Consider the following 121063-nt stretch of genomic DNA (forward strand, 5'->3'; position numbering starts at 1 on the left):
TGCAGCTGAAATTCTTGTAGTGACTTTGTAATACATATCAACTGCCCAGATATATATTTTGTTATTTAGTATAAGGGGGAATTTGCTGCAACTAGGATCTTCATGAAAATCGTCAGGCAGTCACAATTTTGTTAAGATTATAAAGTGAACTTTGCTTCTATACTCACTATGTGTCACCAGTAATAAATTCCTGTGCTGGTCTTTGAATAAATATAGCAACCATAGTTATATATAGAGGGATGAAGTAACCATAGAATACCTGACGAAAAACTAGACAATAATTAAGATAGTTGAAAATGGAATTTTGTCTTAATAATAACTTCTTTATATATTCAAGAATTTCCTTGATCAAGAGTGCAACCAGCCACATTAGCTGCTGTGGATATGGACTTTACTGTCAGACGAAAATTGGAAGTGAACAAGATTTTTGCAGAGGTAATTTGATTGTTCCTTCAAAATTTATATTAGCCTTGCAGCTGAAATTCTTGTAGTGACTTTGTAATACATATCAACTGCCCAGATATATATTTTGTTATTTAGTATAAGGGGGAATTTGCTGCAACTAGGATCTTCATGAAAATCGTCAGGCAGTCACAATTTTGTTAAGATTATAAAGTGAACTTTGCTTCTATACTCACTATGTGTCACCAGTAATAAATTCCTGTGCTGGTCTTTGAATAAATATAGCAACCATAGTTATATATAGAGGGATGAAGTAACCATAGAATACCTGACGAAAAACTAGACAATAATTAAGATAGTTGAAAATGGAATTTTGTCTTAATAATAACTTCTTTATATATTCAAGATTTTCCTTGATCAAGAGTGCAACCAGCCACATTAGCTGCTGTGGATATGGACTTTACTGTCAGAGGAAAATTGGAAGTGAACAAGATTTTTGCAGAGGTAATTTGATTGTTCCTTCAAAATTTATATTAGCCTTGCAGCTGAAATTCTTGTAGTGACTTTGTAATACATATCAACTGCCCGGATATATATTTTGTTATTTAGTATAAGGGGGAATTTGCTGCAACTAGGATCTTCATGAAATCGTCAGGCAGTCACAATTTTGTTAAGATTGCTAAGTGAACTTTGCTTCTATACTCCTATGTGTCACCAGTAATAAATTCCTGTGTGGGTCTTTGAATAATATAGCATATTATATATAGAGCGATGAAGTAACCATAGAATACCTGACAAAAACTAGACAATAATTAAGATAGTTGAAAATGGAATTTTGTCTTAATAATAACTTCTTTATATATTCAAGATTTTCCTTGATTAAGAGTGCAACCAGCCACATTAGCTGCTGTGGATATGGACGTTACTGTCAGAGGAAAATTGGAAGTGAACAAGATTTTTGCAGAGATAATTTGATTGTTCCTTCAAAATTTATATTAGCCTTGCAGCTGAAATTCTTGTAGTGACTTTGTAATACATATCAACTGCCCGGATATATATTTTGTTATTTATTTAAGGGGAATTTGCTGCAACTAGGATCTTCATGAAAATCGTCAGGCAGTCACAATTTTGTTAAGATTATGAAAGTGAACTTTGCTTCTATACTCACTATGTGTCACCAGTAATAAATTCCTGTGCTGGTCTTTGAATAAATATAGCAACCATAGTTATATATAGAGGGATGAAGTAACCATAGAATACCTGACGAAAACTAGACAATAATTAAGATAGTTGAAAATGGAATTTTGTCTTAATAATAACTTCTTTATATATTCAAGATTTTCCTTGATCAAGAGTGCAACCAGCCACATTAGCTGCTGTGGATATGGACTTTACTGTCAGAGGAAAATTGGAAGTGAACAAGATTTTTGCAGAGGTAATTTGATTGTTCCTTCAAAATTTATATTAGCCTTGCAGCTGAAATTCTTGTAGTGACCTTGTAATATATATCAACCGCCCAGATATATATTTTTTGTTATTTAGTATAAGGGGGAATTTGCTGCAACTAGGATCTTCATGAAAATCATCAGGCAGTCACAATTTTGTTAAGATTATACAGTGAACTTTGTTTCTATACTCACTATGTGTCTCCAGTAATAAATTCCTGTGCTGGTCTTTGTATAAATATAGCAACCATAGTTATATAAAGAGGGATGAAGTAACCATAGAATACCTGACGAAAAACTAGACAATAATTAAGATAGTTGAAAATGGAATTTTGTCTTAATAATAACTTCTTTATATATTCAAGATTTTCCTTGATCAAGAGTGCAACCAGCCACATTAGCTGCTGTGGATATGGACTTTACTGTCAGAGGAAAATTGGAAGTGAACAAGATTTTTGCAGAGGTAATTTGATTGTTCCTTCAAAATTTATACTAGCCTTGCAGCTGAAATTCTTGTAGTGGCCTTGTAATATGTATCAACCGCCCAGATATATATTTTGTTATTTAGTATAAGGGGGAATTTGCTGCAACTAGGATCTTCATGAAAATCGTCAGGCAGTCACAATTTTGTTAAGATTGCTAAGTGAACTTTGCTTCTATGCTCCCTATGTGGTCACCAATGATAAATTCCTGTGGTGGGCTTTGAATAGATATAGCATATTTATATAGAGCGATGAAGTAACCATAGAATGCCTGACCAAAAACTAGACAATAATTAAGATAGTTGAAAATGCAATTTTATATAATCATGTGTTCTTGTAATATTCAAGATTTTCCTGGTCAAGAGTGCAACATGAGTCGTGGATATGAACTTTACTGTCAGATGTACATTGATTGGAAAGTGAACAAGATATCTGCACTGAGGTAATTTGATTTTGTCATGGATGGCCAGCATTTGATTTTTAAAAAGCCCTACATTGTTGAGATGACAACAATCAAATTGAAATTTGCTTCTATGGTCACCATGTGTGAAACCATGATGAAAACTTAATGCTATAACAGCTGAACAAGTCTGGCTGATTACTATAATTCCTGTGGTGGTTTTACAATAAATATCCATGAAAAAGACCAGCAATTACTATTTTAAACTTGGGAGAAATTTTTCTGATTTCCATGTGATTTATTTTCTGTAGTACTCAGAAGGGTGGTACCCAGTTTTTCTGTGTTCAAATTAAATAGTGACATATTTCTGGGTTGAATATATGCATGTGACACATTCTTTTTATTGAAAATAGCTAAAATATAATTGGCATAAAACAAAATGCATTCACGAATGTATTGTCTATCCATGAAAGATGGCTAAAGTAAGATAATGAGTAATATCTTTTGATAATGATGTCAGCTTTGAAAATACAACTTTTTGCCTAAAAGGATTGATGAAATGCTTTTTCTCTTTAGAATGAATGAAGTTGAAGAAAGTTGAAAGGCACCCCAGAAGAACCTGAATTATTTTAGCCCTATCCTAGATTCATTGAATATTTTAGTGTGTGATAACATGTGTGAAATGTTATCAATTATGTGACAATTTTCAAAACTTGGATTTATAAAGATAAATTTTTCTTTGTAAAGTTTAAGAAGTAAACCTTTTTTGTCTGGTGGTGTTGGTGTTTTGATTTTGCATGTTTTTCCCTGTGCTTTCACAATTGAAAATATTTTAGCAAGTTGCTTTTGGCTTTTTCTCATACTTCTTTTCTCTTTAATTTCTTCTTAGTATTAGTATTTTTTCTAAATATATTTTCTCTTATTATTTTTTTGATGAAATTCTTTTTTTCTTTGGTGTTGAAGAAAGTTGAAAGGCACCCAATTTCATTGATTAATATTTTTTAGTGTGAAATGTGATGAATTATGTGACAATTTTCAAAACTTGGATTTATAAATCTTTTTTCTTTGTAAGTTTAAGAAATAAACCTTTTTCGTCTGATGGTGTTAGTGTTTTTATTTTGCAAGTTCTTCTATGTGACTTGACAATTCTAAATTAAGCCTCTTAGTATTTTTTAGTATTTTTCTAAGTTAAACCTATTAGTATTTTTCTAAGTCAAACCTATTAGTATTTTCTTCGATTGCTCTAGTTTTTTTTCCTCTAGTTTTTTCTTCTATTTCTCTATTTTTTCTTTTATTTATCTAGTTTTTTTTGTATTTTCTCTTGTCTTTTATTCTCTAGTTTTTTTCTGTAGTTTTTCTTGTTAGTTTTTCTTGTTGGATTTCTGTAGTTTTTCTTGTTGGATTTATAAATCTTTTTTCTTTGTAAAGTTTAAGAAATAAACCTTTTTCGTCTGATGGTGTTAGTGTTTTTATTTTGCAAGTTCTTCTGTGTGACTTGACAATTCTAAATTAGCCTCTTAGTATTTTTTAGTATTTTTCTAAGTTAAACCTATTAGTATTTTTCTAAGTCAAACCTATTAGTATTTTCTTCGATTGCTCTAGTTTTTTTTCCTCTAGTTTTTTCTTCTATTTCTCTATTTTTTTCTTATTTATCTAGTTTTTTTTGTATTTTCTCTTGTCTTTTATTCTCTAGTTTTTTTCTGTAGTTTTTCTTGTTAGTTTTTCTTGTTGGATTTCTGTAGTTTTTCTTGTTGGATTTATAAATCTTTTTTCTTTGTAAAGTTTAAGAAATAAACCTTTTTCGTCTGATGGTGTTAGTGTTTTTATTTTGCAAGTTCTTCTGTGTGACTTGACAATTCTAAATGAAACCTCTTAGTATTTTTAGTATTTTTCTAAGTTAAACCTATTAGTATTTTTCTAAGTCAAACCTATTAGTATTTTCTTCGATTGCTCTAGTTTTTTTCCTCTAGTTTTTTCTTCTATTTCTCTATTTTTTCTTTTATTTATCTAGTTTTTTTTGTATTTTCTCTTGTCTTTTATTCTCTAGTTTTTTTCTGTAGTTTTTCTTGTTAGTTTTTCTTGTTGGATTTCTGTAGTTTTTCTTGTTGGATTTATAAATCTTTTTTCTTTGTAAAGTTTAAGAAATAAACCTTTTTCGTCTGATGGTGTTAGTGTTTTTATTTTGCAAGTTCTTCTGTGTGACTTGACAATTCTAAATTAAACCTCTTAGTATTTTTTAGTATTTTTCTAAGTTAAACCTATTAGTATTTTTCTAAGTCAACCTATTAGTATTTTCTTCGATTGCTCTAGTTTTTTTTCCTCTAGTTTTTTCTTCTATTTCTCTATTTTTCTTTTATTTATCTAGTTTTTTTTTTATTTTCTCTTGTCTTTTATTCTCTAGTTTTTTTCTGTAGTTTTTCTTGTTAGTTTTTCTTGTTGGATTTCTGTAGTTTTTCTTGTTGGATTTATAAATCTTTTTTCTTTGTAAGTTTAAGAAATAAACCTTTTTCGTCTGATGGTGTTAGTGTTTTTATTTTGCAAGTTCTTCTGTGTGACTTGACAATTCTAAATTAAACCTCTTAGTATTTTTTAGTATTTTTCTAAGTTAAACCTATTAGTATTTTTCTAAGTCAAACCTATTAGTATTTTCTTCGATTGCTCTAGTTTTTTTTCCTCTAGTTTTTTCTTCTATTTCTCTATTTTTCTTTTATTTATCTAGTTTTTTTTGTATTTTCTCTTGTCTTTTATTCTCTAGTTTTTTTCTGTAGTTTTTCTTGTTAGTTTTCTTTTCTCTGGTTTTTTCTTCTATTTCTCTAGTTTTTTTCTATTTTTCTACTTAGTTTTTTTCTCTAGTTTTTTCCTAAAGTTTTTTTCTTGTTTTTTTCTCTAGTTTTTCTAGTTAGTTTTCTTTTCTCTGGTTTTTTCTTCTATTTCTCGATTTTTTTTTCTATTTTTCTACTTAGTGTTTTCTCTAGTTTTTTCTTAATGTTTTTCTCTTGTTTGTTTTTCTAGTTAGTCTTTTCTCTGTTTTTTTCTTCTATTTCTCTAGTTTTTTTTCTCTAGTTTTTTCTTCTATTTTTCTAGTTTTTTTTCTATTTTCTCTTGTCTTTTATTCTCTAGTTTTTTTCTCTAGTTTTTCTATTTAGTTTTCTTTTCTCTGGTTTTTTCTTCTATTTCTCTAGTTTTTTTCTATTTTTCTGCTTAGTTTTTTTCTGTAGTTTCTTCTTAATGTTTTTCTCTAAGTATTTTCTAAATGTTTTTTGAAAAGTTTAAGAAGAAACTTGATTTTTGTCTTGTGGTCTCTTGTTTATTTTCTATTTTTTTCTTTTATATCTCTAGTTTATCTCCGAGATTTTTTTTACCAAAAAGTATTATGTCTTGGGCTACCTGTGTCAAGCCAGACACAGGTAGCCCAAGATTGACACAGCTAGCCCAAGACAAAATACATCTTCGTAAAAAAAAAACTTAGAGAATTTCAAAAAAATGAAAAAAATTAAATTTAAAATCACAACTGAACTGTTAGTGAACTATACAAAAATCAGAACTGAACTAATTATGACGTCATTTCTGGGGGCGGCGCTTATTTCTCTACTTCCTTACGCTTTGACTTTCAACTTCCGATTTTTTGTGGGCGTGGTCAGACACCCCACTTAATCTACTTTTTTTCTCCAGATTCAAACTTTGATTAAATTTTTCTTGAGATTCATTTTCGGTTTCACTTTTTTCTCCGGATTCATTTTAAGATTCGAATTTTTTCTTGAGATTCATTTTCAAATGAGGTTTTCTTCTCCAATTCAGATTATGAATTACTTTTTCCCAAGATTCATTTTTGGAGGGATTCGCTTTTTTCTCGAGATTCATTTTTGTATTCACTTTTTTCTCCACATTCAGATTCGGTATCATTTTTTTCACGAGATTCATTCTTGGAGGGATTCACTTTTTTCTCGAGATTCATTTTTTGATTCACTTTTTTTCTCCACATTCAGATTCGGAAAAAAAAATTTTCCCGAGATTCATTCTTGGAGAAAAAAACTGAATCGAAGATGAATCTGAAGAAAAAATTCGAATCTTAAAATGAATCTGGAGAAAAAAGTGAAACCGAAAATGAATCTCGAGAAAAAATTGAATCCTTCCGAGAATGAATCTCCGGAAAAAAGTGATTCCGAATCCGAATGTGGAGAAAAAAAGTGAATCCAAAAATGAATCTCGGGAAAAAGTGAATCCAAAAAGGAATCTCGAGAAAAAAGTGAATCCTTCCGAGAATGAATCTCGGGAAAAAGTGAATCCAAAAATGAATCTCGAGAAAAAAGTGAATCCTTCCGAGAATGAATCTCGAGAAAAAGTGAATCCAAAAATGAATCTCGGGAAAAAGTGAACCCAAAAATGAATCTCCAGAAAAAAGTGAATCCTTCCGAGAATGAATCTTGAGAAAAAGTGAATCCAAAAATGAATCTCGAGAAAAAAGTGAATCCTTCCGAGAATGAATCTCAAGAAAAAAGTGAATCCAAAAATGAATCTCGAGAAAAAGTGAATCCAAAAATGAATCTCGGGAAAAAGTGAATCCAAAAATGAATCTCGGGAAAAAGTGAATCCAAAAATGAATCTCGAGAAAAAAGTGAATCCTTCCGAGAATGAATCTCGAGAAAAAGTGGATCCAAAAATGAATCTCGAGAAAAAGTGAATCCAAAAATGAATCTCGAGAAAAAAGTGAATCCAAAAATGAATCTCGAGAAAAAGTGGATCCAAAAATGAATCTCGGGAAAAAGTGATTCCAAAAATGAATCTCGAGAAAAAAGTGAATCCTTCCGAGAATGAATCTCGGGAAAAAGTGAATCCAAAAATGAATCTCGAGAAAAAAGTGAATCCTTCCGAGAATGAATCTCGAGAAAAAGTGAATCCAAAAATGAATCTCGAGAAAAAAGTGAATCCAAAAATGAATCTCGAGAAAAAGTGGATCCAAAAATGAATCTCGGGAAAAAGTGATTCCAAAAATGAATCTCGAGAAAAAAGTGAATCCTTCCGAGAATGAATCTCGGGAAAAAGTGAATCCAAAAATGAATCTCGAGAAAAAAGTGAATCCTTCCAAGAATGAATCTCGAGAAAAAGTGAATCCAAAAATGAATCTCGGGAAAAAGTGAATCCAAAAATGAATCTCGAGAAAAAAGTGAATCCTTCCGAGAATGAATCTCGAGAAAAAGTGAATCCAAAAATGAATCTTGAGAAAAAAGTGAATCCTTCCGAGAATGAATCTCAAGAAAAAAGTGAATCCAAAAATGAATCTCGAGAAAAAATTCGAATCTGAAAATGAATCTGGAGAAAAAAGTGAAACTGAAAATGAATCTCAAGAAAAAATTGAATCCTTCCGAAAATGAATCTCGAGAAAAAAGTTCTTCCGAATCTGAATGTGGAGAAAAAACTGAATCCAAAATGAATCTTGAGAAAAAAGTGAATCCTTCCAAGAATGAATCTCGGGATAAAAGTGATTCTCTGAAAAGCGTAAAAAAGTAGCAAAATAAGCCCCGCCTACTAGAAGTGATGTCATAATTAGATTCAGTGGGCGTGTCTGATCACGCCCGCAAAAAATCGGAAGTTGAAAGTCATAGCGTAAGGAAGTAGCGAAATAAGCCCTGACACTACGGGAAGTGACGTCATATTTAGATTCAGTGGGTGTGTCTAACCAAGCCCACAAAAAATCGGAAGTTGAAAGTAAAAGCATAAGGAAGTAGCGAAATAAGCCCCACCTACCAGAAGTGACGTCATAGTTACATTCAGTGGGCGTTTCCGACCACGCCCACAAAAAATCAGAAGTTGAAAGTCAAAGCGTAAGAAGGTAGCGAAATAAGCCCCGCCAACCGGATGTGACGTCATGATTAGATTAGGTGGGCGTGTCCGACCACGAGTCAGCTCACAGTGCTCAGAAAGTCTTTTGTGATTGGTCTAACACTTGTTAATAATTAATAGATGCTAATAATGAAAAATTGAATTATACAAGAGGTCGTTCAAAATGAATCTTCGCTGCAAATATTTTGTCAGACTGTTTTGTCACACTTGTTTATTGCCGGGTTTTGAATACTATAAGATAGGCGTAAATGTTTATACAGCACTAACATAGCGAGTGTAGCAAGCGCAGCCGTCGTAGCAAGCCTTGCAAGCGTAGCAAACGTAGCAGTCCTAGCGGGCGTAGCAAGCCTAGCAAGCATAGCAGTCGTAGCAAGCGTAGCAAGCCTAGCAAGCGTAGCAGTCGTAGCAAGCGTAGCAAGTCTAGCAAGCGTAGCAGTCGTAGCAAGCGTAGCAAGCGTAGCAGTCGTAGCAAGCGTAGCAGTCGCAGCGAGAGTAGCAGGCGTAGCAGTCGTAGCAAGCGTAGCAGTGGTAGCAAGCGTAGCAGTCGTAGCAAGCGCAGGGGCGTAACTGTTGGGGGGGTGTAGGGGGAGTGACACCCCCCCAATTGTTGAAAACAGTGTTTTGGTAGGGCAATTTGTTGGGAATTTGCAGGGCAGACCGCTGGGTTCAGGCTGGACAATTTTTGCCCAAATTGATAAAAAAAACCATATGAATACTTCTTGAAAATCAGTTCGGGTGCGGGAAGTCTTGAAAATTAGGCATGGGTGCGACTTACAATTCGAGAGAAAGTTGCCAGTCTGAGAAGGCCGTTTCCGACGATCTACAGGACCGAATTTTCGAAAATCTTTCTCTCGGTGCCAACCATGGTGGCGCCTCGTAGATCTCAATAATTTCCGAAATATATATCAAAATCTCGCTTTCAGTTTTATGCAGCTGGGTTTGCGTAATAAATATATAACTGTCTCACAGCCTATCAAAAAGAGCTATAATTGCATTTGGTTGCCACGCCCTTTTCCTCGTATTTGTTGCAGGTCACGCCCTTTGGTAGGGCAAATTTGCTTCACACCCCCCCCAACTTTTAGGGTCAAGTTACGCCCCTGAGCAAGCGTAGCAAGCGTAGCAAGCGTAGCAGTCGTAGCAAGCGTAGCAGTCGTAGCAAGCGTAGCAGTCGTAGCAAGCGTAGCAAGCATAGCAGCCGTAGCAAGCGTGGCAAGCGTGGCAAGCGTAGCAAGCGTAGCAAGCGTAGCAAGCGTAGCAAGCGTAGCAAGCGTAGCAAGCGTAGCAAGCGTAGCAAGCGTAGCAAGCGTAGCAAGCGTAGCAAGCGTAGCAAGCGTAGCAAGCGTAGCAAGCGTAGCAAGCGTAGCAAGCGTATCACTCGTGGCAAGCGTAGCAGTCGTGGCAAGAGTAGCAGTCGTGGCAAGCGTGGCAAGCGTGGCAAGCGTGGCAGTCGTGGCAAGCGTGGCAGTCGTGGCAGTCGTGGCAGTCGTGGCAGTCGTGGCAGTCGTGGCAAGCGTGGCAAGCGTGGCAAGCGTGGCAAGCGTGGCAAGCGTGGCAAGCGTGGCAAGCGTGGCAAGCGTGGCAAGCGTGGCAAGCGTGGCAAGCGTGGCAAGCGTGGCAAGCGTGGCAAGCGTGGCAAGCGTGGCAAGCGTGGCAAGCGTGGCAAGCGTGGCAAGCGTGGCAAGCGTGGCAAGCGTGGCAAGCGTGGCAAGCGTGGCAAGCGTGGCAAGCGTGGCAAGCGTGGCAAGCGTGGCAAGCGTGGCAAGCGTGGCAAGCGTGGCAAGCGTGGCAAGCGTGGCAAGCGTGGCAAGCGTGGCAAGCGTGGCAAGCGTGGCAAGCGTGGCAAGCGTGGCAAGCGTGGCAAGCGTGGCAAGCGTGGCAAGCGTGGCAAGCGTGGCAAGCGTGGCAGCGTGGCAAGCGTGGCAAGCGTGGCAAGCGTGGCAAGCGTGGCAAGCGTGGCAAGCGTGGCAAGCGTGGCAAGCGTGGCAAGCGTGGCAAGCGTGGCAAGCGTGGCAAGCGTGGCAAGCGTGGCAAGCGTGGCAAGCGTGGCAAGCGTGGCAAGCGTGGCAAGCGTGGCAAGCGTGGCAAGCGTGGCAAGCGTGGCAAGCGTGGCAAGCGTGGCAAGCGTGGCAAGCGTGGCAAGCGTGGCAAGCGTGGCAAGCGTGGCAAGCGTGGCAAGCGTGGCAAGCGTGGCAAGCGTGGCAAGCGTGGCAAGCGTGGCAAGCGTGGCAAGCGTGGCAAGCGTGGCAAGCGTGGCAAGCGTGGCAAGCGTGGCAAGCGTGGCAAGCGTGGCAAGCGTGGCAAGCGTGGCAAGCGTGGCAAGCGTGGCAAGCGTGGCAAGCGTGGCAAGCGTGGCAAGCGTGGCAAGCGTGGCAAGCGTGGCAAGCGTGGCAAGCGTGGCAAGCGTGGCAAGCGTGGCAAGCGTGGCAAGCGTGGCAAGCGTGGCAAGCGTGGCAAGCGTGGCAAGCGTGGCAAGCGTGGCAAGCGTGGCAAGCGTGGCAAGTGGCAAGCGTGGCAAGCGTGGCAAGCGTGGCAAGCGTGGCAAGCGTGGCAAGCGTGGCAAGCGTGGCAAGCGTGGCAAGCGTGGCAAGCGTGGCAAGCGTGGCAAGCGTGGCAAGCGTGGCAAGCGTGGCAAGCGTGGCAAGCGTGGCAAGCGTGGCAAGCGTGGCAAGCGTGGCAAGCGTGGCAAGCGTGGCAAGCGTGGCAAGCGTGGCAAGCCTATCAAGCGTAACAGTCGTAGCAAGCGTAGCAGTCGTAGCAGTCGTAGCAAGCGTAGCAGTCGTAGCAAGCGTAGCAGTCGTAGCAAGCGTAGCAAGCGTAGCAAGCGTAGCAAGCGTAGCAAGCGTAGCAAGCGTAGCAAGCGTAGCAAGCGTAGCAAGCGTAGCAAGCGTAGCAAGCGTAGCAAGCGTAGCAAGCGTAGCAAGCGTAGCAAGCGTAGCAAGCGTAGCAAGCGTAGCAAGCGTAGCAAGCGTAGCAAGCGTAGCAAGCGTAGCAAGCGTAGCAAGCGTAGCAAGCGTAGCAAGCGTAGCAAGCGTAGCAAGCCTATCAAGCGTAGCAGTCGTAGCAAGCGTAGAAAGCGTAGCAGTCGTAGCAAGCCTATCAAGCGTAACAGTCGTAGCAAGCCTATCAAGCGTAGCAGTCGTAGCAAGCGTAGCAGTCGTAGCAGTCCTAGCAAGCGTAGCAAGCGTAGCACGCGTAGCAAGCGTAGCAAGCGTAGCAAGCGTAGCAAGCGTAGCAAGCGTAGCAAGCGTAGCACGCGTAGCAAGCGTAGCAAGCGTAGCAAGCGTAGCAAGCGTAGCAAGCGTAGCAAGCGTAGCAAGCGTAGCAAGCGTAGCAAGCGTAGCAAGCGTAGCAAGCGTAGCAAGCGTAGCAAGCGTAGCAAGCGTAGCAAGCGTAGCAAGCGTAGCAAGCGTAGCAAGCGTAGCAAGCGTAGCAAGCGTAGCAAGCGTAGCAAGCGTAGCAAGCGTAGCAAGCGTAGCAAGCGTAGCAAGCGTAGCAAGCGTAGCAAGCGTAGCAAGCGTAGCAAGCGTAGCAAGCGTAGCAAGCGTAGCAAGCGTAGCAAGCGTAGCAAGCGTAGCAAGCGTAGCAAGCGTAGCAAGCGTAGCAAGCGTAGCAAGCGTAGCAAGCGTAGCAAGCGTAGCAAGCGTAGCAAGCGTAGCAAGCGTAGCAAGCGTAGCAAGCGTAGCAAGCGTAGCAAGCGTAGCAAGCGTAGCAAGCGTAGCAAGCGTAGCAAGCGTAGCAAGCGTAGCAAGCGTAGCAAGCGTAGCAAGCGTAGCAAGCGTAGCAAGCGTAGCAAGCGTAGCAAGCGTAGCAAGCGTAGCAAGCGTAGCAAGCGTAGCAAGCGTAGCAAGCGTAGCAAGCGTAGCAAGCGTAGCAAGCGTAGCAAGCGTAGCAAGCGTAGCAAGCGTAGCAAGCGTAGCAAGCGTAGAAAGCGTAGCAGTCGTAGCAAGCCTATCAAGCGTAACAGTCGTAGCAAGCCTATCAAGCGTAGCAGTCGTAGCAAGCGTCAGTGCTCACGTTTTGACCAATTTCTGCCAATTTCTTCTTATTTCCGAGGATTAATTATAATGTGCCGGATTTTTAAGTATAAACATGTTCTTATGAATAGTTTAGAAGTAGATAGCTTTCAAAGACTACGCGAACGATACAATTGCATGTGCCATCTGGTTATTTTTTCAGACTTATCGTATTGAACGTCAATTGTTTCGACTCCAAGCAACGTTTCATTGACTCATTAAGAGCTGCTTATGGAGAAGGAACGTTCTTATTGGGGCCGCACGTGACGTCAGCTGTCGTCCATTCGTACGCCTGCTACCTGAAAGAAGACTTCTCCCAACAGGAGAACAAAAGGGTTTTCCATGAAACGCGTTTCATGGGATACCAAGGGAATAACTACTGGATTATTTCCAATGATGTATGTTGTATTACGCTTGTATAGATATTTACCTAGTTGTGCATTTGAAAGAAAAACATAACTATTCTAAAACGAAACAACCAAAACTAGAATATTGAGATCTGTTGATTTCTAAAGTTTGCGTTTAGTTTATATCCCTTCTCCAACTGAAAGCATTTTGTTTAGCCACTGGGAACGTTCTCTTTATTAGTTTATTTAATTATTCAATTTCAATTATTACAGGTGCATATTGAGAATGGTAAAGTGTTAGATCCAATTGATCATAAGTATCTAATATTGGACAAGTCTTTAAAAAACCACCAATTGCAAATTAACGAAAGCTTACTGAACGATTACGCAAAGTTGAATCGTTCTGTTGCAAGGTAAAAATGCGGTGTTTTTGGGCTACGAAACATCTACAGCGCACTATTAGACTTTTTGGCCAACTATTTCAAGTGTCACTTGGACTACATAAACGATTATACCAAATAATTTTTTAATTATATATTCATTTTTTTGTAAGGTTCATACTACTTTCGCAATGCTTGGGCCCTAATATGGACTCATTTTTGCTGGCAACAGCATTCACTGTGGCTCGGTTGCTGAGGAATGCTCTCAATCCTGAAGATGTTTGGAGTAAGTTACTGTTTGAATGAACAGGTAGCTCAATCGCGGAAAGTGAAAGACGTAATAACTTCACTGTACAGTACTACCATAGACAGTATTACCATGTTTCAATTTCTTTTCTCATAGTTACCTTTGTTTTTAACGTCTTCGTCATTTAGGAGAGAGTTCTATTGGCATGATATTCTCCGAAGAAAGGAGCATAGGGAAATCGGAGAGTCTAAATCTCCTTGCTCGGGGTGTTGGAATTCCCAATCGATTGCACGTAATGTTACTAAGTGGTGGAGACTCCCAGACATGTGGAACATCTACGTGAGTTTCACGTTAAAATTATACGTTGTTGTATAAAAAAATTTTTTCGCAAATGTTTGAAAAGCAGACTTCAATTATTTTAATTAGAAAGAAAATGCAAGAGATAGCATCGAGAACGACTGGGGTCATAATGATTGATGACCCTAAACCCAATGTTAACTTTAACGAGTTTCTGCTGCAAGCACAAGGGCGACTGATGTCTGGATCAAATAAGGTGGGGATGACATCCATCAAGGCCGCCACGTTAATATCGACGAATTCTCCCGAAGTTTCCCGGTAGTACACTTATGCAATTATTAATGAATTGTCTTTTAATTCTTAAACTGAAATTACGTTATTAACATTAACCTTCGAAATCTGTTTCATTGTAGATTAGTAGGGAGAGTTATTAGGTTTAATTACGTGAGCTGGAACAAGGAACGGAATGAACAAGCCAAGTTTAACGACAAGCAACTAAAGGTTATGCGAGAGTTCATGCAAGAAAACAAGGTATATTTTAGTCTATGGAAATGTAAACGTCGTGTACTTCAACTTAATCATAAGTTATTTTAGGCTACTATACCTTCAAAATCCATGACCAATATGTCATTGTTATATAGGGTATTTTGCTTGTCTGGGCAATTAAATACCTGGAGTTATGGGCTGAGGTTTTTGAACATGCGCGTGAAATTGTCGAAGAGGTCGTCCAAGCGATCTTCGATGAAAACGACCTGAAGGTGCAGGCAAGGTGGTTGTCTGGTATTGCCGCGGTACTTGTCGCAAATGCTCTGGTATGTGAAACTCAAATAACTCGCAAAAAATAGATCGGACTAGTTTTCAATAATAGAGTTCATTTTTAAATGACTTATGTTTCTCATTCTAGTTACGTCTCTCGTGTGGTAACCAAGCGAACACCAAAGATTACGTATTGTTTGCATGCGGCGAGTTATTAAAGGTGCAGACAGTCAGTATACGTTCAACAATGCAAAGGCTAGAAGCTTACATCATTGAAAAGATAGCCGAGGAAAAAGACCGGGTTTGTTTTCTTTCATTTTTCTATTTACATAAAAAAAATTCCGAACGAAATAAAGTATTAAATGGCGCCATATACACAGTGTTCGATTTCCTTGGATATAACATTCACAGATTTTGCTGATCTCTTTTAAGATTCTTACATGGCTGCACCCTAAAGTTACTGTCAACAACATCGAAGGGATGAAGGTTCCAGGCATTGCGCTACTGTCAACTGCTGTCGACAGTTTTGTCGATATTTCACATACAGTGAGTAACACGTACAGTTTTGGAGTCTAACGCGGTCTTGTGACTGCATTTCACAAAATGTTTGTTTTAATAGGAATTCAAAGAATTGCAAAGTACGCTTGTACGGGAGCCGGGGACAATAGGGATATACTTCGGCAAAGACAGGGAATGCACCTTGGAGCAAATGATTAAAAGGAAACACGTTTGCCAGAAAAGAGCGTACCGAATTCCTCTGGGGAAACTGATGCCATTCACGCAACATATGATAGCGTATGGTAAGAAAGTTTTAAATAAAGTTTCTATGCAATTCTTTCTGGTTCGAAGTTTAGGCTTGTTTTGTATCTTGAATGTAATCGTTTTCTAACAATATTACTCATTAGCCAGTGGAATTCGGGATGATGCCCCCAATGAGAGTGATATGGAAGAAATGAACAATCCAGCAACAACAATATCGGACGAAGGTTGCGAAAGTTGGACACTCTCGAAAACGAGTTGAGGATAAAGTTAGAAGGTATACAGAAATAACAGAATCAGATGAGGATTACTATTTGAGTATTTCATCAGCATATTAAATTTTTTGAAACCTTTAATAACACATTTGTATAGCATTTAAAAATAGTCAAGTCATGCAATATCGCGAAAATACAACTACACCTACCGAAAGTGAAGAGGAGCTCGACTTCAGTTTTACAGAGGTATGCAGGCTTACTCAGTTAGGAGATTGTATGAGCAGTTTAACGACTTGTCTAATCTGTGTTTCACGGTGTATCCTTGGCTATTCAAATAGAAACTTACACCGAACACAAAGGCTAGATATAACAACCTGACTCCAAGAAAAAGGAAAACATTTGCTTGGGTATGTCATATCAAATTATCAAAACGAATTACTAACGAGTTTTGATGCTTTTGTAGTTTTTTTAATGTTTTTTTAACGATGTTATAAAGTTTTAAGCGTTACAAGTTTTTCTGTGATTAATTTACAGGCCATTGAAGTCGCGCAAAAAATAATAAAGAGACCCGAAATAGGTTCGTTTTATTTGACTTATTCAGCTTGCATGCGAATATTTATGCTCGTTACTACAGTTGCGTGCACCTGACTCAATGCAATACCTGTTGCTGCCCGGCATACAATTCATTTACGTTATTTTGCTCTTTCCAATTATCTTAGATCACAATACAACAGACGTGAGAACTTCCCAAGACAAAATTCCCGATTCAACCCCAATAGCAACTGGCGATCAAAACGTCTGCGAGCAAGCAAATGAAATGCCTGCAAGAGGTAAACGATATACGATGTGTCTTGTGTGGTTTGCAAGTACGATTATATAAATTACTGTATATATAATATATATATATATAACATAAATATGTCTATGCCTTTTAACTAATTACAGGTGAATCGCACACCAGAAAGCGATTATTTGCAGAAGGTGCTATTGGCGTTCTTCCTCGGAGTAAGTAAAAGAAGTTCTGATTAACAAGTGTGTCTGTCCAAATCCATGCACTTTTTGCATCAACATTTTGATGAGCATATTTTCTTTTTTTAAATCACATATAGGCTCTACACGATCTGATAATAAAAGTGTTGGGACAACTGCTGGGACGAGTGGATTATCATGTCCTCCGAATTCCGGCAAAATTAAAGTATACAAATGGTGTTCATGCAAAGAGGTAAATCATACATCTAGTTCTATGACGTACTTATACAATTTTTCAATATCTGCATAATTTTCCCACTGTTTGGACGAGACGGTAACTTTCGGACGGGAAACTTGCGTGTCCCCGAATTCATATTGGACCAGTGCAATTCCTGTCTAAGTCCTTTTTATTCATGCATGATACCAGCATTAAAGGAAAATACATTATCATCATTGATCAGTTTATTTACATTAGTTTTCCCCCTAAGTTCTCTTACCGGCTAGAACTTCTGAACTTTGTGTCACGCAGTTCTGAATTAAGAGCAAGTTGCACGATGTATATACAATGTATATACAATGATGTATATACCATAATCGTTCCAGGAAAGAGATAAAGAATCGGAGGACATGATGCTGATATGTGAAACCACAAACAAAAAGAACGTATGTATAAAATAGTACATATAGACTAGATTCGATTTTGCATTGTGCTCAAATGCAGTAAAACAGTTAAGCTCGCATATATTTTCTCAGTTCCGAGAGTTTCTTGTCCCAGAACCTTATGTACGAGAAATTTATAAAAGCAATCTTATGTTGTCTGGTTGAGGTTTCTATGTTCATTCCACTATCTGTAAAATAAACGATACTACATCTCGTATCCCACTAATAGTTTCCTTAAAACTTAATGTCGGTCAATAACTGCTTATTTTTCAACCATAACTATAGTGTCCAGGTAAAGGCTACTACCATCAGGAGTGCCTAGGAATTGAAAGAGTACCTAAAGGAAAGTGGTAAGTCAATACATTTACAGTAATGTTAATACTTCAACGTCCTATAAATATGATTGACGTTCAAACAAGTTGTTTTTTTCATTATAGGCTGTGCGACTTCTGCAAACAGAAATCTAAAAATAATTTAATTGAAAACATTAAAGAACGAATAAACCGTCCAGTTGCTTGCTAAAGATATGAAAAGTTATGAAAACTAGATCCAATAAATAATACTATGTATAACAATTCGTGTATAATGGCTGTTTTGCCCTATCTCAGGGCTCGTCAGCATGCCTAGGAAACATTAAGTATTGCAATAATTATTAGCAGCATCAATGAATCCGACATGGACAGCCTGACCCATTTATTGCACGAGTCCGGGGGTTTTAAATCAGAGTTTTCCTTCTCCTAGGTGGACTGTCTTCCAAGACTGATGAGCTCCACCTACCCAACGTAATCAACAAGCGCGCGATGAGTAATAACCCTAATGCTTATTTTTCACCATCTTTTATCACAAATTGCATATATGAATTCCTGCATAACATCTGCCCAGGTTTTAGCTGTCTCGAAGCTACGTCGTGTTGCTTTTTTACTATTTCCTCATTTTGATAGAAATCCATCAAAAAGTTATAAAAATAGTGTGTGGAAAAATTTTGCATTGTCGAGCTTCGTAACCGTCGCACATTCTTTCGGTTGTTTTCGGACTCTTGATAGCTTGTTTTTATCGTGTTCGACTGAGACAAAAGATTTATGTTGTGATATTCACAAAGGGGTGACTTGTGAGGATTGCTTGCTGTGTGAAATCTGTCACCTAAAACATATCTCCTGGATGTGCCTGTCAATGGATGAATCATGCTACCATCCTCCACCTGTATCATATCATTGTCACTTTTTCTGTATTCTGCTGTTGTCAGCATAGGGACACTCATTTCCTAGAAGTGTCATGACGACAAAATTAATAATTTATTTGTTCCATTTTATGGGTTTTCAGAATATTCTAAACTGTTTTCCAGTCATATCTTAAGTTAGCCTTGACTGAACAAAAATGTTGCAGGGCAATGAATGTGCACAATACACCAGTAATATGTAGATTTTTCGTAAACGATACCTTTGATGGTGGTTTATCCAACGATGGTACCTCAAAACACCTTCTGTTATCTTTCCATAGCTGTTCGGTCATTTCTTTACTGACCCGGCACTCTAAGTGCCTGACAAACCCACAAGCCGTGTCGCAAAGAAAAACAAGAGGAATATGCTTAAATGATAAATAGAGATCGGCAGCATGTCTTACTGACTCCTGTAAAGTCAGAAACTTTGAAGCTGCGGTTACCTGAAAGGAAAGGACACCCAAAAGGATTATTTTTTAGAACACCCAGAGTAAAAATTCTATAAATGTAAATTTTATAAATGCTCTAAATGGTATAACACTGTATACGTCTAAGACTAGGGCTACGGTTGTCTAAGAAAACAAGATGATAAATGCCCTGTTACAGGGTGCAACTTTTCTCGCAACTTGCAATGCAATTCTGCTCTTGAGAGATGTTAATTAGTGTCAGTGAAGATGTTCGATATGCTGAGAGAACAATACGAAATAAGTTGTACTTTTGTAATTTACATGTCTCAAAAGTAGAGTTGCATTGCAGGTGAAATATTTCTATACTTACGCCATGGCGACAAACAATGTGGTAGAAACCACCAGTATGCCCTGGCACTTTTGTGAAGCCATGGCAAGGACATGAACCAACCAGCAAGGTTTCATACAATGACCGCAAATCAATGAGCATTCTTGCCTGACGCGAAGAAATAAAATGCAAGTTATTTCGTGTAAATTAATACCAAGTCACAATCGTAAATTACAGTAAATACCTTTGATTTGCCTGAAATTGCTATATTACACAAATGACAAAGTTCTTTTAGCTTCTCGACACTGCATTGCTCAATTGTGTTCATGTCAACTACTTGAGTGGATATCCAATGATGCAAAAGAGCTGGATCACCTGTGCAACAGATGCATAATTAAATTCACTTAAAAAATCAATTCTGGTCCAAATAACCATTCATGGTCACAAACAAGCTGTATTATATTGCATTTATTATTTTAATTGAATGGCTAAATTGTACTATGAGTAATGCTACAAACCTTTATTAGGTTTGCCATATTGCTTGAGAAAAGCATTTTTTTTCCCCTTCAGTGTTGAACAATTTTGTACCTCTCAATGATGGGGCTATGACTGGTGGAATGGTGGAAAAGTAGATAGTGGCCTTTTCCGATCGTGTGTAGGTTGTCTTTTCCACCAAATTGTATTTTAATTTCTCCAAGAAAATCTCAAAGGAAATAGGATCATCTTCCTCACAATCTATATCTTGTAGTGGTGAGTAATCAATCTACAATGAAAATGCGAATATTTTGTGTAAGAAGCCCTGGCAAATCAGAGGGATCTGAGAACAGGCTAAAGACCAGCAAGGACATTCTAATAATTGAACACTACTAAAGACCAAAATGTTGCTAAAATTCTCATGTGGCTATTCTGGTCCATGAATGCTTTACCTCGCTAATGCTGCAGCAATTTTTTTCATTCCTATCCCCAAAATACACTTCACCAACAGTACCACAAATTCCACAAACACCTGAATCCATATTGCGTTCAGTTATTGCCTCAAAGCAATAAAACCCATTGTACAAATGTGTAGCAATACTTTCCAACTCATTTTCTGTTGGCGATTCCTTAATAAATACAACAGGATACTTTGTTAATATTTAGAGCAAGACTAAAGGTCCTGTTACACAGTGCAATTTTTTTTGCAACTTGCAATGCAATGCTACTCTTGAGAGATTTTAATTCGTGAAGTCACACTTTGCCAATGTTACATCAGTCAAGAGTGGAGTTGCAAGTTTCAAGAAAAATTGCATCGTTTAACAGGGCCTTAACAAATTCCCATACCAGACGATTTGCCAATTTATTAGACTAGTCCTATTGTAAATACTAAGACTAATCTGACACTGACAGATTCTAGGCAGTTGTACAGCATACTATTGCATAGTACATACACAATCATCTTGAAATTACCTCAACTTTCTGGACCATCACAGCTAATTTACTTTTTATGGCTACAGAAATTGGCACTCCTCTTTTGAACAATTCTCGGAAGTCTAATAGAATTTCAAGTGCCACCAGAACCTTGTCACTAATATTAAACAGACCTAAAAGGCAATAAAATTGAATCAAATTAACCTTTGTCCCTGAGCCAACATGTACACTGTGAAATAGAAACTCACCTGTCAACATAGAATTACTTACTACAAAAAAATATTGAACTGTATATACTTACCTAATGTGTAGGGAAACACTTGGTGCATAGCAAAGCAACATGAGCAATCTTTGACTAGCATTTTGACTGTTTTGAATGGACATCCATTGGTCATTATGATTGATCGCCCACGTTCATTTGGGTGTGGCTTGGACTGACCAAGAGGACTTTTACACAAATCACACAAAGTTTGGTCTGGTTCAAACTGCTCTGGCCACCCGGAAAAATCCATTTTACCTGCTGCCTGAATAATGGGTTTTGGAATGACATATGGCAACTTTAACTTCATTTTAAGTCCCATGGTTGCCTTGCGAGACTTGCTCCCCTTCTGTCAATTGTTGTCAAGGAACTGTCTGGCACTATTGGTGGGGGAAGGTCTGCTGACACACATTCGTTGTGTGTAAAAAATTGCCAAGAGCCAATAAAAGATGGATGTGGGTGCAAACTTTTCGGGACTTTTGCTGCTTGCTCTTCAACATACCTTTGCAGTCTTTGGAACAGCATTTAATTTCCTTTTCAGTTACCTTGACATGGCAATATCCAACAGTGTTGTTTGTGGTTGCCATTCCAAAGACGCAATACATAGTTGGAGAAACATGCACAACAACTGGAAATGACTGTGCCTTTGATGCATTTGCCACTTCTGCCAGGGTTTTTTTTTGTTTCATCATCACAGAGATAACTGGAAATGACCTCATCTGATATCCCATTGAATGTCTGAAGAGGAGTTGTACAATCTCTGGTGGATTCCAAATGCTGACAACTAAAGCTTGCCACTTTTTGGCTGTTAATATGAATGGCTCTATTCTGTTTACACAGGTGATGCTGACACATAGATGAAGCCTCTTCACGAACCACAATACATCGATCATCATGGGTACTGGTATTAACCGAGTAGATTGATAACCCGTCTGATGGCTGCACCACCAAGGTACACTTAGGCACCAATGGACGAGGCTTTTTTTTAGGGACATATGATCCTCCAAGCTCAAAATTGCATCCTGAACAACTTGGTGGCTTGTAACGGCAACTATATTGCAAACCACAATTTGGACAGGAACCCTTGCCACACTTGGACCATCCTGAGGTTAGCTAATTGTAAAAAAATACACATTTAGGCACCTACCAATGCCTTGTCCCAACAGGCAGAGTGTGGCCTGATATATTAGATAGGCATTGACAAAATACTCCTGCCCGATGCAAATCAACGCAAAATAAATGGCACGTGAAAAGCGTCTGAATTGTCGTATTTATAAAGTTATTTTTGTGTTCATCCAACTATATCTGTCAATTCTAATGTAGTTGAGTTCATAACATTAAAAAATAAAGACAATTCGAAATATTATAAAACTTACTACTAGCAGAATATTAATACAAGCAGAAAAATTAATATTTCACCTTGGCTTTTGTCGTATCTGCTCCCCCTTCTTCCGCTGCGACATCAGATAGGCCGGAAGACGCCATAAATAATATATAACCCGAAGTTGTCCCTCAAAGAACTTTTTATAAGAAAGAACCGATGAAGCCAGCGAGCGAACGTAGAAGCGAAAAACACTATTTTAGGAAATAACCGATGATTTGATGTAGCCAGCCCAGCGAGCGAGTGTAATAATAATAAATTCATACAGAGAGCGCCTATGACGTTTACATGGGAACGATTTTTATTGGCTACAGGTCAACCAATTAGAATGCACGTTCTGAGGACTGCGACCTTACTGCCGACCACGCCCATATAAAAATCAGATGTTGAAAGTCAAAGCGTAAGGAAGTAGCGAAATAAGTCCCGCCTACCGGAAGTGACTTCATGATTATATTAAGTATGCGTGTCCGACCACGCCTACAAAAAATCGAAAGTTGAAAGTCAAAGCGTAAAGAAGTAACAAAATAAGCCCCGCCCACCGGATGTGACATCATAATTCGATTAGGTGAGCGTGTCTGACCACGCCCACAAAAAATCGGAAGTTGAAAGTCAAAGCGTAAGGAAGTAGCAAAATAAGCCCCGCTCACAGGAAGTGACGTCATAATTAGATTAAGTGGGCGTGTCTGACCACGCCATCGAAAAACCGGAAGTCAAAAGTCAAGCGTAAGGAAGTAGCGAAATAAGCCCTGCAGACCGAAAGTGACGTCATAATTAGATTAAATAGGTGTGTGTGACCATGCACATTTAAAAACCGGAAGTCAAAAAACAAAGCGTAAGGAAGTAGAGAAATAAGCCCCGCGGACCGAAAGTGACGTCATAATTAGATTAAGTGGGCGTGTCTGACCACGCCCATCGAAAAACCGGAAGTCAAAAGTCAAAGCGTAAGGAAGTAGCGAAATAAGCCCTGCGGACCAAAGTGACGTCATAATTAGATTAAGTGGGCGTGTTGACCCGCCATTTAAAAACCGGAAGTCAAAAGTCAAAGCGTAAGGAAGTAGCGAAATAAGCCCGCTGACCGGAAGTGACGTCATAATTAGATTAAGTGGGCGTGTCTGACCACGCCCATAAAAACCGGAAGTCAAAAGTCAAAGCGTAAGGAAGTAGCGAAATAAGCCCGCCACCGGTAGTGACGTCATAATTAGATTAATGGCGTGTCTGACCCGCCCATCGAAAACCGGAGTCAAAAGTCAAAGCGTAAGGAAGTAGCGATATAAGTCCCGCAGACCGAAAGTGACGTCATAAGTAGATTAAGTGAGCGTGTCTGACCACGCCTATCGAAAACCGAAAGTCAAAAGTCAAAGCGTAAGGAAGTAGCGAAATAAGCCCCGCTGACCGGAAGTGACGTCATAATTAGATTAAGTGGCGTGTCTGACCACGCTATAAAAACCGAAAGTCAAAAGTCAAAGCGTAAGGAAGTAGCGAAATAAGCCCCGCTGACCGGAAGTGACGTCATAATTAGATTCAGTGGGCGTTCTGACCACGCTATCGAAAAACCGGAAGTCAAAAGTCAAAGCGTAAGGAAGTAGCGAAATAAGCCCCGCGGACCGGAAGTGACGTCATAATTAGATTAAGCGGGCGTGTCTGACCACGCCATAAAAACCGGAAGTCAAAAGTCAAAGCGTAAGGAAGTAGCGAAATAAGCCCGCGGACGGATGTGACGTCATAATTAGATTAAGTGGGCGTGTCTGACCACGCCCATCGGAAAACCGGAGGTCAAAACTCAAAGCGTAAGGAAGTAGCGAAATAAGCCCCGCCCACCTGAAGTGACGTCATAATTAGATTAAGTGATCGTGTCTGACCACGCCCATCGAAAAACCGGAAGTCAAAAGTCAAAGCGTAAGGAAGTAGCGAAATAAGCCCGCGGACCGGAAGTGACGTCATAATTAGATTAAGCAGGCGTGTCTGACCACGCCTATTTAAAAACCGGAAGTCAAAAGTCAAAGCGTAAGGAAGTAGCGAAATAAGCCCGCGGACCGGATGTGACGTCATAATTAGAATAAGTGGGCGTGTCTGACCACGCGCATTGGAAAACCGGAGGTCAAAACTCAAAGCGTAAGGAAGTAGCGAAATAAGCCCCGCCCACCGGAAGTGACGTCATAAATTGATTAAGTGATCGTGTCTGACCACGCCCATCGAAAAACCGGGAGTCAAAAGTCAAAGCGTAAGGAAGTAGCGAAATAAGCCCCGTGGACCGGAAGTGACGTCATAATTAGATTCAGTGGGCGTGTCGGTGATTCATAGCTTTAGGTAAAAGAAATTGTATATTACATACCAAACCCACAATATAAGGACTGCCGATGCTGTGGCTCTGTCTGTATCTACAAAGAAACAAAACAATTGCTAACACTTATATGATAGAAATGTCTTTACGGAAATATTAAATATATGTTTAATTTCAGATATACATGTTTAATTTAATGAAGAAAGAACAATATATTTTGAAGCTAGGATCAATGGCATAACAAGGAATAGCATACTGGATCATCTCTTATTGATTGAGCGTTACTACAGCAGGAAACCTACACAAACTAACTATATTTACACTGGATAATTCTGTCAGTTCTAAACAGTTCATCCTGCAGTAAGCAACATCTGTTGTTAAAAATCACCTACCAGCGTAACATATGTTTCACATCATTCAACCATGAACGACGAATGATAACATCCTTGTCTGCAACAATATCACCCTGACTCTTTTCAATTTGCCCCTAGACAGGTTCAAACAACAGATATAATTAAAAGCCCAAGATGATAAGAAGCACACCCAAGATTGGAGTTACCTGAAACACATCAAGTAATAAGATGTTTATTTCACATGTTTACATACCCTGTGTTTTCTCTATTATAAAATTATTGCCACCACTAAATGCGGAAGATACTTTTGAACCAAGAACATACCAAACTATTCATTAACCTACCATTTTCCTTCGGTATAGTGTGCTAAGAAATGTTGTTAACAGATAACGAGGCAATAGATCATAGTGAGCTTGCAATTGTATCTTTCACAAATATAGCCAAATATTGGAGCAAATATCATATAGCTTGCAATAAATATTGTCTGGAGAAGGCCTCTTAAGGCATAATTTATGCTGAAAACAGTAATTGAATAATGATTGTGTACAAAAATTATATTGCATTCACATGTGATAGCAATTCTGACAGGATTGGGTAATGATAAAGGAGTGTAATCATGTCTTGTGTAATAATTGCAGTAAAATTAACAACCAGCATGTCCAAATTTTGCTTGATTGCATACAAAATATTAGTTGAATTTGAGGTTGATATTGTTATTATATTTTAACTACAATGTATAGGTTGGGATGTTATACCAGGAAATTACATGACAATTATCAATTAATTGTCCGACTTTTAGAAGTCTTCACTTCAGTCTCACCATGCACAAATATTAAAGCATGTACGAAATTTTGCGAGGGTGAAGTGTCAGAAGCGATCCATATAGTTGAGTAAATCAAGAAAAAGATAGCAACAGTGACTTATTAAAACACGAGGCGTGGTTTTTCTTTGTGGTGAAAAAGGTTGAATTTTCAGGATTTTTTTTTTCTTGCTCAGAGAAGTGAGAGAACGAATGGTGAAACATCTTGTAATACGATAGGTAGCCCAACATTCGTGTTCTGTGCGAGTACATGCTACTCAGTGATTAGCATTTATTAATTTATACTAAGGTTGGCAACTTTATCACCAATTATCAATAATGCATACATGTCAAACTTCGATAATTTGGATTCAAAACTATAGTCAAGAACCTCACCTGTGTCAACCGAAATAACAAAATCAATTCCAAAGTTTGCAGTGAACCCTCGCGCTTAGACCATGTGCTATCATAACTCACAGCAATCTCTGCAATATCTGACTCAACAATGACTGTGCTATTTCCATATCTACGAGACTCATCATCGGTACTTTCAACTCTCCGCCTAATTCTCAATCATGCAAGGACTGAAATGCACTTGCTAGGTTTGAAAGTTCAATCATTCGATAACCATACTCGCCATCAAATCCTCTCCTATCTATATCTTCACTTGTAAGCTTTCGTATTGAAGCAGTTTCATTCAGTGATGTTGACCCACATGGCATTGATGTTGATGATGAAACACATCAGAAGAGCTACTTTGACCATGGAAGCATGATTATCTTGCTCATAAATCTGAATCCTGCAATATTAGAACAGAGTACGAAGGTATTTTATAAACAAAATCATTATCTGAGTATAATCTTTTATCCAAATTTAATAATTATCCAACAATCACTGTAAAAATAATTATACACAGTATCTCAAACTTAGATAAAATCGACAAACTTACAGGAGATATCTTCCAGTAGTTGTTTTTCAAAATATTTATGTGGTTGTCTTGTAAAAGACAATTGTTGAATGGTTTTATGAAGCTCCACTCTTCACTCTCGATGCGTCCGCCATTTTAATTTAGTTTTTTGAATACTTCATGTTGTGCAAATGAAATGGATTCACACCAAAACGAAAAATATAAACAAAGCTCGCACATGCGTAGAAGCGAAAGGAAATTGCGGTGAAGAGCGGTGGAAATTGCGGTGAAGAGCAGTGGAAATTGCGGTGAAGAGCGGTGGAAATTGCGGTGAAGAGAGGTGGAAATTGCGGTGAAAAGCGGTGGAAATTGCGGTGAAGAGACACTGAGCTATATAATAATTCCTGGAGGACCGGTTCGTCATTTTTCGGTAACTTCGCCGCCATCTTTTTGCACAAAAAAACATGGCGGATTTTGCCTTCTGCGCACTGCGCAGAAGTTTTGCTGACGCCATATGGTCCCCTTTGCCCAGGGTAATTACCACTGACCAGGCTCAAATCTGAGCCCGCTACAAGAGAATGCTCCCCCCTGTTTTTTTTATTTATCTGTGAAAAATGTGCAAAGAATATATAGGCAATACGACTATACGAATACGAGTCTTTTGTACGCCTCCGCCACGAATACGGTGTTTTGAATTTGCGAAGGAAAAAGATCTTTGAATCTGTCGGATATTTAAACTTCTACAAGCCCGAGGAAAGCGAGGAGAAAAGTCAGAAGTCTTGAAGTGAAACAGGTATTAAGACACAACTTTTGTATAGATATCGATTATCGATTGACTATTCCTTAAGAATCTCAAGGGCCCGAAATAACGTCAATTATCATCACGAGATTGTTTTTTATCGGCAAACAAGCAAGAAATACATTTGCACTCATATATTTGGCATTATTTGCACGCGGTTAAAAACAAAATGAAAGTATTGATAAACATATAAAACTCATTCACAAACGCATTTTCTTATATGGTTTTGTATTAACTATTTGTTCTTATTTCTACAGGCAAAAAAGGCCTGAAAACCAGAAGAATGACTAATTTTAATCCTTAGCTAACTGGTATTAAATTAAAAAAAAAGTTTTCCTCGTTTGTGTAAATCAGGCCAATCATTTCGTAGCCAATAAACCAATGCATCATCGACTCTGTTAGCCTTTTTTACAGGCTTGGTATCTACGCAGGACTGTGATAAACTAATGAGGTGCATTTAATTTCAAAAAAACAAATTGACTAAAATGATCAAAATTTCCAATTTTTAGGATTCTGAAAGTTTTATAATATTCCTCTGATAACTCTTACACATGTCAAAGTTTAATTATGCTTTCCCACAATGATGAATATGCTTTTTATTCCTCAAATGGTCTGTTGATGCTTTTCAGGTGGTTATAATTTTTTAAACCTATTTGAGAAAATTGAAAGTACCCCAAAAATGTCATTGTGAGAAAGGCTAATATAGAGATTTCATATAATATATAAATATTCATGATTTATTCAAGTTTCTAGTATCAGGTGGTTGGTTATTTAAAATAGTATTAATACAATTGTCAATAATTGATAAAGTCTCTGCTATAAGTAAACACAAAAGTTATAGTTGATTATCGTCATCATCATCATCATCTTCATCATCATCATCATTATCATCATTACAGATTTCATGGCATCATTTAGTACGACTGAATGTATTTCTTTTTAAATAGAATATCCATGGTAAATATAGTTTTAGTCCAGACAACTTGCATAGTTTAACATAAAAGTAGAAAAATATTAATACCATAGGAGGGTCCTCCTGATCCTGTATTATTATTCTCTATGTGAAAAAAACATATGCTTAATGCTTTATCATTGAAAATAACATCTACCTTCATCTACCTCATTGTCGTCGGACTTGGTAATTTCGGGTCTTTACACTGCAAAACAATGTTAAATAAACCATTCAAATATGTGCAATACTGACAACTGCATGGTTCTCTGTTCTGCATATTTGTAAACTAAAATGTCCATTAAAGGGATTTTTTACAAGTTTGTCAAATAATATAATATAATTTTATCTTAACCCTGGGCTGTAATCCCTGACCTTTATTATAACACAATAAAATCCTGCTAGTATTTTTTACCTTGTATTAATTGTATACCTTGAAAGTATTAAAGAGGAACATAATTGTAGGCTTTAATTAACACATTAGATCTCAATTTTTGAATTACCCATGACAGCTAGAAAGTGTAAATTAAGCCATGTACTATAAATTAACATTAAATCATATATAATTTAATAACTACATCTTTGCAATAATAATAATAATAATAAATTAATAATATACTATAATCACAATTTACAATGTATATATTGCCCAAAGGTGTAGCCAGAATTTTAGGGAAGGGAGGGGCTAGCAAAAACCTAGGCGGGCAGTAGTGTGACTCGAGACAAGATTTGTGCTAAACATTCTATGAATGATTTTGTGACATGAAAGATGGACATGCAACTTCGACAGGCCAGATCAGATACAGGTATTTTGCATTATTGATGGAATAACAATGATTCACTTCATTTTCCCAGGAGGGCCCCAAAATTTTACCAGGCATCTCCAGCCCCCTCCCCAGCTACACCTCTGGTATTGCCTCAAAAAATATGAAGTGTATAAAACAATTTGCTGTTACAAAAATATATATGAACAGAAAGGAATTTTTGTGCAATATAAACTAATGTCAGTATTACAGTATAGCTATATTTTACAAATTCACACTGTCATGCAATGTTTAACTGCAGCCAAAGCATATAAACCATTCTCTCTGTGACACCCTGAACTCCATTGTCTCTGTGACACTCAATTCCTCCACACGAGTGATGGTAAATTAAATTTTGATTATGTACAACCAGTGTCTTTCATTGGCATCAATCATGATACTTCGACAGCAGGAATATATATTGTTGACAGCTGGTTTTCTTGATTATCTTTTCTCCATGATTTTGTTGATGTGTTTAACAAGATTTTCACATTATGTGGTATCATTGGTTCATGTATAATGAAATGCCAGAAATGGCATCATGCTACTTTGACAACAAGAATAATAGTTGACTGGACTGTTTTTCTTGATTGTGTTTTCTCCATGATTTTGTTTCATAGAATGTGATATCACTGGTCGATGTATCATCAAATGGTGATGTGACAATAAATTTTTTGACCATTCAATTGAGATCTGTATTATTTCAGCGCGACTCGATTGTCGTGATTGATGAGATTTTCTTGTTCTTGTCCAGCATAAAGTCAGTGTGTGATCATACCACAACATATTCTTCAACAATTTTTGGTTACAATATTGAACAAAGAGTATACCAAGTGAGGATTGAGGAATATCTTCCATCTGCAATGCAATGCCTTAATTTTTTTTGGACAACTCAGGAAGATGTCAAGAAAGATGGAATATCTACATGGCTAGCCAAACATTAACATATTATTAGTATATTGCCCTTGTCTCTGTGCATGTGGTCATACTCCTATTTAATAAAAGTTTAAATTAGCTCATCTGATATCTATAAATATAATTTGTACATTCTAATAATAATAATAATAGTAATATTAAATAATTTCTTTTATGGTTGTAGTTAAATCTTTTCAGTTGTTCTTAGTCTAATAAAAAATAACAAAAAATACAAAATTAATGACAGAACTGCATGGATGCAAACACATTGAAAAGTAAAAAACAAAAACAATATTTACCTCTAGTGACATATCAATACATTTATAATTTGTTCATCTGTCAAATATTAATTGACTATTATCATTTGTCAAACATCATACACACGTTACTTTGTCAACCCCTCGCCACATCTAAAATGTGCAGGTTCCGTTGACCATGCATTCTCAACAATGCACACTCTTCCTCGAAACACAAATGATTGTGCCAGGATACGCCCAACCTTCGAAAAATACAATGTCTATGACTGAAATATTGAGAAATGAGGTCTTTCGTAATTTTCGTAAAGATGTAGAAAATTAATTGATATAAATAGAAAGAGATTATGAAATTTCAATTGTTTGCAATTTAAAATGGCCATCAGGACATGGTCAGTTACATTGACATTGCATTCCAAGGCATACAGGCAAACCTCGAAAGCACCAAAAGGGTGCCCAGGTCACGTGTCAACTCTACTGGTGTTTGAACAACACAAGCTTTGAAAACTGCTTTCGTATTACCTTCTCATGCATACTTGCATTCCTCAACTTACATAAATGATGCATTCGAATCGTGACATAACTCTGAGAACAGCACTTTATCAGAGTAAACATGTGGTTGTCCACTGCACTTGAGTCAAACATGTGTTGGTCCAACGTGCTAAACACCCCGCGCTTCACACATGTTTCCAGCACCGTCTTCGCAATTGCTCCTGATAGTCCAGCGCTACGAGGTAAACCACCTTGGTTAGCATTCAGCATTCTCATGCACTTCTCCGTTTCTTCACAAATCTTAATCAGTCCGTGTGACGGTAGCTTTAAACCCCCATTCGTCTTCCATGTTACGAACAAGTCCGGTATGTTCTCTTTCGTCGTCGTCAGAACCGTTGTACATTGTGTGCAATGGATCTTTTTCGTCACCATCTTCGAGACGTATCCAGCAATATACGATATTGCAGCCTCCTTGTACTCAGACAGTTCAATGGCATTAGACACATCACAGTAGTCATGATCGACGGCAGCTGGCTCTCTTAACTCCAGGTCGTATCGCCTTGCAATCGCTACGTCTGAGATCCCAGTCGGCGTCTCTTCAATTTCACACTGGTCTTTGACGCAGTCTAATATCTGCGTGTCATCTTGAGCAACGCAGTTTCCACGACCTCCTTCAATATTGTGTCTCATCAGCAGTTGCTTGTACGCTGCTACAAACTGGCGTGTGGTTGGATTATTATTCCATCCTCCGCATGCTCGCACAGCACCGAAGAACAACTCCAAGTGATCTTGGCTCATCTTGTACGTCAAGAGGTACTTTAGCACTGGTTTCTCCGTCATAACCAGATCGTCGGCCAATCCCAACACAGCTTTGATGCAAATAAGAAAACCAATAAACCCGGTCTTTCTTTTTGTCTTGAGAATCGATCTACCATCAGGACCTTTCAGATTTCGGATGTACGCACTCGCCTGGTCCAGAAACTTCTTCGTGTACTGATAATTCGATCTCCTGATTGGCGCTTTGTAATTCTTCGCCAGCCGGTTTCTGGAATTCAGAACATCAAAGAGACGATCAAAAACACGAATGAACTTCACTGTCGGACCACATCCCTGAAATTGTGGCAATTTCAGCTTACCTTCGCAGTATTCTAAAGCATCCGCGACACTCGAACTGAGGGCCTGTGCCGCAAGGTTTACCTTCATTTTCTGTGGTTTCCATTTGATATGCGCTGCCCGGAGCTTATTTGCGAGATGCAAACCCTCCGATTCTTGCAACTGATGCAATTTATCGATGAATTGCCACTGGATGGTGTTGCCATCTTCATCCTTCAGAACTTGCCAGTCCGACATTGTGTTTCGCACCAACTTTATCATGTGGCAGGCATCCAGAAACACGTAGATCTTGGCCTCTGGGTCACACGGATGCGGAAAATACGCCTGCAGGCTATCAGGTGTAAGAATTGCGCCGAGCTCCTTTAACATCGCCTGGTGGGTCGATGGACCGTCGCATGTGAAAGAAATCACCTTCACCCCGACTTCATGCAATTTTCGAATGCATTCTTTCGTTAAGTTGGCCTTCTCTTCACCAGTGAGTCCATTTACTAGAAAATATCCACAGGGTATTTTCCAACTTGAGTTTGCACATACAGCCATGTACACAAGAGCATCGGTTGCCTCAGGAAGAGAGTCGTCTTCAATGCCCGTTCCGAGGTCGACATACCCACGCATTCTTTGCCCATCCCACTCGACATGCTTGCGTATGGACATCTCATCCAAGTTGAGAGCGCAAACAACTTCCTCACCTTTTCTTTTTGCAGCGATGACCGTAGCTTTCAAAGCTGTCAAGGCATCTTTCGTGAAACCGGGTTCACCATCCATCGAAGTATACCACGATCGGATCACAGATACGTGTGGCAGCCCGAGCTGAAAACTCTTCCGAACATAATTATACGCCTTCGTTGAATAAAATTTTAAGGTCAGAGCAAATGACCTTAGCTCGGGCGGATACGCCCCAGGATTTTTGCTTTTCTTTTGCGACACTAACCTCTTCATCAGTTCCTTTGGAACTCCGGAAAAGGTTGTTTCCAAATCGCAGCGCAATCACTATTTATAAGATTACTCTGCCTCAGTTCACTTACCACTGACTCCAAAGTGCTAACCTTTCTCTTTAGCCTTCTTGTCTTTTGCTTTGATGCATTACACTTGTTCTGCAATTTAGTCATTTTGTTTACAAGATTGTCTACATGTTTCTTCATTCTACGAGGGGATTTACTGATATGGTAGGTGTGATCATGATTCACATGACTCATGTGTATTCTTTTTGGAGTACTTACCCCATTAATAAGCATCTCATCAAAGTCTTCATCTGAAGGCTTTCTTTTTCTTCCATGTGCAATTACATCATCAGTAATAACCTCTTTTGTTATACCCTGTACACTTACATTACAAGAGCTTACCTTATCAGTGACACCCTGAACAACTACTTTACCAACACTCTCAGTTGTTGTATCTCCTGCACTGTCTTTGCTTACTATATGTTCAGCTACCTCTTCCATACTCACACAATCTCTGTCTGACATCCAACTTGCAATATCTTTCGATGCAACCTCTACACATTTCACACTTTGTGTTTCCTTGACAGAAATGTTAAATTTAATATTGATAACACAATGAAAATCATCTATGCCACAAGACATACAAGACAAAATGGTACTCATGCACTATCAAGTTATACATTCGATAGTGACAACACTATATGCATTGCAGGTGACCAGAAAAAACTTATGTATGTTTGCAACTAAAAAGTGTGACAATTGTCATTGAGCTAAAATGTGTGACAATTTATTTTTAATGTTAATGAACTTTGCCTCACATAATGATCTTCACTATACAGTTGTTATTAACATGCAGCTCTTGGAGTGGAGTCTAATTAGAAAATTATAATCTTACTTGTTCACTAATTTAAAAGAGGTACAAACCTGAGACTTCTGAAATATTGTTGGGATAGCATATGGCAACAGCATTGTCCTTTGCCCAACTTTTTGCATCATGTCCACACTAAAATGTTCGGAACAGACACGACTTCCCTTATTTGGAGTAAACTCAACAGCAGCATTCTTGTTTATATTCTCCATCCATAAGGCATGTAACTCAGGACTCCTCTCAGCATCAGGAAAACTATATTTCAATGTTAAAGTAGTATGTTAATAAATACCTAGCACCATGCAATTAAAGGTTTTTTAATTCAAATTTTATAGTATGTTAAATATATATTATTTATGTAGTATATCAAGTATGCATTTTGTACATGTTTTTGTAAATTTGATTTTAGAGCTATTGAATAAAAAATGATATCACACTGCATAATTTATTAAGCTTATTTAAATTTAGCTAAATTAAACTTGCCGTCACGAAATACATTGAAAACGAAAAACAGTCAAAACACAATGATGTAATGCAAATTATCTCAAAAGTTAAAGAAATTCAACCCATAATTTATTACAGCTATTTCTGAGTGTACAAAAAATGACGCCATTGCCTTTTACGTGTGAAAAAATATCGTGTTTTTTTGCAATAAAAACTACAAAATAAAGAAATTGCATAAATATCTTACCGATGGGAGGTAATATTCTCCTTTGAGAAGGAATTATGACAACCAAAAACGCAGCAAAACTTAGGCATTTTTTAAATTTAGTGAAAAACGGGAAAGATGAATAAAAAAATATTCAAAAACTGATAACAGTAAAAAATCGGGAGGGTGATGGACACAGTTTTTGACTTTGTATCGCGGTATGTCAGTGGTAATTACCATGGGCAAAGGGGACCATGTGGCGTCAGCAAAGCTGAAAATCCGCCATCTTTTCTGTTACACTTTTTGGCAGCGAGCCGGTCCTCCAGGAATTATTATATAGCTCAGTGTGAAGAGAGCCGAAATTGCGGTGAAGAGCGGTTGAAATTTCTTATTTTTTGCCTGTTTTAAAGACACGGCTTCTGCGCGTGCGCCAGCCTGGGGACTCCACCCGAAGTTGATAATCCCCCGGATTGTTCAGTCTAAAAACCATGACCAGCCGACAATTTAAGAAAGAAATTCTCAATCTTTCAAGAGCACTGAGTCATGTCGTCGAGTAGAAAAGAATATTATGCTAGTAGAGATGCCTCTAAAGTGTATTTGTTGGGTTCTTTCCCTCGATGGAGAGCGTTTAAGGAGCAGCATAAATTGAGAACAGACAAGGATGTGGCGGATATGCTTCTTGACAGCTATCTTGCGATGAATCGTATAGTTTGGTAAGTATAAAATGATAAAACCTTTGACCTTTTTTGTGTGTTATTTGTTTACTTCATAATGCTTTTTATGTATGTGTTGAACTCACTTTAGCAATGCAGAGACGCAAACCGAAACGGTAATGGAATCAAGGGATATGCCGCCAAGTACACCCAAATATTTTTCTTCTCCCAGTAAGAACATATGTTTTAAAGTGCTGCTCCAAAAACGTAAACATTTATTATTTTTTAAAATATTCGCATAAAACATTCGTATGAAATATTTTATAGTTAAAACCTCAACGCCAAACGCGCACTCAAATCCGCGTCCATTGTCTGCTTTGTCGGATGTTAGAACATCATATTCTATCAGGTAATTTGAAACTTATTGTGATTACTGAGTTTATAATTTGAAACCCATACATGCAAAGTTTCGCGCAGAGAGTATTACTTTTTAAATACGCAATATGTGTTTATATCTCAGGTCGGGTCAGAGTGTGATTTCTGACAGTCGAACGTTGACAGCCAAAGATGATAGTTCTGATGATGAAAGTGATGATGATAATGACAATTTTGGTGAACACACTATCCAGGCAGACCAGGTTTTGTCGGACGATTCTCTTGAGTAAGTGATGATGCAAAACCTCAATAATAATCTTTGTGACATTCCTACTGTAATGCTTATTGATTTAAAATATAAATATACACATTATATATCACTGAATATGGCGTAAAATATTTCGTCCAATAATATCTCTTAATGCCATTTTAATGTAGTGTATGTCCCCCGGGTTTTGACGTGCCATTACTGGATGACTTGCTCAATGTGACAATCCGTGGACATGATGGAGATGAGCCCACAGAAGATGTTGGAACCCAACAACAACAACAGCAGCAACATAAGACGACTCAACCAGAATACATCTCTACTGTGGAAGAAGTCAGTCCTGAAGATGCAATCAAGAAAGAAAAGTGTATTGTGTTTACAGACACTCTTATAGCTTTGATAACATCATTACATGGGAGTGTTTGTAAACAACAAGGATGTGGCCGTGTGTTGAGCTATAAGAAAACATATGTTGGAACATGCCTGGTCGTATCCTGGGGGTGTAGGTCTGGTCATGTTGGAGGCAGATGGGCAGCTCAACCCTCTTGCAACAAGATTAGAGCAGGCAACCTCGTGCTTGCTTCTGCTTTGTTGTTGTCTGGCATTCCTACGCCAAGGTGGGGTTGATGTTCAACTTCTGTAATCTGCAGTATTTCTCATCAATATTATTCAATCAGTGTCAGAAGTTGTACATCATCCCTGCCATTAATGACTAACAAAGAGGTTATATTGAGTGGTGATGGAAGGAATGACTCGCCTGGCCATAGTGCACAATATTGTACTTACAGCTTGGCTGATACCAATGATCGTGCCATACTGCAAATGAATGTGGTTGATGTGAGAGAAGCTGCTGGTAAGAGCAATAATATGGAGAGGATTGGGTTTGAAAGAGGGATGGACACACTGCTTGCATCACCAATAGTTATGAAGGAGGTGGTAACTGATGGTCATATTGAAATTGCGGCATTGATGAGTAAGTATCTACATTATAACAATATGGCAATTCCTGAAACTCTAATAGTTCAACCTGTTATAATCAATATTTTCAGACTTTCAATAATTTAACAACTTCATTTGCAGATTGATTACAATGTTATATAATTAATTGTGTTTACCCTTTAAAAGACAGTAAGGGAATATTTACAACATGCATTTGTTTATTAAGCATTATTGCATTCTTTAGAAAGGGAAGAGAAATATAAGGAGGTCACACATCAGAATGAGAATGATGTGTGGCATGGAGCAAAGAACATTGCAAAGAAAATCACTACTGTAAGTATTGAAGATATCAACCAGCAATTAGTTAAAAAACTTTCTTTATTTAGAATTGATTTTATTCTTTAGGCTGCTAAATCTAAAGACAATGCAGATTTGACCTTGTGGGCACCATCAATAAGGAACCATTTTTGGTATTGTTCAAAAACATGTGCTAATGACTCAAAAAATCTCAAAGTAAGATTCACATTGAAGTACTACTGGTTTTTGCAGCAATACTTATCTAGTTCGTGCAAACTGTACATACATGTGTTAATATGTAGTCACTTTATGTTGTATTTTTTATATTTTTTAATAGGATAAGTGGATTGGTATTTTACACCATGTTTTTGATGAGCATGAGTGGGTGTTGGAGGAAGGTGTAAATGGTGGAAAATGTGAACATGATCCTCTTAATGAAAGTGAGAGAAAGAAGCCATGGCTTAAGAAAGAGTCTTCTGCCCATAAAGCACTGGCAAAGATCATTCTGGACACTCGCTTTTTAAACACTTTGGTGTATTATGTTAACTTCAGGTAACAAATGAGATTGGATATTTGAAAATTTCAGATAAGTTATATCATCTCAAAGTTTGATATATTTTTTAGGCACACAGGATTTTTAGAGTCCTTTCATAATGTAATTTTGATGTATGCTCCAAAGCGCCATGCCTATTCGTAAGTTTATGACATATTATTACAAAGGTAATAGCTAATAAAACTCCTATCATGGTTGATTTCCATGCAAGGAAGCATTGTTAATAAAAGAATGTTGATGTTTGTTGTATCTTCAGATACTCAGTATACCAAGCTAGAAACCAGCTTGCTGCCTTGGACTTTAACCACCACAGAGGCCGAGCACCAGCAACTACAGCTGATGGGAAAGAAAGGTACTGGTATTGAAATTTTTGCCTTAGTGTTCCCATCCTAAGTGTGAACAACTTTTCAGGTCCTGTGCATTCTTATAGTGTAATGGTACTCATATTGGGATTGTAAAGTTATTTTTATTAGGTACGGTCGGAAGTTCAGTAAGCGTACACAACAGTGGTGCCGTGTTCGTGTTCTTGTACCAAAAGAATTTAGTTACATTCCTGAACTGATGCAGAAGGTTTTTATAAAGAGGATCGAATCAGAAGGGAATGTAAACAAAAGACTTGGTATTCCAAGTGATGATCCTAGACAAATTGCACCCAATATTGCCCCTGTTCCTCCTCCATCAGTACAGACACTTGTCGACACACATAAAACAAGATTTTAATGGTTGTGTGTAAAATCAAGTTACTTTGGGAAGGTGGAGCTCATTAGCCATGGTAGGCAGTGCAGTTCACCTAAGAGAAGGAAAACTCTAATTTCAAACCCCCAGACCCTAGGTCAGGCTGTCCATGTCGGAATCATTGATGTTATCAACGAACACACACACAACGTGTTTTTTCAAGTCACAAATGCAAAATACACACAAATATTAATAGAACAATACCTATCATTCGCTGCGAGCAAGCCTTTACGTTTCTCCTTCCCCATCTTTCGGCGCCGTAGTTCGTTCTGAAATCAAATAAGCAAGGAAAAACTAAATTAAAGTAACTGCTCTCTTGCATTTGACATTTTCAACCGGAATATAGAAGATGAAGCAGTAAAAATCGGCAGGAATATCACCACGTACCTAAGCAAGACTTCCAACTTTTCCCGAACTTCCTCGAAACTGCAAGTGCAAAGACTGAGTTTCGTCTAGATTGTAGGTTCAACTGCCTTTTATTACTTCAAAGACAAAGAAAATTCCAATGGACAATGAACGCATTGACAACAATAGATAATCAACTAACTCATGCCAGACTTGCTTTAATTATATAAATCATATAATTAAAATAAACGTGTTATTTCTATACTCAATGTTCTTAATTAGAACAACGCATTTTGCAATATCTTAAAATGGAGATATTTCTATTTCGCAATGCGTCCTGAAGAATAGTAGTGCAAAATATGTTTCTAGAAATGTTTATTGCAAAAATAGTTATATACTTGACTAAGCTATTCTTGATAAAAAGATATAAAACAATTTTACATGCTGAATCATAGGAGTTCATATTTTTATACTTGATATGTCTACTACAAACATGTCTCACTAGTGGTATTTGTTTTAAGTTATAAGGTTTGTTCAATCCTAGGAAACATTTTGTGATTATAAGAAGGAAGCTTAAACAGCAGATTCCTCCTTGTCAGCATAAGGAGGTGGAGGTTCATTTGGTGGAGTTCTTGTTCCAGGACCATTTACAACACGACAGCGCGGCTCTGCTGAGTATGGTGGTGGCAACTCAGTATGACCTTGTGGAGTTGTTTCAACTGGTGGTGTAATGACACCTGCATGAATGAAAATAAGTTTAGAAAAATGTGGCATAGCCAGCTGAACAATTTAGTCATGCTATGCTAATATTTTGGTGTTCATTGACTGTGAAAACAATGAATTTCTAAAGAAATGAATAATGATAATAAAATAAAATTTGCTACGCCACTGCAAATTTTATTAACTATAAATATATTTGCAATTTTTTTAAAAACTGTCTTTAATTACTAGACAATTACAATAGTACTTATTAATGGTGGCTACCTTTGAATGAATGTAGTTGCAATTGATTGAAGAACAGCCATAAAATACAATTTAAGCTAACATTTTGTCCTTAACCTAAGACATTTTCAAAGCAAATGAAATATAATACAGATGATACATAGAATACAAATATAACTATTTACAAAAACAAATTCATAAGTATGATTTACAACCCACAGATAGATGGTGTTGCTATGAGCTCACACTGGTGGAGTATCTACCTTGCCAATTTTAAACAATTGCCATATCGCCGTTATGTGGATGAATGTTTTTTAATTTTGCAGTCTTCTGAGCATTTACCCTAATTCTTCGATTATCTCAATCGCCAACAACAGGATCTAATTCCACGCTAGCCTTTCTCAACATTAATATCACACACGCAAGAATAGTGTTTTCGAAACCTCCATCTACCAAAAGCCATCTCTTACAGTTCTGTTCACTAACTTCCATAGTTGCCTCTTTGACCACTGCGTACAAACATTTTTGGACAAAATGAATGGCTCAATTTTGTGTAGTATATTCCTTTAAGTGTTGTTGCTGTTCCGCAAAGTATTTGGGCCAAACAGTCTGTCACTTACACACAGACAAGTATCTCAACACTTAGGTATTTCTGCCCTCACATGTCAAAGAAGTGGTACCCCTGTGCTATCCACCTCAACAGTACTGCTCATACTGCTTGGCTAGACAACTTCAAAATTCTATCTTAATGCGCTTTCCCCAACGAACATCTTGTTCACGAAAGGCTTCTCATCTCCAAATATAAACCTTGTCTAAATATACAGGTTAATTCTGTTCCTTTGCTTCCACTCTGATCCAGTCCACTCTCATACTTGTAAATTTGTTTTTGCAAATAGTTATAATTATTATATGCTATATACCTGTTCTATATAATACAGATTCATATTTCATTCGCTTTGAAAATGTCTTAGCTTTAAGACGAAATGTTAGCTTTTATATTAAATTGTATTGAAAAAAAATTGTGTTATGGCTGTTTTCTTGTATTTTTTGCTTGACTGAATGATTAAACTCACCAGGAGAGCATGGAGTTGTTGATTGTGACTGTTCGGTAGCAGATTGTGTTTTTGTCATTTCACTTTGTTTTTTGGACTTTTTGATTCTCTGATGTTGACAGTAAAGCACCAAAAAAAGTATAATCAACAAAACCACCAACCCAGTGCTTAATGAGAACAGCACTGCAAATTCTGTTTTGCCTGATAGCCCATTACCTAGAAAAACATGAAGAGCCTGAGTTGTTACTTCACTTTACAAATTGTGCCATTGGATTGTCAAATATGGCAACTGCTAATGAAAATGGAGATAAATTTCACACCTTGTAAACACTCAAATTCACAACAGGTTCCCTCAACTTGTTTATAACGATCACAACCAGGTAATTGAGGACATTTCTCAAAGAAGCAGCCCATAGCTTGTCCAGCAAGGCATTTGCATTTCTTACAGATATCTTTTGCATTTGGAGTAAAATATTCTCCATGTAACACAGGTTGATTTAAACTGTTCCAACACTTGGCACCTAAATATGGACTAGTTATTAGATATTGTTATGCAGAAACACTGACCTATCATTATCTTTGTTTAGAATATTGCCACTATTTTTGTACATTATTATCATAATTATGTTGTCATGTCTTTATGCAGCTGCAAAATATGCATAGATAAAAATGTTTTCTTACATATGCCATAGGCAAGCATAACTAGCAGTAAGAAAACACATATTTGACACATATTCCACCCAGCTTTGCATTGAAAAAAAATTAAATGGTATGTTATAAGTTAAGGAAAACTTGCCTGAATTATGCATCATTTTGTTTGGATAGAATTCCTCTAAAAGTCAAGAGAAAATATATGTGATCTAGTTAAATCATAATTTGGCTACAATAATTTAAACTTCTGTTCACTATTGACTACCAAACTATGAAATATCGAATGAAAACGTATCACACAGATTGCTGTAAGAGCGAGTACAAGGTCAAATTAATTTCATTTATTTCGTCAATCAAAAAGGCACGTTCCCCTCGGCAAATATTGGTGTGAACGTAGGGAACAAGAGTTCATAAAAGTGAACTAAATCTGTCATCGACTTGTCATGTATGTTTCGAGTATAAGCAAATATTTTTTAAGGAGAAAAGATATTTTTAAAAGATAAGAAATTAAGTTGAGGAATTCGTTAAACGGCTTAGCGTGTCAAATAGTAACTAGGGAACCTTAGAACGGACTTAACAAAAAGATAGCAAAAACTTGGCTTAAAAATAAAACAGTAATAATTTCATATGATTTCAATCATTTCATCCATCATAACTTGCATGTGCTCGAAAATTGACGTAAATGTCCTAGGACAGGCCATTTTACTAATAGACATTGACAACAATGACTTTTAATAGCAAGCAACAGGCCGATATACAATTCGAATAAACAGCATTGGATTTCTACTCACGAAGAAACAAGGGATAGTTGGTCGATTAAGGTTCGTATTTCGACAAACACAACCTGGCTTTTATACTTGTTTGCAGTGTGTAAACACAAAGTTAAATATGCGTTACAGCAAAATGTACACATAGTATTCATCTCCTTAGAGAGTTATCTCAAATATCTAACCCACTTACCTTTCTAATATGAATCAATATTAAGTACAAAACATAGTTTTTCTTCAAACGCCATTTCTGCGCTCGAGACAAGATAAATAACTTATGACAATAATTATGCTAATATATTCAGTACCTGTTTATGACGCTGGTTGCCTAGCTGTGGCTAATAACAATTCAATACAAAAACTTCTACTTTGTGATGTTTCTTTACGACTTCCCAAACAAAATAAGCGCACACAAGTTTTTCATGTTAGAAGCGACAAAAATACAGACAGTTGTTCATATCATATCACTCATCTCTTCATTTGATCCACTCCGATTATGATGACCTTTTAGTAAGGTTAAAAATTGCGCATACTTAGTAATCCTCGTATTTTTATTCTAGTATTTTTTTAGTATAAAATGCGACGTTTAAACCAACTGTTCCCACACCGAAGTAAAACAATGAAAATAGAGTAATATTTCCATGATATGAAAAGCAATAAACATAGCAGTCTGTCAGACAATCCCAAACCCCCCGTGGCGACTACGGTATTATATCGATTTTATTAGAAGACACGGCGCCCTTTCAAATAGCCTGTTTGGCTGTTAATTATTATGGCTAAAACAATCGATTATTCCTACAAACGTGGGCAGCATTGAGTGCAATATTCATTTCTACTAAGAGGAATAGAGAAAACATTTTGACTCTCAAAAATTTATTTCTCGTTGAAAACGTTTTTGGTCTTACGTCATAAGTTTCATAAGCATCTAATGTTTTCACACTTTGACAAACGTCTTTTAAAATTTGTTCACCGTTTTTTCTCAACAAGTATCCATCAGCTTAAGGTGCGTCTAACGCCTAGAGGTGAGCTTAGGAAGAGTGGTACATGTTTCAAACGAGTTTCAGACTTCAGTGTGACTCATTTGTCGCACATGACACGGGATTTCCAGTCCTCTCCATGCTGAAAAAATGACACTTTTTGGGGGTATCTTAAATTTCTTAATCCCTCCTGCAAACTTGGCATCTACACATTTGCTACACAATTGGAAAGTTCACAGCCTTCTATATATAAAAATCTATTGCTAATTTGTTACAAAAGGGATGGTTAGGTTTAACATACCGAAGGCAAAACATCAATTTTTACATGACAGAAAGAGGTCATTCAGACATAGATTCATCTTTTTCTGATTCACTTTCTTTTTTCTTTGATTTTTTACTCGCTGGGGATTTTGTTGGTGTCTAAAAGAATAAAAAATAACTCAGAAAGTCCTTCAGTACTCGAATGCGGACGAGTAACATTTACAGTCGCGATAATGTATGAATTGCGTACCTCTTTCTTGTTTCTCTTTATTTGCTTTTTGGCTGTCTCGTCTTCAGAACTACTGTCATCTGTATCGACAAATTCAGCACTTTTAAATTTTCCTGTATCCTCTTTTTTTGGAGAAGAGTTCGACATTTTCTTGCTTGACTTTTTTGAACTTCCACTACAGATAGAGAAATATTTTGATGATTTCATGTATTTTTTAGAACAGATCTAGCATTCGAGATGTACCTTTTCGGAGGAGCTTCAATTTCCACTTTATTATCTTTATATTCTTTCATCTGTTCTTCATATCTAACTTTAGCTTCAGCTGCTAGTTTGTTCCACTTCTAATAATAAATATAAACTAATAAAATACAAGACCTCACATGTGTTGAACTAATGAAAAACTAGGTGGTTGTTCCTTGTCATGATGACCCTCACATACACATACATAAACACTTACTGACTTGTCTTCCAATGCTTTCCATAAAACACCAGCTTTCTTGGATAGCTCTGTGATTGAAATACCAGGATTGGCTTTTTTAATTTCATCTCGAGTATGATTCAACCATAACATGTATGCTGAAAGTGCTTTCTTGGTGCATTTGGGTCTTTTTTTACTCGTTTCTTTGATTTTACTTGCTTTATTTCCTTTTCTTTCTAAAATGAGTGGAAACAACAATGACTATATTTACTGCAAATATTCTGCAAATTTTAAAGTTACTGGGACATATCAAATACAAAAAACTACCTTATCCTTCTTTGGTTTTTCTTCAGTTTTTCTTCGCTCTTCTTTACCTTTTTTCTTTTCTTTTTGAGTTTTACTTCTTGATTTTCCTTCATCCTCAGATTCATCAGACTGATCTTCACTGTCTGTTGGTGAAACATCACTGGCATACCTAAATACAGTTTACAATAATATAACAGGATTTTCTTCATCATTCACAATGAATGATGATTGGTCTACAGTCACTGTGACCACCAAGACCACCGCAATTTTAATTTGTGACATATAGGATTCAACATCACTTTCTTTTAGATGTTGAGAGATATCATTAACCTTACTTAACACCACAAGCTAATTTGTATGTTTAAACACATTAATATTAGGCACATCTCTTCTCTAACATCTTTCTCGTCCTCATCACCAGGATTAAAGGAAGCATCAGAACCATCTGAAAGACCAATTAACAGATAAAATACAACAGTTTAATCAAGTATTAGCCTGAGAACAAAGACGTACTACAAATGATGAATGAATAATTCTTTCCTAATCCTTTGTTACCTTCAGAATCACTGTCATCCTCATTTCTTTCAGCTCCTTCGCTTTCATCTGTTCTAAATAAGCATCATGTTCCTCTTCATCTGACCCAGAGTAACTCCAGAAGTTCTCACTTTTTTCTTAAAAATATAGAAAATTTTTACTTTGATATTGAATTGTTAAATGACGTGCAGAATATTGCATGATTGCTACCTTAATTCCCTTATTCTTAATTTTGAGATTCTTAGCACTCACAAATCAAATAACTTGCTGTATTCCTCCCTTAAAAGAAACATATTATTATAATTAGGAGACAAATACAGAGTTTGACACTTGCACTTAATAAATTGTTAAATAAAACATACTTGTCAATACTGCTAAATGTTATTACACTGCCATTCTTGTGCTCAACTTCAAAATCGAATGACTACTTGACGTCCCTCCTCCACTTTGCACTCGAGCAAAGTTCACACAAGATATCTCATCAAAACGAATATGGACTGGAGGTTTTGGTACAAACATGAAACTCGTATATTCGCTTTATAATGCAGGAGATTGAGCTGAATGAACTATGGCTGAAAAGAAACAACATTCTCAGCAAAGTATAATATTCATTGGTATATATACTGCGCAGTGGATAGTCAGATATATACCTTTTAAAGTTCCAGGTATTGTGATTTTGCGCCAGTCACAGCTTTAATAAGTCTGGACATCACTTCATGAATGGGTCCATTCATTTCTGATGATAATTTGGATTTATATTTTTCAGTCAATTCTTCTCTAAACAATAAATTGTTGCACCATTTTCAACATCAGAATTTAGTGCCATTCATTGTACACTGAGTAGAACAGTAAAGTGCACCTAGCCATATGCAATAGAATGAGAACTCTTGCATACAGGGGAAAACATATCAGGTCAGAAGTGTTTCTTTGATGTTAGAATTCAATGATTGTGAATTGAATGAACCAATAAAACTTACTCGGTTAGGTTCAGTTTAGCTTCAACTTCCTCATCTTTGTCAAAGCGGAATATGATAAAAGGATATCTTGTTTGACCTTGTTTAATTGGTGGATCTGTGCTGATCTATAGAAAAGTTTTACGATTATTTACAGCAAAAAAATAGAAAATGAGTAGTTATTGATAGCACACAGCTGATATAAAAGAAAGATTTCTGTTTCCTACCACAAAAAACACAAATCTATTATCTCTGTGGGGTAAAAGGAATATTCTTAAGATTGTTGTATATGGAATCTTGTAGTCATAGGTTTTGCCATGGAGTTGTAGAAAACTTGGATAGATTTTTGTTGTATATCGACCTCTGGAAATATCAAGAAAAAATCACTGATAGGAACATGACACACTGTGGTAATAAGATATAATATATACAGTTGATACCAAACCTTGGTGTCAATATTGCAACTTCTTCAAAGGTAACAATTGCATCCCCCGTGGCTTGAATGACATCTGCTTTTGCAAGTACTTTCTCGTGGAATGTCTGCACAAAGATATACAATGCCATATTCACCTTTTTTTTACTCATTAATTTATATGTAAAACTGCCTCTGGTTCAGGCTTATTTGCCCAATAGTTAAAACTCACTTTTACAGGGTCAGCATCAGTGCCATCATTGTTTGGTGGGACATAAAACCTCATTTCCATTAATGCAATTTCTGCATCATCATGCTGATGAAATTCCAGAGTTACTTCATTCTTGCCTAAATATTATGTACAACACTTGATCAAACAAGAGCAAAAATATGATATGACCTATATGACTATGAGAGAGTATGTCCCTCAACCATATTGCAAGCTTGTAAGTATAAGCACAAACCTGTTGTTGCAGCAGAAACATCTTTCAAAGGAATCTCAAATGCTGGTTTGTTGTCAACATCAAAGCTTAGAACTGAATCTGAGGGGAAACAAGTAATGTATTTAATAATAATTTGAAACATGATCATTCAAGTTTAGAGAAAAAGTAAGTCATTAAACATCTAACCTGTGAACTGGGTACTACCCCAGTTCCAACCTTTAACAGACAATTCAATTTCTTCAAGTTCTGTTCCAAAATTACTTGAAATGAAACTGGAGATTTTTTCAAAATCCTGCAAATAGGATAATTAAACTATGTTATGTACAATAGTCCTGAATTAAGATGACTTCTGGATTTTCTAAACCCCTCATTGCTATTACTTGTATATATTGACACTCTGATAAGTGATTTGGCAAAGTGAATGTGCTAATATAACCATTCATTTTCTTCATATTTTATACAACTAGAGAGTGATAATCTAATACCCACTGTATGTCAGGTCCAAGTGAATGGGCTGAATACTATTGTAATTCAGTTTAATTTGAAAAAACTTTGGGATTGAGGAGCTATTTTGATTGCTAAGGCTGCAGAAGCCAGAAGGGAGTTTCCTTGGGAAGCGTGGTACATGTTATTAGGTCGCATTACATGAATATTACAGAGGGCCCCTGGGTCAAACCTGTAAGTGGGGGTAACATTATAGTGGGAGGGGGGGTGGGGTAACATTATAGTGGGAGGGGGTGGGGGTAACATAGTGGGAGGGGGGGTGGGGTAACATTATAGTGGGAGGGGGGGGGTTAAATAGGTTTGTTGGACCTGCCTGGATATCACCTTGTTGTCAGTGTAGTTTACTACAGTAATAGTGTTATAATAATAACAATAATAATAGCAGTCAATTACGGAATCGTTGTCTTACCGCCTCTTTGAATCCTTCAAACTTGAACTGTGCTCCAGTATTGAGGATAAATTTTACTTCGTATCCAAATGCAACTTTCATCCATTTTACGGATGCTAAATCGCTGGAATTCAACTGCTCAACTTTGCCAGTTTTGTTGTTCTTGAATACGACGCCAGTTTTATGAAGTTTTAACTTTCCACTATTCTAATCAAATATTTAAAAAATACACGTGTTTTTACATTTGAGAGTTGTCCTTACGAACAGTATCTCCATCCATATATTTTATTTAACTTACCAAACATCCTCTAACTAGCAAACATATATCACTGAATTCAACTTCCGAACTCATTATAAAATTACGTTTCTTGTTATATATTTCTTCTTTCCCGCCTCTACTTGCTTTCGTAATTCGTAAACCAAGGAAGCTCAGCGTGGAGGAAAAAGACAGCTTCCACTTCACCAGACCACTTTACAAAATTCTTCACCAAAACTTTTAGTCTGTATTAAAGTAAAATGCGTACTAGAGGAATGCCCTGTTTGAAGTTGATCACATGACCCATAGAAAGGCTTTGGAATGTAACTTCAATATTTAAAAAGAGAATATTAATTTCCTCTAGTAACCTTTACTGTAATTTGAAAGTTGCCACATAATTACTTGTTACACATTTTACACTGCACAATAAAATTGTATATACATTATGTTTAGTGATATGAACATGTTTTTTGAAGTCAAATTGCTGTCAATAATTGTTCAGTTGTCCAGGAAGCATACACTTACTGCCCTGACACTTTTCTTGTATTTAACTGAGCAAACTTAAATTAAAACGACCTGTTAAAGCACCATAGTCCAACTAAAAGAAGGATATATTGAGTACGAGAAAATCTGTTTCTTCTCACACTCCACAAAGATCTTCCCAAGAACATCATTTAGATTGCTTTCCTTTCATCTCCTGGCCTATGTTTTCTGAGATGCAAAAACCTTCATTTCCAAAGACTTGTAATTCTGACCAGGTTATCTAGGCATCTCACTAATGCAAGTTTATCAGATACCCTCAAATCTCTATCTGTTTTAATTTAGTTGTTATATTTCCAAATGGATTAGACCACATCTCTTTCAAGTCACCCTAAATGATGAGTGTAGTCCATTAATCAGTTGGAACATAAAATAACAAAAAAATATTAGAAAAACTCACATTTAAATATCCAATGACAAGAAGAGGAAGCAGAGTGGAAGGAACAAGGAACAGTAATGCAGGTTGGGCTGATTTATAGACTTCAGACACTATTGTTGCTGTTAGTAAACCTTAATGAAAGATAATATGAAAAATGATCTTTTTGTACCTGAATAAACAATTTTCATCCTGATACTTACCTACAAAATATCCTATCAGTGAACAATGAAAATACTTAATCTTGGACTCTTCAATTGAATTTGTTAAAGTCTGACGTTTATGATTGTCAAAACGTAAAACAAATGATAAGAGAAGCCCAGGCATGACCTAAAATATGAATTAGAAAAGTCAGTTCTGGTCTAGCTGTCCTACAAGCTAATTTACGTAAACTAAAAAAGGTGGCCTAATTTATAAAACTCACAATATCTCCAAGTCCTAGCATTGACATTCTTCCTCTATCACTGTAACTAAAAAAGGAAAGTGTGTTTCATGGTTATTGCATGGTAATTGATACATTGTGGTTTATGCTACATACATAAAGTGGCTGATGGTATATACATCCGACAGGGGGCTGACTGCCTTCGTGAACTTCTAGTAGAGCACTACAAATCTTTTCAGCAATCATTTCAGTTTATTGTACAAATAATAGTTCAAAAATTTGCAAAAAAGCTATGAACTGTATATCATAATTTATAAAAAACAGATTTTAGAGGATGACAATGTAATGTTTGAGATATTATTACATAACACACACCTTGGAAATACCAATTTTCCTGGCAAAGAAAGATGCTTAGATTGAGGAACTTCTTCATAGGTTGTTGATCCTATTTTGTCAGCTACAAATGACATCTAAATAAAAACTTACAATTTACTTATGACAAATATGGATCTCCATGAAGGTAGTGAGATATTAAGGACAAGTATGAAATGAGTGAATGACCAACATACTGGGTTATCAGCTGGCTGTGTAGCCACCTTCACCATGACATTATCTTTAAATATATACACTGAGAAATAAACCTAAGAAGAGAAAGAAAGGCAGTCGGAAAACTATAGGAAATATGAAAATATTAAAGATATTTTGAAAAAGACTTACCCAAAATACATCATAAACTACCAGACCAAGCAAAAGTAGAATTGACACTTTCAAACTTGGAAGTCGTAAATATGCTATCATTGATATGCACAATCCCATTGCTAAGGCTATGAAAGAGTTACATAACATTCTATAGTTTAGACTGAATAGACAGGACAGGTAAATAGATTAAAATGTTTACATGGTAATTTATAGACACAAAAATGCAACAAACCATCCATTAATATCCAATGACCAGTCATCATCCAAACCATAACAAGAGATAATGAACAGAATAGAGATAGTAGTTCTGCCTGAGTAAAACGTCCACATGACCCAAATGATATTCTAGCAGATAACGATAGCCTTTAACTAGTATTCTAATTATTGCAAATACCGCATCACCATATGTAATTGGCAAGACAAGGAACATGTGACAATTTATAGGTACATACTTGCAGTTTGGATTTCCAATTGGCCGTAAAACATATTGACATAAAGGCAGCAGAAGAAAAGAAAAAGCAATTGTCCCTAAAACTAAAACATTTTTAAAAATTAAATATAATTTTCTTATTTCGTTTTGGTAAATGTGTACTCAAAGGAAACATACCAACTGTACAGAAGGCAAATATTGACTGGAATTTTTCAAAAAAGAAAAACATAAATAACAAGGAGCATGAGGCACCAATAGGAAGAAGCATTGCTTGTGTTGAACTTATTGTGTGAAAATCTAGAAAATTATCATAGCATTGAGGTTTAATTATGTTGACTATCTTGAAATAATGACTGATAGAAATTATTCACAGCAAATATATGCTTATGGTACTATATATTATTGATGCACTTACCTGATGAAAAATTATGAAAAATAAGAATGAAGAATTTGAAGTTTCACTCTCTGCATTATCACCTTCATATTGTTTTGATGATTCAACAGAAAGAGATCTAAAGCATTAAACACAATTATTAAACTTTGAATGAAACAAAATGCATGAAGAAAAAAACCCTGATCAAAAGCACACTTGAATTTCCTATTGAATTTCCTTTTGTTTTTGCAAAATAGCAATATTTAATGATTTAATAAAAACCCAATACACGATACAATTACCACCTAAAACTGCCATAAATAATAAGAACAACTGATACAACCAACGTTGCAACACGAGAACTGTCCAGAGTCATCAACAGCCTCCAAAAGAGAAAAACTTAATATAGTACCCTCACGGCCCTTCCAACAACTATATATATAACAGATATATGATATATATTTAGAACGTATTACGTTATATTATATTTCTAGTCATTAATTTGATATCCTACCATTTATATGCTGATGATTCTTCCATTGAATTTTACGATTTGGGTGGATTAAAAGAAAAATCTGCAATGAAATTACCACAAAGGCCAACAAAGCTCAGTTTATATTTTCAATAATTGATCTTTCAATATATCGCTGATCTTCACGTTCTAGACATGCAGAGACAAGGTTATATTGTTTATTATTTTCAATTCTTGTTATTTTGCTTTGTTTCACAGCTCTCAAACCATAAATTGAGCGTAATTTCGTGGACTATCCAATCTGATCCATATCTTTCTTCTCTTTCGGCATGTACGTTTGTTATTGTCACTTTGTGCATTCGAAGGCTACGGGCATTTCCGGATTCCGGAACGACATCGGAAAGACTTCGTAAACCACAGAATGAGAGTATTGAGCGTAAAAACCACAAAAACTAACGTGTTTCAATCAGAAACAGCCCGATCTCATTGCAAAAATGGTTTCCTTTATGTTAGTTATCAATCCCGATTTTGTCGTACACATTCAATTATTCACTATATGAAAAAATGTGGTAAAAATATCTTGATATGTATTATTAAAGATTGACAGTTCGTGTCATAATCGGAAAATTACGGAGAAACAAAATGGTTTCTGATACTGACAAATGGCAATGTCACACAGTGAACCAACTGTTTGTATTTTTAGTACATGTATAGTTTAAAATTCCAATTACAGAAGTATGATATTCAAAGTTTTTCTATGGTCAAGTTTTGTAGGTATCATAGTGTTTTTCGTGCACAAACAATTATCAACACAAGTTGTCACTTTTGAGCAAACCATATTCATTCCTGGTAGTACAAAAATAGCTGTGTATGAATATTTTAAAGATGTACGAAATAGTATGAAGAGTGTTCAGAACGGAGACACGTAAGATCTTAACAAGAAAATATTTATTAATAAAAATGATTGCTTTTCATACATTTGATACAAAACATCACATGAAATATTTCAATCAATTTTTCTAGTGTCTCTGATGTGGTACATATTCCTGGTGATGGCAGGATGGAACCTGATAAAATAAAATTCAATCGGTTTGAAAAGTTTAACATTCAAGGTTTATATGAACAAGGACTCAAGTCGCCATGTGAAGCTAAATTATTTCCAAATATTCCAAAAATACAGCTTGAATTAAATTTTCTTGAAGGACTTATATATGGAACTGTTATTATTGTATTTAGAGATGGTTCACAAAATGGACTTGCTGGAACCATAGTTACACAATATTTTGAAATTCTTACTCCAAGCTTTTTTTCAAAATTTATACAGGACAACACAAAGTCAACACATAAAATATTTTTGCAAAATGCAAAAATTCATTTGCAAGACAGAGAAACATAGAGTTTATAGACATGTCAGGTGTGGAAGATACCATAAAGTGCATACTAATGATACTATGGTTACAAAATATTGTCAAATATTCAAGGGAGGATATGTGTACCTGTAGAGAAACCATGTAACATTTTAAACAGTTAATAAAAGAAAAGTGAAATGTTCATTTTACAGAAGCTTAAACTTTGGTAGGAAATTCTAGTAATATTTGATGGTTCCAGGGCTAACAATCAAGACTATTGACCCCTGGTCATATGGAAATTAGTTCAAACCTCAAATTGCACCATAATGAAAACTAGGTGAATTACAAGTTCCTCATAACCAAGTGGAAACACAGTAGCCGTATCACTGGCCGTATTTTTCAAGTTTCAGTGTTTGAAGCTGTTTTCAAACAGTATTTTATTAAATCAGCATACGGAGATATTTTGATGTCTAGAGAACGAGACAGTATGTTCAGAGGGAACAACAATGATTGCAGAATCTATGTTGGAAACCTTCCAGAAGATTGTAGGGAGAGAGATATAGAAGATATCTTTTATAAATACGGCAGGATTGCCGACATACGAATTAAACGTGGCGATGCCACCAGAGCGCGACAGAGTCGTCGAGGAGAAAACTTATCCTACGCCTTTGTGCAGTTTGAAGATTCCAGGTAAATTCTTTTAAGCATAAAATGTTTCACAAACTCTGTAGTTGCTGGAAAACTACCTGTTGAAAAAGAGAAAACTTTTGGCTTCCCTAAAACCACGCGGTAACACGTGACGCATGCATGTTGAATGTGTTAGGTACATGGTCTTATGCTCTTTGAAATTTCTTTGTTTATTAGGGATGCTGAGGATGCAGTTAGAGGTCGTGATGGTTATGAATTTGATGGTCGTAGAGTCAGAGTGGAGTTCACTCGTGGTAGCGGGAACAACAGACGCGATAGTGGCCGTGGTTATGGTAATAGTGGTAGTTACGGTGGGGGTGGCAGATCTGGACGTGGGGTACCACCACGACGTTCAAACAACAGAGTGTTAGTGAAAGGCTTACCCCCACGGGCAGTTGGCAAGATATTAAAGACCACATGAGAGAAGCGGGTGAAGTATTATATGCCGAGGTGTATGGAGATGGTTCTGGTATAGTTGAGTTTGCACACTCTGACGATGTCAAATATGCTGTGAAGAATTTGGATGACACTGAGTTTCGTTCACATGAGGTGAGCTATACTTTACGTACATGTATAATTTAATCACTGGTTGGTTTATAAATTATTAACTATATTCAAATTTTTACCATTTCAGTATATAAATATCCTCAACACAATAGTTGTAATCATATCAACAAATTTGATGTTCATTCTCATCAATGAGGATTCAATATCAATGAGAGGACTCCTTTCAAAATCAGGAATCAATTTTCAACACTGAGGAATCAGTGCCCAGATTCCTTTGGTCAATACCAATGATTTCAATTGTCAAGACCAATTTCAAGCATCAGGATTCAGTTCCAACAATAAGGCACTATTTCTGATGTGCACAGATTCAATGAGGAATTTTTTTCATTTCAAAAGTCTGATCAATGAGGAATCATTTCTGATGGTCACTGAGGTCCTGCCTTGATTAATCAATTATTTTAACACGATGATAACTCAATCAGTTTAATACCTTTGAAGTTGAAACAACCTAGTTTTATGGTGCTGGTATGTAAACTCAAGAAATATAGAATACTACCCAATGTGTATACTGTAATATTACAATATATAATGGACAAATTCTTTTGGATACTTGAAAGCCTAAAATTTTTCCAACAAAATTTGATGAATGGTAAACTATTTTAGCGTTGTCTTAATTCTGGCATTTTTCTTATGGAAAGGTTGTGCTGTGTCTTGTTTCTTGGTAATGTAATTACAAATACCTTGTTTAACTTAGGGTGAGACTAGCAGAGTGACTGTGACAGATGATTCTGGAAGTGGTGGTCGTAGGAAGAAAAGCTACTCTAGATCAAGAAGTCGCTCTCGAAGCAGATCCAGTAAACGTTCCCGTAGTCGCTCCAAAGACAACCGCTCTAGAAGCAGATCAAAAAGCAAATCACGAAGTCGCTCCAAGTCTCCAGCTAAGAGTCACTCAAGATCGCCATCTCCAAGGGATTGAGGGAACAAGTGCATCTCCTGTGAACCCCATATATATAGCATGATTTTAGTTACACTATAGTCAATAAAACTTTCTATTGTACAGACTATAACTTGGTTATTCCCAACTTGTATTACATTTATGCATTGTAACTATTCCCTCTGACAATTCTATTGCCAATTTTGTTACTGAAACATCAGGAGTTCAAGTGACAAGATAACTTGCTAATACCATGCTTTACTTACCTAAAAACCAGGAATGTAACATTAAACTCTTGACAAAATTAGGTTTGTAAATCCTATCAATCCTTTGTACCAACCAGTCACCTGTATGTTAGCTAGCATATTATGCTACAATAAGATCTACATTTCTCATCATACTGTGCTATCAATCACATCTTCCTGCACATTGTCAATAATTCATACCTCATTACACTGCTAGTTAGTGTCCTATTGCTGCATTCATGCAAGGAATCAACCCAGTTCCATAATATCTATAGTTTCTGATGGCAAAGCATTTACTCCAAAGGATTCAGGGTATCCTAAATTATGAACAATGTGCACCACAGGCATTTTGTGCCTGGGTGATGTTTTACACAAACTAGATGTAATTATATTTGTTTGGAATCCTTGGCCAATTATTGCTTGCTTCAAATGCATTTGGCTACATAGCAAATTTTCTCATGTTACCATTTTGATAGAATTATATTCTTTATCCTCCAAATATTCATTCTAATTCTGCAGTTGTCCAAAATAATCTCTCTTTATCTTCCAAGAGCTCAAAATTTCCCCCCTTTTTCCTTCAAAATCAAAAAGACAAACATTTTCCATTCTCCTCCAAAATTCTAAAATTATCACTCCTTTTTGAATATATCCTCCAAATATTAGCCATATATTTCCTCCACAATTAAGTGAGATCTGTACAACACAAGTTAAAGGAATGTTAATACTGAAACTCGAGAGAAAGTTGCCTATTTTAATGAAATATCATTTGCGAGTGAATATGTGTATGATTTTTGTGGCAGAAATATGAGGTTTTCATACCAAGCTAAAAAGTAATCCTATCCTTCCAAAATCCTATCTGTCCTACGATTCCTCCACTCCATGTCCATACACAGGAGGATTAAATCATCTACAAATATATAAAATATTCAAATATGTTTATTGAATTTGATGTTGGTTGAACCATTTCTTTTACCATAAGATTTAGCCATAGATGTTCTGTTAAGACCAATGATAGCATTAGACTGACAACTTAAGAATGTCTGCCTCGAAAATCACTCATATGTTTACAGTATTTTGATATTCTGCCATACAATACAAACATTTGCGACCAAAGGTTCCCTGAAAACCATATATCACACATAACAAGTGCTGAAAACTTTTTGCATCAATGATTTAAGATCTAGACCGTGAGCGGCTTCTTGAATAAGATCGCCTTGGCGATCTTGAATATCTTCTTGGTGAAAATGATCGACTTCGTGAACGTCTTGGACTTCTTGATCTGCTATATCTACCAGGTCTTGCTGTTTCATCTTCCTCAACAGTCACATATGATGTTTCATTCTAAAGAAATGAGAGGGTCGGTAAGAAATATAAAAGCCTATGAAATACAAAACATACATTACAACAATATCTTGACTCCAACCTGGTGGGAACGAAATTTGGTATCATTCAATATCCTGACAGCTCTCTTCATATCTTCATGTCGCGCAAACTCAACAACTCCAGTACAATCACTGAAAACATCAGTAAACATGACATCCCCAGCTTCCCTCATATGATCTTTCAAATCTTGCCAGCTTCCAGTTGGAGGAAGATTCTTCACTAAAACACGAAAACCATTACCACGGGGGATAAAAGGTCTTCCACCACGGCCGCGTCCACCTCCCCCACCAAAGCGACTTTGACCACGACCTCCTCTGAAGCCACCACCACCCCCAGCTGAACGTGGTAATTCAACCCTTAACTGATTACCATCAAGATCATAGCCATCACGACCCCTGATTGCATCTTGGGCATCTCTACAAAAACAATATTTTACATCAAAATAAATATTACATATTTTTTTTAAGTTGAAAAATATTCATTTTTGAACAAAATACCTCGGATCTTCAAACTCAATAAAAGCAAATGGTTGACCACCACGTGTATCTTTCTTTAAACTTATGTCCTTAATTGTGCCATATTTATAAAATAAATCATCCAATTCTTTTGCTTTAACGTCATTTGGAAGATTCCCTACATAAACACGACACTCAGCATTGCCTCGATTCATTTTGAACAAGAATTTAGGTAATTTCTTTTTGAAATAGAATACTATGAGATAAAATGGCGTCTACAGATTCCGAAGTAAAAAAAGTACCCCATATATGGTATAATTTTCCAAATATGGAAGTATGGAACATGCAGATGTGTTTCCACCAATGTTTTCCACGCTTTCAAGATTTTCAATGAAGTGAAAATCGCGCAAAGCATGATGGTGTGAAACAGGATACTGAAACAGGACGCCATGCGAAATCCAATCAGCGAGGAGAAAGCACGTGGCGTACTTTTTAAAGCAACATCCGGAAAGAAGCAAATTTCATTCGGAAAGTTGTGTTGTTACGTTTTGGTTGAAACGAGTTTTTCCCAAAGAGTCTACCTTCAATTTCACGTTGAAAACGAATTAGCAAAAAGGTAAAGTTTACTTGCAATGTTGCATTTACATTACCAAAACATTTCGTAAAATTTCAGCTTGTGTAAAATATAAAAGAATATAATTTTCAGCCTGTGTAGTTTCGTTAGTTTGTTTATTCGCCGGTTGCTAATGGTGCTATATTTTCAGATGTCCGAACGAAAGGCTGTTGTAAAGAATGCAGATATGTCAGAAGACATGCAACAAGATGCGATTGATTGCACGGTCCAGGCAATGGAGAAATTTAACATCGAAAAAGACATTGCCGCGTATGTAAAGAAAGAATTTGACAAGAAATTTAACCCAACATGGCATTGTATCGTGGGCAGAAACTTTGGATCGTATGTTACACACGAGACAAAGCATTTCATTTACTTCTACTTGGGACAAGTTGCTATTTTGTTGTTTAAGTCTGGTTGAGTGAACTTTAATGGCATCTTGTTTTGTATAAAACATTTGAACTAACATTACGTTATGCAATATAATAATATATAGATACTAAACATATGCATTGATGTATAAATTTTATATTCAGTTGAGTTGTGAGAGTGAAATAAATTTCTAAACATGCAATTGTTTCAAATTAGCAACTTTCAGAAACAGGAAGGGTAAAAATCGAACTAAAAAGGTTTGTGAATCACCAACATGATTAGTAATGCAAGTGGTGCCTTAGGCATGGGTTTATTAGGCATATATTATTGGCATGATTTAATTTATACCTCAAAAATATACATCGTCTCTATGAAAAATATATTTACAGTTTGAATGCTGAATGAATAGCTGCTACACCAAAAGTTAGATTTTCATAATTCACCATTCTGAAGCCAGAATCTCTTATCAATGAAGCAAATTCATCCTACAAGTTGTAATAATAACTTTTACCAGTTATTTGAGGGTTCCCATTCCTCCTAACAACACAAAGTGAGCCAAACATATATAGTACCATAAACAAGCAAAAAAATACCTGATTAGGAAATTGTCTAATACTTTCCACTAAGTATTGATATGAATCCCAATCCTTAGCAATAATTTGTCCCATCACTGGTATCACTTGAAATGAATACATTTCATATAACCTAAAAGAAAAATTCTACCTGGTGCACCTTGACCTTGCTTTCATGAGTCAATTTAATTAAAATACTTTATAGTACCTCTCAAAAATTGGAGTTGTAACTGCACTAAATTCAAGACACATAAATCTTCCACCTGGAACCAATACTCTATGAGCTTCTTCCAGAGCCTGCAATAGAAAAGGTAGCCTGAAATATAGAAAATTAATTTCTTCTGCCAAGTAGATGTGTCTATATAAAAATCACTCATCATTCACCATCCATATATGCACAATCTTGTTGGCAAAAATTGGTTGAATTATTTAGAGACAAACCTTTTCAACATTGGTAAAGTTACGTATTCCAAATGCAATTGTATAAATATCAAATGTGTTATCTTCAAAAGGTAGTGCTTCACCATTACCACATACCCATGCTATATCTAAGAGGATGGAAAAGTATAATGTATACAATGGAGAGAAGAAAAAAAAGAAAAGTGTATTAGATATCCTTATAATATAAGTATGATATAACGAGCAATTTGATTGGCTACTGCATGTGCATTGTGAGGCCATAATGCACGCTTCTGGCTTTTGAAGTTTTTGTTGCTAAGCAACATCTTAAATAACATGTAAGGAGAATTTTATTATTGATCAAATAAATAAATTTTGTTGTTGCCCTATAATTTCTTCTTATATTATAAAAGAATTAAAAAAGCTCGTCGCGTGCCTTTATGGTGTAATAATGCACTCGGGGAAATGTTGGAAGAATACTCGAGAAGCTTGTAAAACACTCGGCTACGCCTCGTGTTTTACAAGCTTCTCTCGTATTCTCCCAACATTCCCCCATCGTGCATTATTACACCATAAAGGCACGCGACTCGTTTTTTAATTCTTAATTAAAATATTTATCAAACCCTTACCATTTTCTATTCCAAAACGTTTAGCTTTTCTCTTCCCAACATCAAGCATTGCTTGATTAATATCACAGACAATAATTTCACTTCTTTTTCCTTGTGACATTTCTCCCCATTTTTCTTTTTTCTTTTTTTCCCACTGATTGTACTTTATAAAATTCAGATATCTCATTGCAATATCTCCAGTTCCCCCTGCAACATCTAATAATTTGTTCCCATAACAAGGATTTATTTTTCTAATGAAATAATCCTTCCAAGTCCGATGAATACCACCACTCATTAGGTCATTCATTAGATCATATTTCAAAGCCACATTTTCAAACACGTGATGAACTGCAAAAATACAATCTCTTATTGGTACACGTGTTTCAAATCAATGAAACCTAAATCACTCTGGACAAGGCCAGAGTGTTATTGGAATTAAACACATTTATTATATTCATTTTAAAATCAATGGTGTTTCTTGCAATCTGATTGGTTAAGAATTGTGTGATTAATAATCAATCATCTACCAAGGTGACAGATTAAACGTTGCTGCTCATTGAGCAAATTACTTATTAATAAAATTAGTCTTTTAATAGCTAAAAGAATTATATTTACCTATTTTTTTTAGCTTATTACTTTTACTCTAAGTAGCTAGGATACAAAAATTGCATAAGATATTTACCTCTTTCTGATTTTTCTTTCTTTGAGATAGTCTCGAATCCAAAATGTGTAATTTCTTCCTTGATCGTCGAATATCTTCCTCTTGAAAATCTTAAAAAATTGCACAATTGTCTTGATTGTCTTCCAGCAGCCATTATTTCATTTTTTTATATGATTTTTTTATTGGATTTTCCACTGTGATTTTTCCCGCGTGTACAATTTCTATTTTTGTTGCGCGCGCAGTTATCAGCAATGACGCATCCTCGTCCCCAGGACCTAACTATGTGACGTATTCACAACCTCGCCCCAGGGTCTTCTTCGTAGCGCCGGATCTGAAGGTGACGGTTTTGCAACATTTTGTACCTCAAATTCTAGATAAACAATGGAAAGACAATTTTTTACCAAAAAAAGTACTACCAAATAGTACCAAAATATTACCAAAATTTATACTAAAAAACTTTCTTACCAAAGTAAAAAAATTACTGATTCTGACCACACTGCGTGAACTGCGTGTACTTCGCGCGCGTGTTGCCAATTAACAAATGTAAACAAAATCAGCAAATACATTACGTTTTTTGTACAGCACCATAGCAATGGCTTTTCTTTTCTTTTTTTCTCCATAATTTTGTTCATATGATATTATTTAGACGATGGTTTGCACATCTATTTGAGGACAATGGCAGTCAACAAGAAACGTGGTTGGTTTTAGTAATAGTTAATGCATATTTGTTGTACACAGCCTGGTGTAATTACTTGTAGTAATTAAAGTATTCAGAAATTGTAAATTGTTTTCCAGATTTTAAAAGATTGTCAGTGTGCATTCGAGACTTTTTGAAAAGATTACCCTGTGATCAGACCACTGGCTTCTTACGCGACACCCTGTGCTTGTCGTTACTGGAATTACACAAATATTACATCAAGGAGAAAGAACGGTTCGGCGAACAAAAAACACTTGACTCAAGTTCAACATACAGAGCTGTTTTTCAAGATTCATTGGGAGATGCTCAGAAATATGATGGGACATGGAAAGAATGTGATGATGGTGAACAATTTATGGCTGTAAACAGGAATATTCACAATTTACAGGATGGGTTTGGTAAGTTTGATAACTCAATCATTTAAAATCATGTATGGCACAACTTGTATTGCTGTCAGAACTCAGGAATGAATTGTAAGTGCAAGTTCAGTTGAATGCAAATGATGATTTTCTTTATTTTCAGATGACTGTGACTCGCTGGGCAGGACACATTTAATGTATGCAATTCATGGGGACCATCAAGACACCATTGATCACATTCTGTCATTGAACACCAACATCAACCATCAAGCACAAGGTATGTGTCTTAATCACCATACATTAACACCATACATTTATTGCAACAAACTGCAACACAATCATTTTAATCCTCTGTTTAGATGGAAGCAGTGTTTTGCATATTGCTTGTCAACATGAAAAACCATCAGTGGTATCTTTACTTCTTAAAAATAAGGTAAGTTGATAAGGCAAAGTCTATTCTGGGAAATAAAACAGTTCAACAAGCTATATCTCGACTATGAATAAACTAAATATTGCTGAAATTATAATTTGCTACATTACATCTTTTCTGTTTATTTCAGGCAAATGTGTTAGTTACGGATAAGAAAGGGCGCTCACCTCTACACTGGGCAGCAAAATGTAAACTAAGTGACACTGTTAAGGTAGATTTAAAGATGGCCAATATCACCTTTTCATGCATTTTAATATTATTGCCCATTAAAATATAAAATAATTGATTCTAACCATGTAGTTCCTGCTTCAATATGGTGGAGATGTCAGCAGTAAAGATTGTGATGGAATGACACCAGCCATGTGGGCATGTTATTTCCACAAACCAGATAATTTACACATTATAAGAAATGCAATATTGAGAGTTGATCCAAGACCTGAAGCAATACTGGATGAACAAGATAATTTTGGAAGGACTGTTCTTCATTGGATGGTCATGACATGTGATCCCAATGGAAGCTTGGGTGGCTTTAAGGTAGATAATATACATTTGGGACTTCTCAAGGTAGATCAGACAGAGACAAGTCATCCTAAACAACCTTGGAACATTAACATATGTTTAAGGAATTATTGGTGATGGGTGATGTTTGCAATATTAAAGACAACAAGGGAAGAACAATCTTGCATACAGCTGCAATTCAAGGTAGAAATACTTCTGTCTCGTATTCGATGTATCCCTATACTTCTTAACTGAAAAGAATTCATGTTTTAATTTTTTATGTTAAAGGTTCAATATCCATATGTAAAGAGATCATCCAGGTGTGTGGTAAAGAAATCTTGAATGTGAAAGACAACGAGAATCAAACAGCTCTACACTTGGCAACTTTATGTGGCCATGGTGACATGGTTGACTTTCTGCTGCAGCAGGAAGGTAACATAAACCATTTGTTGTATTTAAAATACTACTGAACGACAACAAATCTGGCCCCCTAATTCAGTCTGCAAGCAGGCTACAAGTTGGTCAACCATCTTAAAACTAAATCTGATATTCTTTGTATTTATAGCAAACAGTGAAATTGTGAACAAAAATGAGAGAACAGCTCTACAAGAGGCAGAGATTGGTCATTATCATTACTGTTTGCTGGTGTTTGTTGCATTTGAACAAATAAAAGATAAAACTAAACTATCTACAGATAAAATCAACAATGACATGGAAAAGAAAAATAAAAAATATGAAAGGTTCATTTCCCAAATTTACTCTTTTTCACCTTCATGCAATCTACATTAACAACTGTCAGTTTAGAATGTCATCAAATAACACACTCTTTTTCATTTTTAGTTGGGTGATTCCATCAACATCATTAAATGAATCTCAAGACATCCCAACAAATCTGACAGGGGAACAGCTTGTTGATGTCACAGAAGTTAAGGGATTCGAAATTAACCAAGAAGATCCTGATGAACAGTTTGTCCCAGAGAAACTTGTTACAACCAATATTTTCACAACACAAAATACTGAAAAAGTTGATTCCTCAACCACCATAAAACCCTCTGTACCTGGGAATGACAGTATGAACCTTGATATCTCACAAGATAATCTTCAACCTGGCCCAATGAAGAGGTTTCCACTGACTGGCAGAAGCAATAAAAATACAGTACTTCAGAGAAGTGAGAGAATTGAAGAGATTAAGGAAGAGGATTTAATAATACCAAGGAAAAATGGTAATGATTTTGTTGCTGAAGCAGCTTGCAAAGATAGCAAAAAGATTAACTTTCTTTTTTGCACAGATGAACCTATGCAGGAAAATGGAGAATCTTCAAGTGAGCAAAATGATGATGACGATGAGATATCAAGTCTAAACATTGAGTCTGAAAATGACGAGAGTACAGCAGAGGATGATTATAAACATGAAGGAAGTAACAATGTACGTATTGTCAGTGCAGTAAAGATCAATATGGACAATATCCAGGTGTTCAGTTGAAGAACATATGTAATCTCATGACCTCCATAACTCATTTTAGAATAATATCAAAACAAGTATTGAAAAGAATTCAGGTTCTGCAAAGAACAAAGTAAACAAAGATGGTCTCTCTCCCATCCAACCACAACAGAATTTTAGCTTTCCATTAAAACTAGAACCAATTCCTTTGCCTCGTACAAACAAGACTTTGGCTCGTGGAATAGTTCAACCACTCCAACCTGCAGTATTAAAGAAACAACCTGCAGTATCATTGTTATCCAGGGATAAATTACAACATTATGGTACACCACGGGGTAGAGATCATGGACCTCTTGCCCAGACACACAGCAAGGAATTGTTGGAAAATGTTTTTCGTGGAAATAAGGTATATTACAATTTACAACATCATTCATCTCTCAATACTTCATCATTTCATAAATTCTAGCTGATAAACACTAGAGATATTCTCATAGCAAGCAACCTTATTTGCTATGCCTACTATGGTCAACAAGTGGTAAACAAACATGACTAAAAGTAAACATTTTATTATAGCACAGCATTTAAAACCATTTGCAGGTACAGGACTATCTCTTATTGTGGGAAATGCAATTACATGGCACAAAAGTCTAAAAGCTGAAACTCCATTAATTATATGACTTACATCACAACACCAGCCCACACTTTATGCCACTCTTATATCTTTTTGGGGGATCTTTCAGTGCCTCCCAGCCCCATGCGCCACATAGTATTTTCAAGTAGTACCGGACTCAATGCACCTTGGCTAAGATAAAGATAGTATCAAATTTTGAGAATGAAATTTGTTGTTTAGGAAAACAAAAAAGAAGAGAAAAATGATGAAAGAGTGCAAGATGGGAAGTTCTCTCGACCAAGGGTGAAACATGCTATGTTTCATCCAAAATGATAATAATTAAGACGATAATGATTAATTATAAGTCATTTCAACAACATATATACAAGCACACAAAACATAGCACAACATCTTAAAAGACCACAGTCACCACACTACCAGCATTTGGAAAGGAATGATCCCAGAGAGATTGGGAACACACGTTAGATCTACCAAGAAAATTTTATATTTATTGACATGACTTTCTATTTATTCTAGAATTTTGCATATGTCATTAACATGGAATGTTACAAACACAACAATTTGCAAATGTTTGTTTTGTTTAAAATGTTTGTCATTTGCATCAAGTATTCTGACAAGAGTGGCTCATAAATCATAATGCTTCTCAATCAACTAAATTACAGTATGATACACAGAGGAAAAAATACCTTTACTTTTGTGAGAGAAAATCTTGCAACCCCTCTAAAAACTGAATGTACTGTTGATGTTCGAGTATTGTACTTTTCCTTAGTAGATCAACCAGAAATTCATTGTTGATACCACGTTCCGTCAGCATTCCAATCAAAAGCTCATAAAGATTCTGTAACAAAGTTTAAAGTTCTTAACCAAAAATAATCCTATTTATTTATCATTATTCCCTGAAGGTAGGAGGATGGCCAGGGCCCTGGCTTTGCAAAGGGGCAAGCACACATTTAAGGGGTGTTTTTTAAATAGTTTCTCAAATGATTATGGGAGCAACTGCCCCCTTGGCTATGCCCCTGTCCAGAGGAATAAGAACAATGTTTTTACCTTAGCCACCATTCACTTTGATTCATGTCAATAATATACAGTTGCAAAGTGTTTTGCCAAGTAAACCATAAAAGTCACATAATGGATTTAAAAATTGATATCAAAAAACATCCTTGGGACTCTTGGGTATTATATTCATATTACAAAAGTTTTGGAACTTTGATAAATATGGTCACTTCAAAGAGAGTGGCACCTAATAGAGGTCGGAGTGTATTTTACCATTAGGTTAAAGCACCATGATTTTAAGCAAGCAAGCAACTTACTATAAGTAAGTAACTTACATAATCCATATTTTCAGTTTCACAATGGTAGATTCCAGTCTGATCAGCGTCAGGATGTGGTAATAAACTAACATTAGTGATTGTAAATAATTCATTGTCTTCCTCTCCACTGCTGTCCGAGCTGCTGTCATCATCAATATTGTATTCACAGTTAAAAAGCAATGTTTCACCCTTAAAAAATGATATATGTATGAATGGTCAAGAACAGGGATGTTTGTACAGTTGTACCATCTAGGAAAGTTTCATAGGGAGCTGGTGGCCAGTGTGGTGGTGCATGGCACAAACACCAATTACAGCATCAGTAAACGTGACATTTCTTTGTCAAAGTGAGGCCAGATTTTAATATCATTGAGAGACATATTTCTATTGGTAAAAACCATGGTAGATAGGCGGGATAGGGGTAGGTAGGCATAGGTGTTAACCTACGCATTGCTTTTAAGACTTGGTAAAAATACATACCGAATCTTTGATGATCTGAATAGAAAAGGATGGATATGATGTCATCTAGAAATGAAAATAGAAACTTTGGGTTGTCAAAATGTTGGTTTGTGTGGGTTAATTGCTACATTTTGGTTGTTACATTTTTATGGTTTAATAAGATCAGTTCCAAACCTGCCCATCATTTGTCCCTTCATCATCGTCAAATGTCTCATGATTAATAGTTTGGTCAACATCGAAAGAAACAACTATCCTAAACATAAGAAATCAACTTCTAAGAATTGCCACTAGTTAAGACATGTCATGACAACGTATGAGTTCAAACACGTTTGACTAGCTAATATGAAACATAGGTAGTAGTATTAGTGAAAAAAGCAGTAAGTCACGAGCTGCACTAGTCTCATCAACTTTAAGCTGATTTCTATGAGGGTGGGTGGATTGGTGAGACTCATGCTTTACTAGCAACACTATAATCAGTTTTCATGACAAATCATACTGAAAAACTTTACCTTTCTCCATTTATCAAATGAGTCAATTTAAACCTCATATTCTTCAAATCATCCTGTCAAAATATAATTAAACATTAATTAGTTTTCCTCAAATAAATCATTCCTAAAATATGCCTTTCAGTAAGTTGAAATGCCAAAACACTCCGCAACGTATCAAAATGATTGGAATGTGCAAAAATCACAATCTCTTCTAAGGCTTTGACAATCCAGATCACATCTTTTTTAATTTTAGTATTTTTTAAACAAGCACAGTACAGCTCACCCTGGCAACTGGTGTGCATTCTCATATGAAACAACCCTGAATCAATGTCTGCACCACAAGAAGTACCACAAAATATGTCTAGCAATTTTCATATGTATCACATTGAAATTATTTTACTAACTGGTTGATTGAAGATTTCCAGTTTTGGTTTCTCAAGATTTTTCATTGTTTCATTTTCATAATTCAACTCTTCTTTCAAAAATGCTAACAGTTGTTGATCCCCTACATTAAAGATTCAATGCAAATCGATGATAGGTTTTTTATGGGTTATGTCATTCCACATCTGCACAGCTAGTGCACATGGGCCATGGCAGATTTAGACTTTTCTAAGATAAGCAAATGCAAATGGTTTTGAAGGGTTCACTATTCTATTACCATCTCAACTATACTCTGTTACCATCAGAACTATACTTTAAACTTTACACCTCTTCAGAATTTGCAAATTTATCATTTCTGCTCGTTAGAAATTCGTCTGCAGGTGGAAAACAGCAACATGCCAAAATGTGTAATTTAATGATGTATTTTAGATGTTTTTGGACACTACTAAGTACTATGTTATGTCACAGTCTGAATAGATACCTTCTGAAATATGATTGTGCATTCCACAGCCACAAACTCTTGAAAACGAGAGCGATGTACTAGCAAGCAAACCAGCTCTATTCTGAAACGATGGAGCAGTATTCCCAACATATAAAATTGAACGTTTCACTGTCGAGATATTCTTTCGAAAAATACTACAAAAGTTTTTTCGTGGTATTAACCTATTAAATACTTTGAAACTTGCCATTGAAATAATATATTGCAGACAAATTGAAAAAAAAGAATTGGTTTTATGAAGAATACCATTCAAAATGGCGACCTTTTCGCCCCAGTCCACACAATTAGACACGGTATTAGGGTGGTGACAGTAATTAGTTACCATTACAAATACCATTATGGTGAAAACCATAGTGACTACAGGTTTCGAGCCCACCAAGTGTTTGTTTAAAAGCTTGAAAGGAAATTACTTTCCACAGCATTCCTGTTACCATGAGAAGACAGACCACACTGTATTTTCTACAGGACAGCTTTTGATCCTCTCTCCCCCAACCATAGTATTAGTGGAAAGAATGTGGAAATATAAAGTAAAAAACCTTGGTGAAAACATAATTACCTGATGAATTGGAGGATTACAAATCATACTTCAGCAGCACATTGCATACATTTTCCATGCCATAAAAACTGCTTATCTGCATAAGTACAATATATCTAAAGTATAAGAAAGCCATCTGAAGTAAAATATAGAAATGACAAGCATCCTCCAATGCCAGGGAACAAGGTTGTGACAATGTTTCATAGATGTTTAATGACACTTTTTTATAACATACAAACATTGTCTGATTTATTGTAGCAAGACCCTAATATACATTTATATTACAAGACATAGAGTCTACAACCAAATTTCAAGTTTTTAAGGGATGACAATGCAAAATGCTAACTAATAATAATTTACATTTCATTTGCACTCATTTTGGATCAATTCTGAAAGCTTGGCTAAACTCTGTACAGAAACATTAAAGAGATAAAAACTTAATTATAGTACAGCAAAATAGTTTACGAGTAATTATTTCTTTCCAGCTTTTGCTTTATTATTCTGTCCTCGTGGAGGTGTCACAGGCCTTCCTGTGTTTAAACCACCATATGGAAACTTCCTTTTGTCAGCTGGCTTGAGAATCTGTAGAAAAAATCAATTTAGCAAACCAGCAAATTATATTATCAATAATGTGCAATGATATAATTTGATATCTACCTGGAAAGAACACATTAATGTCTCATCAACACTCATCATTGCTCCAGCATTATCAAATTCACCGCAGTAATTGGGTGCTGAGAACAATGTAACTAACTGCCGTTTGGCAAAGAATTCATAACCATCCTCTACCACCTGAATCAAAATAATAGTTTAGTATATGATAATAAAATTGACAAACTGATAACCACTACCAAACTTAGGAATTAGTTTGAAATGAAAACTTATAAAATATGCTAATATCCATCAATATCAGTTTTTAAATCAAGCAAAGGTTTACCAAAATGTTTAGGTACCTGATGTGCTCGACATATGAGATCCAAGTCATGTTTTTGTAGGAATTTCGAGACAACATCTGGTCCAAATGTGAAGGAGACACCTCGATCATTTTCACCCCAGCCAGTGACTTCCTTGTCAGGATCTGACCAAAGCAAGTCACATAGCAAGCCTAATAAGGAAGTATTAAACTATTGTTCAACTAGAAGTTTAGTCATTACCATTAGTATCATGATATCATGAACATATGGATATTGTCCTTAAACCACAGTACTAAGACCTAATTGTCGTACTCTTACAAAAAGCATAAAGATAAATTACAGCCATAATTGAACCTGTCAAGATTAAGAATCTATATTGTGTCAAAGGCCGGCACAATATTACCTTGGTCAGGGACATCTGTAGGTCTCATAATTCTTCTGATTTGCTCCATAGACTGTAAATCAGGAGATAAACCTAAATAAAATTACAACATAGCTCTCACTTAGAAGAGCAATGGCTGAGCTGGAGTTGCATAATAGTTATATTCGGACTGGGGAGTTGGTTTGGAAATAATACAGAAATGAAACTACTTGGAGTGATTCTACAGTCCATCCTAGAAATGCATCAACCATTGTACAGGCAAATTAATCAGTGAGAAATACAGCAGGTGAACATTTTGTATGCCCTCAAAGAGCATATTACATTTCACAGTAAATATTTACAATATATTAATCATAGGTTTTGCCTCACTTGACCTTGATAAAAGACAGTTTTTGCGGTCGGACAAATAGATATATAGGATAAAATGATATGTATTATACGACTACAACCCTCCATAGTCATATTTCTGTTCTACGACTGGAGATAATTGCGACATATCCAACAGATATGTACAGACACAATTTGAGCTATTTTCTTGATTTCATAAAATTTCACAATCAATTATTAATAATTTGCTGGGTACCTCCGTGACAACAAAATATTTTTTCGTCGATAATGGCAGAAATCGGCAAACAGTTGAAGCAATCTGTAAAAGTCTTCCACAGTTTCACGTTATACCGTCTTTTGCCTAGAAATAGTTAGAATATTTAGTAACAAAAGCTTTGAGACTGCAATTAATAAACAAACAATGACACAAAATAATTTCAAAACGACAAAACGTATTACATTCGTCATAAAATCCATAAATTCGATTGATGCTTGCACATTCGTGATTCCCTCTTAATAAGAAGAAGTTCTCTGGGTATTTTATTTTATACGCCAGTAATAAACATATCGTTTCCAGTGATTGTTTTCCTCTGTCTACATAGTCACCAAGAAATAAATAATTCGCTTCGGGAGCAAAGCCACCGTATTCAAACAGACGAAGTAAATCATAATATTGTCCGTGGATATCACCTAGAAAAGGGAAATATGTATTCATTGATGTTTGAAAGAAATAAAATACCCACAAAAAATATTTTTCAAATACCGCATATTTTCAAAGGTGCTTCAAGTTCTAACAGAATCGGTTGACTAAGAAATATTTCCCTTGATTTTAAACACAGTCCACGTATTTCAGCTTCTGTAAGTTGGACATTTTTCCCTGGTCTAGATCCACGTACTAGATAAAATACAACATATATGGCGCAAATAGAATCTGTCAACGGGGTTCTAATTTCATAAAATATTTCGTACCTTCCAAGAGTCGGCTTATTACACTGTCAATGTTAAGTTTGTCACTCTCTGCCATGCGAATATATAGAAATACGCTATTGTTCTTCAAATAAACGGAACTTTTGGATTGTCGAGTGAAAACGTTTTAGAGGATTGATATGGATTGTAAATCAAACCTCTTTCTCAATTGTATTTCTACAGCCGCTGTGACCTTGAAGATTCAGTATTCTTGTTTCTTTTGCATTCGTTGGTGTTTCCACACAACGAGAGTTCCAATTTTCTCAACAAAGGTAATTTCCTTACAGTGATTTCCTCATTGCTTCCGAACCTGGGTGCAATACGACGAAATTTTGATTTTCACTCACAGCATTCTGCTTTTTCTTTCCCATTTACACCTAAATAGAACATGTACTCAAATCGTATTTTTACAGTAAATCTGAAGTTGGTCCAAAAAAACTTGATCGCATATGATCGTGACGTCACTATTGGACGTCACACCAGCAATGGCTAATGTTGAGTGAAAAATCTCTTTTTTTAATCCTATTACGGCTATATCCGGCGTGGGCGGCCAGGATTATCTGCTGTATTCCAAGAGATTTAGTATAAAACCATATAAATGAACAAATTTTTACTTCAAGTAATATACTTTTCATATACTACAATAATCTTACAATAAGTTTGCGCAAACAGGCGATAATTCAGGCAGAAAGATGTGTTCTTTCATAAAACAACATATAAGCAGTTGATTTTAAGACGTGAGACAATGGTACACATCTTGTAATCTCGTCTGAGACAAGATGCCAGCAAGTGTTGGACTTCCTGTATGTTATGTAATGGCCTCTTCCTACAGCCTCGCCAAGATGAACGATGACTGCCACCAGACTGTAAATTGTGTTCCCTGCCAATCTAATGTAGAAGAAAGATTGCGATGGAAAGCATTAGTTAACAAAGAGAATTTTGGCAATCGCTAAAACGCGTTTGCTTGCTTCATGCGACTGGACGACAAAGGTGACATGCAGGTTGCCCCACAGCTTCTGGTTTCACCAACCTGTTTTGAGTTGTTACGCCCTCCTTTGACAGGCGACCATCTTGATCGGACCAGAGACCAACAATTCCTGGAATTTCTGTAGCGCATCTCATATGTTTGTAGAGATATTGCTCAATATTGAGGGTTTCAGAGAACTGTACAAAAGTATCGTTTTTGTAAGGAACGCCATTATTTTGCCAATATGTACGATTGATGTGAAAACAAAGACACTGGGGCATCTGAAAATAAAATCAGAAAAATAAACCCTTTTCATAATTATGTCACGAATACGTTTTTGGTCTGGGAGCGTTGTACTCAATAGGGAAATACGCAAAGCAACGGGTGCATAATCTACGTAAGATAACCAAGCAAGTTTTACAGGGTAACACAAAATAAAAGTTACTTTTACGTTTGGAGAATTAGAAGAAGTTAGAGTGCTGATCTCATACATTCTTTAAAACAGAATCACATAAATTCTAGTGAAGTTTTCCTTCAAAATAGCAGTGAAGCGATGATAGAAAATTCATTGAGATTTCATTAAGATGTTGGTCATCAAAGAGACCTCCACTGACACATCCAAGATTAGCAGAACCTTATCTGAAACAATCTATCACATCAAACCTTTCCAATGTATAATTTCTTTAACAATCTGGTTTTCTCATTTGCACCATTACCAGCACCACAAGCTGAACATTCAGAAGATTCAAGCATTTCTGTACACATAAAGTTTCTGATTAGCCCTTCAAGTGTACAATTGGCAAACTATACAAAAATGAACAGAAATGTTAGTAATTACATACTTTGTGTACAATAAAAAAAACTTTTCAAATCCATTATAAAACTTTAAACTTGTTTGATTCAAATGCTTACCAGGAAATTTGATGATAAACTGAGAGACACAGTATCAAACACTTCAAATTTGACTGGATACTATATACAAAATTAATCATTGTGGGTGGTGAGCTTTCACAATCAAGTAAGTATGTGTCTGAATGTATATAAAACATCAACACAATATATATAATAAGAAATATTATTTCTAATATTGCTGAGACCTTATTTAAACATTTTTTACAAGACAGCTGGTTTGCAAACAGTCCAGCAAATGGTGACCAAGATTTTCTCTGAACTTTTGATGCTTTAATAAATATAAAAGTAAATATAGTTTGAGGGAGATTTATGGAAACAAATACACTGCATAGAGATTGGTATTTGTATGAAAAATGAGTTTTGAGACAGACAAACCTTTCACTCCACTGCGAAGAACAATACTCTCATCATCTATGGCCAAGCCATCCTTTAATAAAGAATTAAGTCAAAGGAATTAAGTCAAAGAAAGTGAATATAAAAAATATTTGAAAGAAATAAGAGTATAAGCACCGGATACCTGATTTAAGAGTACTGAATTCAAAGTTCTCTGCAATGCCTAAATAAAGAAAATAATTAAGAGTTAAATAAGGGTAAATAAACTAATTTAGGGTACTTTTAGTTCACCTACATATTCTTCTTCATGTGCAAGAGTTGATGTTAGAACTTGAAACATTTCATGAGCATCCTAAAAAAATATACAGCTGACAATCAAAAGAGAAGTTATTGAGTCTATTTTAAAGATTAAATTGTTGAAGAAAAATTTATAAATAGATCACCATATGACGAATGAAAATTAACCTGTTGTTCATGTGAAATAACCCAGCCATGAGAGTACAAACTTGTGAATATTGAAGTGGGATCGTATGATTCTTGCTCATGACATGGTTGACTTAGAACTAAAAAAATATGTTCACAGCATATTCATAAATATTGGGTACTAGAAAAGGTGATATAAGAAAAACATAACTTACTTAGCATAAACTTAGAAAGCTCAGATGTTAATTTTCCAAGCTTCTGTGAACTCTTTTCATTGCAAGTCTCAATCCAGGACACAAAAAGAGACACAGATGCCATTGCCTATGAAATATAACAATATACAAGAAAATGGATTGAGAAAAAATATTTATGAGTTTATATATGCATTTTATACCTGCAAAACAGAGTTAAGATAGCATGTGTTTCCAAGGTTTACAAGACCAGGAACACCTAAATATGTACAAAAAGAGTAAATTAACCCTTCATAATGGCATAAAGTTTGTTGTTATAGAAAGTTTGATTGGCTTAACTTGTCTATTTTCTTTCCACTGTCTCTAGGAAATTTACTACAACACCTGATGATTCAGTCTGGCTGTCTTTAGTTTTCTTTCCTCCCTGCAATATATATGCTATTCCAGCCAGTACAGCACATCCTCCAAGTGCTACAACAATCTTTCCATCCATTCTTCTCCAGTAACCCAGAAAATAATGTTTAAAGTTCTTAACCTCCAGCTGTGGTAATGACTTCTTCTTTAATTGGACGTGGCAGGTCCTGGGTACCATTCTGAGGAATCGGGGGGAGCCGGGGATCGCGGGCTCTGGTTTCGAGATTGACTATTTTTGCAATAGGCCCGTTTGCCCGGTCTTTTCAATCGAAGTAAGTGTCCTAGACATTTTCCATTTTCACCACTCAAAACATCGATGCTGGGACATTTGTCAAGTCGATTGTGCTATTTCTAGCAAATTTATTAACAAGTTTTAAAGCAATCTAAATAGAATTACTAGTGGGTGCATCTTTTATCCCCCTTCCACCTGTGAGTAAAAGGACAGAAAGCAGTTGCTCCTGCATTTTAACACAATAAGGCAGTGTTCTGGGATTTTAACCCAGAGGCCAAACATAACAGCACTGTTTAATGAAAAAATAGAATTCACTATAGATCTTTGTTTGGCCCCAGACATGGACACTGTTTTTTGCCAAACATGAAATGGAGGGAAACCGGAGTGCCCGGAGAAAAACCCTCCTGACCACAACATGAAATCCGGATCTCAGGTTACTGGTCTGGTCCGACATTTTGGTATTTTTAGTTGGAAATTCCGCAATAATTAATTGGGGCAGGTTTGCCAGTTATTTTTGTACTTGTATTTTTTCAATTTTTAGAGATAATCTGGCAACCATGTGGACTATTTTTCACGGCATTACATTATACATTATCAATGTTTTTCATCTGACCAATCTTTAAAAATTGCCACGCAATTTTTAAGGGTTCTTCAAAGTTCAAATGATCCTGGTGGTCTGAAACATGCACAAACATGCACTTAGGCAATGGCATCAAAAAAATACCTATGGGGTAATGGGGATTTTGATGAGGCTTTTAGTAATTCAATATAACATTATTAAAATCTATATCATCATAAATCCGTCGTTATAATCGACGACTATCGTTATTTAACCTGGTCAAATCGATATTCCTATTAATCTATTGAGATCAGTTGCAATAGCGTTGTTCAGTTACTACATAACTACATAGAGATCAGTTGCAGAAATATAAGCATGTCATCCAGTGGCTTTATAGAGATCAGTGGCAAAAAAATCGAGCGCGCGTAACCCTCACTATTCAAATGAATTAGCTGTTAGAGATCAGTTGCAAAGACTTGACAAACATAATAATACTACATAGAGATCAGTACAATTGTAGACGAAGTCAAATTACTCTCTATTGTGTCGATTATTTTGCAAGCAACATTTCATATACAAGTAATCAAAAAAACACTAGAGACAACTCCTTTCAAAAACCAGAACAAATTTCTTGAAGTTCCAGAAATCCATTTTAGAAGAATTACGGTGATACTTCAACATAATAATATATAATAATAAATAATAATAGATCATTATTCCATTCACATTTATTCTAATTAACCTTCACGCCTAATAAACTTTATTCTATTCAAGATTCGAATTTATTCTAACCATCAAAATATCATCAATTTCTTTTTCTATATGCTATTTTCATGCTTTCCCACGAACTTTGAAAATAAAAACTGATAAATAAAAATTTATTAAATTTATTAAAGTTCCAAGTTTCAATGTACACTCTGATAGATTAGAAGTAAAAAATCCTTATAGAGCATAGCTAAACTAAACTATTACTATTCACTATCCTATGAAAACTAAACTAATCTGCTGTCTATACCGGCCGGTAATATTTAACTAAACTTGCTAACTATTTGGGAACTATTTTTACTTGATAAATAAAAATAAATAAAAAATTATTATAATATATTGCATTTATAATTTACTCAACTGGTTTTGCAAGAACTAAAATGTCAATTTCCCTAATTAGACGAATGTATTTTATGTTGTGTCATGCATAAACAAAATATTTTTCAGCTAATTTTTGATCTTATACATGTTATGCAATTATTTTTACCATCACATGCACTTAGAAAGTCAATTACCCTAATTGGAGCAATGTATTTTATTTTGTGGCATGCATAAACAAAATTTTTTACAGCTAATTTTTGCTCTTATACATGTAAGAATTAACTGTAGGGTCGTAAATAATCATGCTATTACTCTGGCAATTATTTTTACTGTTACATGCACCTAGAAAGTCAATTTCCCTAATTAGAGCAATGTGTTCTATGTTGTAGCATGCATAAACAAAATATTTTTACACCTAATTGTTGATCTTATACATGTAAGAATACGGTCGTCTATAATCATGCTATTATAAATTACTCTAGCAAATATTTTTACCGTCACATGCACTTAGAAAGCCAATTACCCTAATTAGAACAATGTAATTTATGTTAAATTGTGGCATGCATAACCGAAATATTTCACATTCAATTTTGGATCTGATACCTGTTAAAATACATCAACCACCTATAATTCATGCTATTATTTTGGCTATTTTCATTTGCACATGCACTTACATAAATCAATCTTGTGGCGCATTACTAGCTGTAATATTTTTGATGCCAATGCCTTATGTGCCAACAAACAAATACAATCATATGCATACCTGGTTCTTGTTCACAGTTACCTTTGTAAGAATTCCATTCTTCAAGTTGAGTTCATGATTCATCATTTTTAGCCGCACCATTGGATACTTCAGTAATATCATGCATTAATTTCACCAATTGCATTACACATTAAGTGATAAAACAGGAACATGCATTTTCAAAGAATCAAACATGCTGTATACATTAATTTAATTGTTCTGCATGCAATCCGGAATTTTTATTTGTCATCAATATCAAAATTGGAAATAGTAATTTCACTTAATGTATTACACATTCAGTGCAAACCACCAGGAAAACAAGCATGCACAGGATAGAATGCAAGAAAACTGAATAATACCACCCATCAAACTAGTCTTCAGTCCATCATCTTCTGTCATCGGGCAGTCCATCATCATCTGTCATCGTCTGCTGATCAGGTGGTCCATCATCATCTGTCATCGTCTGCTGATCATCATCATCAGGTGGTCCATCATCATCTGTCATCATCGGCTGGTCCATCATCATCTGTCATCGTCGGTTGTCCATCATCTGAAATTATTCATTTCTTAACATCTGAAATGATATGAAACAAGCTCACCTATGGTATGTTACCTGCATGAGCTCCACCAACATCATCTTCACCACGACGCTCATTGTACATGCGAATACAAAATTTTCATGCATTTTCGAAATTACATGCAAATTTAGCAAGATTTAACGCATGCATTCATTCAAAAATGGGATAGACATTTAACACTCGACCATTATACCTCCCCCTTTTTAATCTCAACATGCATCTCTTTTTTGTGTGCTCCAAGAGCAATATTTTGCCTATGCCGGACTAGGTCAGTCGAGCATACAGAAAGTATAAATGACCCGGGCCCCTGATCAATTATACTTACTCATTACTCCTGACAAAACATGCAAGATATAACCAAGGGTTGGGATCTGAACTGCATGCAATCCAAAAATTGAAAATTAAAAACAGAGGAGCCTCAAATGTCTGGAAATATCATAAAATGTTTGGTTTGATTTTGATTTCATAAAATGTCTGGTTTGAATTTAATTTTAGATTTTGTATTTGCATGCAAAATGGTAACATTTCTCCATCATCACAACTAAAATGAATAAATGAAAGAGTGATAATAAGTACAGTATAAGCACAATAGCTATGTACCTATCAATCCATACTTCTGATGGTAGTATATGTTTGTACAGGATTATTTAGGGTGTTCCAATAAATACTTCCAGTTTCAAGTAGGAATACTACAATAGGTGTTTCTATGTTGGTTTATTGTATTCGTTTCAAATCAGAAAATAGATTTGGTATACCACTCAAAACACAAAGTAGAAAAAATGTAAGTTTTCAGAAATACAAATCAGTCTAAACATAACATCAGGTTTTTCACATAAAATAGAAAGAATATTCCGCAATGCAAAATTAAGGACATTTCAAAGGTGCGTTGAGGAAACACTGGTGATGTGATTGGTTTGCAAAAAAATTTGTCGCGAAAAAGTAGAATCGTTTCTTACGTCAGTGTCTGGGTGAAAAACGATTTATAGGCAACTGTCATTTGGCCTTGTTAATAAGCCCCCTTTTGATTAGGCACATGTCATTTGGGTTTTTTAAACGCCCATTTTTCACCTTTTTGACACACCAAGCAAATTTTAGTTAAATATTGTTAATCTTTTGACACACCAAGCAAATTTTAGTTAAATATTGTTAATCTAATTTGCCTTTACTGAACACCGGAAAATGGCACAAAGGTCAAAGCACATGCATGCAAAATCACATTTTTACGGGATCAAATAGCAGAATGATTATGAATGCTTTTAAATCAAACGCATTTATTTATATAAACATGCATAATACATTAACTTCTTATTGCAGTGATATCAGTTGCAAACGTCTATTATTTATCGTATAGCTATAAATGCCTCGTGCTCAAGACCTTCATTTGAAAAAAGACGGCGAGCGGCGAGATCTAAACACTAGCTAAGAAGCCCCTCATGGCGGCCCCAATACACCAAAAAATACTTGATTCTTCTTCAAATTGATACGAATACTCAGACAGAACTACTTTATCTTTGCTTACAATATAAGAAAGCTTGAAAAACTAAACAATATGCTGTAAAAGACTAAAAGTTAAACGGTGGCGACTCAAGTCTACAACAGTTTAAAAAAGACCACCATGCAGCACCGGCGTCGCAAAAACACGCACAAGTAAATTCGCTAAAAACGCTCAAAATTTGGACCTAATTCTTCTGCAAATTTATACGAATACTCAGACAGAACTACTTTATCTTTGCTTACAATATAAGAAAGCTTTAAAACAAAACAATATGATCTAAAAGTTGAACGGCGGCGACTACAAAGTTGAAAAACACTGGCGTTGCAAACACGCGGAAACTCGCTAGAAACGCTGAAAATTTGGACCTAACTCTTCTGCAAAAGTTCATACGAATATTCAGACAGAACTACTTTATCTTTGCTTACAATATAAGAAAGCTTTAAAACTAAACAATATGATCTAAAAGTTGAACGGCGGTGACTACAAAGTTGAAAAACACCGGCGTTGCAAACACGCACGGAAACACGCACGGAAACTCGCTAGAAACCGGCTGAAAATTTGGACCTAATTCTTCTGTGGGTTGATACGAATACTCCGGCAGAACTACTTTATCTTTCCTTACAATATAAGAAAGCTTAAAAACTAACTAAAAGTTAAAACTACAACAGTTTAAAAAAGCCGACAGCGCGGCGTTGCAAAAACACACACATACATGGTCATGGATATTCGCAAGAAAAGCTGAAAATTTGCAAATTTCGAGTTATTAGAATTATTCATGTCTTTAGAAATCTATAGTTTTCACAGTCAGTGAACATAAAAATATTAGCATAGCGGAACAAATCGACAGGCTGGCTACGCTACTGCCGGTCTAAAAGTCAAACGGCGGCGACTACAACAGTTGAAAAGGACACCGGCGTCGCAACATGAAAACTCGATAGAAAAAATGAAAATTTAGACCTAATTCTTCTGCAAATTTGTAGAAATCGTTACGAATACTATGCTGAAGCTATTCTAGCTTTGCTTACAACTAAGGAAACTTAAAAAATCAAAACAATATGCTCTAAACGGCGGCGCTTAGTGTGAAAACACGTGCAAGTGGAACGCACAATACGCTCAAAAATTTGACTTATAATTGACGTTTATTGACTTAATAATTGACACTTATTGGTACGAATACTGAAGGCAGAACAATTCTAGCTTTGCTGATAAACGTTTTAGTTCAATAACTAACAGATAAGACACAATAATACATACTGTATAACTCACGAACATTGAATCCAACTTTCGTCGACGGATTTCGGCCTAAAATGAAATAGACAAAAAAGTGTTTAATAACAATTTAAGTATTTAAAACAGTGTTTGAATAATATCTTCGTTCTTTTTATGCAGAGAATTCAGAGATATACACACCTGGTTTCTTTTTCTTCCAACGAAGAGCGAATTTCCTTGCCACCGCATCGTCCACATGGTCTTGAAAACTGACTGTCAATCACTCAATCTGTCAAAAACTGTCACATGACCGAAACTGCAGCTTGTGATTGGCTAATTTGGTCACACGTCATTCCCTGCCCACAATGCAATAGACAACTGACCCGTATTTATTATGGACCAGTGATTTCAATTCTTTATCTGGACTATAACCGGTTTTTGAGTGCCATAGTGTCTCATATCTTTATTTCACGGTTTTGTAGTGTTTGCAACTTAAAACAGAACAAATATAAGGAAATGCTTGACAAATTTTGCAAAAACTGGTGCTCAGATGGATCTGAAATAGTCTCACTGCCCCAATGACTGACCCCCCCCCCACTGGCCCCTGCCCAAATTTAATTTATAGATCAGTGAGGCCCGACGACCTTAATATACACTGGACAGCTGGGTAATTATTTACGTTACGTAATGTTTATTACGTAGGTAGTGAAAAATAATATAAATTTAAACTAAAACTTTATCAAACATAATATTTGAGATAATTTAAAACACAACAGACTAAGAAAACGACTTATTTATACTTTGAAGAGCATGAATAATATGTTCTTTTCAGTTCATGATCAATGGAGCAACTCCTCCAGTAGTTATTATATAGCTCAGTGGGAATATCCCATTTCCAAGATGGCGGACGTGGTTGAAGAAAAAAATAGCAAAAAAATTAAAAAAGACGTTTATATACCACAATCAGCTCAAGATGTACAACGAATGAAAATAGAAAAACTTATGAGCAATCCAGTAGGTCTTTCATTTCATACTTTACATGACATATTCGCAGAAAATCCTTTATAATAATCATTTTTATTTCTGTTCAGGACAAACCTGCTTATATCCCAGTTCCAAAGAAAGAATGGAAACCGTCGGACCCGAAAGATTTTGTTAGATTTGTTATGGGTGAGTTTATCTGATCTCATATTTCAGTAGTTTCACTGAGGATGCGACATGAAAATTTAATCTAATAATTCTAATAGACTAAATTATTTCCAGGATCAAGTGCAGGAGCAGGTAGTGGAGAGTTTCATGTTTACAGAGCAACAAGAAGACGAGAAAACAACAGACTAAAATATATTGATGACAAGGCCAAAAAGGTTGTCAAGATAAGTCGCTGTCACAAGGCATTGCCATTAGTTTGCTTTCATCTCCAAAACTAAATTGGCCCAACAAAAATGTACTAAAACCTACCACAAAATCTAGTGAATAATCCAACAACAAACTAATCAAATCTAACCTGCTCAGTGGCAAACAAAGCAATCAAATTATGACCAGCAAATATCATTTCATGCATTTAAGGAAGATGCAGATTCTGAATACCAGAGAAAACAAGAAGAAAATGAAGCAAAAGCTGAGGAAAGAACAGCAAAGAAAAGAACAAAGAGGTTTTTATGGAGCTCAAGCTGTCAGTTTTCACTGTTCATTCCCTGCAATGATTGTAATAATTCAATTTCAGGCAAAAAAAGAAACAAAAGAAACAAACTCTTAAGAAAAGTAAACCAGAAAATGGTAGGATATGGAAACACTTTTCCTTTCCTTTTTGTAATTTCTTCAATTAAATCTCTTCAACTTTATTTCTCAGACAACAAACCAACAGAAGAAAATGAAGAAAATGCAGCTAACAATTCAGAGAATGACTCCAGCACGGACGAAAAGACGTAGAGAGTTGGAAAACTGCAAATTTGCAATATACAGACTAGTTTACTCGTAATGATATAATAATCCCCATCAAACATCTAGATCACAAAGATCTATGTTTCTTTTTTCTAGGTCTGAGTCTCTCAGTACCTGGTAAATATTTTTATTATAACAGTGACAGCTTGTAAATGATGGGTGTGAAATATGCTGTAAATATGTCTCTTTATTTTGAAGAGCTGAAGACAGTTCTTTGAGAAATTTGTCTGCTAGGTGCTATAAGTTAGAACATGTTTCCTGGATGTTTGCAGGAGATGACTATTTATGTAAAAATAAATTGGGTATATCTTACTAATTATATCTTATATAACGTGTATTGGTCTACAGGTCTTCACAATATCCGTCTAATACTATCTGCTGGTAAAATATTGCCTGCCTTATTGGAAAAATATTACATCTAAAAGTTATTTCGATGCGTGCAAGCTATGTCGTTAATTAAACCCTCTAAATGCGAGGAATCATATTTCGTCAATGTCAGCTGTTACCTGATCTTATCTAAAACTTGCTAAAACGCATTTTTGAAACTGTATAGACGACAATCGTATTGATACTTCATACATTAGGTTTATACATCGCCTAAGGAAGGCCTAGAAGAACAGATTAGGATAACATTTTAATAATCACTGGGAATATCTTCACAAAAGCAGACAATTACTGGTGTAGAAGAGTCACAAAAACTAAAGCGGTCAAATTCCAGAGGTATGTACTCATACAGTCATATTAAATAGATTTCAATAAACATTTATTTATTAGCTGCGATGACTGCTCACCGTCAAAACGCAAACATTAACTGGCATGGACGCATGGTGTTTCAATCAACGCGAGAATCGAATGGGGAAAGTCCAGGAAGTCAACGCCGCTATTGACATTCGCAGACTGTGCTTATTTCTGTGTTATATCGCTTGCCGTCTGAAGTCTTCATGGAGTAAAATCAACATCAATTGCTATTAGTGCTGCTGTTCTAATATTAAAATTGAGCACTACTGTGGTGCATATAAATTGCGCTTTCCTCTTCCGCAGCCTTCCAATTTACCAGCTTATTCAAACGCGTGCAACCTGACGGAACCTGACGCTTCTTCCCAAATGGTTTGTCAATAAAAAGGACTGCAAAGTGCACAAAATGGGATAATTTTCAGCACTTCTTATTTGCAAATTAATGTGTTTATCACAAGTCTTGGAAACTTCATCTTCAGGGCGAAGAAAAACTTTCACCAGATAGATATAACAAACCTGCAGAGAAACAAATAAGCCTAGAGCTGTTGCATCTTCAGTAAATATTAACTAAAAGATTGTCCTGTTTGCTATAGCTTATAAGGAAACATTCTTGAAGGAAATATGTGTCAACGTGCAATTACAAAAATAAACAAACTCTGCGTGAAAAATTTTAGGAAGCATGTATTGTTTCCAAGATAAATATTACAACCAAATGAGATTTCGTTCCTACGTCGTATATAACAATGTGAAAATTAATATAATTGTTTTGCAATATGTTTCTAATGGCAATCCTGTTGATTTTTACAAGATGAACGCTGTTATAACGAAAAGACAGAAAAACACCATTTTGGTTCTGGGAGCAATTACAGCTGTGTTTGGTGCCTTGTCTGGGGCCAGTGGTCTCCTCTTAAGAGAAAAATACTTGGTGTTTAACAGACCAGACTGGGATGTTGATACAATATCTGGGTTCACTAAAGGATATTTTGGGGTGATGTCAGGATTTATAGTAAGTTTAGTAGGACAATGTATATTAGTAGTGTTGTCTCTTACCAATGAATCCTTTGTGTAAGTTAATAACACAATATATTTATTCATTTCAGCTGTTTTTACTTGGTACTGTTGGTTATGGTCTCGTCTTTACCAGGATGTCTTATCTGGTAAGTATTTTTTATATTCGGGAGAACATCATCTCATAATAAAATAATCAAGTGTATTACCTGTTTCCAGGTATTTCTTTATTGGCTGTTGTCCTTGTGTTGTGACACGTTGTGTATCATCGATACTTTGCTGGTTTTTCCCTTCACAAGAGAAAATGGAAAGTTTGCTTGGGAACGCAATTCCAGTGATAATTGCACGCTACAACTTCTATATTCTGGAAACTCAACAACGATATCATCTAATACAAATTTTAGAACAGAAGACCTCGGTAGATTAATAAATTGTTTCTAAAGGATACCTTTTTACTGACTAGATTTTGAGTAATTGAATCGTAGTTAAATTTCAGTAGATTCCACAATTCTTCCATTAACTATAGTTAAAAGTAAACTACGTTTTTATACAACGGCCTCTGATCACAGAGTGATCACTGCATGGTACATTTTGCGTGTAAAACTACAGGTGTTAACACTAACAGGGATTTTGAAGTTTATTTCTGTACTTTCTAGAATATTGCGAGGATATAAAAGTTATTGCTGTTTTATTAATCATCATCACCACCGCGATACTGACTTCATTATTATTTTCGTGCATAACAACAATTGTTACCAGTGTTGCTCTTTACAGAGCGAAAGGCTTCGCGGTAAGTTAGCCATTTTAGCCGCGTATTTTACCCAAATTACAAGAACATTACACAATGAAAAGTTTGCTTTGTTAAACAGTAAACTTACCTAAACCTTATCCTTGACCATCCTTGACCAAGACACAACACTTTCGTCGTCTTTTATGTAGGATGCTGAAGATTCCCGGATCCAGATGGCTCCTTTTTCAGTACCAGATGACTTTCAACCAATGAGCTTTAATAACACAGTATACCAAGGCGATGGTTACCGAAAATAGCAAATTACAGAAGAAAAAACTAAAAACGTACAAGAACAATAACTGAAGGGAAATTAAACCTCACATATTTACATAGAATAAGAGATGAATGGTTTATCGTAGATTCGAGAAACATGGTATATATGATCTTGGTAACTGTAAGGTCCAATATACTGGAATATGGTATATACGACTTTAGTAAGGTACAATATACTGGAATATGGTATATACGACTTTAGTAAGGTACAATATACTGGAATATGGTATATACGACCTTGGTAAGGTCCAATATACTTGAATATGGTATATACGACATTGGTATGGTTGAAAATACTGTGATATGTTATACTATGTTTTATTTGACCCTACCAAGGAAGGATATGGGGTATAGTGTTCTCGACATTAGTAAGATCTAATATATCGAAATATGGACCTTCTCGCAGTATCGTTCAAAACAGCGCATAACGCTGTAATACCAGTAACACTGTAATATTGTATGATTGCTGACATTTTTGTCGCCGTCGTCGGATTATACGCCAATCATGGAAAATACGTTTAAAACATTCCGAAAATGTATCAAATTACTGTGATTAAAATTCTCACGGTTGAAGTTGCTTAATTTTGCTGATATTATCAAACAATTTATTTCGTCGAAAGGCGAAAAAACTTGTAAAAATGCAGTCTACACTAGGGACTTATACTAGTAATAGAAGTAAGTAAATAAATAATATCAATATGTCATTTTATTGAATAATTGCGATGGATTTTCATTCTTTGTTTTGATTCGTTCGTGATATTATGTCCGTTAAAAAAGACGCTTCTATTTAAAATAATATTTTAAATCTATTCGATAAATAGCATCGAAAAACATTTCTATTAACGTTCAGAAATATAAAGTAGTCTTTTCACGAGGTAAATGAACGTGTCGAAGAGTATATTCCCACCATAGGATTCCCACAGGTTACAAATCGATCTGTCAGAAGTTTAGACAGACACTAAGTTTAAATGATTAACACCATATCCTATGCAAATTATTATTTCATTTCAATGAACTTCGTTTCGTGTCCCAGGTTTAGGGCCACTTGGTAAAGTTAAAGTATCTAAACCCATCTCAAGAGGGGCAGCAATAATTGGTTTATTAGAATTCTTGCTTGGAATAGCCCTCTTAATTGGAGGCATTTTACTACATATCAAAGATGTGAATGAAGATTTAGATGTGTCTGGTGATCCTAAATATTATGGCCTTTGGTCAGCACCAGGTGTAAGTTAATTTTTGTTTAATTATTAAAATATCAGTTATTAGTACTTTAAAAAACTAAGGATGGAACTTCTTTTTAGCCTTTAATTATTGGTGTCCTAGGAATTGTTGGATGGTGGAAACGACAACGACAAATGGTAGGTTTTTGTTACATGATCATTAGACCCGTGGCAGTGAGTGTGTATGAACTATTCACTGTTATTTTGTAGATTGTGACATTTTCAGTGATGAGTGCACTAAATGCACTCTTGTGTATTGCACAAGCATGTGTTTGTTTTACCACGAGCATTTTGGTTCAAAGATTTTGTTACATTGTCAAAATGTCGTGATGATAAACCAGATGGCCATGGCTTGGAATATGACCCGAAAGGGGAAGGTAATATGTTATATTTTCTCTTGTTAAACCACTAGGATATCCCAGATAATTCTCTACCACAGCAAGCATGCAAGTAAAGCAAGCGGCTCAAAACTTACCCAAATTTTCAATCCATTATCTGCTTCAGCTTCAGACAAACGAGATTGTGATGAAATGAACATTATTGCCAGATTATTTATCATGCTTGCTATCTCGTGTTGCTTTGCTATTGTAATATCACTAGCTGGAATAATTGACGGAATCTTAGCTGTAAAACAAATTAAGAGAGATCAGGTTAGTGATGTCAGTTTTAACGAATAGTGTTCACAATGATTACATAAGAAATGAAAACATACCCTTTTAATAAACTTTCATTTTCTACTAGATGGACCAACTTGAAGGTCTGACAAATGCAGAATTTAGACAAATGGAACAAAAAACAGCAATGTGGTTAGAAAATAATGTGAGATTTTCGACTGGATCTACAATAGCTCGCTCGGAGAAGGCTCTTAGTGTTGTCAGTGAAAGTGGTTTCTCGTCAACAGGACCTCAATCCCCAAGCACACCCACCACACCTGGTTATAGGGACAAAAGTTGGGTATAAAAACAATAGTAAACTTTCAAATATAACCCATAAAATATGTTCCGATATAACAGCACATGATGAGGTATTCTAACATGACCAGATATCCTAACATGACCAGATATCCTAACAATAATTAAAAGCCTAAAAGATTAGAGGATATTTAAAGGTTGTAAGATCAGACAAACACTTCATAAACTGGAGTAGGAATGGAATATTTCCTTGGTGTATATTTTATTGTTTACAGTTACTATTATCAATAGAGACAATAGTGAGATATAATATGAATTAAAGGGATTTTTATAGGGACTTTTCTATGTTAATTGATATAGGCAGTGAACGCTGAAACATTGTACATTATGATACACATTTATATTGCATAGCTTTATATAAAAGCCATTAAACTATATGTCTAAAATGTCCTTCTTACAATATTTTGGGGTTTAAAACTTGTTTAAGCATTAGGCTTTAAATGAAGGTCTTGCTAATCCATACCAAATTACAATTTCAACTGGTAGAACTTTGCAGACGTTTGTAGCAGCTTTGTATCCTTGTCCGTAGTCTTTCATCGCTGTCACAGAGGCGGTATGCTGCTGAAAAATGTTTTAAAGCAGCTCTAAATTCCTCTGACTTCTCACAGCGTCTGTAGAACAAATTTTAAGGGTTATTTTATTGATCTGTCTGCAACAAAGGTTGTCTGTCTATAACAGAGAAGTCAGTCCATACCTTCCTGAGTTTACATGCATTTTGTAGGCCTCTATTTCAGTTGGTGACATTACACATTGGCATTTCTTTATGTTGAATGATTCTGACACATGAATACCTTCTGGACAGCATGTAGTGTACGTTTTCAAAATGACTAGAAAAAAAAAGCAGGAAGTCATCTTAATAAAACATCTACATAATTTCTTTTATATGACCAGACAATTGTTAACCTTCTGGTTCTCCAGGTTTATCCAAACTTTCATCTTTAATCGCATTTGTTGAAGCTTTTGCGTTTCTTGAAGAGGGGCTTTGTTGAAAATTTTTGGAATTTTCGTCTTCATTCGACGAACTTTCATCATTTCCAGAATCATTTTCATCGTCGCTGTGCCTTCCTTCATCGTTCTCGGAACTATATTGCGACACTGACTCATCAAGATCTTCCTCCTCTGTAAAAAACAAGAATCAATTCGTTATCCGGCGTTCTTATCCTTGTTCTCAGATTGATATCAACAGCGATTATCACAAACATAACTTCTTCTATGAACGTTCAATATTTACCTCCTGGTTTTTCAGAATTAACACAACTTTCATCTGTGGAATTCGTAGAATCAATCGTATTCCTTTGAGGTGGGCTTCGTTTTGAATTTTCGCCTATATTCGACGAACTTTCATCATTTCCAGAGTCATTTTCAACGTCTCTGTGACTTCCTTCATCGTTCTCGGAACTATATTGCGACACTGACTCATCAAGATCTTCCTCCTCTGTAAAAAACAAGAATGAATTCGTTATCCGGCGCGTTCTTATCCTTGTTCTCAGATTGATATCAACAGCGATGATCACAAACATAACTTAATTCTTCTGTGAACGGTCAATATTTACCTCCTGGTTTTTCAGAATTAACACAACTTTCATCTGTTGAATTCGTAGAATCAGATGGCCTTCGTTTTGAATTTTCCTCTATATTCGACGAACTTTCATCACTTTCAGAGTCATTTTTGACGTCGCCGTGACTTTCCTTCACACCTTCATCGTTCTCGGAACTGCATTGCGACACTGGCTCATCAAGTTCTTCATGATCTGTAAGAAATAAGAATCAATAATTTGTAATCTTCTGTCCTGACTTATTATGAGTCTTCCGTCACTAGCAATGAGAGTTTTAAAAATCTAACCTGATAGCGGTGAGTCATGGTTTTGAATTCCAGAATCGTCCTCCAAGACAACGAATGTTCTATCTGGAAGATTCTCTGAAATAACCCCGGCGTCTTTACCTGAGGATGTGCTTGCAGTAGGTGTGGTGAATACCTCCTCTTCGGAATCACTTTCCAGAACACTTATAACCTTTCTTTTGACTTTAGAACCAATGTTTCCCTCCCCATCAGATGAGGAATCATCTGTTTCATTCGATTTGGAAAACTGTTTCTCCAGATCATCCTCGTCGTGCACAGTATGCAACACCGGGAGATCAATAACATCACTGGATGGAGGAGACTGGAAAATATTAAGATGATTATCCAAGGTACAACTGTGGTAGCTCACTTGACACTGAGGTGATCAGACAAACGCATATTTTATAGAAACACCTCATAGAGTCTTTGCATTAGAATAAAGATATCCATACATAGTACATGTGATTACAAAATGACCATGCAGGGGTAATTTACCTCGGGCACATTTTTATGAGCCTGTGTTTCAGTTGGTGACAATACACATGGGCATTTCTTTATGTTGAATGATTCTGACACATGAATACCTTCTGGACAGCATGTAGTGTAGGTTGGCAAAATAACTAGAAAATATTAAAAAGCGATTTAAAATTCATCAAAATAAATTATGCACAGGAGTTTTTATTAATATCAATCAACATTTAGCTTCTGATTTTTCACAACATTCACCTTTCATGGAATTCGTTGAAGTGATCAATGCATTTCTTGGTGACGTAATTTGTTGAACATTTTCTGAATCTTCGTCATCGTTCCACACACTTGCGACATTCTCCAGGTGATTTTTAGCAGCAGTGTGACTTTCTCCGTCACCTTCATCGTTCTCGGAACTGCATTGCGACACTGGCTCACCTAATTCTTCATGATCTGTAAGAAATAAGAATCAATTTGTTATCTTCTTTCCTTACTTAAGCTTATCTTATCTGATAGTTTTTAAAATCCAGCCTGGTGGTGGTGAGCCATGGTTGTTAGTTCCAGAATCGTTCTCCAAGACTACGAATATTCTGTCTGGAAGATTTTCATTATTCTCGTAATTTGAAATAACCACGTCTTTACCTGAGGATGTGCTTGCAGTAGGCGTGGTGAATACCTCTTCCTCTGAATCACTTTCCAGAACGTTTATAACCTTTCTTTTGACTGGAGAACCCATGTTTCTCTCCTCAACTGTTTCCTTCAATGTTATATCGGAAAACTTCTGCTCCAGACCATCATCGTCTATTTTTGCATCCAACACGGTGAGATCAATAACACCGGAGGATGCGGGAGACTGGAAAATATTAAGAGGATAATTAAATGCAGTCTGCATGGAGAAATGTCGTTAGATAACAAGTGCGGTTTAGATGGGTCAACCTGGAAGAACTTTTCTCACATTGAGGTTAGATTTTAAGAAAAACTCTCGTTCAGGTTAAGTCGTACATATCAGAACTTACCTGGGACTTCTTTCTGCCAGGTTTGAACCGTGTAGAGTCTTCACTGGAAGGAATAAAAACTTCCATATGTTCGTGAATTTTGGTTTGATTTTTCTTTTTCTTTTCTTTCGACAAAGAAGAAAGTAAATAATCATCTCGTGCGGCGATAGCTTGACTTGACTCAGTTCTCATGATGTCTGCTGCTCGACGAACCTTAACAACGTAAAAACAGAGTCAGAGGAGCAAGAGAATTAACGTAGTACAGTATTTAACTCTGTGAGTTATTGAGTAAATAGTCAACCTGCGATTATGAACTTTGTGGAATCACACGGTACCTTTGCTTGAATAGCGTCATTCATCTCAGAACTGCCAGATATCTCGTCTTCTGTCGCAACAGCTTCCTTGGTGAACAACAAATCATGATCACTGATTCCAAAGATGTCCGTGGAATAGAGAAATGCAATGTGTTGATCGAGCAAATTGTCCGTCACACGATGAGTTGAATGCATCTTCTCAAGTTGAATTTGCGTTTTTGAGCTGCGGTGATCGTCCAAAACAAACAGTTCTCTTAATTCATGTCTACTGAAATACCTGCAGAAGCAATAAAATTCAAAAAATCTTGGTTAGATTAACAAATATCGCGGCAATCAACATCTATTTTGTGCTTTGCCTAACCTGAAAGGATTTATTGAAGACCCAGTCGTTTGTTTTGTAATAGCTTGTTTAAATACTTGTTTACGGTAGATCTTTTCTTCTAAACTTCCGCACGTTATAAGACGGTATATGACAACCGTTCTTTTCTGACCAATGCGATAAGCCCTAAAAGAAAAAATAAGATCATAAATCACGATCATACCACATAGTTCAGAGGACGAAGAAGCCACCGTTGTTTAACCTGAGAACTGAGAAGAAATTCATTTTCTGGGTGAAGCAAGAGTTTCTTACCTATCAACTGCCTGTGCATCTGTTGCGGGGTTCCAGCTTGGATCAACTAATATTAAACACAAATGAAACATGTTATAATACGGCGGATGCAAACTTGCATTGAGGAGATTCGATCGCTATTTAATAAATGAAAAATACTCGACATACAAATGACAACTCTGTCAGCAGCAGTCAAGGTTAAACCAACTCCTCCAACCTTTGGAACATGAAACATAATTCAAAACATATCAGAAATATCAGATAATGTGTAAAAAAATCGAACAGTTCGTATGACCAGGTAAAGATGAGGAACAAACCTGTGTTGTCAAAAGAAACACGGAATATGACGGGTCTGTTTGAAACGTGCAAATACGAGACTCTCTTTCATAATTGTCGACCGTCCCATCGATACGAATCATTTTGATTCCCTTAAGAAAAAAAGAACGAATTATTACACTTCATTCCGTTAAAAAAACGTAATTTTTTTACTGTTCCTGGTGCTTAAAACGAAATGGTACCCAAACCTTATCTTTCAAAACCTTCTGAATAATATCCAGCATCTTTCTTGATTGACTAAACACAAGAGTTCGATGTCCTTCGCGCTTTAAATTCACCAGAAGTTGAAGAAGAAAGACAAGTTTACCAGATTCTTCAACAAGTTGATCCACGGGAGGAGAGCACCATTCATACTTACATTCTGTGTCTTCGTCGTCTCTGATTTATATTAAAATAATTGCAAGTAAAATACACAATACCTGCCGAGCTACGAGCGAAACATTTCTTATCATTATAGGAATTACAATTGATCAACTTACAGTTCATCACTCAATCCTAATTGTTTACAAGCCATGGTTGACAAGAGACGAGGATGATCACAAATCTTCTTAAGAACATTCAACTCTGCCAGCGGAGATTTAGTTGTCATCAATATCTGAAGTTAGAAAAAATACTTCTTTGTGAAAAGCTGAGGATGAGCGTTAATCACTTACAGACGTGTAAAATGCTACTTTATAATACAATATAATGCAATATATGCCAACTATATGTATCTCCACACCTCCTTTACTCTGTCCAACTTAACAAAATCTTCGTATATTTGGAGTTGCGTCTGTGACAGATACAACCAGATAATAAAGTCATTCTTTCGAGTTAGTTTTGGTTTTTTTCTTCTAAAAAATCATACAGCAGTCAGTTAATAATTTTTTTTTTGCATTGCATCAGTCACATTAACCGACAGTGTTGAAGAACCATTACCCATTGTGGTCTACATTTTCTTTGTCTGAATCCACATCACCATCATCACCATCATCATCACCATCATCATGATGCTTGACATCTTCACTAGTACTAGCCTTCTTGCTCTGTTCAAGAATATCTTTGGTTCGTCGCAGGAAATGTGGGGCTATCAGTTCTCGAAGATGTGCAGATATTTCCTGACCCATTCTCTTCTCATATGCACTTGCATCTCTCTCACGAGCCTGAAGGAAAAAATCATTGTAGCCATGTTCACTGAGAGGTGTTTGAGACAGTTGACTATTGAGTTAATTCCTCATTTATTATCCTCTGAATAATTGTTCAATCCTGCAATATGCAGCTGTTTGACAGCGCAAGTCAAGTGTAGGAACATTACATCCAAGGCAATGACATGATAGTTTATCATACACACATATAAATTTACTTACTCGTACAATCGGTTGCTCGTATTCTTTTTTAAATGATCGTGATGTCCCCAAGAGTTGTCCTTGACAGACAAAATCAAATAGAGCCCACATTTCCTGGAAAGAATTATTGGTAATACAACTGTAATTACCAGATGATATGATCACCAGCACATGGTACAATTACCAGATGATATGATCACCAGCACATGGTACAATTACCAGATGATTACAGTACTTTAATTTGACAATTGTAAAAATCTTACCTTCAAGTTATTCTGTACTGGTGTACCAGTTAAAATGAAATGATTTGCAGCAGGAATTGCTCGAATTGCAATAGTTGTTTTGTTTGCAGTGTTTTTGATCTTGTGTCCCTCATCAAGTATAATATAATCCTAGAGAAATATCAATTATAAAAACAAATTAATCATACTTCTGTATAGTTCAAGTAAAACTGGATGAAAATAATTGATGCAGTGATCTTACCCATGTGAATCTACCACCATATTTGTCCTCAGAGAACTGAGCAGAACAAGAACATGCAAGACCTGGAAGACATTTGTACATCTCAAACATTTTGTACAAGATTTGTCAGAAAAGTTCAACATCAATCATTGTTTGAGGTACTAGATAAGATCTTTTTGGATAATATTTTATATGATTACCATAGGTGGTTAAGCAAACTCCTTTTCTGGATTGAATTTTTCCTAGATTTTCAGTACGCTGCTTTACGCTTGAACCATGGAACAAAACAACCCTAATTTCAGGAGCCCTGAAGAGAAAATTTGGTTGAGGATTGATTGTCATCAGAACAGGTTGTTGCATTAAAGTATAGAACATACTTTTAAAGAATATAAGCTACTAAACTTTACAGAGCCTGATTTAATGATACCTACCATTTTTTAAATTCTTTTTCCCAGTTTGAGAGAAGTGACACAGGCATAACTATCAACACAGTCTTTACATGGCCACTTCTGAACATTCCAGCCAGAAATGAAATCACTTGGATAGTCTTCCCTAATCCCATGTCATCCCCTAATATTCCTCCTTTTTTCTCTTCATAGAGTTTCCAAAACCACATCACACCTTCAATTTGATATGGATAAAGCTTGTTGTGAATAGCCTTAGGCAGTTTGAAACCTTCTACATCTTCTTCATCATCATCATCAGCATTAGCATCATCATTTAAGATGTCGTCATATTCCTCCAACTTTCTCTGAAATGGAAAGGTTAAAAAGTATTGTTACCATTGAGGAAATGAATTAATTGATGCAATATTTTATCAACATTTCCATTGCAAAGACAGTAAATGTACAACTTAATTGTCCATATTGTCAATAACATATATAAAACATTATTCCTACCTCCAACTTATCAATTCGTTTTAACACCTTTTCACTCTTGTGTATTTTATATGCTTTTTTATATAAAGTTAAACTCTTCTCTAAATTTCCATCACTTGCAGCATGTTTTGCCCTGTTTATGAAATCTTTAAATTGTTCTTTTAAATCTTCAAGACTTTCATGTTGTTTTGCCTCATTTGCATCTAAATAATAAATAGTTTTTTAATTTCTATCAAATAATTTCATAAAGAATTACTGAAACAAAGGTTTAGCCATACATTTAATTCAAAATTGGCAAATCACTAAAAGTTTATATTTATTTTCTACCGTCGTCAATGCCAAGACTATTCAATCTCTCTTCCAAACTTTTAACGACAACTTCTTCGTCATAATTCATTGTTTATAAGATAAATTTCAATTTTTAAGAAGGCAATATAAACAAAACATTGAATTTAAACCATAGTTCTGCAGTAATTCAAAGTTTAACCAACTCAAAAAGTAGCGCGAATTTCCTTCATTGTTCCAAACTGAGCCTGCATACAATCTTCATTACTTCATGTTAAGAACCGTGTTGTTGAAACAAGTTCGATAACTTCGGTTGTCATAAAAATTATACTTATAAATACAACTAAAAAACGCCAGTTTTTTGCTCTTTAGAAAAGGAAACATGTAGTTATCATATTATCAAGATGCTTGTTGTGCATTTAACGGCTGTATACGGAATGGAAAGAAAAATTTGTTGTTAAACTTTCAAACTGAATGGCTCCAACTGATGCTGTATGATTGTATATTTCTATAGTAACAAGTTATCTAATTTTTTTTATACTATTAATCCGCATTTCTTTGTTTTTTTATGGTGTGTCAAGGGTATATAATATTCACGTATTTTTTTATATTTTTCAAGACTTTACCACCAACAGTTGATGAAGATGATAGTCTTCCAACAGCAGGAATTATTTTTATTGCCATTGGTGCTTATATTGTCATTTTCACCCTTGGCATATTAATACGGCAATGTTTACTGGTTAGGATTATTTACCTTGAATAATCTATGTCGTTCTATTTTTGAAAAGGAAAGTTTCGTGAAAACATAGAACTTCACTCATAACATGTTTCTTTTAAAAGGCAAGAGGCTTAAGCATTTGTCCTGAATGGGTGCACGAGATGTGTTGTACAACATGTGCTTGTATGTCCTGTGTTGGTATCGCTCACTGTGCAGAACTTTGTGATTTCAATGTTCCAACAAAACGTTCATGTCTTGATTGCTGTTGTCCAACAAAAGAGGTATGGACGTGTATATAGAGACATTCATCATTTTTGGCATGTTTAAAAATTCAGGTTAAATTTATAGAGATGTGATGAAATGTTCTGTTGTTGTATGAACCAATTGCCTGGTGGAACATTGTGTGATGATTGTGCAGGACCAGAATGTCAGGTAATAACTAAACTAATACTTATAAGATGAAGTAATCTCAATAAGCTCGCTAATACAAACCTTTTCCCTTTAGTGTGGAGACTGCAATTGTGCTTGCAACTGTCAATTACCTGAATGCAATTCCATCAACTGTATTTGTTTTGAGATACAACTAAAGCAACCTGGATATTCAGGGAATGCCCAGGCTAATTCAGGCTACTATGGACAATATCCAGGACAAAATGTAGCATATCCTGGTCAAAATATCAATTATGGGCAGCAACTGTCACATACCAACCCACAAGCCTGAGAGGACAGAACATAAACTTACTGTAATTAACTTAGAACCACAATTAATACTCTACACATCCTTGAAACAATATGGTTGGGAAGGAACCATCTCACCCTAGTTCCAATCCTACAGAGTGAAGACCAAGATGCAAAAAGTAGAACTGGTAGATTAGAGTGTGAACCAGTTGATCAAATATTTTTATTGTTGATCTTAGTAGATATAGAAATAACATAGTCTACATGTTCTATACTAATCATTAATATATAAGTTAGTATACAGGTGAAACAAATGTTAAATTTGACTGCATTCTCATCTCTTGAATATTTATATAGAAAGTTAAAGGGTAAAGTTTATTTGCATTGTCATTGAGAAGTAAAGCCTTTGAAATATACAATGGTAGAAAAGTAAAGTTTGTCATCTGATAGTTTCAGGACTGGACTAGTTTGATTAAGAAATTAATTGAATACTGCAAAAATAAGCAAAACTGAAGTTAGACATTTTGGGGTTTACAGTCCTTGGAATCTGAGAGTCTGATTAATGGCAACTGCTGTTTGCCACTGGAAATCGTTGAACGTGTGTGATCTTTCGTGGCTCCGCAACAACAGAACTTCTCGATGCACGCAGCACGGAAATCACTTCTCCAGAACGCAAACATGATAGGATTGAGCACGGACGGAAGAAAACGCAACACAGTTAACGCGTAACTGACTTTAAACTGGATATCATCGGTGAAGGTTTCGTAGAGTACGGAGGCAAAATAAGGCGCCCAGCACAGGAAAAATACCACCCACATCAAACCGATTATATAAAAACCACGGTATCGTGTGCAGGAGGACAGATTTGGGTACTTCTTCTTGGAACATACAGAATCACGTTTGATACGACCCAGCTGGCGTTTAGCTTCTGACACGATGCGGAAGTAGACAAAGAATAACATTGCAATCGGTAGAAGGAAGAAGGTTATGAAAGAGACAACCGCGTATATTTTATCATTTTGAACAACTTTCTCATCATGTTCAAAACAAAATTCACCACTCTGGGGGACAACCCAAGTCCAGGGGACAAACGAGTGACCAATGGCGACAATCCAGATGATGGCAAGTGTTAAACCAGTGGATCTTTTCGTGACAATCTTGTCGTGGCTGAAAGGTTTCAATATTGCTAGGTACTGCTCACATGCGATGACCAAGAGGTGAAATATGCTGACAATCGACATAAACCAAAACCACGTGTGTAGAGATTTCATCGTAAAACATAACTGTACCAAAGTCATTTTATCCTGCACAAAGTGCAAGATCACATACACTGGTATTCCAACGAGTCCACTTGTTCCATCAGCAACGGCAAGACTAACTACCAATGCGTTGCAGTTGCTTCGAAGTTTCACATTTCTGCAGACCAATAGAACGATGAAAATGTTTACCACAACAATGATACCAGCCAGAAAACACAGAGGAATGAAGTAGGCCTTTAGGTTGATATCATCATCGTCATTGTGATAACCAGACCCACTTCCAGACCAAAAACCTGATCCACTTCCAGAAGGCTCTTCTGTAGTGAAACCGAGTATACTTGTTGGGCTTTCCATCATTTTATCACATCAACTTCCACCTTCTTCTTCTTGACAACTTCAGTTGAAGTTCGTTTATCTTAGACTCTTTATTTTCCTGTAAAGAAAATAGCCGAATTCATATTAGATCAGATACGGGAAACTCGTCTAAGACGGGAACCTCATCTAAGACGGGAACCTCATCTAAGACGGGAAACTCGTCTAATGTGAATCCGGTCACAGGCAGGTTTCTCGTCCGAATTTTCCCGTCTAACTTTCCCGTCTAAACAGACGGGTAAGTTGGACGGGAATCCCGTCTGGACGAGAAATTCGTCTTAAATTCGCATTCAGTTTGTGAAATATCAACACGGTCAAGGACGGAACAAGAGACAACAAACAATTTTTATCGTAACAATTACGATACTCTTTTTAGCATTACCCGACCCATCACGCGTATAAATTTATCCATTCCTATTCATATTTAGACGGGGTTTTTACCATCCACTCTCCCGCGTAAGATGAGTTCCCTGTCTCTATCTTTCTCTGTCTCATATTAGAGACAGGAAACTCGAAACCTTTATTTTCTTTAAATTTTCCAGTCTAAGTCTATGATATCAAGAACAGCACGTATGAAACAGGATATAACTAACTCTCGTCTAATTATACTCTCGTCATTAATGTTTTATCACTATTATAAGACGTAAATTTGTCAAAACGTTAGACTACACCAGGTGGTGCCTGGTGACATAGTATCCCACAACAAGTATTACTATTTATCGCATAAATGAAATCTTCCCCAACCAAAACTCCCACCAAAACTACCTGAGATAATGTGAATACTTTGCACACAAAAACTGCGTTCAATACTCCAAATTTCGTGTTTAAAACCAGTCAACGTTTGTGGTGATCGTGTTTCGCATCTGTTTGTTACGACTGTTGAGAGAAATGAATTGTGACTGGCCAGATTGTGTAAACTTCCCCTCAGCCGTGTGTGGCATCTTAAATATTTTACCGACATGTGTCGAATAATTAACCTCCAATTGAGAGAGAAAGAAAGGACAAATTTAACAATTAAAATGATTGGCAAGGTTGTTCAATCTGTTTACATTAATTAACACACAATGCATAACACAAGTCGAAAAATAACAACACTTTTTTTCTACATCCTGATTTTTTGGCCAAAGGGAAAAATCTCAACAAATAGTTTTTCTTAAGAGTTTACCGTTAATTGCCGTATTTTTTAAAGACAACTAACAGCAATGCATGCAGAACGCTGTGCTCGAGCATTTTTTGGCGGTTTTCCTCTAAAATTTTGATGCATAATGCTAAATAAACAAACACTTGAAGATGACAGATGCTTGAGTTTCATTGTTAACATACACCAGATTTTTAAGCGATTCCGAATACGAATGATTCAAAATGCCGGATGGGTTTTTGCCATTTTCAATAAAACACTTGCCTATATAGAACTTCCAAACTAGTTGTGCATATTCTTCCTATGCTACATGAAGCTTGGGAGTTAGGAACTTGTTCAAATCAAGCTGAATTATTGCTCTTAAACTGGCGCCGGATTTGCAATTAATTCCTGACGAAAAACAGGCGTCACTTATATTAACGACTCTGGGTTACCGTTTTCCTTTTTTGACATAAAACATACAGTAATGTACCTTAAACTCATATAGTATCCCTCAACGGACTGTTAGGTCAATATATCCTTTGACTTACCAAAGCACGCAACAGCAAAAGATCTCGACAATCACGAACGCCATCTAAAATAAGTTTCATGATTTAGTTAAAATCAGTTTGAATCAATCCAGGAATGAATTTTAGAAAGAGAAAATGTCTTCAACTTACATTTTTAAAACCTTATCTTTACCACCACTTGCAACTCTAGTACCATCAGGGCTCCAATCAACACTATAAACCTGACAATTATTGATTCTTAATATTAGTGAAGAAGTTACAAGAGGTAGCAGTATGTTTCTTGTTGAAGAATGGGGCATGCAGATATAGGTATACCAGAGTTGATTTTGTGGGGGGAAGAAAAGTCTATGGATCAATGATAAGGTAACGTGATTCAACAGTGTGAACTGTACGTTTGACAGAAATATTTATAGAAGTTAATCCTAAGCTCTGCCTTCGCAAGGTCAGCCAGCATTTCATTGTTTTAAGTAACGCTAATGGACGGGCTTGTCGTAAATAACCGTCTCATTCATTTACAAACATCCATAAATTAAATCAGCAAAGCATTGTGTTAAGAGTGTATTTAAATAATATTTGGCATTAGTACTTCACCATGAAAAATTTCATAATGAGGTTGCATGCAGGTTCAGCGCTATTTAGAAAATTTGTAATGATCCTTGCATGTTGCTGTCGTGCTTCATGACGGAGCCACAGACCCGTTTAGAAAATTGCATGAATGTAAGTCGGTGGTCGGAATAATCCTGTCTTGGTATTTTGACTGTAATTAAGTCAAGTACCTGCAGATCATCCATCTTAGCAGGTACTTCAAACAATCATGCAACGTTCATGCAACCTAACACAGGCACTAAGATATGACATTGCACTGTGACTGGTGATGTTCAACTTGACAAAAAGGATAAACCAAGACTATCGCTTTTAGAGGGTCAATATTAGCAACTTTCCAGCTGCCTGAAGAAAAAATTATAGCTTAGCTCTTAAAAGGATTACCTCATCTGCATGACCAGGAAGATCTTCTAACAATTTTCTACTTTGAATATTCCACACCTTTAAATGAAGATCAAACATAGAGTTAAAATTAACTTTCACAACAGTGGTAATGGGAATTAAATCATAGACTAACCTTTAATGTGCTATCAGAACTGCCGCTAACCAACAGTCTACTATCAGCAGACCAGGCAATCTAGTAAAAGAAAAAGAAAACCTATATTATTTTAGGGTTGTGTTTAGTGTTGAATAGTTGTATCAAGGTCAGGTTTACCTGGTATACAGAACTGACATGACCTCTTAATGAGGCCAAAAACCTAAATGAAATACAAAAAGATAATTATAGCTGTTTTCACTCAAGGTTATAGCATATGGTTTTCCTAAAGAAATACTTCAAGAATCCTGCATTGACTTTCATACTTTCCAGTATTTCCATCCCAAAGTTTGATTGATTTATCAAATGAAGCGCTGGCAATTGTACGTCCATCTGGAGAAAAAAGAACTTCATTGATCAAAGCTTGATGTCCTGTCATTCTTGCCACTGGCTTTTTATTTTCCTCCGGCTCCCAAAGAAATAAAGTAAAATCATCTGATCCAGACACAAGTTTCTCTCTTTTTGCTCCCTATGAAATGTGAATAAAGCATTGTATGTTTGTACATATTAAGGTGTTGGCTATACTGTGTCATATATTTTTCATTGTGACAATATTCAGGAATATTTAGGATTAGATCCCACACAAAACATCACCTTAACTTCCTTGTATCTCTCAAAAGCTCTAGATTTTATTTCATCTTCTGTATTGTAAACATAACAACATTAAATTCAAATTTACGCACATGTCACAAGGGTGCTAATCACTAGAAATTGCAGGGGGATCAATCTTTCTGAATATGAACTGAACTAGATGATGAACAGTGTATAGGAATGGGAATTTACAGGCATTCAAGAGCCCTTATGAAAAAGCTTTAAACAAATTGCAAATACTAATTACCAGATGTAGATTTAATTTCTTCTTTATTGGATTTTTCTTCCTTAGCAATTTGTACAGGATCAAATGCTCCAGTCCTTATGGCATAATCTGTACTCAATGTCATTGTGTTCACCTGATAGAAATTTTACCATTTTAGCAGTTGATAAAAATGAAAATATAGGTAAAATATTTTCAATATTTAAAGAAATTTTACCCAGTGTCCATGGCCTTGCAATGTCCTGCACAACATGCCCTAAAGAAAAGTATTGTGTCAAAGTTTATACCCAAATTCTTGATGGTTTAAAACTTGGTTTTGATTAAACTTACATCCTCTGCTTTCCAGACTTTAATTGTTCTATCTTGTGATGCAGAATAAATCAACCCCTCTCCTCCCCATTTGATGCAGGTCACACACTGTGTGTGGCCAGAGAGAGTCATTGATAATCTCATAGTCGTAGTGTCCCATATCTTGATTGTTGAATCCTACACAAAAATCATGAAACCACACCATAATTTAAATTGATTGCATGCATAAGTACACCTATAATGCAATAATTAACCTTTATAGGAATAGGATTTTCTTGCAAAATAAACCAGTTAAAATACCTTTGAACTACTGGCAAAAAAACGACAAACAGGATTTCTGTAAAAGAACAGTAAAATAGGCATTAGATTTGGCAAGAATATAAATATTTTCTAGTCTGAATTTCTTGTAGATTTCGTCTCATAAATACAACCACTTAAATTATATCATCATATTCATGTCACAAAATACCTGTGTACAGGCTCCCAGCAAAGTGCTGTGATCCATTGCCTGTGTCCTTTCAAAGTTTTCCCAAACTGCTCTCCTGTGTCAGGTTTCCACAAAATGATCTGAAAGGGTTGTTCAGGAATGATCAACCTTGCTAGTAATTCTAAAGGTAGAGTAAAGTGGAATTTTCATCACTTACTTCACCATTTTTACATCCAGACGCCAGTTTTTTACCATCACCTGACCAGGCAATACATAGTACCCAATGTTTATGACCTTTGCACGTAAACTGTGGTGTTTCTGTTGTTAAATCCCAAAATCTAACAGTAGTATCACCAGAACCACTTGACAGGTACCTAAAGACATGCCTTAGTCATCATTGCATGCATACAATCAATCTCATGCAAAAACACTATTTAAATTCTTTTTTAAGCAATCACCTTCCACAAGGGCTAAATGCCAAAGAAATTACAGCTTCAGCATGACCTATAATAAAGCATTTTGAAAATAACTGTCACTCACTGACACTGTGCTTCGAAAAACAAGACTTTTACACCTTGTATAATATACCTGCAATAGTACTGGTGCATCGAGTCACAGCTCGAACACGAAAGATTGCTTGTGGTTGATATATTATCTCAATGATTTTTTCTGTTTCAAGAAGACCTTGGTTAACAACATCCCCAATGCTGCCTGTGACCTCGGAATCATTGATAAAAAATGAATAAACATTGTCTGTGTCCTATAAAAATTTGGAAAAATAAACCCAGTCAATTTAAAAGGAATATAATAGTGAATATTTAAACAAAGCAGTAAATCTCCAAATGAAGATACCTCAGGTAAGAAAGCTTGGCAGACTAATTGTAGTTTATCTACTGTAGTGTCTAGTGACATATCAAATGGTGATCCAACCAGCTCCCCATTTTCACTTTTAAATTGGGCCAAAATTCTTCCAGTTGATCCCTCATCCATGATTTTTTTCAACAGCAACAAAAACTAATTATAAACTGTGGCAACTAATAATATAAATTTATTTACATGAAAAATTTATTTATTTCACTGAATTCTACACACGTGCAACCAACGCGAGCTTCCACGTAACAGACTTTGGGAATCTTGAAATATAAATTTTGTGTTTTTTGTGTAAATATAAATAGTTTTCACTAATTTTCAGCCGTCTTTTGAGACAAGGGAGCCTTGATAATACAAACAAAATAATTCAAAATACAGCTCAACTGCTAAAGAGAGAAAATCGTCACAATTATACCAAAATTTTCAAAGTGAAAGAAATTTTCTTTCGCAACTTGAAATTTTCTAGTGGAAAAATCAACATGGCTGCAAAAAATGTCCAGATTTTAGTAAACAGATATTTCGATATATTTCGGCGAAGTTTATGGGTAAAAAGCTCTCAAAATCGATGTTTTACTAGGTTTATATCAACGCCTAGTTTCTCAGTTGCGACTGCACGAGAACAAAAGCAATTTAATGACGAAATTTATCCTGATCTTACACAGAATTCAAGCATTCCTTTAGAGACCTTTGTCAATCGTAACCCTAAGAATCCCGAGTATTTTGGATATAACAAGCAGCGCGGTTATTCTACGCAATATAAAAAGAGGAATTTCTTCAAAAGGTAACGCTTTTTTGGCAAATCATGACAGTATAAAAAATGCTGACTCAGCAGTCTTATTAATGTGAGACTAATTAGGCTTAATCTTTAATTTAGGTTGAATCTAGTTTTGAGTAATCGACACGTGAAAGCTTATGTTGAAGACCAAAATGGAGACGTCCTTGTCAAAGCCTCAACAGAAGAGTTTGATGTTCGGAGACACTTGTACAAAGCAAATGACGTATCAGCTGCGGCAAATATAGGGCGAGTTCTAGCTGAGAGATGTCTACGAGCTGGACTGAATCAAGTGTCCATGTATACTACAGATATACGCAAGAAGGAAAAGGTAGTTTTTCATCGCCATTACATTAGATGTTGATATTATGCTGCTCAATGAGTGATAAAATATTCTGCTAACCACACACATATTATAACAAACTTGCTTTAGTACAAGGAGTTCAGAAAAGCTATGACCGCTGGAGGCATTAAACTTACAGAACCAGCAAGAGTTGTACCACTACAGACTTTTTACACTGGCAAGTTATACTATTTTTTAAGATCAAGTAAGCAAGTCCTTCAATTAGTATGGTAAACCTTTTTCCTGTGTTTAGGCATTTCAGTGAGGAAGAAACGTAAGGGTATTATTGGAATGAAAATAAACAATTCCACGAAAAGAAAATTTACATAGAGAGCTGCTAATGAACAACATTAGTTGATGTAGCAGGCGGTAACACAAAGAAATGCAATTATAAGGCTGAATCATCATGCTCTGCTTTGAAGCTTATCTCTTGTATAGTAATTGCATATTTTACAAAAAATGCATTGACAAGAATTTAAGACCAAAGAGTCCACCAAACCCTTTTTATATTTGTTTTTTCTACTCTGTACACAAATGCTAACTATATTCACTTAAATAACACGCTTGACCTCAAAGAATCGTTTAAGATAGTAAACTTGTCCAACTGTCATGGCAACAAGAACAAGCGACTCAAAGAATGACCACCATACAACACGACTGTTTGTGTTATCATTGACTACAGAAAGATAAAATATATATTTATTTATCAGAAGTGACTCATGTCAGCTACTACCATCAAACTAGACACAATTCTGGGTTGTTCAAGTTAATCTAACACAGGCTAATATCATGCATCTTAAAGTTCTTACAAAAATGTTGTACTAAAAGTAAACTTTTTTATCCCATGGTGTTCAAAACATTCCTACGTATTAATTGTCTCATTGTGGGAATGCAATTTGTGGACATAAAAGCCATCTGGACACAGTAACAAACTTCACAAACTTTATCAAAAGCCATAGATTTTATTGTCTTTAAACCAAAAACTGACTCACTTGCTCTATGAACTTTGTCTCTTATTTCCATATATTCTTGCTCATGTTTCACACCACCAAGAACTGCTGATAGTTCTTGGATCATACCATTTAATTTATCATGGTGCTCTATAATACGTTAACAAGAATAAATGGTTTCATCTTCACCATGTATGAATTGATAATGGTATTCAAAGTGGTTCTTAGTCTGTTCAACGTACCATCATTCTTCTTCAGTTGGTCTTTAGGAGGGTCACCCACTTCCATGTTAAATTTCAACAACTTGCGGTCCATTGTTGAGACTCTGTTACTAAAGCAATACCTATACATGCCATCTGTATATGCAGCAAAAGTGTACTTTCCACTGCTTTCTTTCTCTCCATTATAGATAACTTTCTGGTCAGGACCTATTATCTACAGAGGAAAATTAAACTGTTTGAACTAAGAAAAAATGATAGCTATACTACTTGGGTTGTTTCTCAATATGAGCAGACAGAAATAGAGAGTTTCAAAAGAATTATTGTCAATTAAGGGAAAGATTGATCAATGATCATATATCGATGGAGGGCAACGTAACATTGAATTATCTGACACTGACAGTCGCACATCTTACCGTGACGTCTATATCTCTAAATCCTCCCTCAGCAACTTCAAATAACAAACCCATTTTAGTTCCAGAAGTGACTTTATCATAAAAACACTGTTCTTCATGAGCCTCTACGGTTATAAAATATCCCTGAGTCGTACAAGGAAGGCAAATAAATATAAACAAGAATTTTAACTCCATCTTGTCCGCCATCTTGGAGAGGAAATGTCACGTGGCGTATCCTTCCTTCGCCACGTCATTCACAAACCAGAGAACCAGAGAATTCAGGTCAACCCAAATAAGCCTTTTTTCACTACAGAGAGTTACTGAATGCAGTTTTTTTTCAGAGAATTATGTTAGGAGTTCAATAAGAAACAACTGAGACTGAAAACAATAACTCTGTGCTTCATAACTTTCCATTTAGTCAGTCCTTTTACTCCTCTATGATTGAATATATTTGAAAAAACTACTGATAATCCCTATTTTTTGGTATATTTAACTCACTGGCAACAACACAACAGTCAGCTCATATAAAATCCAGTGCTGCAGCAAATGTGGAAACCCAAGATCGACTTAGCTAATAGTTATGCCTGCCAATAAGTTACTAGATGTATTGAAATAATTTCATGATCATATAAATTGAACTGTTTTTTTAATCCATAGTAATAAAACTAGGTAACAATTACTTCTCAAGTATATCCTTTTTTATGTATTGACAAAAAACTTTGCTAGCACTTAGTAATAAGGTCACAGTTGCCTATACTATCTTTGTAGCTTTGAAAAAAATAGATAGAAGCTGGATTTCAGTTAGTACCATTGCAAGAAGATGATGGTGAACATAGAATTAGAAATTTTTTACATGTGAGAAATAAATACAAGTGATGTGGTTTGTTTGACTCTTTCTTTTAATGATCACCATCAACTACCTGCAAATCACTTAAGAAAGCCATAAATAACACTATGAATCTTCTTATATAACTCTTCTAACTTCAAAGAATCTTTTGATGTAGTAAACCTGTCCTAATGCCATGCCAATGATAAGAGCAAATTCAAAGAATGACCACCAGCTGACAATTTGGTTTGTATGTAGATTGACTAAAGAAGACACAAGGCAGTCTATAATAATAGCTATTTTTACGCTGTTGGACAAATCTATTATGGTAAAATGCTTTCCAATAGTAGATCAGTTTGGTTTAAACTTACTGTTATGGTGTGATTCCATTCTCACTTCATATTGCTCTTGTTTACGTTTAGTTTTAATCACTCCAATACTTAATTCTCCAACCAGTTTTTCAAGTTCAGACACTACAAAGAACAAGAAACTTACTTTTGAAATGAGTTTCCATCCTGACATTCTGTTTAACTTGGGTACGTCTTAACTTCATTATCTCAACGCTCAATTCTCCAACAACTTTGTCTACTTCGGAAGCTAAGACCAAGAACAAGATTTCCATAAGACGTGCTCAATAATTTTAAAAGCAAACTTTGCACTGCCATCTCATTCTTGAACAAAGATATTGACATAATTCTTCAACATTTTGAAAGCACACAAGTACCTGTCTTATTATGACCATCATCTTCATTTTCGTTATATCTTTTCTCATCATTTAAAAAGTCAAACATGAAATAAACTAATTTTGGGACTAATGACGACTTCTTGTTCCCTAAACAGAACACATATTTTCCGTCCTGTTCTGCAGTAAAAAAATAAGAGTCGTCTGTCTTCTTCTCTTGAGAGTACATCTGTTGGCCATCTGGTGCTGTAAGCTGTTAGGGTAATAGAATGTTGAACAAATCTAGTCGACTCACAGTAGTGGTTGCACCACCATCATTACAATGGTCATTATGAAGGTTAATTAGGTGGTAGCATATGGTAACTATGGATATGTGGTAATCATTAGAATAATCCTTCCTATCAAAAATCTTCCACATGGTACACCACATGACCTTAAGTAATAATGGATAATTGAGTACTACTGTCAGTAAGTACTGTGTCCTTAGTTACCGTACCTAGAGTTACTGTACCTAGAGTTACTGTACCTAGAGCTGTGTAAATTAACTTCATGGGTAGGTAACTGATATGGTGCAATAATTAATTTTTAGAACAGTTTGATTACATATTGAATATGCTGCATGTTCATTGAAATTTGAATTTAATCTGGGACAATGATTGACAAATATCACAGTCACTGGTAATTATGTCAAGCTATCAAAGCTGGAAAATTATCCGGGTTATACGATATTTATTTATTATAAAGTTGCCTTGTATAAAAACTAAACTATACACTTGAACCCCCCCCCCCCTCTGGAATGTAACCAAACGTACCTTAGCGTCGATATCAAGAAAGCCTCCCTCGCTTACTTCATACAAAAAGCCCCACACTTGCCCTTTCTTTACGTTTTCGTGGTAACACTGTTCCTCGTATGGCTCAAGGTTAGTGAAAAACGACACTGAAATCCGCGGAAAAAAAGACAATACAGTTGCCACATACAAAGCATAAACACTGCAAAATTTCAGAGCCATCTTATGGCTGGATTTTGCTTAAAATTGTGGAAAAGGTAGCTCTTTAACGCCACGTCAGGGCTTGTGTTTCTTCTCTTGGAAGTTGGACCACAACACAATGGCGAAAAATATAACTGGAAAAAAATATCGAGCAAAAAGCGAAGAGTAAATTTTAACGTTCGTGGAAGTTGCGTGGATTTTGCATGAAAGTCTAATCATCACAGTACCAGATACGTGGTACAAATTTATTTGGATTTTTTTAGATACAACAACGAAAATGCGATTACTTTATTTAGTCTCATCAATAAAATATACCTTCATAGACGTACTGGTCTAAAAATGCGGGGAGTATAGATTAATAATGCAAGCAAACATTATCGAACATACGTACTGATGAAATGCGACAAGACCGATGTGGCCATTTTTACCGAAAAACACTGCCTTTGGTTACAACTTACAAATAGTATGAATAACCAAGTTGCATTCCCCACTCCACTGCACCCCCTCGCCCCTCCCAGTCACCTACGTTTATGCACACATGGGTTGGTTATAGAAGTTGGTTAATCTATATCCCTCCTTCTTTACGTCAACACGCAAAGCATTCCTAGAAATGTTTTCAAAATTATTTCCCAAGCATTATGCACCTCGTGGTTTAAATTTCTTCACAGGACGTCAATTCAAAGTCATTGTAAATGTAGCAGGTGCCAGATCTGTTTAATAGGCGAGTCAAAAACAAGTCAACTGAACCGGAACGAGTTCACAAACGAGTTTCCTTTTTTCAACAATGTCATAGACAACTATCCTTTCTTATACACTTCTAAAATATTTCCAACAATTATCCCAGTTGTGAAATGGATATTTTGCTTCCGTTCGCGTTTCTGTTGCTCGTTTGTCAAGCTATGTCAACAGGTGAAACTTTGTCATTGTGTTTTACATAACATTTAAAAGCGTGTAGTTTCAAAACATATATAAAAATATTTATATACTATATTCGGAGAAAAGATTATAAAAGATAAAAGATAACTTACTGTACAATATATTTACTACACCATCTAAAATATATATGATAAATCTTTATCACGTTAATTTATTGACAATGATAATAATCAACAATGGCCAGTCTGACGATTTCGTCTCGATATGCAAATATATTTCGTCTTCATTGAGAACAAACCATTTCTAAAGAAATGAATACTTAAATTGAGAATTTGCTAAATCCTCAGACTGGCTACACCACTGATAATCTCTAATTATACCAAAATTAATTGACGTACCTTCAAATCCATTGCCTAACCTTTCTCTTGCACTGCAAAGGGAAATCATAGTCATAAATGGACCAGCAACGTTCACAGTTCAGTTACTTTTGCTACGGTAGAGAACACAGTTAATTTTTACTAGCCAAAATAAAAAAGGCAGTCAGGCGATTTAGTCCGCTATGCTGCATGTATCTATTAACTTTGAATGTTCTTCCAAGAATGGCCGTTATGGTGATCGAAATAAAGATGAACTGTCATTCAGCAAGCCTGAACTAACACTTGGCCCCATTTCCAACAATTGTGTTTCAGAAGAGGAAATGTAATATAATATAATCTTTCCCTATTTTAGACAAGCTATCAGAGACATTTGAAAAGTTCTACACCACAGATTCTAGCTACGCCCATCCATCCAATCGCCAACACAGTGCTATAGGCATCAGCACTATGGCTGAGTTTTCAATGCTGAGCAACACGCCCACTCTATTTAAAGTTGACCGACCAGGCCTTGACAATGAAGTCAATACTGTGTCATTGCAATCGATACAACAACCCGGACTCTATCTTCGGTACAAGAATTACAAATTTCATATGGAAAAGTATGATGGTAGTGCATTGTTTAGTAAGTACACAACCATAATTTCTATTTAAGAAAATATTGCACAGGAGAAAGCTGGTTTTTTCAAAAGACCCACCCTGGTACGAAAAGTCAGGCAGTTTAAGCTATTGCAGATCAAAACTGTAATTGGAAAACTATACGAAACTATACCTTCCATAGAAACTCAGTGTGTTACTGATTTTATAGAAAAAGACGCGACACTGAGAGAAAGAATAGGACCTCACGGGAGAGCCTACGAACTTCTGGGAAGAGATAATTGGTTTATGTGTCATTCAGATGCAACACCATATACATTACAGCCACGCTCTGAGAAAATTGGAACCCAGGATTTTGTCAAGTACTGTGTGTATGTTCCAGTAAAACAAGATATGGTTGAAAAAAAGAATATTGTGAAAACTTTACCGAGTGGAGGGGCAATGGTCGTGAATCATGTACCAACGACCCAGGAGACAGGTGAAAGAAAGACAAGTCTTAATATTTCATATCATATGAAAAGTACATAAATGAAGTTAGTGTTATTTGCTTTTACAGACAAATGCATCAGCGTAAGATTTGTGAATCATCTTGGCGGTCCTGTGCGAGTAGTTTCAAGTCTGAAACCAGAAGGTTATCTTGTTACAGCGAATGCGTTCAAACTTAAGACAATATTCAAACACGCGAATCATAAACAACGTCACGTTATCTTCTACGCTGAGAACGTCCAGGATCGAGATGATGACGTCTTGTTAAACAACAGAAATGTGTTTACTGTGAAACCACACGACTGTTCGAAAGATTTCACGAATGTAGTTTTGTCTTCAGAGATAAATGACGCAGGTGAGTGTTAGAAGTGACCTGTTTCATCCTGAAAAGCTGCAAGAAATTAGAAAAGAAAAACGTAATGCATGATAATCCCAACATAGTGTCTGAGCTCTACTGTGGAAGTTGCTTTTGTGAAATACGCAGTAATTCATTCTTTCTAAACAGCATCTGATGCAGCAATGTTGAACGATGGTTCTGTAACGCCATCTCCAAGAAACAACGAAACTTCAGCGTCTCTTAATGAACTGACGAACAAAACTCCAATCCCCCCGGCACTAGGAGACGGTACAACCACATCTTCGGCGCTGAACGACGGTCTTCGGAAACCACCGGCAGCCGACAATACTGGCAACCTTGGAGCGACAATGAAACCCCCAGCTAACCCTGCCGTGTCTCAAAACCCACCGACGAACACCCAGCCGAAGAGCGCTCCCTCAAGTACGACCCTTTCAATTCAGAAAGACGCAAAACCTGTCATCCAAAGTAATGGCGTGTTAGAGCGTCAAGGAAATACAAACGTACCTGCATCAGAGTTGGTATCGAGTAAACCAATGTATCAAGCTCCGCCAAATATCAAGCCAACTGCTCGTACTTCACTAGGTCAACAACCTGTGATTACTGCAAACGGAATAATGCCAGAAAAAGCAAAACAAGCCTCAACGAGCTACACTGCGCCACTACAACAACAGATACAAACTCTTGATAATGTTCTGCAGAAAAGAATCCAGACTCAAGCAAGACCAGTGTTTAACAACGTATTACCCAATCCTGCAACACAAATGACATTTAGTTCTGGCAGACCTGAGGGTTATGAAGCATGGTCATCATTTGGGCCTTGTAGTGTTACTTGTGGTGTTGGGATGCGCAGAAGAACCAGAATCTGTAGACCTGGGACCTATTGCTTTGGACCAGCAGCGGAGACAAGGGCTTGCATCAAGGAGCAGTGTCCTTGTGAGTGGACATCTGATCGTTGAACAAGTCAGTCGGTGAATTTCACATAACCATTTTTTTTATTTTCAGCAAACTGCATCCACACAACAGGAGGAGTGGTGAGAGACGGTTCTTGCTGTCATTTTCCGTTCTCGTTCAACGGGAATCAGTACTATCACTGTATACTAAGTCAAAGGAATAACGAGAGAATGTGGTGTTCAACCACTCCGTACTATGAACGAGACAAACAATGGGGATACTGTCCCAGATCAGGTAAGACATTGCGTTGTCTACCAGAAGATAAACATGAAAATATTCAGATCATCGGAGAACATGAAGAAGCGATGAAAGCCAAGTATAATATCAGTTTATTTTTTACAGCTAAAGCACCAGCACATCCATTTGTAAAACCTGTGCAACCAGTTGAGCCAAGCGAACAACTGCAAGGCACAGAATTCCAGTCTGACAATGAATACTACGATAATCCTAGCTATACGGACGACGATAATGCATACAGGCCATGCAGTGCAATGTGTTCCCGGGTGTGCGATGAAACATGTCCAAAACATTGTTGTTTGTCCGTCAGAGCTAATCTACCAATAACTGCGGTGAGCTTTTTTCGATAAAGATGCACTAGAAGATGTTCGTCAGTATGATAACACCTTATAAATGCTTGTTCTCTTTTAGTACATGGGAAATAACTACGACAGCAATGATAAGAGAAGCCACGTTTATCCGTTCACACCAAAATACTGATGTCAGTAAAATATAACATATCAATACTTCTGTATGTGTTATGATGTCAGAATGAACTTGAAATGTTGTCAGTTGCTTGTTACAAGAGCCTACTGCGCAGTAAAGGGGAATTAAAGACAGCCCTTAAACTGGGTAGCAAGACTTTGTGATTTTATGAACACAGGTTAAAAGTTAGAAATCACTTACCAGCTGATACCACATTTGAACTCTTGCAGAATGTAGCAAAATTTCACTTAAAATACAATATAAACAACACAATTTGAGAACATCGTCATCTGTAATATATATTATAGCTACCCTGTGGTTAATCATACCTCGTATTGCGGATGACCTTTCATTGTAATTTCATAATCTACAGACGTTTCTCCAGAGCTGTAACCATCTGACACGTGACAATGGGAGACTGGTGAAAGATCTTGTAAGCACCATCTAAAAATACTGAAATTAATTTTCATACCAAGGAGGACAGCCACCTGCATAATACATCAATTCTAAACTTCATAACAAATCTCACCGTTTAGCCACCGCAACGTCATATTCATCTGCTTCTGACCATGACGCATGCTCCGTGAGTAAGGCACCTTCAAAATAAACATAGTTGATCAATAATAGTCCAGCTCAAAGATGAAGAATTTCTGTTATGAAAACAAATTCTTCTCAAGACATCTTGCTCACCTGCATACACACGCGCTAAGCTATACGCCAGATCACGCGCTGCTATCTCCAGATACTCGGGTCTTTCTTCTGCAGCTTCTTGTAAAAATTCCACAGTCTTCCTTAGATTCTTCTCAACGATATCACAAACACCACTGAGATTGCCACGTGATTGAGCACGTGCATCAGATATTTTCTTCATTACAATGTCACAAAAAGCATTGATCACCATTCCCTTTGATTTTGTGATAGCGCGTAAAACATCCAGGGATAAAATATTCGTTGTTCCTTCCCAAATTGGCAATACCTAAAACAATTTATTACGTTTGTATGTCTTGTAAATAAAGAGTGTACACAAGGAAACATATTTCATTGTAACAGAAGATATTCCAGTATATATATTCGACTTTACCATGGCCGTAAATGATTCCAACAATAAAGGTTATGATACCTGTACATCCCTTAACAACCCTGGTAATCCAGTATCTTCAATATATCCCTGACCACCAAAGCACTCCAATCCTTCAGAAACAACTTGCACAGCCTAAAAATGGATAGGACCTGGTAAGATGAGCAGCCTAAAGGTGAAAATGGTAGAAGATGTTTATGACTACCTGTTTTGCTGTGTACAGTTTTGTTATAGATGTCAACAATCGTAACACCAGCTCGTCGTTCTCTGAGGCTTTTCCATTTTCTTGTAGACCAAGAAGTCTGGCAATTTCCAGAACCAAGGATAAGCCAGCCCGAGTTTCAACCTGAATATTAACAAGATATCATTCACCAAGGACAGTTCAGTTCTACTGTAACTCAAAAACTTTTCTTCAGAAACTAATATCAGAAACCTACCTCCATGGTTGCAAGAGTGCGCATGTGCAATGGATGTTGAATGAGATATTTCTGAAACGCAACCCGCTTGGTAGCATAGTCCCTTGCAAAAGACAATATCCTGAAGATAGAAAAAATATAATTTTCTCAAGATAAAGATTATTGTGGGGCAGTCTGACTATACATAAACACCTTTTCAACACCCTTTTTTTAGCGAATATACCTTCTCATAGGAGCCACTGAGAATAAACTATTGTGTATTCTTGTCATTGTCAACATTTGAGAGATGCTGGATACTCCTTTTCCATAATCAGAAATCTAAATGAACATTTATAAAAGTAATTAATGTTACTCTAGGGTACTAGTTGAAACATTGTGAGCATCCAATTACCTTTAACGAACTACTTCCGTCAAGTAACAACTCTGCAGTTGGTAATTGTCTTGTTCCCAATTTATTCTTCAATCTTTGAATCTGAATGCCATTCAATCCACCTTTTATGTCTCTTGTTTCAAGGTAGAATAAAGAAAGACCTTTTGAGCCCTTAAAAAAGGAACAAGTTCTAAATCATATTTATATAGCAGTGGTATATCTTCTAAAATTTAATACAAAAACTACTTACAGCTTCAGTACAACCTTGACTATCACAAATTCTTGCCAAGGTTAAAGTCATTTCAGCATCAGTTGCTGATGAAAACCATTTATAACCATAAAGTTTATATGTGCCATCTTCTTGTGCTTGAGCAATAGTTTCAGTTCCCCCACCTGGAAAAGTTAGAACTTGTGTGATTTTGTAGGGAGATTATTTCATCAGTAATAAAAATATATATTTACCAACATCAGAGCCTCCCTTTCGCTCAGTCATCCACTGCCCTGAAGTCCAGAATTCCTTGGGGTCTCTTGATGTCAAATGTTTGTAGGCATTTTTTAAAACCTTTTCAGAGACAGGAGCATCCTAGGGAAATGTAAGATTGTTATCATCAAGAGGCAATGACATGAATATTGACAATGCATTACAACCACTACCTTCAGTATTTTAGCAGCACCATCTGTCATGGCCAGAGGACATGAATAGAGTCCTGATGATGGACTGAACAGATAAAGCTTTGAAATTTGATGCAGACGACTAGAACAAAAACGTCAGTCTCTTAAAACTTGTGCATCATTTTATCAAAACAGAGCTGCTGTTCACCTCCACTCATGATGTTTATTTTCATATCCTATAGAGATCAATCCTTCTTCTGCAGATATTGCTTTCAGATTTTTCCATTCTTGAGATGTTTTTATCTCATCAACACGTCTTCCCCACGCATCATAATGTTGCAATATGGGTTGGTTTAACTCTGCATGATACCCTAATTCATATATCTCTCCAGCAACCCTCTCACCAAATCTTTTCAAGTCTTTACTAACGTCATTGAATACCTGAAAGAAATTGAGGGTAAACCCTCTTCATTTACTGGTCAGGTACAGTCACACTTTCCCCATTCTAGGGGTGCGGTGGGCCCTGCTTTCTATATGTAAACTATTCCAGTACCCACCTCTGAAGGCAAGATTCGTTTCAGAGATGCCTTAAGAAACACATCTCCTAAATATTGATTTTCTAATGTTGGTGCATTCTGATGAAATGATCCAGATTTTGAATGCTGAAATTCTGAAGAGACTTGCAGCACAGTATTGTGGCTTTTGAATTGTCTTTTGATGTTCAAAACACAGATAATTAATTTATTTCTTGATCTGTATATACTACCGCGATATATTTGTTGCCTTAAAGCACTCAAACTACTTGAAAACATCAGAAATCTTGACCAAAAACCAAGATATTACAGTATTAACTACCTCTTGATAAATGGTTAACCAATCACCGAAGGCAATACGACTTCCCCCGAACCTTTTCCAGACAAATGGTGCTCAAAATACGATTTTTTAAATAATATAATAGAATCATTTGACATCCTAATCGGATGCGAAGTAAACTTAAGATTATTTAAATATACTTTAAATTTCTGTATAAACATTATTAATTAAATAAACAAAAACAACATTTTAATTCATAAATGGACTTTTGCGAAGATGTGTCGAAGGAGAGACGATGACTACCGAAGTTGATGTAAACACCATCACAACACAGTATGAGAAGTTTATGCAGTCGTATTGCAATAATCTGGTCATCATTTCGTCTAATACCTGTGCTTTTCCCTGTTTCGAAAGCCTCAGAACATTGTTATTCTGCCGATAAAAGCTGCAAAGACAGTACAAACCAGAACTTAGCCTCAAAAAGCCAGCAACAAACTCAGGAATATCATTCTGGAATGGAGTGGCGTTCTCATGGGCGGGATAATGATGATCTAATTAGCCAATTAAAAAACTATGGGATAATTAAGAGTGATGAGGTGGAGAAAGCCATGCGTAATGTAGATCGTGGAAACTATTGTTCAAGAACACCATACCAAGACTCACCTCAACCAATTGGTTTTGGCGTCACCATCAGTGCACCTCACATGCATGCCCATGCTTTGGAGATTTTGAAAAATAATATTAAAGAAGGAAGCAAAGTGCTTGATGTTGGCTCAGGTGGGTAAATATATTGCACATATCACTGACCAATCACGTTGTCTAGAACATGGTACCATTTACCAATAGGATGGTGAGTCTCTTTACATTCAAAATTTACATTTGAAGGAAGTGGTTATCTGTGTGCATGCATGGCCCAGATGGTTGGAAAATCAGGCAAAGTAATTGGCATTGATCATTTGCAAGGCTTGGTTGACTTATCAAGACAAAACATATTAAAGAAAGACAAATACCTCCTGGATGGTGGTCAAGTTAAACTGTTTTTTGGTGATGGATGGGATGGTTGCCCTGAAGGTAGGTGAATAGCACAGTGTGATGGTGAGATGAAGATGGTACATTATATTACTTGAAAGGAGAGACTTCTATGAACTGATAGAGCTACCTTGCACCAACAGATTGTTTTTGATAAATTTCAGAAGCTCCTTTTGATGCAATTCACGTTGGCGCTGCTGCGGCATCTGTGCCTCAAGCCTTGGTAAATCAACTAAAACCTGGTGGTCGTCTCTTCATACCCGTAGGTGCTGAGAATGGTGAACAGTTCTTAGAACAGATTGATAAACAGGAAGATGATAGCATTACACGCAAACGACTTATGGGTGTCCGTTATGTTCCACTTGTGAACAAGGAACATAAAACTTAATGTACAGTCGATCTACAAGACTCAATGTCTCATGTTTATTTTTGCCAATAGAAATAAATTCATATTTTACAGTCATATGTTATGTAGTATATCTAACTCTGTATTTGTCTCAGATTAATAAAATTATTTTTGAGGGCTGTAGATGTTTTAAATATAAATTATAGGTGAAAGAGCATAATACACTTTATGCCTAGTGAATGAATACACACATTTAAGACCTTTTGTTCTGTATCTGTAAGTAATTGAGCTAATGCTTGCTAGGTTTGACCTATATCATATTTGTGTTTAATTATTCACTGTAAATTTGCTAATCTCAGTATTACTGACGAGCATCAATGATCATGTAGAAATTCCATGGTATCTTATAAAATAATCTAATCATTCAATCATAAATCTATCTACCTAGTTTATTAAACCTTTATTAGAGCGTTTTGCCCCTCTTCTGCATTATCTGCACCTGATGAATTGCATTGTACACTAACATCATTGTCTTCAAGATCACAGTTTTGTCTGTCATCATGTGCAGTGTCATTGGTTACATCATCATGAGCGACCTCACTGGTTACATCACCATTTTCAATCTCTTCTTCATTGTCACCATCTGCACTGCTGTTATCATAATCACCATGATTAAGCAAGGTTCTGTTCTCTTCAGAATGTCCAGCAACGCTTGCTTTAACAACAGCTCTGTCTTTAACCAGATAAAACGAGGAGATAAGAAAACAAGCTCCTGATAATGCTGTGATAAAAGGCATCATGAAGAATGAATAGAGAAGTCCTCGATGATTAGCCTTGTTTGAATTGTTTGAACCTTGTATTCGGTCGGTTACCTTGAATGATGAAAAAAGAAATGCTGATAAATACGTTTGTGGGCTCTTTGGCATGGATGTAAAATTTTGAACTGGTAAACATTATATGGGTTCCTAGCTAGCTGAAAATATTTCTCTTGTGATTCATAGCTTTAGGTAAAACAAACTGTATAAACATAATACATACCAAACCCACAATATAAGGACTGCCAGCATCTCCTAACAAATGTGATAGCAAGATTTGCAATGCTGATGCTGTTGCTCTGTACTGAGGAGGAATAACTGCAAGCAACATATCAGCCACAGGACACCAAACCATGAACAGAAGAGTTTCACCAAAAAACAGGAGAATCTACAAAGAAACAAGACAACTGCTAACACTTATATTATAGAAATGTCTTTACGGAAATATTAAATTTGTATGAATGAAAATTCATTTATAAAAATCTGTGCAGACCGTACAGTGCAAGTTTAACTTACATAAGAAAGAACAATATATTTTGAAGCCAAGATCAATGTCATAAACAAGAATGGTATACTGGAGAGAAGACCAAATGCACAGACCACAGCATCAGATTCACCATAACGTGGTCTGAATCTACGTGACAGTTCTGCTCCTATGGCAACCCCCAAAAATCCTGAAGCTACAGTGATACCACCAAATATGAGACTGATGTTCCTATGTACAACAATAAAGACATACAAATTGTAAAGGCAAACATAGACTAGGTATGTACTATACTATTCCTCTCTCTGATTACTTTGCAAATGACATCATGATTGCCATGAACAATTCAAAATCATCAATGTGTAGCTGTGTAAGTATATTAAAAAGTTGCTTTAACACTATATTCCCTTACTTGTCATTTTGTGTGATATCAGTACCATAGTAAACAGACTGTGAATACGCCACAAATTCTGGTGCCCACCAAGCTAATGCTCCAGTCACAAAACACATCAATGTAAAACCAATTGTGCTCCAAACATAGGTTTTGCTACAGAAGAATAATTCTGTTTTCACACTGACAATGAGACTAAGCTTATTTATTTACACTAAACTGCATGGTCCAAAATGATCAATCAGTTCTAAACTGTTCTTCCTAGAGGTCCAGTAAGGATAATGTCTTATTGATCCAGTGTTACTACAGGAGGAAACCTACACAAACTAACTATTTATATTTATACTGGATAGCTTTATCAGTTCTAAACAGTTTATCCTGCAGTAAGCAACATCTGTTGTTAAAAATCACCAACCAGCGTAACATATGTTTCACATCATTCAAATATGAATGACGAATGATAACATTCTCGTCTGCAACAATATCACCCTGACTCTTCTCAATTTGCCCCCGGACAGGTTCAACAACAAATATAAAGCACAAGATGATAAGAAGCACACCCAAGAATGGAGTTACCTGAAACACATCAAGTAATAACATGTTTATTTTACTTGTCTACATACCCCGTGTTTTCTCTCATAAAATAATTTAGGTCATGTGACTCACTCTTAGTCCCCACACCCAATTGCGGTCACCACCAAATGCCGAAGATACCTTTGAACCAACAACATATCCAAGACCACTACAAAGTATTCATCATAGGTTAAGACAAGTCTAGTCTTGATTATGGTGATACTTTACAAAATATCCAGGAGACAGATAATAATGAAGATCTTTCTCACCTGCCAACAGGGATTGCAAAATAAAACAAAGCCAACATTTGTGTTCTTCTCCCAGAAACAAAAAGGTCAGCAATAACAGTTGAGGCTACAGTAGAGTAACTAGCTTCACCAATACCAACAAAGCCACGGCAAGCAAAGAAAAGCCAATATTGCTATCGAAAAAAGGTTAAGGCAATATTAACTAGTGCTGAAGAAGCAGACAGTATACTGTTTCTTTTGACTTTACACCATAAAATAGGTTTTGGGTTCAACATAAAATAAGGGTAGACATGCCTAAACAGAATGAAAATTGTTAAAAAAAAAGACTGCAAACCATTCATTAATCATTTTCCTGCTGTTTTTGACATATCTGACTTCTAACTTGCTCTATGAAATCAGTAAAAGCTTACATACGTGTTTATTAACTAGTGTGCTAAGAAATGTTGTTAAGGACCAGATAACAAGGCCAAAGATCATAATGAACTTGCGACTGTATCTGTCACCAAGATAGCCAAATATTGGAGCAAATATCATATAGCTTGCAATAAATATTGTTTGGAGAAGGCCTCCTAAGGAATGATTTATGCTGAAATAACTTGTGATCTTTTGTAGAACACCTGAAAACAATAATCAAATAATGATTGTGTAAAAAAATTACACTGCATTCACTTGTGATAGCAATTCTAACTGGAAGTCAGGAGTTGGGTAATAATAAAGGATTGTAATTATATCCTGTGTAATAACTGCATTAAAATTAATAATCAGGATTTCCAAATTTTGCTTGATTGCATACAAAATATTAGCTTGAATTTGAGGTTGATATTGTTATTATATTTTAACTACAATGTTTAGCTTGAGTTGAGATGTCATACCAGGAAATTTATACAAGGACCATCACATGACAACGGAAGTCAATTATCAGTTGTCCGATTTTCACTTAACCATACACAAATATTAAAGCATCTACGTAATTTTAGGATGTTATGAAAAGTGAAACCTTCAAATATATTAAAACCAACTTTCCATGCAAATAATTATAAATTATAGCAAAAAATCCGATCACAGTGTCGATCAACGATCAAGCACGCACATAAACAACACTGTACGAACCTGCCACGGTGAAGCGATCCATATAGTTGAGTAAATTGATCAAGAATAAGATACCAACAGTGACATAAGCCCGGCGTATTGAAACACGAGGCATGGTTGTTCTTTGTGGAGAAGGTGGTTGCATTTCAGGATTGTTTTCTTTCTCTTTTTTGTTTTCCTGCATAGCAATTGCCTGTCACCCTATGCTGTCACTGATCCATATATGCTCAGAGAATGGTGAAACGTCATGTATAATCCCCTAGCCGGTGCGGAGCACCGTGCGAGGGTACTAATTCCGCCCGGAGATTAGGAATTACACCCGGGTATTCTGACAGAACATAGGCGAATCACTGAGCTATATAATAATTCAAAACATTTTTTTTAAAAAAATAGTTTGCAAAATATTTAAAATATTATATTATATTATTTAAAATATATAGATTGGAATTATTATATAGCTCAGTGAGGCGAATCCAAAGTTGCCCAAATGTCATGGACGTTCGATGGTCATGGTACTTGTGCGCACGCGCAAAATTTGAACGAGTGACGACTGGTAATTAGCACTTGCTGATTGGCTAAGACGAAACGTTCGTGTTTCAGTGAAAAACGTCAGCAATTTAACTGTCATTTTGCAAACTATTTTTTTAAAAAAATGTTTTGAAAACACAATATGAAATGTAGAATCAAATAACAGATAAAACACTGGGAAGAGTTTAAAATATTATCAGAACTGGAAGTATTAGCGGTGAAAAGGAACAACTGGTTTATAATCCTTGAAATGGTAGGAGTCTATTTTGTTTATTTCGAAGTTTCTTTCGTGTTTGCTGTAACGAATACATTTTATGACCTTGGTACAGTATGTTGTTTTGCTCGGTTTTGCGAAGACGTGACCGACTATTTAAGGCTTTACATCGTTTTAACTTCAAAAAGAGTTCTTATTTATATTATTTGTGCTGTTTTGATGTTTTGAAGGTTTAGCTATAATGGAGTATAAACTCTCACTTAAACTGTGAAAGTCTGTAACTTAATGCAACGGAAAGCAGCAGGAAAACGGGTGATTTCACTTCACCTAAAGTTACGACTGTGTTTGTTTCCGAAAAATTTGAAACATCAGCTATCGGCTTTACATTTAGGACATTTCATAATATTGAAGGTTAGGTCTGGCTAGCTCAGGAAATATTTTGCTTCGTTTGAAATGGCGAGGGGTTTCTGCATGCATGTATTTCTAGTACAGTATTGAATATACAGCTCTCATTTTAATAACCAGTGATTTAATGAGATGAATAATTAACCCATGCTAATTCTCATTACTGGAAATTTCCAAATAAAAAAACTGAATTACGTAATGATTCCAACAACCATATATTTTTAAAATTATTTTACGACAGTGTTCTGGGAATCAAACCCAGAAGCCACATACGCGTTTTTATCACTATCAACGAACACGTTTTGGTTTGGCCCCAGGCATGGACACTGTTTTTAAAAGCCAAACG

The 121063-nt window shown here is 36.1% G+C and overlaps 23 protein-coding genes, 3 long non-coding RNA genes and 1 pseudogene across 35 annotated transcripts; 11 read left to right on the forward strand and 16 right to left on the reverse strand.

Annotated features, from left to right (window-relative positions):
* Positions 1 to 406: 406 nt before the first annotated feature.
* Positions 407 to 3450, forward strand: LOC114523762. 2 transcript variants are annotated; one of them, XR_003687055.1, is made up of 3 exons: positions 407 to 435; positions 2678 to 2771; positions 3306 to 3450. It is a non-coding gene; the product is annotated as an uncharacterized LOC114523762 (long non-coding RNA). The 2 variants fall into 2 exon arrangements; XR_003687056.1 differs by lacking the exon at positions 407 to 435 and adding an exon at positions 2299 to 2310.
* A 9298-nt stretch (positions 3451 to 12748) lies between these two features.
* LOC114523630 lies at positions 12749 to 17378 on the forward strand. The gene is made up of 16 exons (XM_028544614.1): positions 12749 to 12981; positions 13204 to 13343; positions 13484 to 13596; positions 13746 to 13896; positions 13984 to 14172; positions 14268 to 14385; positions 14496 to 14666; positions 14759 to 14911; positions 15043 to 15156; positions 15230 to 15410; positions 15516 to 15605; positions 16304 to 16414; positions 16530 to 16589; positions 16694 to 16806; positions 17157 to 17216; positions 17307 to 17378. The coding sequence occupies exons 1-16, from the start codon at positions 12940 to 12942 to the stop codon at positions 17376 to 17378; spliced, it is 1878 nt and encodes a 625-aa protein (XP_028400415.1). The 5' UTR covers positions 12749 to 12939.
* A 17354-nt stretch (positions 17379 to 34732) lies between these two features.
* Positions 34733 to 38737, forward strand: LOC114523605. 3 transcript variants are annotated; one of them, XM_028544581.1, is made up of 10 exons: positions 34733 to 35047; positions 35315 to 35396; positions 35508 to 35648; positions 35801 to 36603; positions 36814 to 36902; positions 36975 to 37082; positions 37204 to 37418; positions 37491 to 37559; positions 37676 to 37771; positions 37893 to 38737. In XM_028544581.1, exons 4-10 carry the CDS (start codon positions 36339 to 36341, stop codon positions 38137 to 38139), a joined length of 1089 nt encoding a protein of 362 aa, XP_028400382.1. In that variant the 5' UTR covers positions 34733 to 35047; positions 35315 to 35396; positions 35508 to 35648; positions 35801 to 36338; the 3' UTR covers positions 38140 to 38737. The 3 variants fall into 3 exon arrangements, with proteins under 3 accessions (XP_028400382.1, XP_028400384.1, XP_028400383.1); XM_028544582.1 differs by lacking the exon at positions 34733 to 35047 and adding an exon at positions 35199 to 35218; XM_028544583.1 differs by lacking the exon at positions 37491 to 37559 and having other exon boundaries at positions 37697 to 37771.
* Positions 38738 to 38859: 122 nt separating this feature from the next.
* Positions 38860 to 42410, reverse strand: LOC114523620 (integral membrane protein DGCR2/IDD-like). 2 transcript variants are annotated; one of them, XM_028544601.1, is made up of 5 exons: positions 42220 to 42410; positions 41290 to 41325; positions 40814 to 41014; positions 40515 to 40709; positions 38860 to 39236 (listed from the first exon to the last, which is right to left on the reverse strand). In XM_028544601.1, the coding sequence occupies exons 2-5, from the start codon at positions 41303 to 41305 to the stop codon at positions 39073 to 39075; spliced, it is 576 nt and encodes a 191-aa protein (XP_028400402.1). In that variant the 5' UTR covers positions 41306 to 41325; positions 42220 to 42410; the 3' UTR covers positions 38860 to 39072. The 2 variants fall into 2 exon arrangements, with proteins under 2 accessions (XP_028400402.1, XP_028400403.1); XM_028544602.1 differs by lacking the exon at positions 42220 to 42410 and adding an exon at positions 42105 to 42152 and having other exon boundaries at positions 41290 to 41323.
* Positions 42411 to 45241: 2831 nt separating this feature from the next.
* Positions 45242 to 47893, reverse strand: LOC114523607 (FACT complex subunit SSRP1-like). 2 transcript variants are annotated; one of them, XM_028544584.1, is made up of 9 exons: positions 47635 to 47893; positions 47358 to 47543; positions 46631 to 46736; positions 46466 to 46543; positions 46234 to 46349; positions 46035 to 46129; positions 45817 to 45952; positions 45614 to 45717; positions 45242 to 45413 (listed from the first exon to the last, which is right to left on the reverse strand). In XM_028544584.1, exons 1-9 carry the CDS (start codon positions 47686 to 47688, stop codon positions 45290 to 45292), a joined length of 999 nt encoding a protein of 332 aa, XP_028400385.1. In that variant the 5' UTR covers positions 47689 to 47893; the 3' UTR covers positions 45242 to 45289. The 2 variants fall into 2 exon arrangements, with proteins under 2 accessions (XP_028400385.1, XP_028400386.1); XM_028544585.1 differs by lacking the exon at positions 45242 to 45413 and having other exon boundaries at positions 45610 to 45717.
* A 63-nt stretch (positions 47894 to 47956) lies between these two features.
* Positions 47957 to 50449, reverse strand: LOC114523609 (signal peptide peptidase-like 3). The gene is made up of 11 exons (XM_028544588.1): positions 50435 to 50449; positions 50197 to 50316; positions 50042 to 50123; positions 49822 to 49934; positions 49608 to 49714; positions 49460 to 49531; positions 49266 to 49360; positions 48933 to 48978; positions 48712 to 48838; positions 48533 to 48642; positions 47957 to 48463 (listed from the first exon to the last, which is right to left on the reverse strand). The coding sequence occupies exons 2-11, from the start codon at positions 50285 to 50287 to the stop codon at positions 48392 to 48394; spliced, it is 915 nt and encodes a 304-aa protein (XP_028400389.1). The 5' UTR covers positions 50288 to 50316; positions 50435 to 50449; the 3' UTR covers positions 47957 to 48391.
* Position 50450: 1 nt separating this feature from the next.
* LOC114523623 lies at positions 50451 to 51235 on the reverse strand. The gene is made up of 3 exons (XR_003687042.1): positions 50907 to 51235; positions 50698 to 50775; positions 50451 to 50531 (listed from the first exon to the last, which is right to left on the reverse strand). It is a non-coding gene; the product is annotated as an uncharacterized LOC114523623 (long non-coding RNA).
* A 1341-nt stretch (positions 51236 to 52576) lies between these two features.
* Positions 52577 to 54404, forward strand: LOC114523612 (annotated as a pseudogene).
* A 1324-nt stretch (positions 54405 to 55728) lies between these two features.
* On the reverse strand, positions 55729 to 56696 carry LOC114523615 (serine/arginine-rich splicing factor 1-like). The gene is made up of 3 exons (XM_028544594.1): positions 56467 to 56696; positions 56010 to 56385; positions 55729 to 55927 (listed from the first exon to the last, which is right to left on the reverse strand). The coding sequence occupies exons 1-3, from the start codon at positions 56637 to 56639 to the stop codon at positions 55760 to 55762; spliced, it is 717 nt and encodes a 238-aa protein (XP_028400395.1). The 5' UTR covers positions 56640 to 56696; the 3' UTR covers positions 55729 to 55759.
* Positions 56697 to 57401: 705 nt separating this feature from the next.
* LOC114523610 (2-methoxy-6-polyprenyl-1,4-benzoquinol methylase, mitochondrial-like) lies at positions 57402 to 60305 on the reverse strand. Its single transcript, XM_028544589.1, has 7 exons — positions 60219 to 60305; positions 59671 to 60019; positions 59010 to 59336; positions 58423 to 58529; positions 58190 to 58278; positions 58003 to 58114; positions 57402 to 57894 (listed from the first exon to the last, which is right to left on the reverse strand). Exons 2-7 carry the CDS (start codon positions 59801 to 59803, stop codon positions 57793 to 57795), a joined length of 870 nt encoding a protein of 289 aa, XP_028400390.1. The 5' UTR covers positions 59804 to 60019; positions 60219 to 60305; the 3' UTR covers positions 57402 to 57792.
* On the forward strand, positions 60256 to 64207 carry LOC114523598 (protein phosphatase 1 regulatory subunit 12A-like). Its single transcript, XM_028544573.1, has 13 exons — positions 60256 to 60346; positions 60445 to 60744; positions 60869 to 60982; positions 61065 to 61138; positions 61266 to 61346; positions 61436 to 61669; positions 61759 to 61837; positions 61922 to 62065; positions 62199 to 62373; positions 62474 to 62856; positions 62923 to 63059; positions 63157 to 63480; positions 63925 to 64207. Exons 1-13 carry the CDS (start codon positions 60325 to 60327, stop codon positions 64015 to 64017), a joined length of 2160 nt encoding a protein of 719 aa, XP_028400374.1. The 5' UTR covers positions 60256 to 60324; the 3' UTR covers positions 64018 to 64207.
* Positions 61582 to 67098, reverse strand: LOC114523613 (complement component 1 Q subcomponent-binding protein, mitochondrial-like). 3 transcript variants are annotated; one of them, XM_028544592.1, is made up of 8 exons: positions 66822 to 67098; positions 66364 to 66464; positions 65981 to 66033; positions 65646 to 65724; positions 65493 to 65537; positions 65034 to 65204; positions 64392 to 64543; positions 61582 to 61662 (listed from the first exon to the last, which is right to left on the reverse strand). In XM_028544592.1, the coding sequence occupies exons 1-7, from the start codon at positions 67027 to 67029 to the stop codon at positions 64394 to 64396; spliced, it is 807 nt and encodes a 268-aa protein (XP_028400393.1). In that variant the 5' UTR covers positions 67030 to 67098; the 3' UTR covers positions 61582 to 61662; positions 64392 to 64393. The 3 variants fall into 3 exon arrangements, with proteins under 3 accessions (XP_028400393.1, XP_028400394.1, XP_028400392.1); XM_028544593.1 differs by lacking the exon at positions 61582 to 61662 and adding an exon at positions 63648 to 63876; XM_028544591.1 differs by lacking the exon at positions 61582 to 61662 and having other exon boundaries at positions 64376 to 64543.
* Positions 67099 to 67556: 458 nt separating this feature from the next.
* Positions 67557 to 70490, reverse strand: LOC114523608 (serine/threonine-protein phosphatase alpha-2 isoform). The gene is made up of 8 exons (XM_028544586.1): positions 69967 to 70490; positions 69761 to 69892; positions 69457 to 69687; positions 69254 to 69358; positions 68692 to 68763; positions 68328 to 68479; positions 68032 to 68166; positions 67557 to 67956 (listed from the first exon to the last, which is right to left on the reverse strand). Exons 1-8 carry the CDS (start codon positions 70019 to 70021, stop codon positions 67846 to 67848), a joined length of 993 nt encoding a protein of 330 aa, XP_028400387.1. The 5' UTR covers positions 70022 to 70490; the 3' UTR covers positions 67557 to 67845.
* A 78-nt stretch (positions 70491 to 70568) lies between these two features.
* Positions 70569 to 73355, reverse strand: LOC114523603 (ubiquitin carboxyl-terminal hydrolase 30-like). The gene is made up of 12 exons (XM_028544579.1): positions 73174 to 73355; positions 72993 to 73048; positions 72814 to 72919; positions 72641 to 72738; positions 72471 to 72527; positions 72360 to 72398; positions 72218 to 72269; positions 72028 to 72110; positions 71843 to 71902; positions 71594 to 71734; positions 70994 to 71211; positions 70569 to 70851 (listed from the first exon to the last, which is right to left on the reverse strand). The coding sequence occupies exons 1-12, from the start codon at positions 73280 to 73282 to the stop codon at positions 70644 to 70646; spliced, it is 1227 nt and encodes a 408-aa protein (XP_028400380.1). The 5' UTR covers positions 73283 to 73355; the 3' UTR covers positions 70569 to 70643.
* Positions 73356 to 79996: 6641 nt separating this feature from the next.
* LOC114523763 (PRKR-interacting protein 1 homolog) lies at positions 79997 to 80775 on the forward strand (the record flags this gene model as incomplete). The annotated part of the gene is made up of 4 exons (XM_028544792.1): positions 79997 to 80118; positions 80196 to 80274; positions 80368 to 80468; positions 80671 to 80775. Coding segments are annotated over exons 1-4 (399 nt in total), but the record flags the coding sequence as incomplete, so codon positions are not given.
* Positions 80776 to 81567: 792 nt separating this feature from the next.
* Positions 81568 to 86205, forward strand: LOC114523622. The gene is made up of 11 exons (XR_003687041.1): positions 81568 to 81765; positions 82589 to 82786; positions 82881 to 82937; positions 83008 to 83206; positions 83445 to 83578; positions 83728 to 84526; positions 84885 to 85075; positions 85153 to 85209; positions 85282 to 85448; positions 85576 to 85721; positions 85813 to 86205. It is a non-coding gene; the product is annotated as an uncharacterized LOC114523622 (long non-coding RNA).
* Positions 86206 to 86487: 282 nt separating this feature from the next.
* On the reverse strand, positions 86488 to 93699 carry LOC114523621 (DNA excision repair protein ERCC-6-like). The gene is made up of 26 exons (XM_028544603.1): positions 93598 to 93699; positions 93292 to 93473; positions 92824 to 93143; positions 92593 to 92699; positions 92414 to 92475; positions 92194 to 92322; positions 91952 to 92044; positions 91524 to 91747; positions 91327 to 91438; positions 91085 to 91200; positions 90794 to 90983; positions 90587 to 90697; positions 90438 to 90486; positions 90291 to 90336; positions 90021 to 90164; positions 89681 to 89936; positions 89367 to 89558; positions 88993 to 89203; positions 88585 to 88803; positions 88378 to 88502; positions 87886 to 88204; positions 87596 to 87793; positions 87274 to 87477; positions 86946 to 87161; positions 86737 to 86869; positions 86488 to 86653 (listed from the first exon to the last, which is right to left on the reverse strand). Exons 1-26 carry the CDS (start codon positions 93665 to 93667, stop codon positions 86518 to 86520), a joined length of 4164 nt encoding a protein of 1387 aa, XP_028400404.1. The 5' UTR covers positions 93668 to 93699; the 3' UTR covers positions 86488 to 86517.
* Positions 93700 to 93854: 155 nt separating this feature from the next.
* Positions 93855 to 95100, forward strand: LOC114523619. Its single transcript, XM_028544600.1, has 5 exons — positions 93855 to 94047; positions 94175 to 94294; positions 94396 to 94554; positions 94622 to 94705; positions 94779 to 95100. Exons 1-5 carry the CDS (start codon positions 94030 to 94032, stop codon positions 94992 to 94994), a joined length of 597 nt encoding a protein of 198 aa, XP_028400401.1. The 5' UTR covers positions 93855 to 94029; the 3' UTR covers positions 94995 to 95100.
* A 90-nt stretch (positions 95101 to 95190) lies between these two features.
* Positions 95191 to 98291, reverse strand: LOC114523604 (histamine H2 receptor-like). Its single transcript, XM_028544580.1, has 2 exons — positions 98251 to 98291; positions 95191 to 96643 (listed from the first exon to the last, which is right to left on the reverse strand). The coding sequence occupies exon 2, from the start codon at positions 96565 to 96567 to the stop codon at positions 95467 to 95469; it is 1101 nt and encodes a 366-aa protein (XP_028400381.1). The 5' UTR covers positions 96568 to 96643; positions 98251 to 98291; the 3' UTR covers positions 95191 to 95466.
* On the reverse strand, positions 96581 to 102124 carry LOC114523602 (notchless protein homolog 1-like). The gene is made up of 16 exons (XM_028544578.1): positions 101770 to 102124; positions 101506 to 101677; positions 101376 to 101421; positions 101135 to 101291; positions 100960 to 101057; positions 100791 to 100827; positions 100512 to 100667; positions 100399 to 100437; positions 100206 to 100317; positions 99962 to 100008; positions 99634 to 99836; positions 99488 to 99530; positions 99350 to 99409; positions 99217 to 99273; positions 98380 to 98450; positions 96581 to 98294 (listed from the first exon to the last, which is right to left on the reverse strand). Exons 1-16 carry the CDS (start codon positions 101905 to 101907, stop codon positions 98282 to 98284), a joined length of 1449 nt encoding a protein of 482 aa, XP_028400379.1. The 5' UTR covers positions 101908 to 102124; the 3' UTR covers positions 96581 to 98281.
* Positions 102125 to 102263: 139 nt separating this feature from the next.
* On the forward strand, positions 102264 to 103248 carry LOC114523616 (39S ribosomal protein L18, mitochondrial-like). The gene is made up of 4 exons (XM_028544595.1): positions 102264 to 102568; positions 102662 to 102890; positions 102993 to 103080; positions 103156 to 103248. The coding sequence occupies exons 1-4, from the start codon at positions 102267 to 102269 to the stop codon at positions 103230 to 103232; spliced, it is 696 nt and encodes a 231-aa protein (XP_028400396.1). The 5' UTR covers positions 102264 to 102266; the 3' UTR covers positions 103233 to 103248.
* Positions 103186 to 104671, reverse strand: LOC114523618 (transmembrane emp24 domain-containing protein-like). Its single transcript, XM_028544599.1, has 4 exons — positions 104487 to 104671; positions 104095 to 104287; positions 103895 to 104002; positions 103186 to 103578 (listed from the first exon to the last, which is right to left on the reverse strand). The coding sequence occupies exons 1-4, from the start codon at positions 104658 to 104660 to the stop codon at positions 103454 to 103456; spliced, it is 600 nt and encodes a 199-aa protein (XP_028400400.1). The 5' UTR covers positions 104661 to 104671; the 3' UTR covers positions 103186 to 103453.
* Positions 104672 to 104885: 214 nt separating this feature from the next.
* Positions 104886 to 107099, reverse strand: LOC114523617 (transmembrane emp24 domain-containing protein-like). Of its 2 annotated transcripts, none has more exons than XM_028544597.1 (4): positions 106786 to 107099; positions 106016 to 106226; positions 105663 to 105764; positions 104886 to 105554 (listed from the first exon to the last, which is right to left on the reverse strand). In XM_028544597.1, exons 1-4 carry the CDS (start codon positions 106981 to 106983, stop codon positions 105430 to 105432), a joined length of 636 nt encoding a protein of 211 aa, XP_028400398.1. In that variant the 5' UTR covers positions 106984 to 107099; the 3' UTR covers positions 104886 to 105429. The 2 variants fall into 2 exon arrangements, with proteins under 2 accessions (XP_028400398.1, XP_028400397.1); XM_028544596.1 differs by lacking the exon at positions 105663 to 105764 and adding an exon at positions 105787 to 105888 and having other exon boundaries at positions 104888 to 105554; positions 106786 to 107095.
* Positions 107100 to 107709: 610 nt separating this feature from the next.
* On the forward strand, positions 107710 to 111579 carry LOC114523599. The gene is made up of 8 exons (XM_028544574.1): positions 107710 to 107871; positions 108568 to 108837; positions 109021 to 109287; positions 109366 to 109650; positions 109801 to 110586; positions 110656 to 110838; positions 110947 to 111173; positions 111253 to 111579. The coding sequence occupies exons 1-8, from the start codon at positions 107814 to 107816 to the stop codon at positions 111319 to 111321; spliced, it is 2145 nt and encodes a 714-aa protein (XP_028400375.1). The 5' UTR covers positions 107710 to 107813; the 3' UTR covers positions 111322 to 111579.
* On the reverse strand, positions 108000 to 114661 carry LOC114523600 (acyl-CoA dehydrogenase family member 11-like). 2 transcript variants are annotated; one of them, XR_003687040.1, is made up of 16 exons: positions 114340 to 114660; positions 113991 to 114223; positions 113825 to 113924; positions 113633 to 113753; positions 113421 to 113563; positions 113192 to 113341; positions 113024 to 113118; positions 112822 to 112921; positions 112590 to 112730; positions 112427 to 112519; positions 111997 to 112282; positions 111836 to 111902; positions 111636 to 111750; positions 111508 to 111553; positions 108237 to 108268; positions 108000 to 108141 (listed from the first exon to the last, which is right to left on the reverse strand). XR_003687040.1 is itself a non-coding variant. In XM_028544576.1 (14 exons), exons 1-14 carry the CDS (start codon positions 114592 to 114594, stop codon positions 111551 to 111553), a joined length of 1902 nt encoding a protein of 633 aa, XP_028400377.1. In that variant the 5' UTR covers positions 114595 to 114661; the 3' UTR covers positions 111500 to 111550. The 2 variants fall into 2 exon arrangements, 1 of the variants encoding a protein (XP_028400377.1); XM_028544576.1 differs by lacking the exons at positions 108000 to 108141; positions 108237 to 108268 and having other exon boundaries at positions 111500 to 111553; positions 114340 to 114661.
* Positions 114662 to 114831: 170 nt separating this feature from the next.
* On the forward strand, positions 114832 to 116047 carry LOC114523611 (protein-L-isoaspartate(D-aspartate) O-methyltransferase-like). Its single transcript, XM_028544590.1, has 3 exons — positions 114832 to 115372; positions 115481 to 115666; positions 115789 to 116047. Exons 1-3 carry the CDS (start codon positions 114931 to 114933, stop codon positions 116010 to 116012), a joined length of 852 nt encoding a protein of 283 aa, XP_028400391.1. The 5' UTR covers positions 114832 to 114930; the 3' UTR covers positions 116013 to 116047.
* On the reverse strand, positions 116034 to 119781 carry LOC114523601 (protein spinster homolog 3-like). Its single transcript, XM_028544577.1, has 9 exons — positions 119592 to 119781; positions 118896 to 119098; positions 118503 to 118654; positions 118327 to 118402; positions 118076 to 118236; positions 117682 to 117816; positions 117302 to 117500; positions 117009 to 117173; positions 116034 to 116842 (listed from the first exon to the last, which is right to left on the reverse strand). The coding sequence occupies exons 1-9, from the start codon at positions 119752 to 119754 to the stop codon at positions 116423 to 116425; spliced, it is 1674 nt and encodes a 557-aa protein (XP_028400378.1). The 5' UTR covers positions 119755 to 119781; the 3' UTR covers positions 116034 to 116422.
* Positions 119782 to 121063: the final 1282 nt, after the last annotated feature.

This window comes from Dendronephthya gigantea, unplaced genomic scaffold, assembly GCF_004324835.1.
Source record: "Dendronephthya gigantea isolate DGI-Jeju-01 unplaced genomic scaffold, DenGig_1.0 000028F, whole genome shotgun sequence".
NCBI classification, from domain to species: domain Eukaryota; kingdom Metazoa; phylum Cnidaria; class Anthozoa; order Malacalcyonacea; family Nephtheidae; genus Dendronephthya; species Dendronephthya gigantea.

Excerpts from the sequence above, each read along its gene's own strand:
- LOC114523630 (XM_028544614.1), top strand. The coding sequence starts at position 12,940 with ATGGGATACCAAGGGAATAACTACTGGATTATTTCCAATGAT. Across the intron at positions 13,344-13,483 it reads TTGAATCGTTCTGTTGCAAG|GTTCATACTACTTTCGCAAT; the intron begins GTAAAAATGCGG and ends TTTTTTTGTAAG. Across the intron at positions 14,912-15,042 it reads TAGCCGAGGAAAAAGACCGG|ATTCTTACATGGCTGCACCC; the intron begins GTTTGTTTTCTT and ends ATCTCTTTTAAG.
- LOC114523605 (XM_028544581.1), top strand. The coding sequence starts at position 36,339 with ATGACTAACAAAGAGGTTATATTGAGTGGTGATGGAAGGAATGACTCG. Across the intron at positions 36,604-36,813 it reads TGAAATTGCGGCATTGATGA|AAAGGGAAGAGAAATATAAG; the intron begins GTAAGTATCTAC and ends TGCATTCTTTAG. Across the intron at positions 36,903-36,974 it reads TTGCAAAGAAAATCACTACT|GCTGCTAAATCTAAAGACAA; the intron begins GTAAGTATTGAA and ends TTTATTCTTTAG.
- LOC114523620 (XM_028544601.1), bottom strand. Across the intron at positions 40,710-40,813 it reads TGAATTTGAGTGTTTACAAG|GTAATGGGCTATCAGGCAAA; the intron begins GTGTGAAATTTA and ends ATGTTTTTCTAG. Across the intron at positions 39,237-40,514 it reads AACAACTCCATGCTCTCCTG|GTGTCATTACACCACCAGTT; the intron begins GTGAGTTTAATC and ends TCATTCATGCAG.
- LOC114523607 (XM_028544584.1), bottom strand. The coding sequence starts at position 47,688 with ATGAGTTCGGAAGTTGAATTCAGTGATATATGTTTGCTAGTTAGAGGA. Across the intron at positions 45,953-46,034 it reads GTTGCAATATTGACACCAAG|AGGTCGATATACAACAAAAA; the intron begins GTTTGGTATCAA and ends TGATATTTCCAG. Across the intron at positions 45,718-45,816 it reads ATAGATTTGTGTTTTTTGTG|ATCAGCACAGATCCACCAAT; the intron begins GTAGGAAACAGA and ends ACTTTTCTATAG.
- LOC114523609 (XM_028544588.1), bottom strand. The coding sequence starts at position 50,287 with ATGCTTCTTCCTATTGGTGCCTCATGCTCCTTGTTATTTATGTTTTTC. Across the intron at positions 49,715-49,821 it reads TCATTGGATATTAATGGATG|CCTTAGCAATGGGATTGTGC; the intron begins GTTTGTTGCATT and ends ACTCTTTCATAG. Across the intron at positions 49,361-49,459 it reads CACAGCCAGCTGATAACCCA|ATGTCATTTGTAGCTGACAA; the intron begins GTATGTTGGTCA and ends GTTTTTATTTAG.
- LOC114523615 (XM_028544594.1), bottom strand. The coding sequence starts at position 56,639 with ATGAATCGAGGCAATGCTGAGTGTCGTGTTTATGTAGGGAATCTTCCA. Across the intron at positions 56,386-56,466 it reads ATTGAGTTTGAAGATCCGAG|AGATGCCCAAGATGCAATCA; the intron begins GTATTTTGTTCA and ends TTGTTTTTGTAG. Across the intron at positions 55,928-56,009 it reads CCAAATTTCGTTCCCACCAG|AATGAAACATCATATGTGAC; the intron begins GTTGGAGTCAAG and ends TCATTTCTTTAG.
- LOC114523610 (XM_028544589.1), bottom strand. The coding sequence starts at position 59,803 with ATGGCTGCTGGAAGACAATCAAGACAATTGTGCAATTTTTTAAGATTT. Across the intron at positions 59,337-59,670 it reads GAAAGAAAAATCAGAAAGAG|TTCATCACGTGTTTGAAAAT; the intron begins GTAAATATCTTA and ends GTATTTTTGCAG. Across the intron at positions 58,115-58,189 it reads ACAACTCCAATTTTTGAGAG|GTTATATGAAATGTATTCAT; the intron begins GTACTATAAAGT and ends TTTTTCTTTTAG.
- LOC114523598 (XM_028544573.1), top strand. The coding sequence starts at position 60,325 with ATGGCAGTCAACAAGAAACGTG. Across the intron at positions 61,838-61,921 it reads GCATACAGCTGCAATTCAAG|GTTCAATATCCATATGTAAA; the intron begins GTAGAAATACTT and ends TTTATGTTAAAG. Across the intron at positions 62,066-62,198 it reads CTTTCTGCTGCAGCAGGAAG|CAAACAGTGAAATTGTGAAC; the intron begins GTAACATAAACC and ends TTGTATTTATAG.
- LOC114523613 (XM_028544592.1), bottom strand. The coding sequence starts at position 67,029 with ATGGCAAGTTTCAAAGTATTTAATAGGTTAATACCACGAAAAAACTTT. Across the intron at positions 66,465-66,821 it reads GCACAATCATATTTCAGAAG|GGGATCAACAACTGTTAGCA; the intron begins GTATCTATTCAG and ends TCTTTAATGTAG. Across the intron at positions 65,205-65,492 it reads TTCAGATCATCAAAGATTCG|GGTGAAACATTGCTTTTTAA; the intron begins GTATGTATTTTT and ends TCATTTTTTAAG.
- LOC114523608 (XM_028544586.1), bottom strand. The coding sequence starts at position 70,021 with ATGGCAGAGAGTGACAAACTTAACATTGACAGTGTAATAAGCCGACTC. Across the intron at positions 69,359-69,456 it reads TTATGGATTTTATGACGAAT|GCAAAAGACGGTATAACGTG; the intron begins GTAATACGTTTT and ends AACTATTTCTAG. Across the intron at positions 68,167-68,327 it reads TCATATGTCGAGCACATCAG|GTGGTAGAGGATGGTTATGA; the intron begins GTACCTAAACAT and ends ATTTTGATTCAG.
- LOC114523603 (XM_028544579.1), bottom strand. The coding sequence starts at position 73,282 with ATGGATGGAAAGATTGTTGTAGCACTTGGAGGATGTGCTGTACTGGCT. Across the intron at positions 72,270-72,359 it reads ATTCAGTACTCTTAAATCAG|GATGGCTTGGCCATAGATGA; the intron begins GTATCCGGTGCT and ends TCTTTATTAAAG. Across the intron at positions 71,212-71,593 it reads AGAAATTATACATTGGAAAG|ATGCCCCAGTGTCTTTGTTT; the intron begins GTTTGATGTGAT and ends TTTTATTTTCAG.
- LOC114523621 (XM_028544603.1), bottom strand. The coding sequence starts at position 93,667 with ATGAATTATGACGAAGAAGTTGTCGTTAAAAGTTTGGAAGAGAGATTG. Across the intron at positions 92,323-92,413 it reads ATGGTGGTAGATTCACATGG|GATTATATTATACTTGATGA; the intron begins GTAAGATCACTG and ends ATATTTCTCTAG. Across the intron at positions 87,478-87,595 it reads TAATTCTGAAAAACCAGGAG|AGGAGGAAGATCTTGATGAG; the intron begins GTAAATATTGAC and ends TGTTTTTTACAG.
- LOC114523619 (XM_028544600.1), top strand. Across the intron at positions 94,295-94,395 it reads TAATACGGCAATGTTTACTG|GCAAGAGGCTTAAGCATTTG; the intron begins GTTAGGATTATT and ends TTCTTTTAAAAG. Across the intron at positions 94,555-94,621 it reads GCTGTTGTCCAACAAAAGAG|AGATGTGATGAAATGTTCTG; the intron begins GTATGGACGTGT and ends TTAAATTTATAG.
- LOC114523604 (XM_028544580.1), bottom strand. The coding sequence starts at position 96,567 with ATGATGGAAAGCCCAACAAGTATACTCGGTTTCACTACAGAAGAGCCT.
- LOC114523602 (XM_028544578.1), bottom strand. The coding sequence starts at position 101,907 with ATGGATGAGGGATCAACTGGAAGAATTTTGGCCCAATTTAAAAGTGAA. Across the intron at positions 101,058-101,134 it reads CTGGATGTAAAAATGGTGAA|ATCATTTTGTGGAAACCTGA; the intron begins GTAAGTGATGAA and ends CAACCCTTTCAG. Across the intron at positions 100,438-100,511 it reads AAGTCTGGAAAGCAGAGGAT|GGCATGTTGTGCAGGACATT; the intron begins GTAAGTTTAATC and ends ACTTTTCTTTAG.
- LOC114523616 (XM_028544595.1), top strand. The coding sequence starts at position 102,267 with ATGGCTGCAAAAAATGTCCAGATTTTAGTAAACAGATATTTCGATATA. Across the intron at positions 102,569-102,661 it reads AAGAGGAATTTCTTCAAAAG|GTTGAATCTAGTTTTGAGTA; the intron begins GTAACGCTTTTT and ends TCTTTAATTTAG. Across the intron at positions 102,891-102,992 it reads ATATACGCAAGAAGGAAAAG|TACAAGGAGTTCAGAAAAGC; the intron begins GTAGTTTTTCAT and ends AACTTGCTTTAG.
- LOC114523618 (XM_028544599.1), bottom strand. The coding sequence starts at position 104,660 with ATGGAGTTAAAATTCTTGTTTATATTTATTTGCCTTCCTTGTACGACT. Across the intron at positions 104,288-104,486 it reads TTAGAGATATAGACGTCACG|ATAATAGGTCCTGACCAGAA; the intron begins GTAAGATGTGCG and ends TTTCCTCTGTAG. Across the intron at positions 103,579-103,894 it reads AGACAAAGTTCATAGAGCAA|TCAATGATAACACAAACAGT; the intron begins GTGAGTCAGTTT and ends ATCTTTCTGTAG.
- LOC114523617 (XM_028544597.1), bottom strand. The coding sequence starts at position 106,983 with ATGGCTCTGAAATTTTGCAGTGTTTATGCTTTGTATGTGGCAACTGTA. Across the intron at positions 106,227-106,785 it reads TTCTTGATATCGACGCTAAG|CTTACAGCACCAGATGGCCA; the intron begins GTACGTTTGGTT and ends TTACCCTAACAG. Across the intron at positions 105,555-105,662 it reads AATGGAATCACACCATAACA|TCAATCTACATACAAACCAA; the intron begins GTAAGTTTAAAC and ends TGTCTTCTTTAG.
- LOC114523599 (XM_028544574.1), top strand. The coding sequence starts at position 107,814 with ATGGATATTTTGCTTCCGTTCGCGTTTCTGTTGCTCGTTTGTCAAGCT. Across the intron at positions 109,651-109,800 it reads TTCAGAGATAAATGACGCAG|CATCTGATGCAGCAATGTTG; the intron begins GTGAGTGTTAGA and ends CTTTCTAAACAG. Across the intron at positions 110,587-110,655 it reads CATCAAGGAGCAGTGTCCTT|CAAACTGCATCCACACAACA; the intron begins GTGAGTGGACAT and ends TTTTATTTTCAG.
- LOC114523600 (XM_028544576.1), bottom strand. The coding sequence starts at position 114,594 with ATGTTTTCAAGTAGTTTGAGTGCTTTAAGGCAACAAATATATCGCGGT. Across the intron at positions 113,119-113,191 it reads ACGGAAGTAGTTCGTTAAAG|ATTTCTGATTATGGAAAAGG; the intron begins GTAATTGGATGC and ends ATGTTCATTTAG. Across the intron at positions 112,922-113,023 it reads TCAGTGGCTCCTATGAGAAG|GATATTGTCTTTTGCAAGGG; the intron begins GTATATTCGCTA and ends TTCTATCTTCAG.
- LOC114523611 (XM_028544590.1), top strand. The coding sequence starts at position 114,931 with ATGAGAAGTTTATGCAGTCGTATTGCAATAATCTGGTCATCATTTCGT. Across the intron at positions 115,373-115,480 it reads AGTGCTTGATGTTGGCTCAG|GAAGTGGTTATCTGTGTGCA; the intron begins GTGGGTAAATAT and ends TTACATTTGAAG. Across the intron at positions 115,667-115,788 it reads ATGGGATGGTTGCCCTGAAG|AAGCTCCTTTTGATGCAATT; the intron begins GTAGGTGAATAG and ends GATAAATTTCAG.
- LOC114523601 (XM_028544577.1), bottom strand. The coding sequence starts at position 119,754 with ATGCAGGAAAACAAAAAAGAGAAAGAAAACAATCCTGAAATGCAACCA. Across the intron at positions 118,237-118,326 it reads ATTGGGTGTGGGGACTAAGA|GTAACTCCATTCTTGGGTGT; the intron begins GTGAGTCACATG and ends GATGTGTTTCAG. Across the intron at positions 117,817-118,075 it reads GTGAAACATATGTTACGCTG|CAAAACCTATGTTTGGAGCA; the intron begins GTTGGTGATTTT and ends ATTCTTCTGTAG.